This window comes from Miscanthus floridulus, chromosome 5 (assembly GCF_019320115.1).
Source record: "Miscanthus floridulus cultivar M001 chromosome 5, ASM1932011v1, whole genome shotgun sequence".
NCBI lineage: Eukaryota > Viridiplantae > Streptophyta > Magnoliopsida > Poales > Poaceae > Miscanthus > Miscanthus floridulus.
Genome location: NC_089584.1, coordinates 7391468 through 7535646, shown reverse-complemented (window position 1 = coordinate 7535646; position 144179 = coordinate 7391468). Strand labels below are relative to the sequence as shown.

Below are 144179 nucleotides of genomic sequence, written 5' to 3'. Positions count from 1 at the left end.
TTTCTCTCACGGAATCATGGCTAGGTGGCAATTTCAAGACTTCTGCAAAGAAAACCAAGAAACAACGAAGAATTCAGACGAACAGTAGAAAAGATGATTACCACAGAGGAAAAGACACGAGAAAGATTTCCGGATAGAAACAACAGAGACAACCTAGACAGGCAAAATCATCGAAACAACAGACATCAGGAAAGAAAGCGTGGTCCGGACAACACAGTAGCAATGGCTGACAAATCAAAGAAGTTTTCAAAACCCAGAAGATATGATGACATTGAGAACATACGTTGCCCCTTGCACCCTAATGGAAAGCATACCATCGGAAATTGCTACACCTTCAACGAAAGATACACGAAGAAAGATAGTAAGGGGAACAATAAAGAAGACAATCAGAAAAAAGAAGACGACAACCATGGAGACAAGGGATTCCAAAAATCTAGGAGGACAGTAGCAGTAATCTTTGCTAGAGTTCCAGATTCTAGAAGCAAACATCAGGAAAAGCTAGCACTACGAACCATCATGGCAGCAGAACCCGCTACACCAAGATATCTCAATTGGTAAGAGTATCCAATCCAATTCTCAAGAGAAGATCAATGGACCAGCGTAGGAAACGCAGGCCATTACCCACTGGTTCTAGATTCAACCATTACCGGTATGACCATCACGAAAGTACTAATCGACGGGGGAGCCGGACTCAACATCATCTTTTCAGAAACACTAAGAAAGATGGGACTACAACTCGTCGGGATGATTATACCAACAAGTACACCTTTTTATGGAATAGTACCCAGTAAGGCAGCCATGCCACTCGGACAAATTACTCTACCAGTTACTTTTGGAACTCCCTCAAACTACCGTACAGAGTTTATCAAGTTTGAAGTCGCGGACTTTGATTCATCATATCACGCAATCCTCGGGCGCCCGACGCTAGCAAAATTCATGGCAATACTGCATTATCCGTACCTATTGCTTAAGATGTCAAGGCCTAACGGTGTCCTTTCTCTTCGAAGTGATTTAAAGCGTGCATTTGACTGTGATGTTTAGGCAATCCAAATTACAGCGAAAGCATAGGCAAACGATGGAAGAAAAGAAATAGCCACTATCACCGCAGAAATAAGCCAAGAAGAACTAGAGATACCGGCTAAAAGACCAACCATCCTAGCACCACCAAAAGAAGCCGACGCAAGCAAATCGACCTGGGCACTAGTGATCCCTCAAAAACGGCAACCATCAGTGCACACCTATCAGCAAAATAGGAACTCGCGCTTACCAACTTTCTTCGGGACAATAAGGATATCTTCGCTTGGAAGCCGACAGACATGCTAGGGGTCCCAAGAGAGTTGGCTGAGCATAGAATTGATATCAATGAAGGCTCCAAGCCTGTGAAACAACGACTATGACGATTCTCTCCCGACAAGAAAGCTGCAATTAAAAAGGAAATAATAAAACTAATGGCAGTCGGATTTATCAGAGAAATCCTTCACCCAGATTGGCTAGCAAACCCAGTTCTAGTACAGAAAAAGAATACGAACGAGTGGCGCATATGTGTCGACTACACAGATCTCAACAAACACTGCCTAAAAGATCCGTTCGGGCTACCATGTATTGATCAGATAGTTGATTCAACAGCAGGATCTGCCCTATTATCCTTTCTTGATTGCTATTCCGGATATCACTAGATCGCATTAAAAGAATAGGACCAAAGCAAGACATCTTTCATCACTTTGTTCGGCACCTACTGCTACAAGACCATGCCATTTAGACTCAAGAACGCTGGAGCCACTTACCAAAGAGCTATCCAAATATGCCTTGGTGATTAGATTGGCGAAAACGTAGAAGCATACGTGGACGACGTGGTTATAAAAACAAAGAACCCGGATGCACTTATTGAAGACTTAAAACAAACCTTTGAGAATCTGAAAAGGTGGAGGTGGAAATTGAACCTAAACAAGTGTGTATTCGGAGTTCCTTCAGGACAACTACTCAGATTCTTAGTCAGTCATCACGGAATCAAAGCAAGCGCTAAGCAAATTCGAGCCATAACAGAGATGGGCCCTCCTCGAAGTATCAAAGATGTACAAAAACTAACAGGCTACATGGCAGCACTCAACCATTTCATATCAAGACTCGGCGAAAAAGGGTTACCTTTCTTTAAACTACTAAAGAAGACAGACAAGTTCGAGTGGACGGAAGAAGCCAATGAAGCTTTCAAGAAACTTAAGGCATACCTCACCTCCTCACCGGTCCTCACACCTCCAAAGAAAGATGAAGACATGATGCTATACATTGAGGCAACTTCTACTATAGTCAGCACAGCGATAGCAGTAGAAAGAGAAGAAGGGCGCGTGTATAAAGTACAACGCCCAGTATACTACATCAGCGAAGTACTGTCAGAATCAAAAATCCGGTACCCGCATGTGCAAAAACTACTCTACGCGCTACTGATCACTTCACATAAGCTTCGTCACTATTTTGAAAGCCACAAGATTACCGTGGTGATAGATTTCTCACTCGGAGACATCTTACACAATAGAGATGCAACAGATCGCATATCTAAGTGGGCGGTTGAATTCGGTGCTCTCAACATCGATTTCACCCCGCGGAAAGCAATTAAATCTCAAGCCCTTGCTGATTTTGTTGCTGAATGGACAAAAATTCAACAACCCGTGTCAAGCACCATCCTTGATCATTGGAAGATGTACTTTGATGGATCACTCAAGCTAGGCGGAGCCGGTGCAGGCGTCCTCCTAATTTCTTCAGATGGAAAACAACTCAAGTATGTCCTTCAGATATTATGGCAAGCTACCAACAATGAAGCAGAATACGAAGCTCTCATCCACGGGCCACGAGTGGCAATTACCCTCGGAATCAAGCGATTACTCGTATACAGTGATTCGGCAGTAGTCATCAACCAAGTCAACAAAGATTGGGATTGCACCAAAGAAAACATGGGTGCTTACTATGCTGAAATATGAAAACTCAAAAAACATTTCCAAGGATTAGAAATTCTATATGTCCTGCGGGATTCTAATATTACGGCAGAGATCCTCGCCAAGCTTGGATCAGACAGGGCGAAGGTCCCACCCAGTGTATTCATAGAGGAGCTATCAGCTCCCTCTATCAAACAACCCGGTGAGATAACCCCTGAAATCTCAGCCAAAGACAACCAGATCTTGGTAATCACCACTTCATGGACCCATGTTTTTATTGATTACATGAAAGAGAATAAGTTGCCAGCAGAAAAATAGGAAGCCACATGAGTTATCCGCAGAAGCAAGAATTACATCCTAGTAGGAGATAAGCTCTACAGAAGAGCTGCATCATCAGGAGTACTCCTAAAATGCGTCTCATTTGAAGAAGGCAAACAAATCCTAGATGAAATACACTCAGGTTGCTATGGAAATCACGCCGCTTCAAGAACACTAGTCGGCAAAGCATTTCGCACTGGTTTCTACTAGCCAACCGCTTTGAAAGACGTAGAAGAACTCATCAGAAGATGCAAAAGTTGTCAGATGTTCGCAAGACAGGCTCATGTGCCAGCCCACAACCTCATCTGCATACCACCTGCTTGGCCCTTCTCCTGCTGGGGGCTGGATCAAGTAGGACCTCTCAAGAAAGCAAAATGCGGATTCGAGTACATCTTCGTGGCAATTGATAAGTTCACCAAGTGGATCGAATACAAACCACTCACAAAATACAGCGTAGCCAAAGCAGTCGAGTTCATCCAAGACATTATGCACCGCTTCGGCATGCCCAATCGAATCATCACAGACTTGGGTTCTCCCTTCACAGCTATAGAATTCAAAAGTTAGGCATAGGATTGTGGCTTCAGCATAGATTATGCATCAGTTGCACATCCAGAAGCCAACGGACAGGTAGAAAGGGCTAATAGACTCATACTAGCCGGATTGAAACCAAGACTGTATGAAGAGCTAGCAGACTATGGATCAAAATGGATTGAAAAATTACCCAAAGTAGTATGGAGGCTATGAACTCAAATAAGCAGAGCCACCGGATACTCGTCTTTCTTCCTAGTTTATGGATCAGAAGCCGTGCTACCTGCCGACTTGATTTGGATGTCACCAAGGATAGAACAGTATGACAAAGGAGCAGAATACACCAGAAGATTAGAACTCGACAGTACAGAAGAAGTTAGAATAAATGCTACCCTGTTCAAGGACTAAGGCACCACTACAACAAGAATACCCAGTCTCGATCATTACAAGTCGGAGACCTAGTACTAAGAAGAATACAAAAAACCGACGGACGCCACAAACTACTCAATCCATGGGAAGGTCCTTTTATCGTCAAAAAAGTCATCGGACCCGGCACATACAAGCTCATAACTGAAGACGGAAAAGATGTCAACAATACATGGCACATCAGTTAGCTATGAAGATTCTACGCATGAAAATAACTCAAGGGAAAATATGTATACAAGACACAAGAGATCAACAAAGATAGCGCTCACCAAAAACATATGTATTATTGTGAAATATCAATATTCATGATCAATAAAGATGATTCCTTCTCGACAAACATATCTCATCATGACTTTCCCCGAGTTGTTTCTTAAAATGCAAAATGGCTGAAAAGACGCCTGAACATCCCGGCCGAGAGCAAAATAGCTGAAAAGACGCTTGAGCCCGCCGATGAGGGTAGCTAACAAGCTAACACCCGAAATAAAATGCAAAATGGCTAAAAAGACGTCTGAGCATCCCGACCGAGAGCAAAATAGTTGAAAAGACGCTTGAGCCCGCCGATGAGGATAGCTAACAAGCTAACACCCAAAATAAAAAGCAAAATGGCTGACAAGACGCCTAAGCATCCCGACCGAGAGCAAAATAGCTGAAAAGACGCTTGAGCCCGCCGATGAGGGTAGCTAATAAGCTAACACCCAAAATAAAATGCAAAATGGCTGAAAAGACGCCTGAGCATCCCGGCCAAGAGCAAAATAGCTGAAAAGACGCTTGAGCCCGCCGATGAGGGTAGCTAACAAGCTAAAACTCGAAATAAAAAGCAAAATGACTGAAAAGACGCCTGAGCATCCCGACCGAGAGCAAAATAGCTAAAAAGATGCTTAAGCCCGCCGATGAGGGTAGCTAACAAGCTAACACCCGAAATAAAAAGCAAAATGGCTGAAACGACGCCTGAGCATCCTAGCCGAGAGCAAAATAGCTGAAAAGACACTTGAGCCCGCCAATGAGGGTAGCTAACAAGCTAACACCTGAAATAAAAAGCAAAATGGCTGAAAATACGCCTGAGCATCCCGGCCGAAGCAAAATAGCTGAAAAGATGCTTGAGCCCGCCGATGAGGGTAGCTAACAAGCTAACACCTGAAACAAAAAGCAAAATGACTGAAACTAAGCCTGAGCATAGACCACAACAATTTTAAGACAAGACCCTCCAGCTACTTGTTCCAAATAGCAAGAGGCTCAGGGGCTACACTGGAGATACCCAAGAACGCAAAGATCTACATATAACGAGTTGTTTACATGGCACAAAAGAAGGCCAGACAAGCACTCAACAGATCAAGAAAGGTTGTCAACACAAAGATCTATATATAATGAGTTGTTTACATGGCACAAAAGAAGGCCAGACAAGCACTCGACAGATCAAGAAAGGTTGTCAACACAAAGATCTACGTATAACGAGTTGTTTACATGGCACAAAAGAAGACCAGACAAGCACTCGACAGATCAAGAAAGGTTGTCAACACAAAGATCTATATATAACGGGTTGTTTACATGGGTAGAAAAGTACTCGACAAATCAAGAAAATTTGTCAAGATAGCGTGCAGAATTGTTTACAAGGCAAAGACGAAAGCAAGACAAAGTACTCGGCAAATCTAGTAACCTTGACCAATTGGACAAATCATCCGAGGAATAAGCAAGGCATCCAGGCAAAGAAGACATCGACAAAAAATCTTCATTCAAAAAGAAGTATAATGTCATATTACAAGGCATGGGCATAAAGGTCAAATACATCAAGCCTCATCATCGGGAGAAGAGATAACAATATTAAGATTATCTACTATTCTACTAGCTAAGTCTTCAACCTCAGGCTCCATCCTCTCAACGGCATCAATGTATCCTTTGACTATCAACTTTCTCTGCTATCTTAGACAAAGGAGCCACTGGAGCAAGAACCCGGACCTGGGCCACGACATTCTTGGTACACAGTTGAGCGCACCTCTTCACAAACTCTTGGAAATGAGTCGGAATTCGAGGAATTAACTAAGCCCAAGATTGCCCATCATCCGCTGGAGTTCAGAGAACGTCGGCTACTGAATGAAAGGATTTCCACAAAGCTTTCTAGTTTTCAGTAGCCGTCGCCAACTTGCCAGACCAGTCTTCAATAGTTTTTTGGGCCTGCACAAGATCTCTATCAGCTCCACACCTAATCAACTTAGCAAGCGCAAGTTCCTCCTCAGCATGAGTAATTACCTCCTCAGCCTTGTTGTGACTCATATGAACAAGAGTCTTCATTTCTTCAACGCCCTCTAAGAGCTTCTGCTTTTCAACCCAGAGAGCTGGACAAGACAACAAACAACAAGTCAGCAGAAAGGAGAATTTGAATACAAAAGGAAACAAAAAGAACCCGCAATACCATTGCACTCCTTCATGACCTCCAAGTTCTTCACGGCCTCCGAATTCTTTTGAGCCTCCTGGAAAGCAGCATCCCTCTACTTCTTGGTCTCAACAATCCGGACATGAAGAGATTTTTCCTCCTCCTGATGCGTTTGATGCTCAGCCTCCATCTCGGCCCGGAGGAGGTCAAGATCAGCTTTCAGGGTGCTCACTTTGGAAGACAACTTTTCTCATTTTCAGACAAGAAAAAGAAGCCAATATGATCATGAGAGAAGGACTGAGCAAAAAGAGACAAAGAAAAACAAGGCATAAGGATAGAAGAAAAACAAACATCCAAAGAAGGAACAGCGGAAAAACTTACCTGGAGCTTTTCTCTAAAAGAAGTCGCAAGGGTCGATAAGCTTCCCTAGGCAGCAGTTAACTCCGATAGTCGATGAGTGGCATCAAACTGCTGCACCACATCATCAGCAAAAGGCGGACCACCAGAGGCAAGAGAAGGAGAAGGAGAAGCCGGCTGAGGCAAAGAAGGCATGACCAGAGCAATCTCCCGAGAAGCCAAGGCCAATCCCTCAGAAGGACCCGCCGCAATGGCCACAGTCACCTCCAGGGCAACCAAGTCAGTAGCGGCATCGTCGCTAGAAAGGTTCGTCACCCCCACAACCACTTCATCGATAATGCACTATGAGTCCTAAGGCTCAGTACTCGGTGGCACAATAGAGGGCTGGCAAGAAGTTAACGGAGGGACAAGGGAAGACGAAGGCCTGAAAGTTGATAAAGAAACTCGCCAATGAGAACAAGAGAAAGGAGAACAGAAGCAAAGAGACGAAACTAGAATCCACTCACCCGGCTATCTTCTTCTTCGTAAAACAAAAAGAAGACCTCGCAGGAGGAACCATGGCAGCAAAAACGTCCCCACCACTCGGTGACAGGAGCGGTGTAGCCGATACCAGAGCCCCAGAAGAACTCGGTACCAGAGCTATGGAAGAACTTGGCTGCGGAGCTATAGAAGAGTCCGGTCCAAGAGCCTTAGAAGAGCTCATATCCAACGACCGCTTACTACAAAGAGATCAAGACTAATGTCAAAACAAAAAGAAGGTTTCAAGTACAGGGAAATAAGAAAACAACTCACCGCCGCATGACAAGGGGCACATCATCGTCCTCTTCTTCCTTAGTCTCGACCAAGGCCACCAAAGTGCCAGCTGAAAAAGGAACGAAAGTACTCGGTTCAAGACAAAAGCAAGAAGACAAAGGGACATAGTGTATTAATATGCTCACCTAAGAGCATGCTAGCTACAACTGGAGTACCTGGACGAGTACTTGGCTGGTGAGACTTCTTGGAAGAAGGTAAACTAGATGAAGAACCATCCGCTCGCCCCCTCTTCGAGACACTATGAGGACCTCAAGGGACTGGACGAGGAACATATTCTTCATATACATCAACAAATCCGAAAGAAACTCTAGGAAACACTGTGGTGATTAGGAACTTACTGGTTACAGAAGCCCCAGCAAGGTTCACCCTAGTATTCACCACGGCAGGGAAGACATCAAGAGGGATCGAGTCAACAAAGTTGCGCCCTAATCCCTACAAAAAGAATAAAACAACAAGACAAGGAAAATTAAGCAAAAACGGATACAACAAAAGAAATACAGAAAGTACCCGCGCGAAGAGAAAATGACTTACAGCTGGGGGCGGGTTGTTGGCGAAGAACTCGGAGACAGTAAGCGGGACAACGCTTGCTCCTTTCAGCATCTTCTGGAGACGCTCGAGAACCTCCTCATCGGTCAACTCAAGAGCAAGGACCATTCGCGAAGGATCCTCAGCCCTAGAGTACTCGAAGCCATGGTGCTCTCGCTCCTTCAGAGGCTGAACACGACGACGAAGAAAGCTCGAGACAATACTAAAGTCGATCAAACCCTGCTGTTTTAGAATACTTATCCTATCAAGAAATGGCTAGATTGCCTGAACCTCAGCCGTCATCATAGGGTTCTTATCCCATCGGTCATTAACCAAGGGACCAGATCTAGAGTGAACAACAAGAGAAGGAATCAGATTGGCAGCATAAAACCAGTCGGCATGCCAATCCCTTACAGAATCAACCAGGTCATAGTCAAAGAACTTGCTCTTAAGACCCTAACAAAATTGAATCCCATGGCCACCAAGAACACTGGTGTCTTCGTGGCGGGGTTGGGGTTTCAGACGAAAGAAGTAACAAAAGAGAGAAAGAGAAGGGGGAATTCCAAGGAAAGTTTCAAAAAGATGAACAAAGACAGAAAGGTGAAGGACTGCATTAGGAGCAAGATGATTCAGGTAAATCCCAAAATAGTTGAGAAATTGATGAAGAAAGGCGGAGGCAGGGAGGCAAAGTCCAGCACGAATGAAGGAGATGAAAAGAACGATCTCACCAGGACCTGGAGCAGGGACCCGATGCTCGCCTAAAACTCTCCATTCATTAATGGCCTTGCTCTGGATCAAACCATCGCTGACAAGTTCCTAAAGCTGATCTTCGGTCATCATCGAAGCCGGCCAAGCCTTCTGGGCAGCCCTCATGGCCACGAACTCCTGGTTCTCAATCACGGAAAGTGATGATTCCTCGTCCACGAAGGTTGCCTAGGACTTGCTCGTGGTCTTCTTCTTACCCATGTACTAACGGAGGAAAAAAGCAACTAGGGGAAGAGAAAGCCTGGACAACGGCGCTAAGATGGCGGCAACAATAGCAACGGCGGAATTCTAGGAGCTAGGGTTTCAAGGCAAGAGATGGGCAGTAAAGAAAAAGAAGATGAAAGGTCCTTAAATAGATTTTACAGCGATAAAAATGGCCCACCAGGCCCGTTAAAGCACGGTGTGAGAACGCAACGGTCCATTTACTGACACAGCTAGAATGACGGAGGGCACAAATCCACACAACGGTATAATTCAACGGGTAGATTTCAGACTTATCCATCCAGCACTACAGCGGAGTTATCAGATCACTACAAAAAACAACCCGTCAACCATGAAGAAAAGAAGGGCTACCTCACAAGGAACATAAGAACTCGGTTCTTACGAAAAGAACTCGGGAATCTCATGAACAACCAGGACTACAGCAGAAAAATAAATGACAACTCAGAAGACTAGATTCTTTCCATTACAAGCGACTTCAAAAATAGAAGATTACAAATCTTACAAGACCCAACGAACTCGGTACCACGAAAAGCAAAGTAGCAAAGAGGAACCCAGACACGGCTAGGCTCTGGAACACTATGTGTCCTAAATTGCTACTCGGAAGGACAAACCGCCCTCGGCTACACTGTTTTCTTCAAAGGATGGACACAGTGCATCCAAGACGGAAATCAACAGCACGACGGGACAACATGGAGCAGAGAAGGCCGGCAGACATCTGTCTACCCAAAACCGATGTGATGCTGGATATGGTGTTGATCTGCACCGGACAGTCTCAGGACAGGCGACGAGGATCAACCTAGAACTGCCAGATGAAGGAACGAAGCCCACATCACAAGACTTCCTCCAACTACCGCCACGTACATCCTGGTACATTGCTGCCGCAGGATTAGCCTATCTCTAATCCCTGTCACAAGACTTCCTCCAGCTACGACAAGACACACAGGAACTACAAAACACGCCAGGGGGCTGCTCTACTTCACAAACTACCATATTCATGACTACGAAGGTTTCAACAGAATGTTCAATGGATGAAAACAAACACTCCGGGAGGGTATTTATAGATCGAAGAAGCGGTGCACATGGACTAGGAGTACCGACGAAACAAGCCTAACAAAGGACAAAGTGAAAAGACATGGCTCAATAATAGAAGACTCAGACGAGATGGAACAATACTCGAAGATGAGAATATTCGGAAGAATATACCAACACAGTACAACCCATGAACAAAAGGCATTTACACTCAACCACCACCATACAACTACATCTGACAACAGCAGACTACCAGAGAATACGTCAAGACCCTGCATCCGAGTTCTTCCTATATGCTTAGGGGCTGCAACAGGAAATGTACACAGTTCTTTCGAACAACTCAGATTCAAGATCCTCCAACTTTTTGTTCCAAATAGCAAGAGGCTCGGGGGCTACACTCAGTGAGTGCACTTTTTCCTTCAAAAAAGCGCACGTCACTCAGAAGACTTCTTCAAGACAGACGACTTCAAGGCCACAAGATAAAAAGAACCCAAACATAGCCATATCCGAGCTCTTTTCGACAAAAAGAACCCGAACATAGCTAAATCCGAGCTCTTTTTAAACAAAGAAACCGGGTATATGCTTGAGAGCCTTTCGACGAAGAATCAAGGCGATTTCAATAAAAGACCCTCAAGCTCCTTGTGCCAAACAGCAAGAGGCTCGGGGGCTACATCCAAATGAGAGTACTTTTTTCTTCAAAAAGGTACACGCCACGCGAAGATCTCACGAAGCGCTACACGGTTTCGCTCAAGAAAGCACTCGGACAACGCTTGTTCCTAGTCGACAAGACTTGAAGGAACAAGACGAGGCTTCCAGAACTCAACCATGAAGTGCTCGGGGGCTTGTTGGTGCGGGACCCACGGGATACCCCGCAAGGAAGGGAGAAGAACTAGCCTAACTAGGATTCTTCCCCTGCAATCTTAGTAGTAGTATTATTCTGTAACTCTCATTGTAAACCGACTAGGACTCTGGTCTCCTGACTATATAAAGGAGGGCAGGGCTCCTTGGATAGGGGAGTTCAAGAGAACAATTGTACACAACACAACACTTTACAATCAATCCAACGCAAAGGCTAACGCCGACTGGACGTAGGGCTATTACTCGATCAAAGATCGAGGGTCCAAACCAGGATAAATCAACTGCCTCTTGCGTTAACCGTCGAGTTCTACATACGCTGAAACCCGAACATACTGCCTCGGGTACCCCCGTGGCAGGCTATCGGTGGTCAAACATCGACAATCATTAGTAATTGTGCGTAAGGATTAGCAATGCGCCAAGTTCTTAAGTGTAATAATATATGCTAGAGCTAGTAATGTGAGCCGTTTGAAGGATTAGCCAAAAAAAATTTACATGCTGATGACATGGACAACAACCAAATAACAAGATGAACATCCATGTGAGCCCTTTGAAGGGTTGCATTTTCTCGATTCGTATTTGCAATACTAATTAACAAGACTCACGACTTTTATGGACACTGTTTCGACTGATTTGTTGTGAGAGAAAAACACTGTTCTGACTGAAAAAATAAGCTGAAAAAGACGGATTATAAGAGAAGCGAACAGGGCCATACAATCAGTATCAGAGAAGTCCAGTCCAGATTAATAAGTAGCTAAACAAACGACTGAAAGCTCCAAGGTTGACATTGACACAAGCCCACCATTCACAGAAGTTGTTATTACTTATTAGCTAGTTACTCCTACAAACAACAGTTGCAAGTTTGTCATCACACGGGAGTTAGCCTGATTTAAGCTCAGAGCTAATTAGAATGATCACAAAACTATGATAGATTTATGGCTAGACAGCTTTGTGTAATTCTTCTTATTTTCTTCATTTTTTTCTTTGTTTCCTGACCTGTTGTACTCAGAACCTTTAAACTTAGTTGTTAATAAAGTCCAGTAGGGGGAAACCCCTCCTGTTTTCCTAAAAACAACAACAACTGCCTATAGTATCAGTAGTGCACTGTGCAGGGTATATAAGTGGATCGTCAGTAATAACCATGTGTCGTCTGCATCATGTATCGGCCCGTAAACATCTGCCGCCATATACGTCATGGAAGAAGAATTGTTCTGCTCCTCCGGCCTCCTGTCTGCATGCTCCCTGGCTGGCTGGCTCGATCACCACGTACGTACTCGATCATCTTGACGCACAGGTTTTCCACTGACGACCTCTCTCCGATCCGCTTCTCCGCTGTCCGTCCGATCGATCCATTCGCGCGCGACTTTGACCACATGCTACATCACTTGCTAACAATCAACAATGGTGGGTTGTTGGCAGGCCAGGTGTCAGGATCCACGGGCGGCGGGCGTGTACGTTTTCCTTCTCAGTTCTCAGTTAGCGGCGGCGGGCACGCACGAGCGGCGTGTGCTACCAGCCGGCCCGCAGCCGGACTGGTACGTACGTTATTAGCTGATGAATGAGCTGAGAAGCGTCGCCGAAGCAGCTGGCGGCGGTGGCGGTCGCCGCTGGTGGCAGCGTCGTCGTCAGCGCGTCGGCGACGACCTTCGCCACGGCGTCCTTGACCGGCCGGCTGCTGCTCCGGGCCAGTCGGTTCCCGGCGACTGCGAGCGACAAGATCGCAAGAGACACCGTTAGACGTTTCATTCACCAAGCACGTATACTACTACTACTACTACAGTAGTAGTGTCACATACGCAGGAGCAGGACAGGAGAAGCAAAATAACAACGAACTTTTCACAGGTAGTGTCAGTCTCACACGTACGCGCGTTCATACTGTACATCTTCACCCCCCCCCCCCCCCCCCCCCCCCCCCCCCCCCCCCGGCCCTGTGCGTGTGACGAGGCTACATACTGATCTCAGTTTTCAAGGGGTTTTACTTTTCATGGAATCTTGTTGGATTTTACATAAACTAACTGCTGTAGCTGTAGATCCATATGCATGCATGCACTGCACCCCTTCGTTATATAGTCAAGAAAAGATTCTTGGGGCCGGACAGTTGTTGCTTTCTTAGTTGGTTATAAACCTGGTGCACGCCATCACCTACTTCCTGCGTCCTATAAAACGTGTCAATTATAGGATTTGTATTGCTCAAATTTTCTTAAATTTAACTAAACTGTAGAAAATACTAGCAACATTTGTATCTCTAAGTTTATTACAAAAATATATTCAATGATTTGTCTAATGATAACGATGATGATAATTATGCACTATAAATATATTCAATGATTTATCTATTTATTTACAAAGTGAAGGACGTGCATCTCCACCATGCGTATCTAGCTTGCATGTCCAATTTCGCTGGTACTGATTTCCTAAGCCGATAAACAGATCCTTGCAAATTGGTTCGGGAGGCATCGCATGAAGTCTTTGGCAAATGTGCACCATGCTTGATGACTTTAGAGAGCTAGGCAATGCCATAGTATAAGGTGAAACACACACAATGTTGTTGTCTCATGATCGGTTCGAGAAACATGAACCAAATTCGAAGTGCATGTAGCAGTAGGAAATATAGTGCTAACATTTCCTAAATGGGCCCAATCAGTTTCAGGCGTCAAAGAGGCCAATTCAGATTGATTAGCAGATACAAACTCGTTCCTATTATAATGGTAGTTGAACGACATCCCATATTGAGGATGATTAGCAATTGGAGCTAGCTGAACCTCTAATATATGCATCATGAGGCAAGGTAGTGATGACCGCCTTTATCTCAGATTCAGATGTATATGCAACAGGAGCTCCAAAGCTAGGCTCTTTAACTTTAGTGGCTTTACCTCGGCAATCTGTTGAGCTACTTGAAAACCCATCTCTCAAATTGACATCATACCTCTTCTGCCGTTGGTTGAGACATTCCTCAAGGAGATCCTTGGTGCTAGTGAACCTGATATTCGACATCCCCTCCTGCAACTGGTTGCAAAATTCCTCAAGGAGATCCTCAAACCTAGTGAACCTGATGTTCAACATCCTGATAGTAGATTGCTAGTCTTTACAATAGCAAGATGTAGCACAACGATAAACAAGTTTGTAGGGGATTACTACCACATGCAATGGTAAAGTGAAACAACGAAACACACAAAAGATTTATTTGAAGCAAAAACTTGGCTAGGGTAGAAAGGTTCGACTGCAGGGTATAGCCAAACAATCGTCCACAGAGTCGCCAAAAAATTTGTTGATGCTAATTAGGTCAGACACTAGCAAAGAGCTATAACACTCAATAGAGGCATGCCAAAGATAAATCTAGATGACCCTCAAGTCGGCCGACGCCTGGTATGTTCACACAAAAACACTTTACCTGGTGCCTCCAGTGATGAGCGCGATATGCAAGAGACGTCACAAAGGAGCCTCGTAGTGAGCGACTGAGCGTGATACGCAAGGCACGTCGACAAAGTCTCTTGAAATTTGAAACCCCACACCTCCAGGATGGACCCTGTCAAGGTGTCTGGCAGTGATATGCTACCCTAGTCGGCCTGCCCACTCTAGAGCTTCGTCGTTGTTTGTTCATTGGGTATGCAACAACAACGAAGAATGAGGAACAATGGTAGATGGGGAAAGTAGAATACAAGGCGTAGTAGATGTGTTTTTGTCGATGGATAGATGGATACTCAACGACCATCATCCTCTTATATAAATAGAGACGGGTGGTCTTATCCTAGTAAAAAACTTATGCAATTTATAAGTTTCCTCATAAGATCAGATGAGTTTCAAAGGAGAAATTGGGTTTGGACTGCCAAAACTAGCTCAGGCAAGTGTACTACAATAAATGATAAGATTATAAGAAGAAACCGCCGAGCATCTACAGCTCCGAGCAGCCATTGAGAGTGGATGCAGTGACCTCTCAGAAACGTTTTTAGTGGGTTAGTATAAGGGGATGAAGTGACTACTACAGAACTGACAATCACTACCCGACTATCACTGCCAGTTGTTTTGGAACCTATAGTGATAGAGTATCATTGTTGGTTCATGGCTCCAATCGGCAGTGATATGACAATCAATAGTGATAGGTGGATTATCACTATCAGTTTGTGACTTCAACAGTCAGTGATAGGCATGGTACTATCATTGCTGGTTCAAGCCATGACCGGTTCGTGGCTTGAACCGACAGTTATAGCTGTTTTGCACAAAAAAATTCATAACTTTTCATATGGGATTGGATTAAGATAAACTTTATATCAAAATTGTAGAGTTTAAAAAGATAAAACTTTGTAGCTGAAAGATTTTTAATTTGAGATGGTTTACAAGTCCAAATATTCAATATTAGTTCTCGAATTGGATTTGACATAATTATTAACAACATCGAATGGAGACAAAGCCAACATCAAAGTTGTAGTTCGATGAGATCTACAACTTTGCTGTTAACAAATTTGTCATTTGAGATTATTTTGAGTGTTAAATATACAATATAAAATTTAAAAATATGTAGTTAAAAGAATAGCATTAGCTGTATAAGTCACATGTGTGCTGCTATGTGCACTTGAGGAAATGTGAATGCTAAAGTTTACCACCTATCGCTGCTGTAATGAGGGGTGAGGGGTTGAGACCCTTCAATTGACATTGATAGCGCAACTGATGAGGAAAATATCCGGAATTTTTTCGGATGAAATTGACATTAGTTTCAGTAGTGTGATGAGTCTGAAAATCAAGAAAGATGACGAGTTTTGACATACCTATAACACAAAATTCCTGGATGTCAAAACATCAGGATGAACTGAACAGGTGGAAGAGGCCAGATAAATCTGAGATTCTTTGGGAAATGGAGAGGAAATCTATTAGACTAGACGGTTACGATAAGATAGGAAACATACCTGACTGTTCTGTCAGGTCACTTCGTCTGACTTTTAAATTTGTTCTCTTGCATATTTGTCTACTTGTCAATGCAAAAAATGTCTGCCAGCTAGTAGTTCTCATGACTGGAAAAACGAACTAGCTAGTGATGCATTGCGTTATATTGGCATAGACTTCTCATGCATGACTGGAAAATATTTTTGTTTTACTTTTTATTATAGGGTGACCTGTAGATTTTTCAGGTACTCCGTTGTGCCTTTTTTACTGCGTCGTGACTTATCTGGTCAGCTGACTTCCGAAATCTTGCACTTTTAATTTCTTCTTTTCTTGCGGGGAGAGCATTTTATATTTCCATTTAACTTTGTTCTCCAAATCAAATCGTTTCCTTTTTTATAAGTTTTCATCATGCCAGTTTTATGTAAAAAGAACAAGTCAATGGAAAACTGCATGCATTGCTTACCTTTGTGGCAAGATCGTATCACTTTATTTCATCCTTTCCGTAGTTTTTAGGACTTTGTTGTGTCCTAGTAGTTGATTCATGACATCAGTTCTATATGTCAAATAAAAGTCTACGGAAAATTGCTTTATGTACCTTTGTGACAAGTAAAATTACTTTATTTCTTTCCATTCCTAACTCAGGAGCCAACACAGATCATTTCAGAAACACACTTAAATGTCACTAACAAAGTGGGTCGTGCGTTGGTGATACACTTGCCCATCAAGGGCGGTGAAATTTTCGTATTTTGGTCTTTTTTTTAAATAATTTTTAGAAAAATACCAACGCCAAAACATTTTCTGAAAATAGACCATTTTTAGGCGTCTTAGCACATGACGCCGAGATATGAGGCTCGGCGTCGTGTCACTCGACGCCGAGGTATTGCCACGTCACGGACGACCGGGGTCGTCGTCGACACATTGGCGCGTGGGTCCGAGACGTCGGCGTCGTGTCAGCCGACGCCAAGTCCCCAACCTCGGCGCGTTTGGACTGCGCGCCGAGCTCTGGCCCCATCCGGAGCGCGGCCCAGGCGGCCCAACAAAGCACGGTGGCCCAGCAGCTCGACGTTGGGTCACTTAACGCCGAGCCTCCAGACCTCGGCGTGACCCGACTCAACGCCGAGGTCTGGACCCTTTAGGCCGAGGCCCCCTTCTTCTTCTTCCCTCCCCTCCTCCATTCCCCCACGGCTCCCAAATCCCCCACGGCCCCCATGAAACTCTAACATCCAAAATCGACCCCCGGTGCCCGGATCTTGTCTCCCGAAGCTTCCTCGAGGTAATGGTCCATCCCCTCCTCCATTCTATCCGCGTAGATGTGCTTACATTGTCCCTAATCATTTGGAATCATGGTTGTTTGGTGATTTGGTATATTTGTGTTTGCATTTGCAAAATGTATAGCTTAGGATGATTGAGTGCATTGTTGTTTAACTGTTTTATGTGATGAACATGTTAGGTTAGTTTGGTTTCTATTTATTTTGGTCATTAGGGTTATTTGTTTATTGCAGGTGTCATTAGAGTTAGTTATTTGTTGGTCATTAGGGTTACTATGTATTTTATTTATTTGTTGGTCATTACATTTTAAATTGTTATGACCAAGGCGTTTTGCCAAGGTACTCCTCTTTCCCCTCTTTCAATTCATCCATTTAGATTCGTTTGTTTTTGAACTTGGCATTATAGGTTTGGTTCATGTTCATGTCATTCGTGCAATGTATGGTGGTTCAAATGATTGAATGACCCAAATGTGTGGTTGTTGGTGTTGTTGTTGTTGTATATGTTATGGTTTATAATCATTGAGTTAAATTTTGTGTTTGTTGGGATTCAAATTTGTTTAGGGTTTGTAATGAAAAGCTTATTTGGGAGGTATGGTGATGTAGTGTTAGTACCTTTACATTCGTTGCAAGGTACTTTGGATTGATTTTTTTTATACGTAATGTTAGGATGCCAAGGCGTGGTAAAGCTCGTATTCCAAGGTAATCCCAATGTTTATTCATTATCTGTGCAACAAATAGAAAACCCTAGGTTTAGGTTTGGTTCTCCGTTAAAATGACTAAATTCTTTCAATTGTAGCTATGGTCGCCAGAGGGCAAATCCCTACGACCTAAAGCCTCTCCCTGAAGGTGTTCCTCGACCAATGTGCTTTTGTGGTGATCCTTGCAAGGTAGACATCTCTGAAGATGAGGAAACATATAGGCAGAGGTACTGGATGTGTCCCAATTATGCATGGGAACCTACAAAGCAACAGCGCCGTGCATCGTTTGTGAGGAATTTTTATTGTGTTAATTAATTTTCTTGTGATATTAAGTATTGCTTATTTATTTGTTTTGTAACAATTTGTTTTTCTTGCAGACCGTTCCACCACTGTATGACTTTGAGCAGTGGATTGACACTGAGATCAAGGAGTTGGACAAGCAGCGTCTAGAAGGCCTGAAGGAGTGGGATGCGGAGGTTAAGGAGAGGTTTGAGCAGAGACGCAGACTGGAGGCTATAGAAAAGGAGCATAAGGAAGAGAAGGAAAGGAGGCATATTACTGCGTACAGGGCGGAGAGGGAGAAGAAGCTTGAGCGTGTGCGTCGAGCGAAGGCAGCGATGGAGGAGAATCCCGATGCCGAGAGGAAGGGAAAGTGGCCTCGTTGCACTCAGTAGGTATTTGGTTCATTCACGAGCGATGTCGTGTAGCCCTGGACTTTTTTTACTATGTTGTAATGCACTCTGCTTTTATTTCAGATGAACTTATTCCCTAGACTTTTTTATTATGTTGTAATGCACTATGATTTTATTTTAGATGGTCTTATGCCCAGTACTTCGTTAACTATCCTAAGACTGTAGTGGTACTGTTTGTATCACTGAAAAGACTACTTGTGTTGTTGCAGTCACTGAAAGGGCTACAAGTACTGTTGCAGTCACTGAAAGGGCTACAAGTTTATTTGAAAACTCACTGAAAAGCCTAGATTCGTTTACTGTTGTATCCGTATACGCAATGAATTAATATCAGAGTGATGTACTGCATTTAGATGAAGTGACAAAACACAGGTGTAGCCTTTTTAGATGAAATGATCAGTCATGGTTGTAGGCTTTTCAGATGAAGCATCTAGCCTTTGCAGATTCAATAAATGAGTACGCACACATATTTTTTGTCAAGTAGCATTCATGGTGAACCTACCTTCATCTCTATATATAGTGCTCCATGTCTTGCTCCACATCCACACAACTTGTTTTCTGGTTTAGTTTTAGCAAATGTCGAGCGGAGGTTCCTTGAGTGGAAAGGGTTTCGGCGGAGGGAGAGGAAAGGGGGTGAGGAAGGGACCTCCGATTGTGTGGGAGGGTTCTCTGGGTCCTGATTCTTTTGAAGAAGCAATAGAGGAATTTCCTTTGGAGAGGAAGAGTGACTTTACCCGTGAGAGACCTCTTAGATCATACGAGAAGCGCATTGAAGATTGGCCAAAATGCCACCACGATTTGGATTGCGTTGTGTAGATTACAACGACTGTGACGGTGGAGGCCGTCGTTTCTTCAGATGCCCGCAAGGATTTGTATTGCCTTTGAACTCTCTCCTTTTTAGATTTGCATTTGGTTTCTAGTAGTACTTATTGGTAGATGGGTTTTCAGGATTCAAGCTGTCCAGATAACTGTGGCTTCACTAGATGGGTCGACCCTCCTCCTATCTATCCCCATCAATAGTACATTACATATCTACAGGGACGCATCTTTGACCTAGAGTATGGCCCTGGAAGTGGTAACAGGGACAAGTCAGACGACGACAACAGCAATGATGCAGAGGAGGCACTATGCAATAATCCGTACTGCGAGTGCCCATACCATAAGAAGGACAGTCCTCCTTCTCCACCGCCACCGCCACCACCACCACCGCCTCCGTCAACTAGAGGATACTATGGGGAAGGCGCAACTCAGTTCAATATGTGGGAGCATTATTAGGACCAACATTTGTTAGTCAATCCGAATGTGGAATGCTTGTATGAGTTGTTCTTTTCAATCTCGTAAGGCATGCTAGGTTTAGTTTGCAACATGCCATTGTTAGTTTTTATGTGAGTGTGTACCCTTTGCAATGTCTGTATCACTTGTTTCTTTCAATCCCCTAAGGCATGCTAGGTTTAGTTTGTGACATGCCATTGCTACTTTTGATGTGAGTGTAATCGTTGTGCCTCCGCTATTTCATAAATTGTAGTTTACCTACCTCTAAGTTTCATGTACTATGGTTGATTCCCAAACTGAAAAAAAGATTTGAGTCTCTCTAAAAATAGGGGATTGAAATTGAACCAACAATCGGTTTTTCCTGCAGGAACAAACATACAAACATAAATATAACTTGTCTACTCTTATTAGTATAACTCGTGTTAGTCGAAGAGGAATCGTTGAGAAAGATTTTTCATTTGAATCATGCAAATAGGATCGCAACATATACCAAATGGTTACGCGTTTACGTGTTGGGCTGAGGCTCGGCGTTGAGTTGTCCCACGCCGACCCTAGGGTTTGGCTCGGCCGTTTGCGAGTTGGGCTGAGGCTCGGCATCGAGTCAGCCCATGCCGACCCTAGGGTTTGGCTCGGCCGTTTGTGAGTTGGGCTGAGGCTCAGCGTCGAGTCAGCCCACGCCAACCCTAGGGTTTGGCAACGGCCGTGGCCCGGTTTGGGCGGAACCTCGGCGCTTAGTCATAACACGCCGAGGTTCATGGCTCGGCGTCAATTTAGCCCACGCTGAGCTTGGGCACCTCAGCGCTTTGATGCAAGGGTTTCCAGTATGTACCAGGGGTCGGCGTGAAATGACTAAACGCCGAGGTTGGGCACCTCGGCGCTTCGATGAAATGTTTTCTAGTATGTACCAGGGGTCGGCGTCAAATGACTAAACACCGAGCCCCTGGGTTCACCAAAATATATCATCTCTTCTTTGATTTGCTTCACTATTGCCCACTACTCTAATCAGCCGACGATGACCTTGTGCCAACAACGGACCTGAGCTCGCTAGCTCCCTGACTCTCCTAAGCCACTTCATCCCCTTTGCGTGCTTGCCATGTCACCGTGGATCCAACAGAGGTTGATAGTAACATGGAGGATGGGGATGATGACACCCCTTCTTCCTTGTGAGTTACGACGGAGGCCCTTAATAGCTGTAAACATGAAACATGGCGACGTTCCACACATTCACATAACACATGACCACACCGACAGACACATTCATTCAACATCCGTACATACATAAGGTCCAACACATTAAGCATCCAACATAGTCCAACACATTCAACATCCAACATAGTCCATACATATGCTTCATCAATCAACAAACATAGTCCAAACATAGTACAAGGTCCAATGCATACATAGTCCATGCACAAAATAAAGCATATGAAGTCTTTGGATCTTTTATCGCTCCTTGTACCTTAACGTGGACGGCGAGCGTAACGCTTTCCCCTCCCAAACAGATAGGTACCTGGAGTGTACCTGTCCACTGGTCTGAGCGTCCTATGTGGACGTCCAAAACCGAAGGGGCCTTGAGTTCCTTGGGGTGCATCTACAAGCTAGGACATGCCAATCTCATCATACTCATGATCATAGTACTCTCCCTGCCCTTCATCATCTTCATCATCATAATGACCATGTCCTTGACCACCCTCTGCAGTAGTTGCTGCACCATGTGAAGAAGAAGTCCTGCCACCATGTGCACCATGTGAAGATGAAGTCCCTCCAACATGTGCAGTAGAAGGTCCAGCACCAAGCTGTTGTGGGACTACCACATCCGGGGAACATCTACATCCAAGGCGTGCAGCTACCTTTCGTAGACGATGCATGGCATGCTGCATTTTGAAAGCACTATTAGTAAGTGGGGTTGGTCGCAAAACTATATAAAGATGTAACATCAACTGAATGAGAGGAGACTACCTGAATGTGCTGTCGTAACATGGAGGCCTCATCAGGATCGCCCATAGGAATCATCAATGCCCTTCCTTGGTCGGCCACTGTCCTCATTATCTCCATGCTCTATGCAACAAAAACAATAATTTAAGTCTCCATCATAGTAAAGACCTCAGAGATGGAAATAGTTGTATCACTTACAGCTCTGGCTAACGCAGGGGCGATCTCAACTTGCCTACCTTCTCGGGTAGCTTGGTCATATGGGTTGTTGCCCTCATCCTCGCTCACAATGTCAGCAATGTCTTGCTCCATCCAAGCGGGCCTCAATTGAAGCCTTGTTCATTGACCAAACCAAACAAGGTAATCATGGAAAGCCTTGTCACGATGGACGGCGTGGATGCCCATGTTGTTCTGCTCCATCAACATCCACTCATCAATGTAGCGCTGGTGCTCCAGCTGCCAGTTGGTGATCTTCTTATTTTTTTGTCTGTTGAACCTGCAAATTTTACACCAAATCGGCAATATGAAGGCCTACTCAATGATTCTTTCATGCGAAACGAACAAAATATTGTATGTTACGTACTTGTGGAGCTGCCAATCGGTGGAGAAATCATCAGGCGGAGAAGGCTGCAGCCTACCAAACTGCCATGCTACACGGTGAGGGAGATGGTACTCCACTGCATAGAAACAAATAAGGGGGTCCTCATCATCTAGACGTCCTCGTCTGCCATGCACAAGGCGCTCAAGCTGAGATCCGTTACTTGCCTCCGCCGATATGGGCTCCATTGAACCTATACACAACGTCGTCATCAACTAGTCGACGCTCAATTTGTGCACATATCCTCGATTAGGGCAAAAGGGTGGGAAACTTACATGCTGTGGCAAAAGGGTGTCCAGCTCGTTGGTGAAGCTGATGTACGCGTGGCGTGACACGTGGTATGTTCCGTGGGCTCGCTCATAGAGGTGTGCCACGGTAGGGGTGACAACTACGTCTCCTTCAGGAAACCAAGGTTGTGGGGGATCAAGCTAATGCGGTCTCCCAACTGGAAGCCTCTCCCACATCCAAATCTGCAAAAAAGAGTGGAAATATGAATGTTAATCACTTTTGTTAAGAAAAAACATTGAATTGTAGTGGAAACTTGTATAACTTTGCTTTATTACCTGCAACAGTGTGATGCACCCTGACATTGTAGCGTGCACGCCTCTAGGACGGCGGCAAGCCTCGCAAAGCTGACGGTACAAGAAGGCAAGTATAGCCGAGCCCCAACTCCTATTGCCGGCATCCTCCTAGTTCAAAAGGCACGGGATGTACATCTAGGACGTCGTGTCTCCAGTGCCGTCAGGGAAGAGAACCATACCTAACATGTGGAGGACGCAGGCCCGACAGTAGTATGTCACGGTCTCGGCGTCTACGTTGGGTGGGCACTCCCGAAACTGCTGACAAAGCCACCTCAGGGACACCCCACTGCTGCGTCGTTTCTTGCTAGCCTCAACTGCCGCTAGGGGCCATCCCAAGAAGTGCTCAACCCGCTGCTGCCATCCTTCAGACTCCTTGTCTCCTGTCACTGGGAATCCTCGGATTTTGACTCCAAGGATCATGGCAACGTCCTCGAGAGTGACCGTCATCTCCCCGCATGGTAGGTGAAAGCTGTGTGTCTCCGGACGCCATCGATCTATCAACGCCGTCAGCGCCGCTGGGTTGAAAGGTGGCGTGCCTCGACGACAAACACGAGCAACGGTAGCAAGGTTCGCCAGCTTTCAGGAGGGGCGTGTACCTCTCGTCGTAGACCATGGTCGTAGAGGCCTCATGTGTCATTGGCCTCAGCACATTCAAAACCTGCAAAAAAAAGACAAGCATGAAAAAGTATTAGTTCATGTCACTTTATAAAGAGCATGGACTATAGAGCAAAACATGAACAATGCAATGTTTTCATACGAATTGTTGAATATACCTCTCCGTTCTCGATCCTCCGAGCCCGGTGGTGCTCATCAAACCTTGGATCAAGAAGGGGGAACCGATCCATCCTGCAACATAAGCAATGCCAAACCATTAGTATAAGTTAAAGCATGTGTATGTGGTACAAAGTAACATAAAAATAAAAAAACAAAAGTAAACCAATGTACCATTACACAAAGCAATTCTAGTAGCTAGCTTGATGGATACCTGTTGTCTAAGTAGTTCAGGACATTTTCTCTTATTGTGGCCCGGCTTATGGCAACCAGAGCAACGGCTCTTTTGGGTGTCCTCTACAAAATGTCTCCCAACCTTACTCGTGGTTGATCTACCTTTCGTGGCTCGGTCCATGTCCATCCTGAACCGCTTCCGCCGCCTAGGTCCTCTACTCTTCCAGAGTAAACCAAGATCAGCCACATACTTGGGGCCATCATAAGTAGGCCATTGACTCTCGTTAAGAAATGGCTCGAACTGAGGATTCCAGGTGCTCATTAGGTTCCTCAAAGAGAACTCCGTGGCCATACGGGGAGGGACCTCAGGGTCAACACGTCTAAGGCGATAGGCTATAATCATGTGGGAGCAAGGCCTATGGTATATGATCGGTTTTCCATACATACACTTGTTCTCATTGATCACTACTTTATGTTTTCGAGCACCCCGGTCTTCACCACCAATGTTAGTTCCGCCACCCTCTAGAATCTCATATCCATGGTTGATCGGATCGAAACATGAACCCTTCTGTCGTTTAGACTTTTTCTTTGAGAAAGCTAGTTTCTGAGATGCTAAAAGTGGCCAAGCTTTGCCTGCTGTCCATAGAGACCTCGCATGCTTCTTCCTCGAAACGAACCAAGAATTCAACTTGTAGAAGGTGAATGAGGCAATAGCAGTCACAGGCAGACCACGACAACCTCTTAGAAGGCTGTTGAACATCTCTGCCATGTTACTAGTCATGAAGCCCCATCTCCAACCACCCGTGTCATATGCAAGTGACCACTTATCCTTCGACGCCATCAACTCGCTCAAGAATTGCCTGCCATCAACATTTGTGGCTAACTTCAGGGCATCTAACTTATCTTTGAATAATTGAACCTCTTGCTGCCTGCAAACCTCCTCAAATAATTTGAAGTTGTCCTTTGTGTGATCATGCCTTATAAGATTCTGAGCAAGGTGTCTGGTGCACCACCGGTGATGTATTTGGCCGTAACCAGGAATCTCTTGTTCTACGTCATTCAGAATGCCAGCATGCCTATCGGATATCACACAAACATCATATCCCAGACCAATTACCACTTGTCTTACTAGCCTGAGAAATCAACACCAACTATCCGTGTCCTCCTTCCGAACAATCACAAAGGCCAATGGCATAAGCTGGTCCTCTGCATCTGTCCCAATACAAATAAGCATTGTGCCTTCAAATTTCCCTATAAGAAAGGTCCCGTCAATTGAGACGATGGGCCTGCAATGCTTGAATGCTTCGATGCTCTGCCTGAACGCCCAAAATGCCCTTCCAAATACCTGGCTACCATTCCTTGTTTCACCCTCCTTAGGTAAATACTCGAAGTGCATCCCAGGATTTACAGCCCTCATTGCGTTCAACATTACAGGGAGGCGCTCATAAGCTTATTCCTAATTTCCAAATATTATTTTCAGTGCACGTTGCTTTGCCCTCCATGCTTTCCCATACTTGACATAGTAATTGTACCGTTGGAAGATGATCTCAACCAACGCTGACACCGTAATGGTTGGCATATGCTTCACCACGGGGCATAATTGCCTTGCAATGAACCTAGAATTGAGCTGCAGATGGTTCTCTTCTGCCTCAGCAGTGGCACAAATATGTGGTTGCTTCATTGAGGTAATCTTCCATTTGCCTGCCTTCGTCTTCCTAGCACATACTCTCCAACCACACTGTTGTTCTTCACAAGCAACAGTGTACCTCTTCTCCTTGAATGAATTGATGACCCTAAAAGGTCGGTTGTGTACAATGAAGTACTCTTGCAACCATGATTTTAACTCATCCATGGTAGCAAACAATATGCCCTTCCGTATGATGAGGCAACCGCTAACATCAGACACAGTTGTATCACTTGGCCCACCATCAGCTACTGCCCTATGACCATGGCTAAGGTCCTCAAAATCACCAACTAGTGGATCTCTCCAAGGCAAGACCCTAGACAATATCTCTATTTCCCTAAAATTTAGACGACCAACAGGGCGATCGTCATCAGAGTCTTTGGCTATCTCCTCTATGAAGGACTCATCATCTCCAGCTATCTCCATGTCAAAACGGTTCGTAGCCCTAGCATCACCAAAGTCTTCTTCACTACTAAGATCATCTTCGTCGCTAAGCTCATCCTCAATAGAAAAGTCTCCGCTAGCGTCGTCCAAACCTTCTTCTGCATCAATAATTATATAATCATCATCCTCTTCATCACTATCATGATTGCCCTCACCATCGGCAACTGGATTCTCTTCCTCATCTCCACCGTAGCCTAGTTGTGTGACAAGTATTTTTTCTTCAGGCAAAGGACCATAACCTATGTGAGCGGGGGAAGATGGCCATGCTTCGAAGTTATCATTTCCTAAGCCGGACTCCTTACTTACTACTAAATCCAAAGATCGCACTTCTGAGGCCAATACAACTGCCTTGTAATCATTCCATTTAGTCTTGCTTGTAATTTTGAGCAACCGCTTGATCCGAGGACCCTTCGATGACCCAACATCTATGACACCTTCAAACTGAACATGCACGTCTCCTTCATTCCAGCCTAACATAACCTTCACTCGCTCCACTAACTGGGTCAAAGATGGTGTTTCAGAAAAAATCAACAACTCCTCACACATGTCCAGAAATTCCAAACTATCATCTCTTGTCCTAACAATACGGCCTTCATGATGCAACCTCACTAATTTATCCATCTACAACCATCACACAATAAGTAGTGTAACATATGAATATATCATGCGAGTTTCAATCCAATAAGTATAAACTAAAATATATCATTTCATCGTTTTTCAACGCCAACAACATAATCATTTCTAGTCATAACAAATTGAAATGTAATGACCAACAAATAAATAAAATACATAGTAACCCTAATGACCAACAAATAACTAACCCTAATGACACCTACAATAAACAAATAACCCTAATTACCAAAATAACTAGAAACCAAACTAACCTAACATGTTCATCACATAAAACAGTTAAACAACAATGCACTCAATCATCCTAACCCATACATTTTGCAAATGCAAACACAAATATATCAAATCACCAAACATCCATGATTCCACATGATTAGGGACAATGTAAGCACATCTACGCGGATAGAATGGAGGAGGGGAGGGACCATTACCTCGAGGAAGCTTCGGGAGCCGAGATCGTGGCACCGGGGGTCGATTTTGGAGGTTAGGGTTTGCTGGCGGCGCGGGGGAGAAGAGAAAGACAGGGAGGCCGGCGGTTTCAGAATGGAGGGAGGAAGAAGAAGGGGCCTCGGCGCGGCCTAAAGGGTCCAGACCTCGGCGTTGAGTCGGGTCATGCCGAGGTCTGGAGGCTCGGCGTTAAGTGACCCAACGTCGAGCTTCTGGGCCACCGTGCTTTGTTGGGCCGCCTGGGCCGCGCTCCGGATGGGGCCAGAGCTCGGCGCGCAGTCCAAACGCGCCGAGGTTGGGGACTTGGCGTCGGCTGACATGATGCCGACATCTCGGACCCACGCGCCAACGTGTTGACGACGACCCCGGTCGTCCGTGACGTGGCAATACCTCGGCGTCGAGTGACACGACGCCGAGCCTCATATCTCGGCGTCATGTGCTAAGACGCCTAAAAATGGTCTATTTTCAGAAAATATTTTGGTGTTGGTATTTTTCTAAAAATTGTTTTCAAAAGAGACCAAAATACGAAAATTTCACTCAAGGGCGTCCCAACGTGAATCAAATAGGTAGTCTTGATGAAATTCTATTGGTCAGAAGAGTGACAGCAGCCTCGCACTGCACGTTCTAAAAAAAACAGCATGCATAGCTCTGCACTCTCATGTTTTTTTTATTGTATTTGCGGCTCACATCGCTGGCGATTTCTTCGGGGCAGTTGAGGACGTACGCCCTAAGTAACCGTAACTAAGATTAGCTACGGTGAGACTTTACCACTGCTCAAAACTTTTTATGTGATCATTCCACGAGTGCCCACTGAAGTTACCTTGTAGTTATGTAATTGATGAGCGTCCACACTGCCAGTGAAAAGTGCCACTGAATTAGTTATTTATTACCTTACTTATTGGTATGGTTTTACTAGACTATATATATTGCAAGTCTCCAAGAAGCACTTTCGCAGTCAAAAAGTTGTTTCAGAGTTATATTGAATTGTCATCCACCCATCTGCAACTTTTTTCTTTTCTTCTTTTTGAAGAGCTCTTATCTGCAACTTTTGTCCAGTAGCCCCTCTTGTACCATTTTTGACCACCAATAAAAGTGCTTTGAAAGGAAAAATAACCGGTAGGCCGGAGTACTACTAATCTTTGCAGGAGTAACAAAAAGCACAAGGACACGAGTTACTTGCATTATATGTCTGCATCATGGAGTTAAATTAGAACTTCCTGGAAACATCGTCGAAGCTGCAATATATCTCATTCCGGTAGCTATTAGCCGCTGTCGTCTCAAGTCGGAGGACATGGACTGTTTTACCATTTGCATTATTCTGGCCGAGAAACATTGACCACCGCATCTGCGCTGTCGTTTTTATTACTCGATCCATAATGAAAGCTGAGTACTTAGCTTGTGCACTACATACATACTGACTAGTCAGTAGTCTGCATTGACGACGAGCTTGCTCGATCTCGGTACGGTGTAGACAGGTCTCTACAAGTCTACATATACTACTAAACACAGGGTAGAAAGAAGATTATTTGAAGCGCTACTCGAAATCGACGAAGAAGAGTATTGGTCAAGCTTCCCCGGCCGGCCCCCCATCCTTTTGCATGCATTATGTTCTCTTGCTTGAGAAATGCCGCACATGCATGGAGCAATGGTATTATTTTAATTTCCACATAACTAAGAATATATTCATACATGATCATCACACTACGTAAAAAATGATTTTTAGCAACGGTTCGATTTTTTTATAGGGACGGCTGGTGATGGAGCCGCCCCTACAGTGGCGTGCTCAGTTGCCCAGACACCAGCCGCCTCTAGAAATGGAACAGCAGGGGCGGCTGGTGATACGAGCCGCACCTATAAATGGGGTCTGATTTGTAGGGGCGGCTCAATTACCAGCCGCCTCTGGAGTTTCTATTTGTAGGGGCGGCTGGTGATTGAGCCGCCCCTACAAATGCCCCCGTGATTTGTAGGGGCGGCTCAATCACCAGCCGCCCCTACAAATGACCCACATATAAAAACGCTACAGAACCTTCTTCTTCCTCGGGTCACTCACTCCAACCCATGAAAGAAAAGTGAGGAGGCCTTGGGCACCTCCCAAAAATTGCTCTACTAAGGGGGGAAGGTTTTGATCTCAAATCCTTTGGTGGAGAGGTTGTAGAAGGTAAGAAAATGCTATTCCATACTTTTTTTTGAAGTTTTAATGGTTGGTTAGTGAGTAATTAGAGTTTTATTTTTCTCTCTCTTCTATGGTGCTTGAGCTACTTATGAAGTAAATTAGACTCAAGTTTTAAATGTACTAAGATAAATTAAGGAGGGGAACATGATCATACCCTTATTTGGTCCATGTTTCTTGATTTTAGTGAACAATTAGTTAGTTTTATGGATGTTTCATGTGCATGTGGATCTAGATCTAGGATTTGGTTTTTTTATTGATTTCGTTTTTGTAAATTTATGTTTGATGAAATTAGACTAGGGTTTGTATGAAAGATATTGAGTAAAGTATAATTGTTGCTAATTGTTGTCTTTGAAATTATTTATTGTAATCAATAAATATGTATTTTAATTATTTATGGATAAATGGGCCATTAATTAATTTTCCTCTACCATGGTATGTTTGTATGCTTCATATAATTATATTAGATTTATATTCATATATATCTGAAGTATATACAATTATTCTCAAGTAATTATTACTTTGATTCATTTTTATATATATCTGAATAAGTAATCCTTTAATGTTTGTTTTGTTGTTGTTGTAAAAGATGGAGTACAGGAACTCTTGGATGTATGGTTCGTTAAGGTTCAAGGCAGGTTTCTGTGAAGAGGTGGATAAATTTATTGAAGCCGTAAAGAAGCATGCAACGACATTGAAAGAGAATAAGGATACAATTATTTGCCACTGTAAAGATTGCAAGAACCATATGTCATGGACAGATGTGACTATCATCAGATCACATTTGATTATGCGAGGATTTGTTGAGGACTACACAGTGTGGATTCATCATGGTGAAACGGTTATTGTTAACGACGAGGATGAGGAGGAATACAACGACAAAACCATAGAATCCCTATCCCAATATTCAGCAGAGCTTGATGCACGAATGGATTTCGAGTTTGGTAATGAACAAGGTGGTGATGCTGGTGGTTGGGATGGTAACAACAAAGGTGGTGCCAATAATGATGGTGGAGTACGTGTTGGGGATGAAGATGATTTGGAGGACATGATTCGAGCCCTTGGACCAGAGATTTTACTAAATAGCCCGAAAGGTCTAGAAAATTTGGAAAAGGTGACAAAAGCATCAAAGGAGACTGTGTATGGTGTTGAAAAGGGTTGTTCGACACATTGGACATTGCTACGTTTCATGCTTGAGCTGTTCATCCTGAAGGCTAAGTACGGCTGGTCAGACTATAGTTTCAATGATCTATTATATCTCCTGTCATGGGTGCTGCCACAACCAAACTCAGTTCCTGCCAACATATACCAAGCGAAGAAGGTTATAAGTCCATTGACAATGGGGGTTGAAAAAAATCCATGCATACCCCAACCACTGTATACTTTTTCATGGCGAAACGTTTAAGTCACTAGATAAATGTCCCCGGTGTGGGGCCAGCCGGAACAAGAACAATGACCTTTACGGTGGGGACGAACCCTCCATAGGGAAAAAGAGGAATAAAAAGGGTACAAAAAAGATGGTACAAGAATTTTAGCCCCCAGAAGACACTCCATTAGGCAATGATGCAAAGCAGAGAAGAATTCCTGCCCTAGTAATGTGGTACCTGCCAGTGACCGACCGCTTGAGACGTATCTTCCTAAACCCTAAAGAAGCCGCACTCATGACATGGTGGGATGATGAGCGCAAGGTGGATGATGATAAGATTGCACACCTAGCTGATTGTAGTCAGTGGCAAAGGTTTGATGAGAAGCACAAAGAATTCAGCAATGACCCAAGGAATGTACGGTTTAACTTGAGCACCGATGGAATGAATTCCTTCAATGAGAGGATGAGCGACCACAGCACATGGCCAGTGATCTTGACCATGTACAATATCCCAACATGGTTGTGTTAGAAGAGAAAGTACCTTCTCCTCACTATTCTTATTTCTGGCCCTAAATAACCAGGCATTGATATAAACGTGTTCCTCGAGCCCTTGATGCAAGAAATGGAGAGGCTATGGAGGCATGGGGTGCAGATGTACGATGTGTTCCAAAAGGAGGACTTCATATATAGAGCAATAATATTTGTTACTACCAATGATTATCTCACGCTGTTTGCTTTGTTTTGACAGATCAAAGGGAAGACGGGATGCTTGGTTTGCTTGGATGGTACTACATGGGTGTACCTGGATGCATCTAAGAAGATAGTTTACCTAAGGAACCGATGCTTCTTAAAGACAAGTCACAAGTACCACAGCAAATTGTTCTTTAGATTTTATGACAACGCCCCGGAGGTTGAACCCCCTCCGGAGAGCCATCATAATAGAGAACACGTGTACAGAATGGTGAAAAACATACGTGTCGTCTATGAAAAGAAGAATCCGGATGGGATGAACAGAGATAGAAGCACACCCCTATCGAAGGCATATCTTTCAAGAAATAATCGATCTTCTTTCAGTATCTACCTTATTGGCCAGACTTGGAGGTCCCCCATGCCATTGATGCTATGCACGTGTAGAAGAATGTCTTTGAGAGTCTCATTGTTACCTTGATGGACACAGGCAAGTCAAAGGATGGTCTGAAAGCATGGAAAGACATGGTGCAACTAAACATGATGCCACAGCTTCACTCGGTACCTGAGGCTAATGGAAAATACACTCTGCCCACGGCGTGCTTCAACCTAACACCAGACGAGAAGAGAGCTATATGCACTTTCCTGAGGGGGATCAAAGTCCCGACTGGGTTTTCAGCAAATGTGAAGAAGCTAGTGTCGATGAAGGACTTGTCAATAACACACTATAAGGCTCACAATTGCCATGTGATGCTGACAGTGTTTCTACCTATTGCAGTCAGGGCTATAAAGCCAAAGTTCTTGAAAATGGCCATCAACCGCATGTGCTACTTCTTTTCGAAGATCTCACAGAAGACGATTGGCAAGGAAGAGCTGAGTGACCTACATGAATTTGTGGTGGAGACACAAAACCAACTAGAGATGTGTTTACCTCCTGCTTTTTTTGATATAATGCCACATCTCATGATTCACATGGTTCATCAAATACAGGCGCTTGGCCCTTGCTACTTACATGAAATATGGTCCTACGAGCGATTCATGTTGGTTCTAAGTCGATACATGCATAATCGAGCATACCTAGAGGGCTCCATGATAGAGGGTTACAGTACTGAAGAAGTCATCGAGTGCTGTCAAGAGTACCTAAAAGTACATAAAGGGATTGGTAAACCCGATTCTCGTCACAAGGGTAGGCTGGCTGGGAAGGACACCAGTGGTAGAAAAGTGTTCATCGACTATAATTACAAAGAGGTGAGTCGGGCGCATTACAGTGTCTTGTAGAGTACACAACTGATGCAACCATATATTGATGAACACTTGGCTATCATTATGGCGGAGAGAAATGGCCGTTCGGATGATTGGGTCATGAAACAACACAAGCAACGACTAACTACATGGTTGAAGGACCAAAACATACCGCCTGGAGAAACCATAAACTCTATTACCATCAGTAGGTTGGCGGAGGGGCCATCGAGACAAGTGATATCTTGGAATGCTTATGACATTAATGGGTATACGTACTATACCCATGCAAAGGATAGTAAATATATGAACCAAAATAGCGGTGTTTGAATAGAAGCTCTCGATGGATTAGGGCGAAAGATCCAATACTTTGGCATCATTGAAGAGATATGGGAACTTAACTATAGAAGGGATATAACGGTGGCCCTGTTTCGATGCCGCTGGATCAAACAACACCAACTGAACGAGATTGGATTGAGAGTCCTAGACCTCAAGAATCTAGGCTACCAAGATAACCCTTGGGTGCTCGCTTCATGTGTCGCACAAGTTTTCTATATGTCTGACCCACAAAGTAACCTCCCTCCGAAGAAGACAAAGCACGTGGTTGCCTTCGGGAAACAACACATTATTGGAGTTGATGGCGTGGACAATGTTGAAGCTTACAATAACTACGATGAGATGCCGCTATTCACAGACTTTTCGAAGAAGATCAGTGTTGTGGAAAAGAACCTCTCCAAAGACATAATGCCATGGAAACAAAAAGGTGTCAAGGGGAAAGTCGTTACAGCGGGCTAGCTAGTTATTGAACATGGAGTGTTTGTGTAAGTGTGTGTTTGTAAGACTTCATTTATGTATGCGCGTGAGACTATATATTTATGTACGTGTGTAAGACTACATATTTTTGTATGTGTGTGAGACTATATTTTATGCATGTGTGTGAAACTACCCTTTGCAACATCCAGATGACTCTATTTGAACATCCACTCTATTACTACTAAAACTTTATGAAATCACTTAACACTTTATGAAATGAAGAAATGACCAAAATAAAAGTAGGAGATCTTGATGAGTTATACAACTCTTATATTCATCACCTTTATAGCTGAAATCATTTAGTGTTTGAAAATAATGTTTGAAGTTGTCATTTTCTGAAATTTAAAATTGGAATTGTTTAAAATTAGTGACAAAGATAGATGACTAGACTGAAATGATAGAGCATGATTTTCGAAAATTTTAGGGAAAAAACCATCACATTTGGAGTTAGTATGAGGGAGAAAAACTAGTTACAAGTTTCAGCCACAGATTAAAAAGAGAAATCACACTTGTTCATCATTGATCATCATGGACAGTTGTGATTTTTCTTTTTAATCTCTGGGTAAAATTTGTAACTAGTCTTTCTCCCTCATACTAACTCCAAATGTGATGATTTTTTTCTAAAATTTTCTAAAATCTTGCCCTATCAAGTTAGTGTGTTGATTTGGTCATTCTTTTTATTTGACAAAGTTTGAGCACTTCAAATTTTCAAATTTAAAAAAATGACAAGTTCGAACGAGATTTTCAACCATTAAATGATTTCAACTGAAAAAGTGATGAATACTAAAGTTGTATAACTCATCAAGATCTACAACTTTTATTTTGATCATTTCTTCATCTGACAAAGTGATAGTAAACATTGTTCACAAATCAATATGTTTCTCGTATAGTTCATGAAACTATGAGTCATATGTGAATTTATGAACAATATTTAATAATACTTTGTCACACGAAGAAGTAACCAAAATAAAAGTTATAGACAGTGAGGAGTTCAACAACTTTTATATTCACAACTTTTATTGTTGAAATCATTTAAGGTTTCAAAATCTTGTTTGAAGTTGCCATTTAGTGAAATTCAAATTTTTAACTATTCAAATTTGGTCAAATGAAAATATGATCAAAATAAAAGTTGTACATATTGATGAGTTCTACAACTTTGGTATTCATGAGTTTTTTTATCTGAAATCTTTTGCTCTTTCAAAATATTTATTCAAGTTAAAATTGTTTGTATTTCAAAATTTGAATCGTTCAAACAAAGTCACATGACAAGATGACCAGAATAAAAGTTATACATGTCGATGAGTTATACGACTTTTATGTTTACAACATTTTCATTTTATTTCATTTAATGTCATAAAATTGTAGTCGAAGTTTTAAAATTCAAATTTTTAATTTTTGTTTTTTTGTTTTCTATATTGTTTTGACTACAATTGTTTATATATATATTTCTTCATATATATAATAATGCAAAATATTATATTTGTGCATATACATAATTTTTTATATTAATTTGTGTTTTTATGATATAAAAATATAGAATTTATAATTTAAAAAATAGAAACTATTTGTAGGGGCGGCTGGATCAGGAACCGCCCCTAGAAATGCATTTATAGGGGCGGCTAGATCAGAAACCGCCTCTACAAATACTCCCAAGTACAAATAGGAGGGCACACGGGAGTTAGACTATCTGGGCGCTGTCTTCTTCCTCCGATGCCGTCAGGCTGCCCTGCGCGCCTAGGGTTTCCGCTGCCGGCCACGTCGCCGGTCCTGTGCCCGCGCTCGCCCACACCTGGCCCACGGCGTCCCGCACCAGGCCCCCGACGTCCGCCCCTGCGTGCCTAGGGTTTCCGCCGCGGGCCACGCCGCCGGTCCCGCGCCCGCACCCACCCACACCCAGCCCCCGGCGTCCTGCACCCGGCCCCCGGCGCCCGCCCCCGCACGCCTAGGGTTTCCGCCGCCGGTCTCGCACCCGCACCCGGCTCCTAGCGTCCCACCCCCGCATGCTGACGACTAGGCTCTCGGCGCCCTGCCCCCAGCGTCCCGCCCCCGCACGCCGACGACCAGGCTCCCTGCACAATGGCCAAATTAGTGATCTCCCGCACTCTCTCCCTGTGCCTCTCCCTCTCTGATTTATGTGATACTGTTATTTAGTTTTGTTGGTTATCATGAGATTGATTGCCTAACTAGCTACATTGACTGAATGAACAACCTGCTTTTTGCCGAAATAAAAGATACTGACAAGTCATGTTTTTGTTATGAATGGTAGATTATGGGTTCACATCTACTACTGAAAGGAAGCAGTTTAAATATATCGACTATATTGACTGAATGAACAACTTGCTTTTTACCGAAAAGCTAAGCATGATTTTGTTTCATTTTTCATGGTAGCTTGGGTCAACTGTTCATATGTTCAATATTTTAGTTTATCCCTGTGAATGTACGTCATCATTTTTGGGCTGGTTGCAAGTTAGATTGCCACGCCACCATCATTTCCGGCTTGTTGAGAACAATTCCATCTGTATGTGCTAGAAAGATAGACTTCATGTATATGTTTTTATTTCTATTCCTTAATATCGAAGGCTCGCCGAGAAATATATGATGCCCAAACAATTAATTTTGCCCGCTCCTACATGGGTTGTTTGTATGCCTCTTGATCTTTCTTGCTAAGTTTAGCAATTGTTTAGATAATTTTTCTTTCCTTGTGAAAATATCTTCTCTGCTAGCTTGTCATGCAATACACAGGCCGGCTCCTGCCTCATTCCTTGATTATCATGTTGTGTCCTACCTTGAAATTTGTGCTGTCAGCCTTAGAGCATGCACCGATCTGATGACAATTATGTTTGTATGCCTCTTGATCTTTCTTGCTAAGTTTAGCAATTGTTTAGATAATTATTCTTTCTTATGAAATTATCTTCTCTGCTAGCTTGTCATGCAATACACAGGCCAGCTCCTACCTCATTCCTTGATTATCATGCTGTGTCCTACCTTGAAATTTGTGCTGTCAGCATTAGAGCATGCACCGATCTGATGACAATTATGTTTGTATGCCTCTTGATCTTTCTTGCTAAGTTTAGCAATTGTTTAGATAATTTTTCTTTCCTTGTGAAATTATCTTCTCTGCTAGCTTGTCATGCAATACATAGGCCGACTCCTGCCTCATTCCTTGATTATCATGCTGTGTCCTACCTTGAAATTTGTGCTGTCAGCCTTAGAGCATGCACCGATCTGATGAGGGACTAATTGCATATGTTAGCCTTAGCCATTAGCATTTAATCGATTATACTCCCAGAAACATTATCAGTGCGAATTATGATGTCGATAACACTAGGGCGTAGGCATGCATTACAAAACATGCTGTGCAAAGTATGATGCCACCTACTACCACTGTTAGGGGACAACAAGAAATCCTTGTTTGATAAGACTGAATCAAATTTGGGAACCCTCACGTCATTCCGGTTCTCATTGCTTGCTAGCTAGCTAGCTGTTGATCAACTCATGATCAACGAAAAGATATTTACAATGACGTAGTGAAAGCGACACAACTTCACCTACATTAATTTGCGTGCTGCCTGAATTTTCTCTACTTATAATCTACCCTCCAGAAATCTAAAATGGTACATGCTACTATTAGATGTACCACTGAAGGGAATGAAATTGTTTATCTTTATATCTGGTTACAAAAATGCTTGTATTTGTTTCAAAAATACAAACTGTTGCTTCATTATTCACTATTTTCTTGTTAGTGTCTCATGTTAATATTTAATCTTGCTGTTAGATATGCCTTTTTTATTGAAAAATTCAAGTCTTGGTGGAGGTCATGCTTTCGTAATACAAACTGTTGCTTGCTTCATTATACTATGTTATCCACAGTAGTTCCTTGTTGCTAAAAAAAGAGGTGTATTGTTCTATAGTTAAAACTTAAAACTATTGCACCAACAGCTGGTGCTCTGTGAAACCTGAGGCAGGCCATGGCCATGAACCAAATAGGTTAAGTGCACTGGCTGTCTAAGCTACTTTTTTTGGCAATAGCCGCGCTGCTACTTTTTTTTGACTCATGTCATGGAATGGAATGGATCTTTTTTCAGTTAAGTTATCATTCTCTCTTCTCTCACATCTCTTCTCCTCTCTTCTATCTTCTATCTTCTCTCTTCTCTCACCTCTCTTCTCCTCTCTTCTATCTTCTCCTCTCTCCTCTCTTCTCTACTCTACTACTTTCTACTCACTACTACTACTTGCTACTTCTACTTGCTACTTCTAGCTACTAACTGTTGGCTGTTGTTGCTTTTTTTGCCAAATCTCCCAGGACTCGCCCAGGACTTGTTGTCCTGTCTTTTGCCATCAGCTGCTGCACTATGTTTGTTAAGCAGCTGTTGCTTTTTTTTTTGCCAAATCTCCCCTCTCCTCTCCTCTCCTTTGTTTTGCCGATGATAAAATTGTCCAAGTCCATACATTATATAGAATATGAGCTGATGATCAAGAACTTGTGAGGAACTTGGTATCATTAGCAGCTGCCCCTACATTACCTTCTCCTCTCTTCTGTGTTATGATGCCTTGATGCTCTAAGTTCATGATCAAATGATGATCGACATATTTCTGAGGCCTCTACTACTGCTACTACTAGTTTTTTTTGATATATTATTGTTTTATAGGACTTTTTTTACATGTTTCTAAAGCACACTTTCTTACATCTATTAGAACAAAGCGCGAAATAATGTCATGGACACCAGACAGTGCAGCCCGATGCCCCAAGCCTGATGAGCAGCCAACCCTTGAGGAGCAAGCACTAGAGGACCAGCTTACTCAGGAACAGTTCGATAACAAGGTAGAAAAGGATCTAGAAGTGATGCTTACTCAGGAGCAGTGTGACGAGGAGGAAGGCCCTGAAGGAGAGGCTGCTGAAGGCGAAGAAGAAGAGGATGATGATGATGACTCAGAAGAGGGATATGAAAGTCCCGAGGATTCTTTCCCACATGAAGCTAGAAAGAGTCCAACGGAGGAAGATTTGGACAATGATTTTGACCCAAACGAGGAGGTAAGGAAAAAGCCTTAGCTTGTAAATTTTGCTAAAGCTTTGGCTGTGTTACCTCTGCTAACACTTTGACCTGTCGTATATATAGGTCCCTCCTGAACCTCGGAAAAGACGACATCTACATCCATGACATCTCGCTGGACAAGATGGAGTAGAGGAAAGGAGAGCAGAGGCAACAGCCACAGAGATGGATCATGATGCCTCTGCTCCACAAACTCAAGACACAACCACGACTACCAAGCCTAAGAGGAAACAAGGGGATAGAAAAAGAAATATATATCCAGATAAGGCATGCTATATGATAACAGAGGTCAGGCCAGCAGGGGAGATCCTTGAGCCAAAGGAATTAAGAGGAAAATTCTGTAATGCGATCGGGGCCCTAGTAAGAGATAAATTGAACCCAGCAATCCCTAATTGGAAAGAGGTAACAGAGAACACAAAGAATGCACTATGGGATAGGCAGCTGAAGGTCAATTTTAGATTTCCAGAGGGTAAGCATGAATTGGTAAAAAAATGCTATCAGGATGATGGGAGAGTCATTCTGACGTTAGAGGTCAGAGCTCAACATGAAGTATATCCAAAAGGGGTTAACTCCCTTCAATGAGTTCAGCAAAATAACTCCTAGTCAATGGGAGGAGCTCGTGGCTTAGAAGACTTCACTGGAGGCATTGGAGCTCAGTGCCCGTAACACCGAGCTGGCGAAGAGAAACAAACACCACCATCATCTAGGCCCCGGTGGCTACTATGCCAAGGAAGAGCAGTTTAGGAAGATGGACGAAGAGACCACAGCTGCTGGGAATATTGATGTGACGAGTTTGAAGGTACGCTCAAGGAATTGGATATATGCGAGGAGTACAGAATCATCCAGCAGTAATCTTAAGTTTGATAAGCCGGAGACCCAAGAGGCGGTATCAAGGATACTGAAATATGCTGAAGACAAGGAGAAGGACTCATTCAATCCTTCCAGAGAGAGGGATGAGCTTAGCCTTGGCTTGGGAAACAAGGAGCACATAGGCCGCACTAGGGGGCTAGGGAAAAGGATGACCTAGAAGGAAGGATTCGAAGAGGACAGGCACATGTACAAGAAACATGGCTGAGACCGAGAGACTAGTCTTGAGCTCCAAGTGAAGGCTCTAGTTGCGAAGGCACTGGAGGAGCAAGGACTGTCTATGGAGCCACAGATATTAGTGACGCCGCTAAGAGAACTGGCATTAGTTGACAGCCCTCCAAAAGTTCCTAGCAGCCAAGGTTCCACTATAGCCACAACCCCAGTCGATCGCATACGGGAACCAACTAGTTACACCTTGGCATTTCACAGCAGTCGGTAGAACACTATGATGGAGGTGGCAACGGGTGTGGCACATCCTTCCAGTGGCTTACACCACAATAATAAGATACCACCAGACTACACTAGGGTCGAGGTGCATATAGTGAAGCTTGAGTTCATGCAGTGGAGGATAGACTACGCAACTCCTAAGGGGCTGGCATTACTTGGAGATGTTATGGGGTAGTTCATCCTCTGGCACAAATAGGACATTATATTGACTCCTTTGCCGCCTCCCCCTCTCCCAAATTTGGAGCAAGTTGTTGAGGTCGGGGAGATATTTTCACCGTCTCGTGACCTCCACATTTCTGAGATGCCACATTCTTCCCCGCCTCCTAGCGAGCATGTGCCTGATGAGATGCCATAACCTTCTCTAGCTCGTACCGAGCAAGTGCATCATGAGATACCATAGTCTTCTCAACAAGCACAGCCGATACATGAACAACGAGTGCCTCCTGAAGAAGCTGCAGCACAAGAAGATGAGGACGTGCCTAAATGGGAACTTCAAAAGAAGCATCCAATCACCATAAGGCCAGTTTATGTTCCGGTCAAAGACGTCTCGTCGGTGTCCAAGTGGTATTCCCATGACCAGTTCAAGCCTGTGAACCAAGTTAAAAAAGTCCCATCACGGGGTTCTGAGGAGGCTGTCACTAGCAAACTCCACCAAATTGTAAAGCAGTATCCAAATGTTGATGCCATCAAATGGTCAAAGGATTGCCCAAAAACATATGAAAGAGGCAAGCCCTTCCTACCAAACCGGGACATCCAACGCCTACCACTTGGAATGAGAAGGTTCCATGATTGGTACTTGCATGTTCTCCCAATGAGCATAGATATCATACAAGCATGCTTCCCCACCGGCACATTTGGAAGCCCAGCCGGGAAAATTGTCTTTGACTTCAATGACATGCAAACATGCTTTCACCTAGGAGAAATGGAGATGAATCTAATTCGCACATGGTGCCTGTAAGCCTTGTCCTCCTGATATGATATGAATGTAATATTTGAATTTTGTTGTAACTAACCCACACTGTGATTTGTAGAATGCAAGTGCACATTGTCAAACAAATGCCAAGTGTGAAAGCTGGGTATGTGGACCCTCAAGCTATAGCCCAAACAAATTTCAATTACCCTAAATGGTGGACACTGGATGCCAAAGAGCTAGCTGCTGCAAAGACTCTTCGGGAGAAAGAGCACATCCGTACGGCGAAACTAAGGGAAGAGTCCCTTAAGGTTGCGGCATATATTGCCCTGGCTTTCAAAAATCTCCAACAATACTCTACTATATGGCTACCATACAACTTCGAGTAAGCTCAACTCTATACTTAAAGCTTTGTTCAATATATTTTATTCGATGCAAAAGAGCTTATTTAGTTCTATGATTAAATCCATGCAGCAATCACTGGATTTATATAGCCGTCGATGTTGGGAGGAGCATGGCATGGGTCTTTGATTCATTAGATAAGGACACGGTGACATACAAAGACTTCATATCGATTCTCAAGACGTATACATATCGACAATCCTCATTGGCTTATATGTTTATATACATACTTGTAATGTTCACTTTTGAATACTAACAAGTTGTATTTGCTAAAATAATTCGAACAGGGCATTTCGGTTCTATGTCACTAATCATCATAGAAGGCATGATCCAATAAGGAAGGAAAAGCTGGCTATAAAAACACTATGTGCGGTAAGTGTAACTTATTTCTTCAGTACTCCGTTACATGGCTGTCAAAAGCATTACTTAACATTTTTATATGCAAAACACACAGTGCCCCAAGCAGAAGCCTGGGAGTGTACATTGTGGACACTATATATGTTCTATGATGAGTAACACCGGTGCCTACAGGAGACACCCCTTAAGGGTAAGTTTGAACCTCTTCACCCGTAGTATAAAAACTTCGTAAATGGTATGAAATACTAAACCGAAACTTGTTCTCTTGTAGTGGAGAGAAGAGAAAGGAATGAAAAGAGACACATACAAGGATGACCAACTCTTAGAGCTCGTCGGTGACCTTTGCAACTTCATATTGGACCAGATTATACACGTTAGAGGCGCCTACCATGACCGAGAGTCTGAGTTAGGTACAAATCCTCAGTACCAACAACTTTGTGAGACTAAAAGGCTAGCTATAGGATGTTGATAACAATGTGTATGGAATTTATATATTTAATGATGGATTGTATATATTCTTGTGAATTGGACTTGTAATTGTAGTTTATAGAATACTCTTGTGCTTGTAGTCGCGGTCACGGGGCATTCGGCAACGCGAACGCGGTTCGGAACTTTGGTCGCGGGGCGTTCAGCAACGCGAACGCGGTTCGGAATGTTGGTCGCGGAGCGTTCGGCAACGCGAACGTGGTTCGGAACGTTGGTCGTGGGACGTTCGACAATGCGATTTTGAATTGTAAATTTAAATTTTTTTTGGCGGGAAAACATACTATAGGAGCGGTTCTAGATTGAACCGCCCCTATAAATACCTGTTTGTAGGGCGGCTGGTACTACAGCCTCCCCTACAAATCGATTTGTAGGGGCGGCTGGTAATACAAGCCGCCCCTACAAATTGATTTATAGGGGCAGCTGGTAATACGAGCCGCCCCTACAAATCGATTTGTAGGGGCGGCTGGTGGGGCGGTCTGGGAATCGCCCCTACAAATGCATGATTTGTAGAGACCCTTGCGTAGGGGCGGCTGGGCAAACCACCCCTACAAAGGGTTACCAGCCGCCCCTAGAAATGCTTTTTGTAGTAGTGTCAGGCTTAGGGTATTCAAAATTCATATATACTTCAGTTTGAATAGTCGTTGATGGATCTGTTGTGATGCCTGCCTGCCTTTTGCAGTGCACATCAAATAGTAAAGCTCGATCAGGTCAGTCTTCAGTGTTGCTGGTTGCGACAAGCGGCGGACTATCGCTAAGATTCATCGTGATGGGTACACGTGTTACGGTGTTAGGCACTAGTACAGAAAAGGTTTGTAGCAACGGCTCAATTTTTTTATAGGGGCGGCTGGGGATAGAGCCGCCCCTACAAATGGCACAGTAGGGGCGGCTCACTCACCAGCCGCTCCCAATGTTGCGATTTGTAGGGGCGACTCAATCACCAGTCGCCTCTACAAAAAGAAAAAAAAGAAAAAGAGATCACGATTTCCTATTCGGCTCACGATTTCCAGTTCGGCTCAAGATTTTCTGTCCGTTGATCCACGAACCCTAACTTCTTATCCCCTCCCCCCGACACCGCGAGCCACCACATGGCCCCACCGCGCGGCCCCCTACTGTGAGCACACCTCCCCGCCCCAACCTCTGGCGCGAGCGCGTCGCCCGCGCGCGATGACGTCCTCCCCATAGCCCTGCACCACGCCCTCTCCCCGTAGCCCCGCACCGCCGCACAAGGGCCGCTCAGTGCCGCGATCCAGCGAGCCTCGAGGTGCAGGCAGCTGATGTCGCGACGTGAGCAACAGGCTAGCCTCAACGCGATGACACCCTAGTGATGATGCGGTCGTCGGATCTCATTGAGGAGGATGTGGGTCGTCTTCCGCTAGGGCTGCGTCAATCTATGAATGGCGATGGCATCAAGGTATGAGTAGTATAGATCTATGATGACCTCTCTTCCTCACTTGCTTCCTCTCCAGCCACCGCACGCGCACCCCTCTCTCTGTCGCTGCCTCACTTGATTCCTCTCCGAGCCGCTGGCTGCACGCCGCGCCATGGCCGTGTCGTGCTCACCGCGCTAGGTTGCTACGATTTCCAGGGCATAACACTGATGTGGTGAGCTCCTACTTCTCATGGATGAATGCGTGAATCGAATTCGGGTATATTGATTGGAGATCTGGAGTTAGGGTTGCTGATCAGATCCATTTTAGAGTTGGAATGCGGTCATATCTGTGGTCTTCTCTTTGAATTTTTAGTTGTCGTACGTAGTTTTGGATATAATGATCGGGGATCTTGACTAATGGAATATACATTAATCTTGCATAATTTCTCTTGACTTCGTGGAGTATCTATGTTACGCACTAGTACTTGGCTGTTATGTCTATGTTTATATATACTCATGATTTTTGTAGCCTTCAATTGCATGGAGCTCACCTATTTCATAAATTCATTGTTTATTTAGATATGAACGTCTAATCAAAATGCTTCTCGTAGGTGCTTGTTACTATCTTGTTGACAACAAACTAATCAAAGTGCTAATGGATGCCAATTTTCTAATTTTATTTTTCTATTGCTCTCAGGTAACTTGAGTACCTGGCTAGAGAGTACCAAATCCAACTATATAACTTGGTTTGCTAATCAAAGCATCTTTCTTGAATGCAGTAATGATGGGAACAAAGTACTTCTATCTCAGTCCAGCCACCAGCTTCAGTATGCATCCGATCTCTAGCTTAAGCTAAATTATTACTGCTGCTGCCCTTCAATAGATATGTCATGTGCGACCTACTGAATTACGACGAGTTAATTAAATCTTTTTTGTCCAATCTTCGCTGCCACAAGCAAGCAGGTGCAGGCCACCGTCATGGCCACTGCCAGCAGCAGTCAGCAGACAGTGAGTACCATTCGTTCGCTTCAGTTTCTGCAGATTACGAATTCCGTTTTTAGTCTGCTTTAGTGCTACATTGACCTGATGTGTGACTGCAATTCTGCAAGTGGAAGGAATATTAGAAACTTCTGATTTTGTGATGTTCGATTGCTGGATCTAAGCGCCACTGATTTTGTTATTCTGTGGTCTTTCACATAAAAATCATAGTCACCATGAAATGTTATTACGATTACTGGAAAATTTAATAGATAAAATTTGTTGTTTCATTTATCTGGACTAAACTGTTCACCTAAAAGTCATGGAATATTTATTATAATCTGGTGTAAATAAATGTGTATTGCCATTGAGTTTCAGTACAGTCGTAGAAGAAGATAAGTCATGATGGAGTTGTGCATGAAAAATATATGTTTTGATCGAATTTGAATTGTAAATTTGAATTTTTTTGACGGAAAAAATATACTGTAGGGGCGGTTCTAGACTGAACTGTCCCTATAAACAAGTATTATAAGGGCGGCTGGTACTACGACCGTCCCTACAAATCGATTTATTGGGACGGTCTGGGAATCACCCCTATAAATACAAAATTTATAGAGACGGTATGATAGAGGTGGCTGGCCGAGCCGCCTCTATAAACCATCAGCCGTCCGCTTATTGTAGTAGCGAGGGTTTCAGTCATGCATGTATACTTTTCTTAAGTATGAATCGTTGAATCATCATTGGTGATATTTGCACATGATGATGACGTTGACGTTAATGACGTGCCACACAGACATGCATGCAGTCCCAACCGGGATGGTTCCTATGCAGCTTCCTTTTATGAATTTATTTATGTAGTTTTCTATGCTTTCATGCTATGCGCACATGGTGATGACGTTGACGTTAATGACGTGCCACACAGACATGCATGCAGTCCCAACCGGGATGGTTCCTATGCAGCTTCCTTTTATGAATTTATTTATGTAGTTTTCCTAAGATATATATATATATATATATATGTATGTATGTATGTATGTATGTATGTATGTATGTATGTATGTATGTATGTATGTATATACATATATATAGCTTAAGTTGCATTTGTCAAAACTGCAGCATATAGCTAGATTTCTTGCGCAAAGCGATATGATAGAGGTCTCATCACGTGCCCTAGTGTGAATCTCAGCCTTCTCAAATGTTCCTAAGTATTCAAATTATAATGTTTTGTTGCCTGACTTACTCTTTGTTCTGGCCAAGTTATGTATAAGCTGGCGAAAAAATATTTTGTATTTTGGAATTTGGACCACTTAACAAATAAACCATTTGATTCTTCTCAACAACGACTCAGGTGTCATCATCTACTACACATGTTGTGTTTTTTTTTTCAAAGATCTGCCAAGACCGGAGGCTTATATTAATAAGAAGGGAGCACACATACATGCGCGAGAGACGCAATATATGACTAAATGACTTGCTCGGCAAGGATTAACGACCAAGATGATGAGAAACCCTAGGGATTACTTACAACTAGAAAAGCAACGAGAAACAAAAGAAAAGGAACTACTTCGATCCTCCATTCAAAATTGCAAGTCATTTTCACTTTTTTTAAAGGCATTTTGACTTTTCTAAGTACATAGTCTTTGCTATACACCTAGATACACATTATGTCTATACATATAATAAAAACTATGTATCTAGAAAAGATATGCCTTACAATTTAGAACGGAGGGAGTACATACTATCATACTCCTCTACATGATGTTTTGTTAAGGGGCCAGGATCACTTAGCTTGCACCAAGTACTGTACTGGAAATCTCAAACTATCAGCATTTCTTAGAGCATCTACAACAACAGTATAAATAGCTAGTTCATAGCCTATTTTATTCAGAGAAGGAGAGAGAAAGATGAAAAGCAATAAAAAGCAACAAGCTAGCTCTTATAAAGAGATAAGCTAACACGCTATTTAATTTTTTATGTGAGCTTACTCGAATTTTTATACTTACATGTATTATGTTAGGCTACTCTTTTTTATCTTTTTTTTTAAACTATATGAGCTAGCGGTTTAAAAAACTATTGAAGACGCCCTAATTAAGGATGATGCGTGATATGTTAATTTCAATGATTTAAAGGCGCAGAAAATACCTTATGAAAAAAATATTTTTTATATAAAACACTAATATAGTCTAATAATATATATGTGCCACTGCAAATCTTCATACGAGTCGACCGACATGACTTGCACCGAAATTAATTGGCGCCAAATGTGTACGTGTGGAAATGGTATATATGATCCACTAAGTTTCCTTCAAGCTAGAAATTAAACCTCCATATTGCTGATGAATGCTGAAAATATTCCTTCTTTGCTTCCTTGTATATTTTGGCCACTCAAACCTGCTGACGCATGCACACGAAATATATAGGAGACCACTGGCGACATACGCGTAATGACACGCTGACAGCATGCAAGCAAAAATTGATTATAATGTTTAGGATGAAAAACATGTTGTAATAATGATTGGTTAACACACACCAGAATCTCGTACAAGGCCATCGTGTCACGCTGAAATATTTGATCGCTGTTGAAGAAAATTGTGCCTGGGTAGGTTGAAATTTATTCTCTCTTTTGCGTAAGCGAGTAGCCAGCTTTGCCGCCGACGTCCCTTTTGATTTGATTTTCTTCGGGTCATTTTTCACGTAGATCTTTGCGGCACAGTATATTGTACTTTTGCGTAGACTACACCGAATAATGCCATAATAATAATCCGCCTATAGAGAAATTTCTTGTGCAGTTTGCATTTTAGAGTACGTAGACATATAGGGCATGCATGTCATGCTGGCCGGGTGACTCCTGATGAGGCTGCCTTTGTCAATCATGCATGGGGATCAGATTATATATATATGGGGTCTTTATTCCAATATCCGTTTGGATATGCAATACGAGTTCAACTAGTTTCTTGGATGATATTTGAATATGACTGCCTACGTTTTCGCATGTGGCTACTTTGGGTTTATGGAGGCCGGCAGGGTGTCTGCTTCCGATTCAGTGCCTGCGCGCGTTATTGGCACTTCATGGAGGCGGGCGTCCTGGCCGCCGACGTCCGTCAGTCATCTCTCTCGGATTCGTATTATTAGAGCCTATTTGGATCCTATTAATTGAAACCAATATCTAGAAAGTGATTTATATTTTATTATTAAATTACTTTTCAATTTCTCTAAATTTGATTCCTGAGAACTAAATAGGGCATTGGTATACTTGAGGCACACCGCACAATACATATTTGTAGCTACATCGTCTGACTCCTATGACTGGTTAGAAGGGAAATACTACAATGTGAAAGCAGATACAGATCTGCGATACCAGCTCATAATTAAGCAAGAAAGTCAAACTGGCTCAGGACCAGGTGTGTGTGTATGGTAAAGATGAATTTCCTTTTACTTATTACTAACAAATATACACATGCATTGCAACGAAATTTACAGCTTGTTGTTGCGCGGTCACCTAAATGATTTTGTGGCTGTGAGATTTATGCAATGATCGTCATCTGTCTAATACGTTTTGGAATCAAACTTAGTGTCTGTCACTTGACGCGTTCAGGAATTAGCACTAGTGCAATACACATTTACACATACGGTCAAATTAGATTTCCAGAGGTGGAGATATGTAGCCCGCCTCTGCCACCACGTCACTATTAATGAAAAGCTACAGAGGCGGGTTGCGTGCCCCCCTCTGAAAATCAGGAAAAAAAACAGCTCCATCTGGAACATGCCACGGGCTGCCACCATTTCCACACGGGGCACACTACTACAGAAACGTTTTTAAGGGGCAGCTCATAACCCTTTGAAGGGGCGGTTTGGTCAGCCGCCCCTACTAAACCGTCTCTATAAATCATGCATTTGTAGGGGCGGTTCTCAGGCCGTTCTTCAAAATCTATTTGTAGGGTCGGCTGTAGTACCAGTCGTCCCTATAATACCTGTTTGTAGGGGTGGTTCATTCTAGAACCGCCCCTACAGTACGTTTTTCCGCAAAAAAAAAATCAAATTCGACCAGAACACTGTTTGTTTCCGCGTATTCCATGCAGCGTTCGCGTTGCAAAACGCCCCGCGACCAACGTTCCGAACCGCGTTCGCGTTGCCGAACGCTCTGTGACCAACGTTCCGAACCGCGTTCGCATTGCCGAACGCCCCGTGACCAGCGTTCCGAACCTCTTAGACTACAAGCACAAGAGTATTATATAAACTACAATTACAAGTCCAATTCACAAGAATATATACAATCCAACATTAAATAGACATAATTCACAAGGTAAAACCAATGCCAAATTCCATACACATTGTTATCAACGTCCTAGAGCTAGCCTTTCAGTCTCACGAAGGTGTTGGTACTGAGGATTACTACCTAAGTCAGACTCTCGGTCATGGTAAGCGCCTTTGACGTGTACAATCTGGTCTAATATGAAGTTGCAAAGGTCACCGACGAGCTCTAAGATTTGGTCATCCTTGTATGGGTCTCTTTTCATTTCTGTTACTTCTTTCCACTACAAGACAACAAGTTTCAGTTTAATATTTCATACCATGTACGAAGTTTTTATACTACGGGTGAAGAGGTTCAAACTTACCCTTAAGGGGTGTCTCCTGTAGGCACTGGTGTTACTCATCATAGAACATATATAGTATCCACAATGTACACTCCCAGGCTTCTGCTTAGGGCACTATGTGTTTTGCACATGAAAATGTTAAGTAATGCTTTTAACAGCCATATAATGGAGTATTGAAGAAGTAAGTTACGCTTACCGCACATAATGTTTTTATAGCCAGCTTTTCCTTCCTTGCTGGATCATGCCTTCCGTGATGTGTAGTGACATAGAACCTAAATGCCATGTTCGAATTATTTTAGCAAATATAACTTGTTAGTATCCAAAAATGAACGTTACAAGTATGTATACAAACATATAAGCTAATGAGGATTGTCGATATGTATACGTCTTGAGAATCGATATGAAGTCTTTGTATGTCACCGGGTCCCTATCTATTGAATCAAAGACCCATGCCATGCTCCTCCCGACATCGACGGCTATACAAATCCAGTGGTTGCTGCATGGATTTAATCAAGAACTAGATAAGCTCTTTTGTATCGAATAAAATATATCGAACAAAGCTTTAAGTATAGAGTTGAACTTACTCGAAGTTGTATGGTAGCCATATAGTAGAGTGTTGGAGAATTTTGAAAGCCAGGGCAATGTATGCTGCAACCTTAAGGGACTCTTCCCTTAGTTTCGCCGTACGGATGTGCTCTTTGTCCCGAAGAGTCATTGCAGCAGCTAGCTCTTTGGCATCCAATTTTCACTATTTAGGGTAATTAAAATTTGTTTGGGGCTATAGCTTGAGGGTCTATATACCCGGCTTTCACACTTGGCATTTGTTTGACAATGTGCACTTGCATTCTACAAATCACGGCGTGGGTTAGTTACAACAAAATTCAAAGATTACATTCATATCATATCGGGAGGACAAGGACTTACAGTCACCACGTGCGAATTAGATTCATCTCCATTGCTCCTAAGTGAAAGCATGTCTGCATGTCATTGAAGTCAAAGACAATTTTCCCGGCTAGGCTTCCAAATGTGCCGGTGGGGAAGCATGCTTGTATGAGGTCTATGCTTGTTGGGAGAACACACAAGTACCAATTATAGAACCTTCTCATTCCAAGTGGCAGGCGCTGGATGTCCCGGTTTGGTAGGAAGGGCTTGCCTCTTTTATATGTTTTTAGGCAATCCTTTGACCATTTGATGGCATCAACATTTGGATACTACTTTACAATTTGGTGGAGTTTGCTAGTGACGGCCTCCTCAAAACCCCATGATGGGACTTTTTTAACTTGGTTCTCAGGCTTGAACTGGTCATGGGAATACCACTTGGACACCGATGAGACGTCTTTCATCGGAACATAAACTGGCCTTATGGTGCTTGGATGCTTCTTTCGAAGTTCCCATTCAGGCACGTCCTCATCTTCTTGTGCATCACCTTCTTTAGGAGGCATTCGTTGTTCATATATCGGCTGTGCTTGTTGAGAAGACTATGGCATCTCATTATGCACTTGCTCGATACGAGCTGGAGAAGGTTGTGGCATCTCATCAGGCACATGCTCACTAGGAGGCGGGGAAGAATGTGGCATCTCTGGAATGTGGTGGTCACGAGACGGTGAAAATATCTCCCCGACCTCAACAACTCACTCCAAATTTTAGAGAGGGGGATGCGGCGAAGAAGCAGTCAATATAATGTCCTGTTTGTGCCAGAGGATGAACTGCCCAATAACATCTCCGAGTAACACTAGCCCCTCAGGAGTTGCGTAGTCTATCCTCCACTGCATGAACTCGGGCTTCACGGTATGCACCTTAACCCTAGTGTAGTCTGGCGGTATCTTATTATTGTGGTGTAAGCCACTAGGAGGATGTGCCACACCCATTGCCACCTCCATCACAGTGTTCCGCCGGTCGCTGAGAAACACCAAGGTGCAACTAGTTGGTTCCCGTATGCGATCGACGAGGGTTGTGGCTGCAGTGGAACCTTGGCTGCTAGGAACTTTTGGAGGGCTGCCAACTAATGCCAGTTCTCTCGGTGGCATCACTAATATCCGTGGCTCCGTAGGCAGTCCTTGCTCCTCTAGCACCTTTGCAACTAGAGCCTTCACTTGAAGCTCAAGATTGGTCTCTCAGTCTCTACCATGTTTCTTGTACATGTGCCTATCCTCTTTGAATCCTTGCTTCTAGGTCGTCCTTTTCCCTAGCCTCCTGGTGCGGCCCATGTGCTCCTTGTTTCCCAAGACAAGGCTAAGCTCGTCCCTCTCTTTGGAAGGATTGAATGAGCCCTTCTCCTTGTCTTCAGTATATTTCAGTATCCTTAATACTGCCTCTTGGGTCCCTGGCTTATCAAACTTAAGATTACCGCCAGATGATTCTGTACTCCTCGCATATATCCAATTCCTTGAGCGTACCTTCAAATTCGTCACATCGATATTCCTAGCAGTTGTGGCCTCTTCATCCATCTTCCTAAACTGCTCTTCCTTGGCATAGTAGCCACTAGGGCCTAGATGATGGTGGTGTTTGTTCCTCTTCGCCAGCTCGGTGTTACGGGCACTGAGCTCCAATGCCTCCGGTAAAGTCTTTTGAGCCACAAGCTCCTCCCATTGACTAGGAGTTAGTTTGCCGAACTCGTTGAAGGGAGTTAACCCCTTTTGGATATACTTCATGTTGAGCTCCGACCTCCAATGTCAGAATGACTCTCCCATCATCCTAAAAGCATTTTTTACCAGTTCATGCTTACCCTCCGGAAATCTAAAATTGAGCTTCAGCTGCCTATCCCATAGTTCATTCTTTTTGTTCTCTGGTACTTCTTTCCAGTTAGGGATTGCTAGGTTCAATTTATCTCTTGCTAGGGCCCCGATCGCATTACAGAATCGTCCTCTTAATTCCTTCGGCTCAAGGATCTCCCCTACTGGCCCAACCTCTGTTATCACATAGCATGCCTTATCAGGATATAGATTTTGTTTTCTATCCCCTCATTTCCTCTTAGGCTTAGTAGTCATGGTTGTGTCTTGAGGTTGTGGAGCAGAGGCATCGTGATCCGTCTCTGTGGCTATTGCTTCTGCTCTCCTTTCCTCTACTTCGTCTTGTCCAGCGAGATGTCACAGACGTCGATGTCGTCTTTTCCAAGTTTTAGGAGGGACCTGTATATACGATAGGTCAAAGTGTTAGCAGAGGTAACACAACCAAAGCTTTAGCAAAATTTACAAGCTAAGGCTTTTTCCCTACCTCCTTGTTCGGGTCAAAATCCTTGTCCAAATCTTCCTCCGTTGGCCTCCTTCTATCTTCACATGGGAAAGGATCCTCGGGACTTACATATCCCTCTTCTGAGTCATCATCATCATCATCCTCTTCTTCTTCGCCTTCATCAGCCTCTCCTGCTCTTCCTTCTGCTCCCCCTTGCTCCCCGTCACACTGCTCCTGAGTAAGCATCACTTCTAGATCTTTTTCTAACTCGTTATCGAACTGCTCCTGAGTAAGCTGGTCCTCTAGTACTTGCTCCTCATAGGTTGGCTGCTCGTCATGCTCGGGGCATTGGGCTGCACTGTCTGGTGTCCGTGATATTATTTTGCGCTTTGTTCTAATAGATGCAAGATAGTATGCTTTAGGTACGCGAGAAGGTATAAGAAATCAAAAAGGTCTATAAACCAAAGTAGTCCTATAAAACAACAATATATAAAAAATGAGTAGTAGCAGTAGTAGAGGCCTCAGAAATATGTCAATCATCATCTGATCTTGAACTTGGAGCATCAAGGCATCATAACAGAGAAGAGAAGAGAAGGTAATGTAGGGGTGGCTGCTAATGATGACAAGTTCCTCATAAGTTCTTGATCACCAACTCATATTCCATATAATGTATGGACTTAGACAATTTCATCATCGGCAAAACAAAGAAGAGGAGAAGAGAGGGGAGTAGTGGTAGGAGTAGTAAGAGGAGTAGTAGTAGGAGGAGTAGTAGTAGCAGCAGCCACTACACACCAGCAGTATATAAGCAAAAAAACAGAGAAGGAGTAGTAGTAGGAGCAGGAGGAGTACTAGTAGGAGTAGTGGTAGGAGTAGTAGTAGTAGTTAAGTAGAAGAGAGTAGATGTGCATATCATCACCGACAAAGCTGCTGTTTGTCAAAAAATAGAGAGGGGGCTGCATATATGGTCAGCAATAGATAAGAGAGGAGAGCACACTGCTACTATGGTCAACAACAGAGAAGAGAGAAGAGAGCACCAACAAGTAGTAGGAGTAGCACTAGAAGAGAGAATAGAGCAGTAGCACGAAAGCCCTTTGCCTCAGATTTCAAGTCACATTATTAATCACATGAGAGAGAGAGGGAGGAAGGTTCTAGAAAAATCTTAGATTGCATTCTTAGTTGGCCTAGAACTACTAGGTCCTCTCCCAAACTAAAAAAAGACAACTCATAGTAGAGTAGTAAATACAGGAAAGCAGAGTAGTAGTAGTTAGGTAGTAGTAACTGCATAGCAAAGCAAGCAAAAGAGAGGAATGGAGTATAGTACAAAGTAGTAGCAGTAGTAAGAGAGCAGTAGCATGGGTAAGAGAGCAACAGTAGCATAGTAAACTGACCATAACTGGAGATTTACAAATCCAAATGACATACAACAAGACAATTTGGAAATCTTATGAAATTACCTAAAATTCATTTTCAGACCTCAAGGTATGATTCTAACTTTTACCAGGTCAAAATCACTTAACAACAGAAATTTATCTTTACAAAACAGAGAACAGCCAAAACTGGACTCAAACTGAGAACAGCCATATCTCCTAAACTACTTGGCCAAATGCCACCAAATTTTAACACAAGCTAGTTTAGTAAGTTAACTACAACTTTGGTATTCACGTGATTCACAGCAAACACCATTATCAAAGCCTAATTCATCAAGTGCTAGAAACTGTCTAGAATTATAAAAATGCTAAAATTAAATATTTACTTATGTGCCAAACATGATTTCTGACCAAACTAAGTGCATCACAAGTTCACAAGTGATATAAGATCACCAGAAAGTAAGCTGTTCACCACCAATTCATTTCTTTTAATGCCTTTCTTTCTGCGTCAGCCTGAAGAACAGATATGGATCTACGCACCTACAATCTCTATTGCTCTAAGAAAAATATTATGTGGACACTGTAGATAGAACAATCTAGCAATAAGCATCTAAGACTAGCCCATACAAGTAAAAAGATCAATCATCATCAACACATATCCATGGGGCTGGCGGCTCAATCAATCATCATCAAACCCTAACAAGGGCAATGGGCTGAGGAGAAGGGGACGGAGGAGGGGATGAGACCGAGGAGGAGACAGAGGACATACCTGTATCAAGCGCGAGCCGTCTTGGTGTGCACTCGGCGCGTGACCCACGGTTGGACGAGCGCGCGCGTCCGGCACGTGAGGTCGTAGGAGGCCGCCCACACCCACCCAGCCACTATCGCCAGTGCCGCCACCTGCCACCTGGTCAGGCTTGCACCCGTGCCTACGCTCGCGCCCAAACCCATGACCCACCACCACCACCTGGTCGTAGATGAGGGAACGAGGAGGTGTACGACGCGCCAGGCGGAGGTGGAGGGCGGCGACCGGCAAGGAGGCGAGGAGGACACCGCATGCCAAACCCTAGGCTACCGTTCGCGCCGCTACGACCCGCTGCCTTGCGTCGCATGAAGGAAGGTGAGTGGTGGAGGACCAGGAGGAGGAGGAGGACAAGGGTGGCTACCACCACGCGGAGGGCCGCCCACCATCGAGGAGGACAAGGGTGACTTGGGCAGCCTGACGGCGTCGGGAGGAAAAAAAGAGCGCCCAACACATTTTCACCAATGCTCCCTTGTTTTTAATACTTAGGACGATTTGTAGGGGCAGTTTCTGAACTAGCCGCCTCTAAAAATGCATTTTTAGGGCGGTTCCTGATCCAGCCGCCCCTACAAATTCATTTTAGGGGCAGATCCTGATCTAGCCACCCCTATAAATACATTTCTATTTTATTAAATTATTAATTCTGTATTTTTTAAATCACAAAAACACAAAGTAAATGTATATAATATTTTGTATTATTCTATATATGCACAAATATATATAAAAACAATTGTAGTCATAAAAGTTGTAAACATAACTCAATCTTGTCATGTGACTACAATTTGAATTTTAAAAATTTGAATTTTAAAACTTTGACTATAATTTTAGGACATTGAATGACCTAAAATGAAAATATTGTAAACATAAAAGTTGTATAACTCATCAGCATATACAACTTTTATTTTGATCATCTTGTCATGTGACTTTGTTTAAACGATTCAAAATTTAAAATTCAAACAATTTCAACTTGAAACAATATTTTGAAAGAGTAAATGATTTCGGCTAAAAACTTATGAATACCAAAGTTGTAGAACTCATCAATATGTACAACTTTTATTTTGATCATCTTTTCATTTGACCAAATTTAAACAGTTGAAATTTTGAATTTCAATAAATAACAACTTCAAACAAGATTTTGAAACCCTAAATGATTTCGACAATAAAAGTCATGAACATAAAAGTTGTTGAACTCATCACTATCTACAACTTTTATTTTGGCACTTCTTCATGTGCTAAAGTATTAGTAAATATTGTTCATAAATTCACATATGACTCATAGTTTTATGAATTATACGAGAGACATGTTGATTTATGAATGATGTTTACTGTCACTTTGTTAGATGAAAAATGACCAAAATAAAAGCTGTAGATCTTGATAAGTTATACAACTTTGGTATTCATCACTTTTTTAGTTGAAATCATTTAATGGTTGAAAATCTCGTTAGAACTTGTCATTTTTTAAATTTGAAAATTTTAAATTGCTCAAACTTTGTCAAATGAAAAGAATGACCAAATCAATACAGTAACTTGATAGGACATGATTTTAGAAAATTTTAGAAAAAAAATCATCACATTTAGAGCTAGTACAAGGGAGAAAGACTTGTTACAAATTTTATCCAGAGATTAAAAAGAAAAATCACAACTGTTCATGATAATCAATGATGGACAAGTGTGATTTCTTTTTTTAATCTATGGCTAAAATTTGTAACTAGTTTTTCTTCCTCATACTAACTTCAAATGTGATGGTTTTTTTCTAAAATTTTCTAAAATCATGCTCTATCATTTTAGTCTAGTCATCTATCTTTGTCACTAATTTTGAACAATTTAAATTTTGAATTTCAGAAAATAACAACTTCAAACTTGATTTTCAACCATTAAATGATTTCAGCTGTAAAGGTGGTGAATATAAAAGTTGTTGAACACATCACTATCTACAACTTTTATTTTGGTCATCTTTTTATTTAACAAAATTTGAACAGTTCAAATTTTGAATTTCAGAAAATAACAGCTTCAAACCTGATTTTCAACCACTAAATGATTTCAGCTGTAACGGTGATGAATATAAAAGTTGTTGAACACATCACTATCTTCTACTTTTATTTTGGTCATTTTCTTCATTTCATAAAGTGTTAAGTAATTTCATAAAGTTTTAGTAGTAATAAAGTGGATGTTGAAATAGATTCATCTGGATGTTGCAAAAGGTAGTCTCACACATATGCATAAATATAGTCTCACATACATATATAAATATATAGTCTTATACATATACATAAATATATAGTCTCACACGCATGCATAAATAAAGTCTTACAAACACACACTTACACAAACACTCCACGTTCAACAACTAGCTAGCCCGCTGTAACGACTTTCTCCTTGACACATTTTCGTTCCTATGGCAATATGTCTTTGGGTAGGTTCTTTTCTACAACACTAATTTTCTTAGGAAAGTCTGTGAATAGTGACATCTTATCATAGTTATTGTAAGCTTCAACATCGTCCATGTCATCAACTCCGATAATGTGCTGTTTACTAGAGGCAACCACGTGCTTTGTCTTCTTCTTTAGGGGGAGATTACTTTGTGGGTTAGACATATAGAAAACTTGTGTGACACGTGAAGCGAGCACCCAAGGGTCATCTTGGTAGCCTAGATTCTCGAGGTCCAGGACTCTCAATCCGATCTCATTTAGTTGGTGTTGTTTGATCCAGCGACATTAAAATAGGGCCACCGTTATATCCCTTCCATAGTCAAGTTCCCATATCTCTTCAATGATGCCAAAGTATTGGATCTTTCGCCCTAATCCATCGAGAGCCTATATTCGAACGTCGCTGTTTTGGTTCACATATTTACTATCCTTTGCGTGGGTATAGTACGTATACCCATTGATGTCATAAGCATTCCAAGATGTCACTTGTCTCGATGGCCCCTCCGCTAACCTACTGATGATAATAGAGTCTATGGTTTTTTTAGGCGGTATGTTTTGGTCCTTCAACCATGTAGTTAGTTGTTGCTTATACTGTTTCATGACCCAATCATCTGAACAACCATTTCTCTCCGCCATAATGATAGCCAAGTGTTCATCAATGTACAGTTGCATCAGTTATGTACACTGCAAGACACTGTAATGCGCCTGACTCACCTCTTTATAATCATGGTCGATGAACACTTTTCTATCACTGGTGCCCTTTCCAGTCAGCCTACCCTTATGACGAGAATTGGGTTTACCAATCTCTTTCTGTACTTTTAGGTACTCTTGACAGCACTCGATGATTTCTTTAGTACTATAACCCTCTATCATGGAGCCCTCTAGGTATGCTCGATTATACATGTATCGACTTAGAACTGACATGAACCGCTCGTAAAACCACATTTCATGCAAGTAGCAAGGGCCTAGTGCCTGTATCAGATGAACCATGTGAATCATGAGATATGGCATTATATCAAAAAAAACAGGAGGTAAACACATCTCTAGTTGGTTTTGTGTCTCCACCACAAATTCATGTAGGTCACTCAGCTCTTGCTTGCCAATCATCTTCTGTGAGATCTTCAAAAAGAAGTAACACATGCGGGTGATGGCCATTTTTAAGAACTCTGGCTTTATAGCTCTGATTGCAATAGATAGAAACACTATCAGCATCACATGACAATCATGAGCCTTGTAGTGTGTTATTGACAAGTCCTTCATCGACACTAGCTTCTTCATATTTGCTGAAAACCTAGTGGGGACTTTGACCCTCCTCGGGAAAGTGCATATAGCCCTCTTCTTATCTGGTGTTAGGTTGAAGCATGCCACGGGCAGAGTGTATTTTCCATTAGCCTTAGGTACCGAGTGAAGATGTGGCATCACGTTTAGCTACACCATGTCTTTCTGTGCTTTCAGACCATCCTTTGACTTACCTGTGTCCATCAAGGTAGCAATGAGACTCTCAAAGACATTCTTCTGCACGTGCATAGCATCAATGGCATGGGGGACCTACAAGTCTGGCCAATAAGGCAGATACTAAAAGAAGATCGATTGTTTCTTGAAAGGTACGTCTTCGATAGGAGATGTGCTTCTATCTCTGTTCTCCATTATGACGTCTCTCCAGAGGAGGTTCAATCTCTGGGGTGTTGTCATAAAATCTAAAGAACAATTTGATGCGGTACTTATGACTTATCTTTAAGAAGCGTCGGTTCCTTAGGTAAACTATCTTCTTGGATGCATCCAGGTATACCCATATAGTACCATCCAAGCAAACCAAGCATCCCATCTTTCCTTTGATTTGTCCAGACAAAGCAAATAGCATGGGATAATCATTGGTAGTAACAAATATTATTGCTCTACATATGAAGTCCTCCTTTTGGAACGCATCGTACATCGGCTCCCCATACCTCCATAGCTTCTCCATTTCTTGCATCAAAGGCTCGAGGAACACGTCTATATCAATGCCTGGTTGTTTAGGGCCAGAAATAAAAATAGTGAGGAGAAGGTACTTTCTCTTCTGACACAACCATGTTAGGATGTTGTACATGGTCAAGATCACTGGCCAAGTGCTGTGGTCGCTCATCCTCTCATTGAAGGGATTCATTCCATCGGTGCTCAAGCCAAACTATACATTCTTTAGGTCATCGCTGAATTCTTTGTGCTTCTCATCGAACCTTTGCCACTGACTATAATCAGCTGGGTGTGCAATCTTATCATCATCCACCTTGCGCTCATCATCCCACCATATCATGAGTGTGGCTTCTTTAGGGTTTAGGAAGATACTTCTCAAGCGGTCGGTCACTGGTAGGTACCACATTACCAAGGCAGGAATTCTTCTCTGCTTTGTATCGTTGTCTAATGGAGTGTCCTCTAGGGGCTGAGATTCTTGTACCACCTTTTTTGTACCCTTCTTATTTCTCTTTTTCCTCGTGGAGGCTTCGTCTCCACCGTAGAGGTCATTGTTCTTGTACTGACTAGCCCCACACTGAGGACATTTATCCAGTGACTTGAACTTTTCACCATGAAAAAGTATACAGTGGTTGGGGCATGCATGGATTTTTTCAACCCCCATTGTCAATGGACTTATGACCTTCTTCGCTTGGTATGTATTGGCGGGAACTGAGTTTGGTTGTGGCAGCACCCATGATAGGAGATGCAATAGATTATTGAAACTACAGTATGACCAGCCGTACTTAGCCTTCAGGATGAGTAGCTCAAGCACAAAACGTAGCGATGTCCAATATGTTGGACAGCCCTTTTCAACACCATACATAGTCTCCTTCGATGCTTTTGTCACCCTTTCTAAATTTTCTAAACCTTTTGGGCTATTTAGTAAAATCTCTGGTCCAAGGGCTCGAATCATGTCCGCCAAATCATCTTCATCCCCAACACGTGCTCCACCATCATTATTGGCATCACCTTTGTCGTTACCATCCCAACCACCAGCATCACCACCTTGTTCATTGCCAAACTCCGAATCCATTTGTGCATCAAGCTCTGCTGAATATTGGGACATGGATTCTATGGTTTCATCGTCGTATTCCTCCTCATCCTCGTCGTTAAAAATAACCATTTCACTATGATGAATCCACACTGTGTAGTCCTCAACAAATCCTCGCATAATCAAATTTGATATGATGATAGTCACATCTGTCCATGCCATACGGTTCTTGCAATCTTTACAGGGATAAATAATTGTATCCTTATTCTCTGTCAAAGTCGTTGCATGCTTCTTTGCGGCCTCAATAAATTTATCCACCTATTCACGGAAACATGTCTTGAACCTTAACGAACCATACATCCAAGAGTTCCTGTACTCCATCTTTTACAACAACAACAAAACAAACATAAAGGACTACTTATTCAGATATATATAAAAATGAATTAAATTAATAATTACTTGAGAATAATTGTATATACTTCAGATATATATGAATATAAATCAAATATAATTACATAAAGCATACAAACACACCATGGTAGAAGAAAATTAATTAATAGCCCATTTATCCATAAATAATTAAAATACATATTTGTTGATTACAATAAACAATTTCAAAGACAACAATTAGCAACAATTATATTTTACCCAATATCTTTCATGCAAACCCTAGTCAAATTTCATCAAATACAAATTTACAAAACTGAAGTTAATAAAAAAAACCAAACCCTAGATCTAGATCTACATGCACATGAAACATCCATAAAACTAACTAATTGTTCACTAAAATCAAGAAACATGGACCAAATAAGGGTATGATCTTATTTCCCTCCCTAATTTACCCTAGTACATTCAAAACTTGGGTCTAATTTGCTTTATAAGTAGCTTAAGCACCATAGAAGAGAGAGAAAAGCAAAACTCTAATTACTCACTAACCAACCATTAAAACTTCAAAAAAAAGTGTGGAATAGCATTTTCTTACCGTGTACAACCTCTCCACCAAAGGATTTGAGACCAAAACCTTCCCTCCTTAGTAGAGCAATTTTTGTGAGGTGCTCAATGCCTCCCCACCTTTCTTTCACGGGTTGGAGTGAGTGACCCGAGGAGAAAGAAGGTGCTGCAGTTTGCTTTATATGTGGGTCATATATAGGGGCGGCTGGTGATAGAGCCGCCCCTACAAATCAGAGGTATTTATACGTGGGCATTTGTAGGGGCGGCTCAATCACTAGCCGCCCCAACAAATAGCAATACGGGGGGCGGCTGGTGAGTGATCCGCCCCTATAAATCCGACCCATTTGTAGGGGCGGCTCGTATGACCAGCCGCCCCTGCTGTTCCATTTGTAGGGGCAGCTGGTCTCTAGGCTCCCGAGCACACCACTGTAGGGCGGCTCCATCACCAGCCGCCCCTATAAAAAATTTGTCCCGTTGCTATAAACCGTTTTTTACGTAGTGGCAGCCACCGCCGTTGGCGAGGATGGTGCTGCCGTCGTCGCCGTTGAGAACAACACTGCTTCCACTGCTAGTAAGTACAACGCTTCGTCCTCGAGAACATTGCCCCATCCACCAATTTCTCCACTAGCCACAGCACACCCCCCTCCTCACGTCCCGGTGTCCTCCTCCTTTGACAAGGCCTTTGTCAGATCTCGCACCGGACCTACGCCCAACCCTTCACTTGCCACATGACGTACATGACATCGGACCTTCGCCTAGCAAATAGTGGAGGATGATTAGGGGAGAAGAAATCAAGGAGTAGAGAGACAAGTCGATGGGGATAGGAGGATTGAGGGAACACACCTGCTGCCGCCACCAACCACGAGCAGGGGGTTAGCCACGAGCAAGGGCCCGGCTAGATCAATGACGAGGAGGAGGAGCCCGCTGGATCTACTCGCCTTGGGGAGAGTAAGAGGTGGACGGGCGAGTGGCCACCGACGTGACCTTGAGCATGGGCCCGCCGGATTTGCAAAGGAGGCGGCCGAACGGATCCACTCGACATGGGGAGAGGAGAGATGAGCAGCGTATGGTGTTGGTGGGATGGGGATTCCTAAAGAAAGAGCAGGGAACAAAGAAGAGGGAAGTGGCGGCTAGGGCTATGGGAAGAGGTAACTAGGGTTATTATATGGGGCCTTGCTAGTTTTGCTTATTTTAGTGGCGGGATATCATAAAAATAGTATGCCCGTCTCTAAAAATCACTTGTTAATTTTGGAGATTGTCTTACTTTTTGTCCACTTCGGTTAATCAAGATATGTGTCTCGTAAAAATCTTTTTTATGATAGTGTAGAGTCGTTCATATTATTGTTGGATACATGTTGAACTTGTATGACCACGACATGTATGTATGGGTCAGATACGAATCAGAGGAGACATGCGAGGACATTTTGGAGAAGTAAAAGATGGATGAAAAAATAACTTCGCTTTTTAATATTAAATAGATATAGATATACATATAGATAAAACAAAATAGATAGAGAGGTATATATAGATATAAATTCAAGGCTATCTAGTTTTGTCAGGCAAGTAAGCAAGAATTTCCTTTTCTTTTAATATCAAAGAGCATCAAACTAATTAAGCAACCAACATGATGAGGCGATCGAGGTCCTCCCACAACCGAAGTCAAACGGATCATCCAAGCAAAAGGTTAATTAGCATCGACGAAACATCGCTCTTGACTTGAGCGACGAGGTGGTGGACCGGCGGTGCGAGCTGACGACGGCCCTCCTAAGCTAAAGCCGCTACGCTGGCTGTTCAATCTTCAACGGCGACTCGCAGGTCGCAACTGTACGTGATATGATCTGAATCAGACAGCGCGAGAGGGCACTCAGCTCCTGTGCTGTCCACGGGATCATCGTTCTTGCTACGTGTACTTGCATCGGTGACTATCGTATGCAGCAGCCAGCAGCCAGCAGCAACGTTAAATTTCCTGTACGGCACGCACGCACGCACGCGTACGCACGCACGCTATCTACTAGCTACTTAGCTAGGCGCTGGTGCTGGCGCCATGGCATGCGTCTGCTCTCTTTTTCACAATTTTTCTGTCAGTGTCCTCTTGTTTAATTATTATATATTTATATTTAGGCTTGTTTAGATTGCAAGTTTTTTCACTCTCTTCATCACATCAAATCTTTGGACACATGCATGAAGTATTAAATGTAGATAAAAAAATAACTAATTACACAGTTTGATTGTAAATTACGAGACGAATCTTTTGAGCCTAGTTAGGCCATGATTGGACAATAATTGTCAAATACAAACGAAAGTGCTACAGTGCCAAATACTGATTCCTAACCCCAATCTAAACAAGGCCTTAGGCATATTTATATTGTCTTCTCTAGAATTTTCTTAAAAAAGGAAAGCTTCTCTTTTTCATCTTTTCTGTCGTGTCTTCTTGTTTATGTTGTCTTCTCTAGAATTTATCATAAAAGACATTAGTGTGGTGTAAGTTGTGTTTTTCATAAGGTTTCTGTTAAACTTAAAATGTAGTGCATAAATAGTACTTATGTGTATACGTTTACAAAAATAGCAAGTTGTGCAAATGAAAATTTATAAAAATACTTCATCCTGTTCGCTTGATCGTTTCTGTGGCTTATAAGTCGGCTGATGTTATTTTGTTGTGAGAGAAAAACACTGTATCATGACTAATAAGCATGACTGATACGATCAAGCGAACAGGGTGAAGCTTTTCTACACACGGCTACAATCCCAAGAGACATAAGCATTAAAAGTTCATGTTTAATACCTACAACTAAAATAAATTAGTTATTCTTGTCCTTTCTTTTTTTTTGTTCATTTTGAAACGTAATAATATGCACACGAATACTCTATAATCTCTATTCAATCATGATAACTTAATTATCAACTACTATGTATCATCCTCCATCCATATTCATAGTTTTTCTCTCTCTTCATGACTGCACCTTCATGTATCTTAAATAATACAAGTTAAGTGAAAACCTTAGCTTATTAAGTTATGGTGGTGCTTGTTGTAGCCCATGTCTCTTAACGTCATAAATCTAGATTTTGAAATCGAAAAATCAGGTCGTATTAGTTGCTACAAATTTGATCCACAAGTTAAATCGAAACACTTGAGCTTATATTACACTTTATTTTAAATTACCTTTTGTATTTCATTAATATTAAAAGATTTTAATTCATAAATTATGCTCTTAATAGGTGTAAATTAGGTTATTTAAACATTTCTATTTTAGCGAGTGTTTGTAATTTAGATGTAAATTTAGGGAATATTTTAGTTTATTCTTAATAATAGTAGAAGTGGTAATTTATAAGTGGTTACTTAGATTATCTATCATATTGGCATGGTGGGTAATTTAAGTTCAAATTTATGGGTTACTTTAGAGTTTAGAGGATATTTCATAATGGGTAATTTGATGCGGATTTAGGGGTTACTTTATGTTGTTTTTTATAATAGCATATATGGATAATTTGAGAAAAAATAGGATAGATCCAAATATCTATTATTATTAGTGGTGATTAGAGCATACCAAATTGATGGCCAACTCTTTCTTATTTTTGTGAGAGTTTCTAGAATTTTTTCTAACATGTTTTGTGAGGATTAACATGGTCCGATTAGCAATAGTCTATATACATAATATTAAAGATGAGGAATTTCCTTTTATACTTCCTACAATGCCCTCGTGCCTCCTCCTTATTATGTATGTGACTCGAACTCACAACTCATGCTCGTACGAGTTAGAACGATGGGTCCGGTTACAATACAAAGTTAGATGACATGACCATTATATAAATCTTTGAGTTCCAAGTTGTTCAGGTGACCGGATGATGAAGTGTATGTTTTGTTGCAACTCAAGGGCATGTTTGCTAGTCTAGTATTAAAGATAGATGGGATCAAATATTCTTCCTCCTATCTTTTTTTACTTCCCATAATGCCCTCATGCTTTCATGTCACGTATGTGATGTGGGCTCATGGCTTGTGATTCTATAAGCCCGTCAAGCGACGGACATGGTTTGTTCTAAAATGAATTAGAACAGATGATGATGACGATCGTTGAATAAATTTTAAATTGCAAATCGTCCAGCTGAACGAGCAACAATCAGTGCGTTCCGTTGAATCGTGTACTCGCTCTGTCCCAGCTTCTCGAGAAGTCAACTTTTTTTTTAACTTTGACCAATTATATATAAAAGAATATTAATATTTATAATACATAATTAGTATCATTAGATAGATCATTGAATATATTTTCATAATAAATTTATTTGGAGATATAAATGTAGCACGTATTTTCTATAAACCTAGTCAAGACTGAGAAAGTTTGACCTACACTCATCCCATAACGACTTCTATTATGGGACGGAGGGAGTATGGATTATCAATGGTGGTTCTTAAGTGTAATATGCTGAGCTAGTAAAATTTTGTAAAAATATATTACGTTCTGAATGGACAACAGTCATATAACAAGATGCACATCCATGTGAGCCCTTTAATGGGTAATTCTTAATATCAACATGCATTTTCTTGATTCGTGTACACTGCGGAGGGTCCAAGCGTCCATGTAATCTCTTCTGAATCCCTAGGGCGTTATTAGGGCTTGTTGTATTGAACTTTTTCTCTATCTTAATACAAAGACACACAAACCATATATTTATGTGATCGAGAAAAAAAACATGTATGTTCTCGATTCGTGTTTGCAATACTAACAAGACTTGTATGGACATCTCTAGCTAGCTAGCTTGGACTAGGACAGGGAGGGAGAGACTACTCATTGATTAAGCTATACATGCACGTATGGCGAGACTAATAGATTAGACATACAGTCACACTCAAAGTACTCCCTGGCTCTAATATACAATCAGAGAAGTCCAGATTAATAAACAGCTAAAGAAACGACTGAAAGCTTTAAGGTTGACAGTTGACACAAGCCCATTATTCACACAAGTTATTATATAGTTACTCCTAGCTACAGCTGCTTACTGCTAGTACGTATTACTGTGCAGGGTCTTGTGTACTTTTCCATGGATCATCAGTAATATCTCCGTTCCAAATTATAAGATGTTTTGACATTTACATATACATTGGTTTTACTATTATCCAGACATAATATACATCTAAATACTAGAAAATTCAAAATGTCTTATAATTTGAAACAGAAACATACATAAGGATCAAGTAACTAATAATCATTCGTCGTCGTCTGCATCATCATTGTCCCGGCCGTCCACATCTGCCATTCGTCATGGAAGAAGAATATGGTCCTCGGTTGACACTTCTTCTTTCTCCTGCTGCCAAGTAGTCCTGCATGATGACGCTGTCTCTGCATCTGCTGCCAAAGGTGTCCGTGTCTGATCCATTCGCGCGCGCGCGGCTTTGACCTGCGACCTGCTAACAATGGTGGGTTGTTGGTCCAGTCTTGGTTCCTTCTCGGTTAGCGGCGGCGTGCGTGTCTCCCTGCACTGCACCTGCACGCACGAACGGCGTGTGCTACCGGCCGGATTGTTAATTATTGGCTGATGATGAGTTGAGAAGCCTCGCCGAAGCCGCAGCTGGCGGTGGTGGCCGTCGCGGGTGGCAGTGGCTTCGTCGTCGTCAGCGCGTCGGCGACGACCTTCGCCACGGCGTCCTTGACCGGCTGCTCCTCCCAGTCGGTTACCGGCGACTGCGACACCAGCGACAGCGACAAGAGAGAGACACCGTTAGTCTTTTCACCAAGTACACAGTAGTGTCACACAGGAGAAAGAAATTAATAGCTTTTCACGATCACAGGTAGTGTCGCTGTCAGAATTCAGATACGCCGCCGGCGCCATGCAGTTAGTCAGTCAGTAATTTCTTATCAACCTGGTGCACGACAACTCCTACCTTCTTGTACTACTACTGCGTGCCTAGATAGCCATAGTTTTCTATCTTAAGCCTTCTTCATTTTCACACGTTGCCTTGCATGCATGCATGGTTTACTTTGGTACATAGCAGATACTAAATAATCTTCCTGATAAATATAGTAGTGTAATATATATATATAAGTCGACTTTCGCATGCATTGCTAGCTTGTAGTTCGTTCTTCATCTATCACACCAAATGAAAATGTTATAATTCATCCACTGTTAACAACTGTAATAACTAACCTAGTACTAGCATGTATGTCAGACTTAATCATCCATCGTCAATTAATGATGCATGCATGACTTAAGACGATCGATCATCATGTCATGTGAGACAGATATTGGATAGTGGAGTATACCTTGATTTGCATCGTCAGGACAACAGCTCGTGGAGAGGCGTTCTTCACTCCGGTAGCAAGCCCAGCGCCGCCGCCGCTGGTGCTCATTGCCACCAGGCTGACGCCATCCCCGATCTGCTCTTTCAGGCACTGCAGTGTCCGGACCACCACGTCCGTCATGTTTGGGGACGACGGCAGCCGCGGCGACCTCACCGCTATCTTCAGCGTGCAGAGTTCTTCGTTCACCGCCCTGGTTATCTCGACCTGCACCTTCGTCGTCTCGCCGGAGTCGTGGTCGTCGCCGCCACTGCTGCCGTCCTTGCGGCGGCCGTCCCGGCGGGTCAGCCGCGACTCGAGCGACTTGTTCTTCTCCTCGAGCTCGGCCACCTTGGCCTCCAGCAACCTCACGTACTCCCTTGCCCTGATCAGTATCGACGTCTTGTCCTTCTGCATGTCGTACAGAGAAGATCGACGGAGCAAATGAAACTCGTTCGTCAGAAGCAGCTCATGCATGCATGTATGATCAGACACACAGACATGACATATACACACACGATCGTATACGTACTTTGGAACCAGGCGGAAGGACGGCCTTGAGGGCGTGGAAGCTATCGTTGAGCTTCTCTCGCCGCTTGCGCTCCGAGAACATGTGCTGCAGCTGGTTCACCGACGGCGGCTGCACCGCCTCGGCAGCCGCCGCTGCCGCCTGGTAGTAGTACTGCTGCTGGCTGTACCTCTCCGCCACGTGCATCTTGGACAGCACCGACATGGCCGTCTTGAACATCCTCTGCCCACACGCGCCGGGCTTCGGCGGCCTCTTCGGCCCAAGGTGGCGCGCGTAGTGCTTGAACGCACCAGTGGTTTTGGCCGGCGACTCCGGCGCGTGAAGGTTGGTGTACTGGTGGTCGTAAGATGACACCACGGGTGGTGGTGGTGGTAGTAGTGGCACGTGCGACGAGACCTCCGGGTACTGCTGGTTGCAGCCGCCGGCCGCTGCCGGCGCGGCGAGGATGTGCGCCGAGGAGCTCTCGGGGCTGCAGGAGAGGGAGGTAGAGGCAGGCAGCGAGAGCGACGAGGAGGACGACGAAGGAAAGCTGTAGGTGCCGGCGTGGTGGTGCGGGTCGTCGAGGAGGCGTTCCACGATAGGCTCGTGCATGCCGATGGTGGTGGCACCGTCGTTGGAAGACATGTAGACTGCTGCTTCGTCGTCCATGTTCATGCGCATGCTGATCTGCATGTTGATCGATAAGCAGTTAAGAACCTTCATTTATGTGTCTGCCTGAATCTCTGTATGAAGTTTGCAGTGTGATTTCATGATTAAATTTGTCGCTAGCTTGCCTGGTTGAGGTGCTGCTGAATCTGCGAGCTGATGAGAAACTGCTGCTGCTCGCCCTCCATGAACTGCAGGTCTGCAGGGCTGCAGCTGTGTGCATGCGTGCGTGCAGAATGATCAGTCAGATCAGCAAATTACCAGAAACAAGCTAAGAGCAAGAGCACTCAACTACCTTGAGCCAAGAAAACCATACCTGCTGGCAGCGTAGACGCACATGAAGCCGTTGTTGTCGCTGGCGTTGGTGGTGGCGTAGCCATGGAGCCAGCTGCCGCTATCCATGTCCATGCTACCTGTCTCAGCTAGCTGGGCGTCGCTGCTTCTTTAACAAGCCGGCCAGCTGTTATTAGTTACTTGCTTGTTCTACGAATGAAGAAGCCGATTAAGTTCATACGAGACGATCTAGTCGACTCCTATAGTAGTAGTAGTACTAGCAGCTATACCAAAGCTGTATAGTGAGAGATGATGGAGTCTGGATGCGTATATATAGATGGAGATAGCTTGCTAGCTTAGCTTAGCTAGGAATGGACGAAGATGCTAAAAGGCCAAAGGGCATGTTCGCTTGAACTTATCAGCCGATTTATTAGCTAGAATCTATAGTATTTTTCTCTCACAATAAAATAGCTTTAGCCGACTTATCAGCTGGCTTTAATACCAGCCGAACTGGCCCAAAAGCTGTATCTCTTTGTTGGGTGCGTTCGGGCCATGAAGAAGGAATTGAAGGAGATGGATGGATCGATGGGGAGAGAACGCACGTGCTGGTTTCGAGTCACGGCCGGGGAGCGACCCGGATGAGTCTACGGTCAATTTGGTTTGGCTGCGCAGCGAGAAAGAAAATGGCCAACAGGTGGAAAAGAGAGGGACAGAGAATGGGCTTACCTAGCTAAAAGACACCGTGTATATCTTACCTAACTAAGCTTTACTCTTCTTTACAACGAGCCTCTCTTGGACCCATCCGTACGTGGCGATGGATCGCATGATATTTCCAGAGTGAAACGGGTCCTTATACTCCTTAGGCTTTTTCCAAACTCTCATCAGGGTCTATGAACTCTCAAGGTGATGATCATTTGAACCCTTTAACTTTTCAAATAGTTCATTCAACTTGAATTCGCACTTCAAATGAACTACTTGAAAAAAAAATAAAGGCCCCAAATAATCATTTGAAGAATTTATTATGAACTCAGATAAAAATATATATGGAACATTTTTGGACCTATATATGGTGCATTTCACTTTTATTTCGGGAAAAAATTCAGTGAGGACTTTTTTTTTGAAGTGGCCTTGGGCATCTGTTGTAGGACAAGTGTTCACACGCATGCGTCCAAGTCCAACGCGGTAGTTTTTCTATGCCTTGGATACTGTAAATCCATGGCCGGTGTCCACACGTCTACTTCATCGGGACTTTTGATATATTGAAATTACAAGAAAAACTTAGAAAACCACGGCACATCACTCTTATTTTCAGCACGGAATTTGTAGTCAGCAAGAAAAAAGTGAGGGAGAGCCAGGAATTCGTCCTCCTCGTCCATGTGGCCGGATCGATCGAGATGGCGTTGGTCGATCCACTTGCCACTTTAATTTGTAGTCGTTGCACACTTGCATCGTAGTATAATTAACCTTAATACAGTTATGTTCATGCATATGTGGCTGTCCGGACCGGACGAGCGAGGTTCGTTATTGAATTTGCCAACTTGTATTATATTGCTTTAATTGTGTGACGAATTGAACTGAAGAAAGGCATGGACGCAGCCCGATCTGCGAGAACTGCTTTACTTTTACCCGCAACATGCACGTTCAAATGCACACGGGGCATATAATAAGCCAACGCGGTGTGCATTCAGACACGGCACATAGTACTACACACTACACAGTAGGTGCATCGGTTGCAGCATGTGTCCAAGAGAACCGCATGCATGTGCATGTGGGGGTTCGACCTTGATATGTGTGGGAGAGAACCAATTAGGAAGAAACGGTACCTTTTTATATGTAAATATCGCTGGTACAGAAAACGTTTTCATAGGCGGTGGTAGAGGCATTTATACAGGCGGCCAAGTCCACCGCCTGTACTAGGGGTCAGTACTAATCGGCCCATAGTACAGGCGGCGGGCTGTGAGCCGCCTGTGAAAAAAGGGTTTTCACAGGCGGCTCACTTTGTCAACCGCCTGTGTAAATAGTTATTTACACAGGCGGCTCACTTTGTCAGCCGCCTGTGAAAACCCATTTTTCACAGGCGGCTCACTCTGTGTGCCGCCTGTGTAATTATTTTTTTTATTTCAAATTTTAATATTTGCCTCCACACTGTACTATATTTGTCACACACACACACATACATACATACATATATATATATATATATATATATATATATATATATATATATATATATATATATATATAAGATATGCAAACATGAACCATAAAATTGCATCATACATACAACACATATAAATATTACAGATGTGTACACATGAAATCAAACATCAAGCATAAAATTACATATAATACACGTCATTTCATGTTATGAGTTCAACCATTTGGTGTTTACATGTCATTACGTTTCAAGTTTAGACCTGCTAGGTCTGTAAGCGCTCTAAATCTTTCACTTGCTAAATCACTGGCTTCATCAAAGTATGATCCGATACTTGGAATTATTTCTCTCATAATAAAACCGCACAAGTCTGCTACTATATCTTCCATAGTTTTTGGAGTGAATGGCACGTCCTTTCCTTTGCTTCTCGGCTGGAAACAAAGTTTAAAAGCATCATTGACACATGTCCAATATTAATATTTCCAACTTTAATGAGAAAACTTCATACATAGATATTTTTTACCATATTTTTGTCCCTGACGTATCGTCCCCGCTGCCTTATGAACTCACACACATAGTATCCACAGTAGACCGATCCAGGTGGTTGCTTGTGGCACTATGTAATTAATGAGCAAAAGATTAAACTAAAATTGTCATGCCTTGTGTATTATTTATATGATGATATGTGTTCGGACAACTTACCGGATAATGGTGTTGTATCGTCAATGGCACACTAGGATCTGAGCGGGCGACGTCGACCGGTCCTTTTTGCTTCTTATAAAACCGCCATGCCCTGTAGATATCGAATATAAAACACTATAGTTATTTAGAAACTCTAATTCATATAAGTACGGATGTGGTTGCATGTTGGCTCACCTTTCTAAATGAATCAGGAATGTTTGATACGACTGAGGAGGATAATGTAAGGAGTCTAGGACAAGCACCTTCCCTTCGAATGGATAAATATAAAAAACAATCCAATGGTCACTGCATGAATAAACGAGTGAGCGACACATGTACTTAGGGTTAACACGATAATTTGAAGTACGTAAACGAGGTCACGCTTACCCAAAGTTGTAGGGTGCCAATATAAAATCCCTGTACTTATATCTCAGCATTGCTCTACCGAGATAGAGGGCATATTTGTCCTCGTATTTTCGTTGCAATTCCTTTACAACTTCTGCAACTTGTTCTGGTGTTTTGTCCTTCTCTATCTTTGCTCTATCTTCATTTGTAAGTAGAAATTTGTGCATATTTTCTTGTAACCTGATTGGACTCAGGTAACCGACCATCGATCCTGTAGTTAACGATCTTTGCTCGTGGTCTTGCAAACTACATACAACATCCACATATTAGAGTTTATCACATTCCAAATTTAATAATAACAATGTGTGTGCATGAGTGATACTTACAGGCACCAGATTGTAATGAGTTGGACGTCAAGTTTCCTATAGTTCAACAGCAGGTGCATGTCCTCGAAGGTAACAAATGCCCTGCTTTTATCCTTGCCAGTAGCAAACACGTCTGCTGGTATGTCAACACTAACTGCATGCAGGCCAGCATTCACTGCTCTCATGTACCAGTCATGAAACCTTTTTATCGTCCATGGACCCTTTTCAAGCACCGTCCATTGCAGCATAGGCCTTCCGGGCACATAGTTACTGGGGACATTGACATAATCATCAACTGTTGGCTTTCTTATATCCTTAAGGGTCAATGGTGTATTTGATGGCGGTTCGACATGTACATCGCCACTTGGGGCTTCCTTTGTTGGTGGCACGGCTTCAGTTGCTTGGTCGGTGGCTTCCTTATTCTGTGACGGTTCGAGCTCAACGACTCGTGCCGTCCGCTGCTTTCCAATCCCTTTCAGAAATAGAACTGTGCCTGCTGCTTTCCCCTTTTTTGGCTCATAGGGAGAAACCAATTTTGGAATTGGAAATTTCTTTGCCTTCTTGGAGGCCGGTGCTTGTGGGGGAGTTTGCTCTGCTTCCTTATGCTTTGGTGGTGGCGGGGGAGTTTGCTCATCTTCATTCTGCTTTGGTGGTGGCGGGGGAGTTTGCTCTACCTTCTTCTCTGGTGTTGTGTCCTTCTTGGCTGGCGGAGTCTGCTGCTCAGGCATGTTCTTGGCTGGCCCCTCGAGCTCATCCAACGAGAATGACATATCATGTATTGGGGATGACGACGGTGGCTCATAAATACACGGGGATGCTGGGGCATGCATTGGCGATGCTGGCTGTTGACTTGTTTCGGCCTCTTGGGATGCTTGATGCACTAGTGGAGAGGGTGCCGTTGGTGGATCAATCAACCTTACATACCGTCTTGGCCATTGTATGAAGTTCTTGATTGCTTGTCCAAGCTTCTCTATACCCTCAGAGGTCGGGATGTTGATGAAGTCGTCTTCATATCCACTCTCGACCGTCAACACTTCCACCCTACAGTATGCATCTTGCATCTCGACACCATGGAACCTACGTCCAGGGATGGCATTGCCTGTGGCCACTTGCTTTGTATGCTGATTCCTAAGGCCATATCCAATTAACAATGAGCAAGGCCAAGGTTTATCAATATCGTCAACTGGATAATGGTCCTGATTTGATGTTGACGCTATACTGCTTGGAAAGGGCATAGATTGTGTGGCCATCTCCTGGCTACCCAAGGGTTGAGCTGGGACATGCTGCATATATGAAGGAGCTTGTGATGACATCTGTTGAGCAGACACTGTTCCTGCCAACCGCTTCATCACTTCAGGATCAGGGTTTTTAACGAAGTCTTCCATCAAATCCCTAAATTTTTTGGCAGCCTGCTGCTCAAAAAAATCCTTCATGTGCTCCTTATGTCGTTCTCTTTTCTTATACATGCCTTTCCACTCTTCACCAAACCCTTCTTTCCAGGTGGTTCTAGATGAGACGCCCCGTACATGACCTAGATGCTCGGGGTTACCTACAACATGATATTTAATGTCAGTGTCGATTTCTATTTTACTCGAACAAAATGGAAAATATAATTTTGTTACCTAGAGCATGGGAAAGGTTGTCCCTCTCCCTCTGTGACTTGAAGGCACCTGTCTTTTCCAGGTTTGTTGCTTCCAAAACCTTCTCGGCAACTGGCTTGATCTCATCGGGACAGGAGATCTCATCGCTCTCAGTGTTTGCCTTCCGAGCGCGAAGCCAATTCGCACTTTGTTCTGGCACTATATCTGTCAATGCCAACTTGCCCTCTCTCCTCTTTGCTTCATCTTCTGCCCTCCATTTAGGAATCTTGGTCTTGTAACCGCCAGTGCCGAGGTGGTGGTGGTACTTGTTCTTCTTCGCAAGTCTTGAGGCGGCTTGGCTCTTAGCCTTAGAGTCGTCGGAGTTTTTTATGACACTAAAATGTGCCCACTGTTCTGCTGTGATAGGGTACCGCTTCATTGGGTCCCACCCCTTCTGCAGCCACTTTTTATTCATATCGTGCCTATAGCCCCAGAATGATATTGCTAACTGCTTCATGACATGACCCTTGACCAAACCTTCTGTTCCCTCCGGGAAAATAAACTTAGTGCACAATCGAGTCCAACAATTCTTCCTCTTTTCTTCAGGCACCATACTCCAATCACTCCAGGTGATATCAAATTCTTCCTTTACTAACCATCCAATGGCGGCCCTAAATTTGGGTAGCGCCTCTAGAGGTGCTAAGGGCTCTCCGCTCGGGCTAATCTCTGTAATCCTATAAACTTCTTCTGGAAATCTATTCCTTCCTCTATCTCCTCGTGCCCGATCACTCTTTTTCTTTGTACTTCTTTGCTCGGAGGATGTCCCGGTCGTTTGAGGCGCCGTGTCCTTATGAACATCTTGTGACTCTACCTCCATTTCGGCAACAACTTGAGAGAACACCTCCTGTCAATTCAATTGTTAGGTACATACATACACATGCATTATTCTCTCGTATAGACAATCTACGAGCATATATACCTCATCATCATTTGGCTCATCTTCAGGCTTGTAATTAGGGTCACGTTCCAACTCAAGACGGGCCTTCTTAGCTCTAGGAGATTTATGTGGTGATACGCTCGGGCTCCTATAAGGTTCGGATCCAGAGGAGTCAGATCCCCGTGTACCTATCTGGGCATCGGCCTGCTCAGCATTTGATGGAGTACTCATCCGCATGAAATATAAGTATAACCACGGAATATAAGTATAAACATGGAATACAAGTATTAACATGGAATACAAGTATTAACATGAATTACATAGCCTAATCAATTAGCGAACCTATTATTAACAAACCTAATTAACTAACACTAATTTGCAAACCCTAAATAATGAATATTAAATAGGAAACCCTATTTAACAAACTAATTATAATTTCACAAACCCTAATTATGCATGAAATATAAGTATTAACATGGAAAAAACATAGCTAAATTATGGAAAAAAACCCTAACAAAAAACATAGTAAGCCCTAACAAAAAAATTAGCTAATTACTAACAAAATTACCTAACAAACACTAATAAAACATTACTAATTAATTAAAAAAAAAGGCAAGGCGGCCTGCCAGGCCCAGCAAGGGCCTGTCAGGCCTAGCAGGAAACGTCGCCGGCGCTAGAGGGGCGCGCGCGCAGCGGCGCACATGGTAGCCGCCGCCGCACCGATCGGAGCCGCCTCGGAGCGGAGCTCGGTGGTGGCGGGTGTGCACGGCCTACCTCTCGGCGTTCCGGCGAGGTCGCGGCGGCGGCGCGTAGGCCGTGCACGGTGCGGCAGCTACTGGCGGCGGCGGCTCGCTGCGGCGGAGCGGAGCTCCCTCGGCGGCGGCGTGGAGGTGTGCCGGCGGAGTGGAGGTCCCTCGGCGGCGTGGCGGCGGCAGCTCACGACGGTGGCGGTCCGGCGAGCGGTGGAGGAGCGGCGGCGGATTTCGGCAGCCTGACGGCGTCCAATTTCTGAACTCGCGCCTCCGGGACTTAGAAATTTTCGCGGGCCACGTGCGGGAACTTATATTGGAGCACATTAGTACAGGCGGGCCATATTGACCACCGCCTGTAAAAATCTTTTCACAGGCGGACGTCATTGACCGCCGCCTGTACTAATATATTAGTACAGGCGGCTGTTGATGAGGGCCGCCTGTACTGAGGCGGTCAATGACGTCCGCCTGTGAAAAGATTTTTAATTAAAGGTTTGTTAATTAGGGTTAGTTAATATTTCATGTACCTAGGGTTAGTAAATAATATAGAATCCAAAGATATACAAGAAGGGGAAAGAGGTTTTAATTAAGATTTGTTTAATTAAGTTAGAAAATAATATCATAGTCCAAAGGTATACAACAAGGGGAAATGTAAACATCTTGCTTAATAAGAAAGAGTAGCATTAGGTACAAATGATAAGTGATACATTAGTTACATGATAAACAATCTAGCGTGCTACAGTCCTTCCTTGTCCATCATGGCGCACCCAGGGCAAAGAGGTTTGCGGGATACTTTTCTCCACATTTTTTATCTTTTCTTCAAACTTTGTAAAAAGAGACATCTCGCTGAACTGGTTAACATCCTCTAAATCCATTACACCATCAACTCCTACAATTTGTTGCTTTCCAGGGATTGCTACGTGCTTTGGCTTTTGGGTACTTTTCTTTTCATTCGTAGATAGAATTTGTTCCACATAGAACACCTGTGCAGCACGGTTAGCAAGGATCCACGGATCATCTTTGTAACCTACTTTACTTAGATCAAGAACTCTTTGGCCATAGTTATCCACAGTGACATGCTTATCTTGAACCCATCGACATCGGAACACTGGAATCTACAGGCGTGGACCATATTCAACCTCCCATATGTCATCAATGAATCCAAAGTATGTAGTTTCTTCACCAGTTGTTTCATCTATAGCCTCACATCGAACGCCACTATTCTGTGCCATGCGCTTGGTGTCCCTAAAACTGGTGGAAAATGTGAAGCCACTAATGTCATAGCTCTGCCATGATATGACCTGGCTTGATGGTCCAGATGCTAAAATCTTGATGGTTTCTGATTCATCTGTCATGTCCAAATTCTTTAGCCATGCGGTGAACCGACGCTTGTGTTCCTTGTGTACCCAATCATTTGTGCATCCTGGATTCTCCTCATGAAGCTCTTTCATGTGCTGCTTGGTGAATGGGTCCATTATTATGAGTTGTTGTAGTATGCTGTAATGTACCTCTAGGACTATGTTGTAATCTGGCGGGATGAATGATTTCCGTCCCATCCTCCCTCGTCCACCAAGCCTTCCCTCATGTCACAACGGAGGCAAACCAATTGATACCTGGTCTTTTAGGAGATTATTACATAATGGTCCTCTAGACTCAATGGCCTCTTCTGTAGTGTATGCCTCTATCATGGAACCCTCCGGATGAGCACGATTTGACATATAGCCATTCAATATTGACATGAAACGCTCATACGTCCACATTTCATGGAAATACATGGGGCCCAATGCCTCAATTTGAGGCACCAAATGAACAATAAGGTGTACCATGATATCAAAGAACGATGGGGGAAAGCACATCTCCAACTGGCTCAATGTCTCTGCAGCAAATTTCTGTAGGGACTCTAACTCATCACCGATAATTACCTTCTCAGATATCTTATTGAAGAAGTAGCACAACCGTGTGATTGCCATCTTTAAGAACACTGGATTTATAGCCCTGATGGCAATAGGAAGAAAAGTGGTCAGCATTACATGACAATCATGTGAGTTGTAGTTGGTGAGTGTAAGGTCTTTCATCGAAACAAGACTCCTTATGTTGGAGCAGAAACCAGATGGAACTTTTAAATTCTTCAACCACACACACATTGCATGTTTCTCCTCTCTGTTCAGGTTATAGCTTGCTGCCGGTAGATGGTACTTCCCATTCTCTTGGAGTATAGGGTGAAGTTCTTTTTTGATCTTTAAATGTTGCATGTCCAAACGTGAATTGAGACCTTCCTTTGTCTTGCTCTTTATGTCTAGCAAAGTTCCAACTACGCTGTCAAACACATTCTTCTGAACATGCATACCATCGATCGCATGTCGTACGTCTAAGTCTTTCCAGTACGATAAGTACTTAAAGAAAATAGACTTCTTCTTGAATGTGTCCCCCTCATTTGCCTTCACAACCTTTCTTGGTTTCCCATCTTTGGTCTTTTTTCCAAACACAAACTTGACATTCTCAACTATCTTATACACTCTGTGCCCTTTACTATAACCTGATGGAGCAGTAGATTTTGATTCATCCATATTGTCAAAGTACTTATTCATCTTTTGTAAGCGGTACTTATGGCCTGCCGGTAGCCACCTCCTATGCCTCATGTACACTATCTTGTTAGATGGAGGAAGAGACACGTGCCATGTTCCATCTATGCACTCTACACAACCAACCTTTCCCTTGAACTGGCCTGATAATGAGAAGAGAGCAGGATAATCATTAATTGTGACAATAATAATTGCTCTCAGTGTGAATGTCTCTTTGCGGAATGCATCGACCATTTTCACACCCACTTCCCATAGTATTTGCATCTCTTGCATTAAGGGCTCTAGAAATACATCCATATCAACTCCAGGTTGTGTAGGTCCAGAAATAAGAATGGTTAGCAAAAGATATTTTCTTTTTTGACACAACCATGAAGGAAGGTTGTATATTGTCATGATCACTGGCCATGTGCTGTGCGTGCTGCTCCTCTCGGCAAATGGATTCATTCCATCAGTACTCAGAGCAAACCTTACATTTCGTGGATCCTTGGCAAAGTCTGGATATTTCTTATCGAATTCTTGCCATTGCTTTGCATCGGCTGGATGTCATAACTTTCTATCATCTTTCCTTTCATCAGAAGCATGCCAGGTCATAAGTTCCGCATCATCAGGGTTTGCAAACAAACACCTCAAACGATCAACCACAGGGAGATACCATATCACCAATGCAGGAATTCTTCTCAACACATAATAGTCCACTTCGATATTGCTAGTGGGCTTTGAACGTTTGTCTTGTTGAGTCTTTGTTTGCGTCTTCTTTCGCTTCCTCCCTGAAGAAACAGAGGCTGCATTCTCTTCCTCTCGATAATCTTTATTCGTCTTGTACCTACTAGCACCACAGTTTGGACAACTGTCTAAGTCTTTATACTGATCACCCCGATATAGAATACAATGATTTCTACATGCGTGGATCTTCTCAACACCCATCGTAAGTGGACTGACTAGCTTCTTTGCATAGTATGTGTTAGCAGGCACTTTGTTCTCCTTAGGAAGAAGGTCTCCAAGTACACGCAATAAATCATTGAAACTAGCATCGGACCAACCATATCTAGCCTTAATCGTCAAAAACTGAAGAACAGCCCGTAGTGTCGACCACTCTTTGGTACAACCTTTCGACTCGTCGTACAAAGGCTCTTCTGCTGCCTTCTTCAAGGCTTCCATTCGCTTCATGAAGAATATTGATGGATCCGCACAACGGTTCATTATTGCCTCTAAGAAATCTGCATCTTCAATGGCATCAGTGTTAACATGCTGAGTTTCATTAACATCGGACGTAGAATTATGAGTTTGATTGACATCTGGCATAGCATGATGGGTTTCATTGATATCTGGCATAGCATCACATTCATTGAGATATGGCATTGGACCCTCCACATTGATGTTACTTGCAGTGTTGTCAGTTGTCCGCATATAAGGTGTAGAACTACCCTCACCATGTTTTGTCCAAATCAAGTAGTCCTCCACAAATCCTCTGCAAACCAGATGAGAAGTGATTGCTTCCACATTGTCAAATACCACAATATTTTTACAGTCTGCGCATGGACAACATATGTGCTTCGCCTTTGTTCTCTGAGCATGTATCTTCATGGCATCAATAAATTTTTGGACCTCCACTACATAAGATGGGTCTAATCTTGATAAGTTGTACATCCATAATGACCTCTCCATATTTATCTGTAATTAGTTAGGAAAATATTGTATGTCACTCTAAAAACAAAACAAAAATAACCCCTCATAACTAAGATTCTATCCTCCATCAATTAAATAGATATGAAAACCTACCTCTTACAGAATTTACAAAATAAAAAATTTAAATAATTATTTAAACTCATTTTTATAATTATAAGAATTAATTAAATAGAGATGGCATCTTGATTAACAAACCCTAAGTATAAGCAAAAATAACAAACCCTAATTAACAAACCCTAAGTACATGAAATACTAACTAACCCTAATTAATAAACCATTAATTACTAACTAAATTAATTAACTAACCCTAAGTACATGAAATATCTAACCCTAAATAATAAACCATCAATTACTAACAAAAATTATTGAAAAACCTAAGGTACATGAAATAATAACTAACCCTATTTAACAAACCCTAAGTATAGACAATAATAACTAACCCTAATTAACAAAACATTAACTACTAAATTAATTCATAAACCCTAAGTACGTAGATTAAAAAACTAAATTAATTCACAGTTTATAATTACAGGAAATAAGTATAACAATTGACAAGACTTTATAAAGTGTTAATCATTATTCTATTACATAGATCTACTCACAAGAATTCTAAAAAGTATTTATTTTCTATAATCCGAGCAAGATACAATTTACTATGAATTTACAAAAAAAAGCTAAAACTCTCTCCCTTGCCCTAGCTATGAACCCTAACCCTAACCCTAGATTTAGAGCACCTCCAATACAAGAATTGAACCAAAGAATCACTAAAAAAATGGCGGCAACGACACTAACTAACCTTTTGGAAGTTTCTCACCAAAGAAATGAAGTTCAAAACCTCCCCCCTTGGAATCGCCACTTCTCTGTCCGCCACTGTGCACACAGCACACGAGTAACTGTTCTTGTCTGGAGGTGGACGAAGGGAATTTATAGCAGCATTAACACAGGCGGTTGGTAAGGAGGACCGCCTGTGTAAAACAATTTACACAGACGGCTCTCCTATCTCTACCGCCTGTGTAAATACGTGTATTTACACAGGCGGTTTATAATGTCAGCCGCCTGTGTAAATGGTATTTACACAGGCGGTTGTCATTGTAAACCGCCTGTAAAAATACACGTATTTACACAGGCGGTAGAGATAGGAGAGCCGCCTGTGTAAATTGTTTTACACAGGCGGTTCTCTTGCTGAACCCACCCTATTTTTTGTACTGGCGTCATGAAATTGTGAACCGCCTGTGAAAAAAAAACAACGTGCCAGCAAAAATGATTTCTGTAGTAGTGTATGTTCGTGCATTGCAACAGAACATACACTTGTTGCGTGGTTATCTGTATGATTTGCAACTCGAAAATTTATTCAACAGCCATGTTATCCCATTCATTGTTGGACTTGTATCATTGTTGGACGCGAATAATTCTAACTTACATGAGCACATGTCATGAGTCCCGATCACAAATAGAATATGGAGAGCTCGGAGGCACATATATTGGAAAGTAAAAAAAGATAAGAAAAAAAAGAATCACTTCGCTCTTTAATATTAGATATAGATATAGATATGCTCCCTCACTTTGCAATTATTAATCTATTGATATGTTATTTATGTGACAGAAATTCATAACAAAAAGTAAGTATTTTTTTCAATATGAATATGTGTAGTTGTGGACTCCAATTTTAAATTAAAAAATCATGTATTAATATATAATTTGTTGGTCAAAGGTTTTTTCTAACAAAACGAAATTCATGTAGAACTAGTTTTAAACAATTGCAGTATGGATTATTTTTTCAGTACAAAACACGTACATACTTATCCATGTAAATGCACGCACGCAAATAGTACTCTATAATACAAGCCGACGAAGTCACCATGTATATTTCATTGACAATCATCATCACTTCTTGTATACTACAAATGTATATGTGGTGTGAAAAGTTGCCACACATAATGAAGCACCGCAACGCGCCACCTAGGCCGGGTTCTCCCAATTCAGAAGGGCAAGAGATGAGATGAGAGAGACATGGGTGTGAGAGAAGGGAAGAGCCCAGTCACACACACTGCTTGCATTGGCTAGGGGGAGACGCTGTTGCCTTGGACCCTTTGGGAGTGGAAGAAATATTGAGCCACACCTAACGGTACCTAGACTTTGGATTATAAATTTTCGGCTGGGTAAGGGGATTTATTATGGGCTATGTCTAGGGCCACGGGTCTAGTGACCCTAGGCCCATATCCCCAATTTTTTTACTTTTTAGTTATTTTTTTGAAAGTTTTTCACAAATATACCCCTGGAGGAAAGATTTCAGAATCTGGACCCTTAGCTCGGCGCCATCGATGCTGACGCCGAGCTAACATGTCTCGGCGCCAGTGTCCCTGGCGCTAAGCTCTTGGGCTCGAGACCAACATGGAGGTGACATGATAGGCAGCTCAGCGCCAGTCACCCTAGCGCAGAGCTCGGCGCCAGGGTGACTAGCGTCGAGCTCCCTGCCATAACCCCGACCCCAACCTTCCTGCCCGAGCCTTCTTCCTCTTCTTTCTCCTCCCTCTCGGGTTTTTTTCTCCCCACTTCGCCCTACCTCACTAATCAGCATATTGGACCTTGGAAACCATGATTTGATCCGTAGATCTTCGAGAGCAAGGTATCCTCGTTCCCCTCCTAGTTTTTTTCACATCGATTCGCTATATATTAGTTGGATTTTTCAACCTAAGAATCGTCATTACTTAGGTTTTCATTCTATCCCTCAATATTTGTATTATACAACCGTAGGATGATGCCAAGGCGTGAAAAAGCTAGCAAACCTAGGTGCATGTAGTTATGTTATGGGTTCATTGTTGTGCATCAAATGGAAAACCCTAGGTTTAGGGTTTAATGTTAATTGCTTTCGGTTCTTAGAACGAAATTAGTTGTATTGTAGTTATGGTTCTCATTAACATTTGTTTGTGATGTTTTGATTTATGTTTGTTAAATTACATCCGTTTTTTTAGATGCAAGAAATGTTTCGGGAGGAGTTTTGGTGAAAACAGGGTCGTCCTCGAGAATTATACCCCGACGCGTCTAGCAAAGATGCCCCCGTCCCTCCTGACCTCCCTGTCCCTAACTATGACTGTGGTTTCCCGGCCCATGTTTTTCAATCGAAACATCCGGACACAGCGGCGCGGTGCTTCTACACATGCAGCCGTTTTAATGTAAGAAATTATTTCCAGTATCTTTTTTCTTTATTTGTGTAAGTATGCTACTAATATTTTGTTAGAATCTCGGTGTTTAGGACCATGAGAGGTGCTTTTTCTTTCAGTGGATCGACGGTGCAGACAAGTTTCATCCTAGGTACCTCCTTTTCGACGATTGGTTTAGAGGAAGACATCCACGTGAGCACTTCAAGCGGTGGGTTCCACCCCGCCTAACCCTCCGCCAATGATGGCTAAGGAGAAGCACCTAGCTGCAGTTAGATGACTCGAGGAACCTCCTCTGTGCGATTGCGGAGATCGAGCTGTGATAAACCCTAAGAATACATTGGAGTTTGTGTGTCCAAACAAGCATGAAGTAAGTGCAAAGTGTATGTGTTGAAATGTTGAGCTATATGTGTTCATGTAATGTCACCTTATTTAGGTGTTTTCAATGGTGAAGTGTCATTTCAAGGAGTGGTAGTGTGGTCCTAAGAACCAATGGCTAGAAGAACCGCGAAAGGTTAAGGAAAAGAAGAAAGAAAGGGTAATTTACAAAGCACCTCCTGTCATGTGCGAATGTAGTGTTAAATCTAACTATGACCTAGTCCCTTCGGAGCTTGGAATAGGCCATTATTGAGGACATATGGTTGAGTATGATGAGGTTGGTTATTTTTGTGGTAAACATGAAATCATATTTTGTTTCTTTTGCTAAGACATATATGATATAATATTTCTTTTAAACAGAGCACTAGGAAATGCAGGTGGGAATGTTATGATGGTCAAGCTAAGTTCTTGGATGAACTGAAGGGGAGGCAAGTAATTGCATGGAAGAGAGGATATGGATCTGACTACGTCAACCTATTCGTTAAACATAAAAAAAAAGATGCGTGAGTTTGCTAGAGAGCACGGTGTTTGTAACCCGATTGATGTTGGGCTTAACAAATGGGGATTGGAGAGGCGAATGAAGTTAGATGAGGAGAGGGTAAGGAAGGAGGCAAGGGAGGAGACAAGAGTACAGATACAAGTCTTGAACGAGCATGTTTTTGCATTATGTGCTAGTGAGTGCTTGAAAGCCTTTTTTTCGTTGCCTAATTTTAAATGTAATATAATTGCGTTGCTAACTGATTGCATTTTATACATGAAGGGATTGGTTGCAGCGAGGAACATGCCGTAGAGGTGGCTCGTGCAAGGTATGAGGAGAAGAAGTTAGATGAGCATAGATCACGAGCTGGTCGCACCGTTCAATCACCGATTGTGTTGTCTGATGAGGGAGATGAGGATGAGGATGACACTAGCAGACTGAGTGAGCTCATTGCTCTAGCAGAGGCGGGCTTGCAGGCACAAGCGGCTGAGGATGATACTGGGAGACTGAGCAAGCTCATCGCTCTAGCAGAGGTGGGCTTATAGGCAGAGGAGGCTGAGGACGACACTGGCAGACTAAGTGAGCTCATCGCTCTAGAAGAGGCGGGCTTGCAGACGGAGGAGGATGACGACGCGTTCTTCACTCAGGCTGCAGCGGCCGTAGATAAAGCGGAGGCTGCTTACTACAGGCGACAGGCAGGTCAAAGCAACGCAGGTGAGCCTAGCCACAGCAATAGGGTTGTGGTAGAGGACTGATACTCGGATAATGAGTTGCTTACTCAATATGTTTCAGACTGAGGATTTAAAAGTGCATTTGCCCCCTATGTTGGTTTTGGTGTATTGATGACATCCAAATTAGGGACTAATATGATCTTAATGAGATATGTCGCAGTTATTACTCATTATGCGCCCTCCAATGGTTTTATTTTTGTTTTTGAGTTTAGGATCCACCGCACTATAAAGAGGGATGCAAACTTAGTTGGTCTGAGGAAGATATAATGCTCAAGCATAAAAATAAAATCAAAAGAGAGACACTCTAACACTCCACAAGCACGTAGAATATTTTTCAGTGACTGTTGGTGTCGGAAGTCCCGACGTAAGCCGAAAATTCTGACAGTTGGAAGTCACGACTCATGCCGGAAGTCCTGACGCCTAGTCACTTAGCCTGCGTAGTGATTGTGGCCGTCGGAAGTCCCGACGTGAGTCAGAACTTCTGATAGTCGGAAGTCCCGACCTAAGTCGGGACTCCCAACCCAAGTCTGTACGATAGTGCTCAAGCATAAAAAGAAAATGCTAAGGAGTGCTCTTCTTCCTTGTTTTGTGTGTGAATGAGAGGGAGTGAGGGGTTATTTATAGGTTGAGAGGAGGAATGGAGGCCTCTCAATGTGCCATGTCAGTGATCCGTGTGCCTCTTCACCTCAGCTCTTGGATCAAACAGTCATAAGATGGATGGTGGAGATGGAGTGGAGTTATGCTTCCTTGCATGCCAGTACTATATCAGTGAAGTGATAAATCGATGTTGTCCTTGTATCTGAAAAGTCTATTTTTATTGTCTGAAAAGCCTAGGTTCGTTCACTGTTGCTTGATAACCCTAGATTCATCTGCAAAGCGTCTGTATGATATGATTGGACTATACACATTCTAATAAATTTATGTTTAATCTGTGTACTATATTTATGCCTTTTTAGCAGTGTAGTATGATTAATGATTCACAAAAAAAATTCACAAGAGTTTCCCTTATATTAGGAGCATCCACAGTTACAAACAGAGACATCATTATATTTTCCAAACATTTAATTATCCAAGGAGCAAAATACAACCACAACGAATATCACAACCAACATAACATGTCCTGCACAGTCTAAATAGTCCACAATGTCCATACAGTCCCAAATAGTTATAGGAAAGTAAATACAAAATCCATAATAGTGTATACCCTTGTGACCAAGAGCGCTTGTACCTGGAGTGTAAGGGTCACGCAAATGGCGTCGCCCAGTGCCTGAAGGCGGTGTAGGCTAAGTCGAGGGAGCGTCATAGAGCTGAGAGGGGCCAAGCTCCTCGTGCCTCTGGTCCACATCATCATCATCATTGTCCTCGTCCCCGTCCCCTGTAGCTGCTTGGCTAGAGGAACCCAAGCCTCCTCTGCCTACGGAAAGAACGTACACGTCTTGCGTCGTGTCTGTCCTGCAACCACAACGAGCAGCCGCACGGCGTAGCCGACGTGACAGCCTCTGTTGTACAAAAATATGTTAACTGAAAGAATCTAACATATTAATAATATGTTTGAAAGAATATTTTGAATCTTACATCTAGGAAGCTAAGCATGTAGTCGTCCCTGACTCTCGGCCGAATGCGCTCAATCTCTTCAACGGAGCATTTGAGTGTATTGCCTTGCAACAAAGTTCTCAGTAATAATACTTTTGAACAGATAGCAATAGGTTTTGTTTTCTTTTGTACAAGAATCTAACATATTATAAGGGTGATACGGCTCGAAGGTGGCACTAACTAAAATAGATAACTCCTAATGTCGGTCCAAGAACACTTAATGTATTGGTATGCAACTTAACATAGAAAAATAAGGCAATTAACTTACCACTCTATCAATGATCGGTCCTGCCTTCCTACATGAGTAGATTGGTCGTACGCCGTGTCTTCATTGTTGGAGGACTTGATGTCGGCATAGTCATCTTCTATCCACTGTACCCTTAGCCTACAACGTATCACACGCTGGTACCAAGCTTGGTACCGCCTGAACTCACGGTTTGTGTGTGGCTCGTTGTTCTCGTTCACGTTGTCATGCATCTCCTCCCATTGCTCAATGAAGGACTGGTGGTGCTTCTCCCAGTCAAAAATCTTTTTGTTCTTCTGATGATCTAACCTGCATGTATGTCATCGTTACTTGAATCCATGTACATCTCACCATATTAATTTAAATGGACCATCACGAGACATTTGAAATAGCAAAACGCTTACTTGTGTAAGTCAACGCCAGTCGAGAACGGAGCCGTAGGCCAAAGCTGTCTCACTCCAAATTGGCGTGCAACTCTATTTGGCAGGTGAAACTCGATAGCATAGAAGCAAATTAGAGGGCACCTCATCCTATAGAAGTCGTCGTTGAACCCACAAACGTTGCTCAACTGAAAAGGAAGTGCCCCCTCTCCATCGTACGGCTCCCACTCCACCTGCAACATTTCCAAACAAGATGTTAGATGGTATACTAATCCATTTCAAACCAGCATGGGAAATAAAATTTACTTACACTAGACGACATTAGCGTGTCTAGCTCATTCGTGAACTCAATGTACACCCGCTCTAACCTCACATACGGAACCCTGACCTGGTCCCAAAGGTACGCCCACGTTGGCTGCTGACTTGGAGGCTAACCTTAGAACCACGCACGACGAGCCATAACCTCTGGACGGCCAACTGGAAGATGAGCCCACATCCATAGCTATAACAGGTACACACATCCACCAAGTGATGCGTTGGACGAAGTCCGATGACACCTCTTGCACAGTTGTCGGTATAGAAAACCCAAGACTACAGAGCTCCAACTGTAGTGACCCGCCTGGTCCCAGTCACTAAGGCAGTGGACCCACATCTAGGACATAGTGTCACCCATGGCATTGGGGAAGAGAACGTAGGCAAATAGGTGTAGGATCCATGCCCTGCTGTAGTACCCAATTGTCTCCTCATCTGCCTCCTCGAGGCACTATGCGAACTCTTGTCGAAGCTAGGAGATGAGAACTCTAGAAGTGCGAGCCCCTTGCTCGCCAAGCTCACGCCCAAGGAAGTACTCCAATCATGCTCTCCAACCTTCTAACCTACACTATTCGGTGACTGGGTTGCTGTGAATCCTCAGGCCTAGCATCTTCTGACAGTCTTGGAGCGTGACTGTCATCTCCCCGAAAGGTAGGTGGAAGTTGTGAGTCTTCGGCCACCACCTATATTTTAGACAAATCAAGATTACATGTCAAAAAGGCAAGCGCATGAACAAATGGCCATGAATGGAGGCAATAATTGAATATAATACCTGTCAACCAACACAGTTATGGCCGCTGAGTTGAACTTGGGCAACCCACGATGAACCTAAAAAGAGATGACATCCAGGCCAGCTCTTTGCAGGAAAGGAGTGTACCTGTCATCGTACCTCATGTCCAAGAACCCACTGTGGGTTCTAGGACGAAGGAGCGAAAGGTCCTACATAGAATAAAACATAGTCTCCTGTTACTTCACGAACACATGTACGCTCACCAAAATTTGAACAAAACTTATAGATTATTACCTGCCCCTGTGCTATGAGACGTCCTCGGTGGGTCTCCTCATACGTCGGGTCAAGCAGGTGGAATTGCGCCATCCTACAAAAAAAGTCAATGAATTAGAAATTCAATATGCAATGAAACATGAACTTAGAAATGTACAAGTAATTGACACAATTACATGCATAATTAATTAAATGAATACGACAAATATTAAGTAATATAATCAACCAATAATCGCACCTCACTAATCTACCAATGGCAACTTCGTGAATTGTGGCCAAGTCTACCACACTTGCCGCACTCATACTGCTTGAGGTCAGTAACAAATGGGGTTCCTCTCCCACGCCTCATTCTTTCGGGTATCTGATCCATAACCATCCTGTGCCTCGTCCTCTTCCTTGGTCCACGCTTGTTCCAATAGTAAGCTGGATCCGCAATGTACTTTGGCCCATCATATGGAGGCCACTCTCTAGGGTCCCGAAAAGGCACGAAGCAGGGGCTCCATGTGTGCACAAGCGTGTCAACACTAAACTCATGAGGTATCCCGCTCTTGATATTATAGTTGCGATGCCTAGCTGCATCCACCAAATGGGAACAAAAAAAGTGGTACTGCCTTGGTTTACCACAAGTGCATTTGAAATCTTAGAGGACAACCACATGCATCCTCGACTCTTGGACCTCGACGTTGGACGTTGTATTGCCCCAATGCTTGACCTAATAAGTCCCTATGGCATGATCAAAGCATGTAACCTCATGTGTGCCAGCCCTTTCATTTGCCTTCTCTAGGTGTGCCTTCGGTTTCAGAGCCCATATCTCTCCATCGCTCCGTAACTCAATGCATGGGCGTGTCTATCATTGAAACAGACAACAAGCTTATAGAAGGTGAATTGAATGATTGCATTCACGAGCATACCATGTATCCCTAATAGCAACTTATTGAATGACTCCGCCATGTTGCTACACTGAAACTCGTACCTCCATCCACGGGCATCGTGAGCTCTCATCCATTTCTCCAAATCCCTCATCAAACCTGTGAGCCATTGTCTACCTTCTACATTTGATGCGGTTCTGACCTGCTCCAACTTTTTCTAAAAGTACTTGTCCTCAACCTGTTGAGCAGCCTCCTAGAATAGATTAAAGTTACCCTTCACACCATCCTTCCAGAGTAGATTCTCGGTAAGGTGCCGAGTACACCAACGATGGTGCAAAGGTGCATACCCCTCTATCTGCTCTCGTATTGCATTAAGTATGCTCTAGTGCCTATCAGATATGACGCCAACCTCTCTACCAGGTCCAACCATGTGTATCCGGACTAGCCTCAAAAATTATCTCCAACTATCATTGTTCTCCTTCTCAACCAAAGCAAATGTCAAAGAAACCAACTTGTTGTTTGCGTCATACGATATGGCTATAAGAAGTGTGCCCTGATATTTGCCAATCAAGAACGTACCATCAATGGAGAAGATGGGACAATAGTGCCTAATGGCCTCGACACACTAAGGGAAGCACCAGAAAAGCACGAAAGAATATCTGCCTCCCATCCTTCCATGCATTTAGTTTTGGGATATACTCATAATGCATGCCTGAATTCACCGCTTTGATTGCATTGAAAAGTACTAGTAGCTGCTCGTACCCATCCTCCTAGTCCTCATATATTATCTTCCACGCTCGCTGCTTAGCCCTCCAAGCTTTACCATAAGTTATCACATAACATACATACAACGCCTCAATAGTCCTGATAATTGTCCTCACCTTCATGTTGGGTTCTCCCTGCAATATTTCCATCAACCGCTTGGCAATGAGGGTAGATATCAACTGCCGATGCCTCAGTGTCAGCTCATGGTCAGCACAATTATGTGGCCCAATAACTTTTATGATCTTCCACTTTCCGGTGACCGTTTGCTTCCTTGCATAAACAATCCATGGGCAGCATTCCTTGTCACACACAACTATATAACGGCGCTCCGCATATGAATGCAAGACCTTATAAGGTCTCTTTTGTATCACTGCAAACTCCTGCAACCACCTCTTTAATATAGGGAGGTCATTGAACACCCTCTCATTCTCAATTACCATGTTAGGGCCAGCCTCAGGAGCTTCTAGGAGCTCATCATCACATCCTTCTGCACACGCCTGATCCGAATGAGCATGATCGCTGAACTCGTGAACTCTTGGATCACGGTGGCCAAGAAAGATACGCCTCAGCATCTCAACATCACTCTCTGTCAGCTCTCCAATAGGGCGATCATCATCAGAATCAAGAGCCCTTGCCATCTCATATGGCTCCAAATCATGCATAATTTTAACACTATTGGAGCCACAGAATCCATCTCCAAAGTGCACTTGCGTAGCAACAGGGGGCACATCCACATTCTTAGGAATGTCTCCTGCAACATAGGTAGAGAAATGAGGAAAGAATGAAAGAAATGGATGTAAGGAAGGGGGTAAGATCCAAAAAACCATGTGGTTGAGACAGATACTCTAGTGATTCTATGTCAAAGGGATCTCATGAGGAGGATTTACCACAACAACATGAGTCTGACAAGCATCTCCAACTACCGCATTAGGGGCATATTGAGCATCGGGGACCATAGGTGCAACCTCCACATCCATATCAGGTTTCAGGACGGGAGGGTTGATGTATGCCTGTTGACCCATTGGTGGCGAAAACCCATGAGGGATGGGATCAACTAACACCCGATGCACAACCACGTCCAAATATTGCAGCTGGCTCTTCATAGCCGATCTCACATAGTTCTCCTACTGATCCGCACAACCAATTGGGATCATTCGCCTGAGGATGTTGGGAGGAGAACCTAGGTGCACTACACCATCAACTGCAATACCATCATCTCCAAGGCAATGCAGCTCCTCCCGAGCCCTTACAACCATCTCACTAAATGAAGGCCTATCATTGAATAGCATAGGCATGCTTTGCATGTCAACAAACTCAACATATCCATAGCGATCGTATTCAATGGTGCCTCCATGATATATGGTCACTAGGTTGTCCATCTAGTTCAAATACATAATGAAACACATGTCCTTTAGTCCAAATTTGACGATACATAGTACCTAACAAGTACTTTCTAACTACAAACTAAGTAAATAAGATAACAACTACATACATAGATACAGTGTACTAACTAAATAGCTATATTCTATTTAGTTAACTAAATATGTAACTACCTATCTAAGTAGCTATCTAACTATATCTATGTACCTATGTATCTATGTTTCTATCTATCTACATATATATCTCACTAGATCACTAACTAAATCAACTACCTGAGTCATCACATTAACTAGTAAATAACAAATGCCAACTAAGTAGGTACATTGCATATTCACAATTTTTACATTTCCAATGACTGATCCGCGGACATCGACGGAGTCGTAGCGGATGCTGAGCATGGGTCAGGCCGATGAGACCAACGTGGAGGTGACATGGCAGGCCACCCCACGCCACCGCAGCCGCCCCGAGGCCCGTACACACGCTTTGCAAATGAATCTAGGGTTACCAAGTAACAGTGAACGAACCTAGGCTTTTCAGACAATAAAAATAGACTTTTTAGATACAAGGACAACATCGATTTATCACTTCACTGACATAGTACTGGCATGCAAGGAAGCACAACTCCACTCCATCTCCACCATCCATCTTACGACTATTTGATCCAAGGGCTGAGGTGAAGAGGCACACGGATCACTGACATGGCACATTGAGAGGCCTCCATTCCTCCTCTCAACCTATAAATAACCCCTCACTCCCTCTTATTCACACACAAAACAAAGAAGAAGAGCACTCCTCAGTATTTTCTTTTGTTGCAGTACCAATGTCTGGAGGGTCATCTAGAGGGAGAGCAAAGGGAAAGGGAACAACCATTAGGTGAGAGGGCCTCTTGGTCCCGATTTCTTTGAGGGAGCTCTTTATGAGACGTTCCCAATTGAGAGCAAAAGCGATTTCACCAAAGAGGCATCACTGAGAGGATACGATGAATGAAAAGAAGAGTGGCCAAAATGCATGCATGGTGAGGACTGCCTAGTGTAGATGTTCACCGAGGGAATAGATAGATGTCGTCGTTTCTTCAAATGCCCACAAGCATGGGCACTTGCTATTAGTATTTGTTTCTTCAATATGTTCCTCGTCTATACAACTTACATGACATACTTATTGCAGTCTTTCTTGGCCGAAGAAAACTATGGGTTCACTAGGTGGGTCGATCCTCGACCTATTTATCCGCATGCGGAGTACATCTACTACCTGCAGGACTGTATCTTCGATCTAGAAAGAGAAGTTAGCAGTGGTTACAAGGACGGCGGACAGGACGACAACAACAGTGCCAATTCACAGGAGGCACTCTGCAATGATTCATATTGCACCTGCCCTAATCACAGGAACAAGGGTCCTCCGCCGCCACCCCCTGTCGCCGCCACCACCAACAATGGGAGGCTACTTTGGAGAAGGTGCAACACAATTTGCTATGTGGCCACACTACTAAGACGACTTTATCTTATTCACATGGCACATCTATGTGTTTGTTGTTTGGTTTAATTACCTAAGGTATGTTAGGTTTAGTCGAAGGAATTCTGTACCCTAGTTCGGTACATGATCTCACATGCAATTTCATGTGTTTTGTGTGTTGAAAAGGCTCAAATCTAGTACACAGATTAAATGTAAATTTATTAGAACGTGTATAGTCTAATCGTATCATATAGACTTGGGTCGGGACTTCTGATGACCACAATCACTGCGCAGGCTAAGTGACTGGGCGTTAGGACTTCCAGCATGAGTCGTGACTTCCGACACCAACAGTCACTGAAAAATATTTTACGTGCTCATGGAGTGCTAGAGTGTCTTTCTTTTGATTTTATTTTTATGCTTGAGCACTATATCTTCCTCACACCAACTAAGTTTGCATCCCTCTTTATAGTGCGGTGGATCCTAAATTCAAAAACAAAAATAAAACCATTGGAGAGCGCATAATGAGTAATAGCTGCGACATATCTCATTAAGATCATATTAGTCCCTAATTTGGATGTTATCAATACACCAAAACCCACATAGGGGGCAAATGCACCTTCAAATCCTCAGTCTAAAACATACTGAGTAAGCAACTCATCATCCAAGTACCAGTCCTCTACCACAACTCTGTTGATGTGGCTAGGCTCACCTACGTTGCTCTGACCTGCTTGTTGCCTATAGTAAGCGACCTCTGCTTCATCTGCGGTCGCTGCGGCCTAAGTGAAGAACGCGTCGTCATTCTCCTCCGTCTGCAAGCCCGCCTCTTCTAGAGCGATGAGCTCGCTCAGTCTGCCAGTGTCGTTCTTAGCCTCCTCCACCTACAAGCCCACCTCTGCTAGAGCGATGAGCTCACTTAGTCTGTCAGTATCATCCTTAGCCTCCTATGCCTCCAAGCCCGCTTCTGCTAGAGCAATGAGCTCACTCCGTTTGTCAGTGTCGTCCTCATCCTCGTGCCCCTCATCCGACAACACTAATCGGTGATTGAACGGTGCGACCAGCTCGTGATCTATGCTCATCTAACTTTCTCCTCCTCATACCTTGCACGAGCCACCTCTGTGGCATGTTCCTCACTGCAACCAATCCCTTCATGTATAAAATGCAATCAGTTAGCAATGCTGATTATATTACATTTAAAATCAGGCAATGAAAAATGGCTTTCAAGCACTCACTAGCACATAATGCAACAACATGCTCGTTCAAGACCTGCATCTGTACTCTTATCACCTCCCTTGCCTCCTTCCTTGCCCTCTCCTCCACTAACGTCATCCGTCCTCTCCAATCCCCATTTGTTAAGCCCAACATCGATCGGGTTATAAATACCGCGCTGTCTAGCAAACTTCACGCATCTTTTCTTTGTGATGTTTAACGAATAGGTTGACGTAGTCAGGTCCATATCCTCTCTTCCGTGCAATTACTTGCCTCCCCTTCAGTTCATCCAAGAACTTAGCTTGACCATCATAACATTCCCACCTGCATTTCCTAGTGCTCTGTTCAAAAGAAATATTATATCATATATGTCTTAGCAAAAGAAACAAAATATGATTTCATGTTTACCACAAAAATAACCAACCTTATCATACTCAACCATATGGCCGCAATAATGGCATATTCCAAGCTCCGAAGAGATTATGCCATAGTTGGATTTAACATCACATTCGCACATGACAGGAGGTGCTTTGTAAATTACCCTTTCTTTCTTCTTTTCCTTAACCTTTCGCGGTTCTTCCGGCCATTGGTTCTTAGGACAATACAACCACTCCTTGAAACAACACTTCACCATTGAAAACACCTAAATACGGTGACATTAGTACATGAACACATATAGCTCAATATTTCAACATATACACTTTGCACTTACTTCATGCTTGTTTGGACACACAAACTCCAATGTATTTTCAGGGTTTATCATAGCTCAATCTCCGCAATCGCACAGAGGAGGGACGGGGGCATCTTTGCTAGACACGTCGGGGTATAATTCTCGAGGACGACCCTATTTTCGCCAAAACTCCTCCCAAAACATTTCTTGCATCTAACAAAACAGATGTAATTTAACAAACATAAATCAAAACATCACAAACAAATGCCAATAAGAAACATAACTACAATACAATCAATTTCATTCTAAGAACCAAAAGCTATTAACATTAAACCCTAAACCTAGGGTTTCCCATTTGATGCACAACAATGAGCCCATAACATAACTACATGCACCAAGGTTTGCTAGTTTTTTCACGCATTGCCATCATCCTACGGTTGTATAATACAAATATTGAGGGATAGAATGAAACCCTAAGTAATGACGATTCTTAGGTTGAGAAATCCGACTAATATATACCGAATCGATGCGAAAAAAACTAGGAGGGGAGCGAGGATACCTTGCTCTCGAAGATCTACGGATCAAATCAAGGTTTTCAAAGTCCAGTATGCCGATTAGTGAGGTAGGGCGAAGTGGGGAGAGAAAAAAACCCGAGAGGAAGGAGAAAGAAGAGAAAGAAGGCTCGGGCAAGAAGGTTGGGGCCAGGGTTATGGCAGGGAGCTCGGCGCCAGTCACCCTGGCGCCGAGCTCGACGCCAGTCGGCGTCGAGCTACCTACCATGTCACCTCCACATTGGTCTCGAGCCCAAGAGCTCGGCGCTAGGGACGCTGGCGCCGAGACGTGTTAGCTCAGCGCCAGCATCGATGGCGCCGAGCTAAGGGTCCAGATTCTAAAATCTTTTCTCCAGGGACATATTTATGAAAAAAAAACTTTTTTTAAAAAAAAGCTAAAAAGTAAAAAATTCGGCCCATATCCTCCCATGGATAGAAGTAGACAATTTGAAAGCGTACGTAGAAGTTCTTTAAACTACTCATTTATAATGATAAATGTAGGCATTCTAGATAAAAATACAAAAATGTACTTTAGATTATTTTGAAGAAAAATGGTGGAGGTGAACAATTTGGATGAATTTTGAGGGGTACTTTCAATTAGGAAAGATATAAAAGGTCTCTTGGAGTTTTTCTAAGGCTTCACTGAAGCACATCTACCACTGCGCCCTGAAGTAACTTGTGACTAAGTGAATAATTATTTTCTTTTCATTTAGTGAATCTTGTAATGAATATTTAAGACTCTAAACGGTTTTAAATAAAAAATGAACGGAAGATTTTTGCCCTCAAGAAAATTATTAACTGCATACTCCGTATTCCGTTTTCTGGTAGCGACTCCAAAAGGAGTTCTTAATCAGCAAGAGTATACACTGACGATGGTATTAGATTAAATTAAAGATTCAGGAAAATACGAGCTATGTCACGTACGTCTAGCGCTTCATCCCAATTGACTGGCGTATTCTATCTCGCAACTAATACAGTTATGACTCTCAGATAAGTAATGTAATGGATCTGCTAGCTGGACGTTCTAGAAAATTTTGTCGAAATCAACTCTGGCTTCCTTTCAAGGATCAGCCAGCTGTGACGGTGGATGTGAAACGTGGATACGTAGCGACATCGTATCGATGATGATCATCGGTCAACCAAGAAAAAAAAACGGTGAGAGGGTCGACGGAGCATGACGGCAGCTCAATATTAAGTACACGTTTCACGGTTTACACAAGCTAAGCTATATTCCCTCCGTCTCTAAATAAGTGTCGTTATATTCGTGCCGATCAAATCAAACTTTTTCTAAGTTTAACTAAATTTATAAAAAATATTAACAATATTTGTATCTCCAAATAAGTTTATTATGAAAATGAATTCAACGTCTAACGATACTAAATATGTACTATAAATATTAAAAATTTCTTACATGTAATTAGTCTAAGTTAAAAGAGTTTACCTTCTCGAAAAATAAGAACACACTTATTTAGGACAGATGAGGTAGGTATTACTACTACTCTGTTCCAGTGGAGAAGGCCGATCGATTTGGTAATGCTATGAAGCGAGCGTCTCTCCGTCCGTCCGAATGAACCGCTCCGCGCTCGCTCCCTCTGCCTGGGCCAAATGGCCAGCATCCCAACCAGCCACACCACTTATTCCCTCCCTCTCTCTTACATGTGAGCCCGACGTCAGCTCCTCTTCTCCTTCCTCTAGATAGGAAACACAGTCGTTGCTTGCTCGTACGAGAGCACGCGTGCTGCTTCCTACACCTGCTCCTTAACCCGGACGACCGCCGCCGCGTGCACCACTCCCCGTCCCCACACCCCGTTGTCGTGCCGCTGTGCCGTCGCTCCTCGCGTACATCCTCTCTAACCTTGCCGTGGTTGGCGGCTCCTTCCGGGCGCCATGTGTGTGTCTAGGCGGCCAGAAGAGGGGGTTGTCGCTGGCTGGGCCCAAGCCAGGCGTAGGCGCAACTGGCCGCTGCTAGGCCATGCCACCATCCTTAGCCACCGGCTGGCCGGAACCGGCCATTTCCCGCTCTGCTCAGTGTCGTCCGGAAGAAGAGGAGTGAAAAACACATGTTACAAGTATATGCTTTATGGTGTTTCAGTTGTTTCATAGGTATGTTGCAAGTGTTTTCATATGTATATTGCAAAAGTAGATCGGGATGTTGCATATGTTTCAATGGTTGTACACATATGTTGCAAGCTTCTGTTCTTAATGTTTCATTTGTTTTTTCAGACACATGTTGAATGTATTTATGTGGATGTTGCATATGTTTCACATATATGTTGCAAGTGTTTTATCTAGATGTTACGTATATTTGTAATGGTTTCAAGTGTTTTTGCAAGTGTTTCATACATATGTTTCAAGTGTTTCATCTGTCTTTAGACGCATGTTGCAAGTATTGTATCCAGATGTTTTAAAAGTAAATCGGATGTTGCACATGTTGTAACGTGCGTGAGAAGCGAAGGGGGCGCGCGGGCAGGGAGGGGCCGCGTTGGCGCGGGCGGAGGCGTGCTGGCGCGAGCACGGACGTGGAGTGCATGCATGCGCGAGAAACAGAGCGTAGCTTGGTCGTCCGTCAAGCACTACGGATCTCGATTGTGTGTGTTTGTGTGAAGTCTCTGTCCCCTGCGCACGCGGAGAAAGTTCCGAGCTAGTTCAGTTCGACGGGGACGGCACCGTCGGGATCGGAGCCTCGGTGTTCTTTGGCTGCTGCCTACCTGGTGGTGGACGTGGACTGTTGGTGGTGCTGCGTGCATATGAGCGCGCGCGCAATGATGATGACGATCGAATTCCAAAGCGGACCGGTACCGGGGCGGGCGCCGGCGGATCGGACGATGAAACGCGAGCGCGACGACGACCCTTTTTTTCTCGTTCCTAGCTATAGTTTCCGGCCGGATTCCGAGGTACTTACTATTCGCATCTATCCGCGCACTAGTCCAGTCGTACGTGTGTGCACGTGTGTGCACCGGGAGCGCGGGAGCTAGTAGTAGTTACCAAAAACATGCCAACACGATTGAGACGAGACGAACGGTCAAATGCCGGATTGGAGCCGGGGAACATTAACTGTTCACACGCACACACCTGGCATGGTTCTCGTGTCTGCACGATCGCACTGCTGCGGCTTCCAGAGCGCCAAGCTTAAATGTTTTAGCTCTAGGAAAGCTAACTAACGGGAGAAGCTTTTTATTGACTCGATACTTCATTTTACCCCATTAGTCGTCGTTGCCTTTTTTTTTTTGGAATCAAGTCGTCGTTGCTATTTGGATCTACTGATGCATGCCGTAACGATTACTACCAGCTAGTAGTAGGATTCATACGGACAGTCACCGGTCCGTGGTCCACCTGCCGTGCTAGCTAGCCGCCAGTACGTGCGTGCCTGCAAAGACGACGTTACGAATTTACGATGGCGTGCCGTGGCTGGTGCATGCTGCCCATAAATGGCACCGTGGACTGCTTGTTCCACGCCATGGCGCCACACACGGTAACACTGACAGAGCTTGTTGCACGCGCGTACTATTGCAGAGACGATCGGCTCTACGGCAGCATCAAAAGATCGATCGATCATTTCTGCTCGTTTCGAAGCATGGTGCGTGTAGAAATACAAACTAATCACCGCTTTCCCTAAGCCTCAAAACGTAGTACTCCTACAATGTATCAGTAATAATATTATATGGACACAAAAAGAAGATGAACGAAAAACAAACGAATTACTTTTTCGGTAGGCCAGCAAGAGAGCTTTAAACACAGCCCATCCATCAATTCATCTCTGTCGGCCCAGTAAGGCCCAATATCAGACCACACCCTCGATGCCCCATTCTCTTTCCGGGCTTTCCCTACCTCCGACGGCCCAAGAGACCAGCCGAGCACGAGCACGCACCAGAGACACGGGTAAGCAAAAGCACAAGCGACTTCATTCCCCAAACAATCGCCACCCCCCACGCCCGCAAAACCGAATCGAAGCAGCGGCGATGGCGGCGGAGAAGCCGGCTCCGGTGCGGGTGCTCTACTGCGGCGTCTGCGGCCTCCCCGCCGAGTACTGCGAGTTCGGCCCGGACTTCGAGCGCTGCAAGCCCTGGCTGCGCGCGCACGCGCCCGGCGTCTACCCGGACGACCTCGTCGCCGCTTCCTCCTCATCCGGTTCGTCCCGCGGCCCTTCCTTCCTTCCCCCCTCTTCGCGCTGCCGCCTAGTCTGACACGCATGTGCTTGGTTGATCTGCCCGGGCGCGCAGGCGGCGTCGACAAGGTCGGGGAGCGCCTCCAGGGCGTCGCGATCTCCGACGGCTCCACTAGCGCCGCAGGTCCGTGCCCGCCTTACCTCGTGCTGTGAACCCCCACTGTGGTTTTCGTAGTGGGTAGGGGTTTGGGAGAATGATGGATGCCGACCTTCGATCTGCGATGCTATTTGGAGGGGGGCGAAATTGATCTCTGATCTCTGTGTGCTGCTCATGCTCTGTCGTTTCAGGGAATGCTTCTGCGTCTAAGCCCGAAGAGGTGAAGCGCCTGCCTGGTGGTAAGCTCAAGAAAAAGGTTGGTCCCCTGTCATTCACTCCTTGGAATCCACCTCATTACAGTTGATTCATGGTCATTTACATTTGATTGCTAGCCTGTGTGACCGAAGAATTCACCTCATTACAGTTGAATCATGGTGATCTACATTTGATTGCTAGCCTGTGTGACCTTGTTCAGTGATCATTTGTTACAGTATTATACCTCATTGAAGTGGTTTTAGATAACCTCTTGTTCTGTGCCCGATCTACGGTTGATTTAGCAGTTTAGCCAATGTCTTATTTTATGATGAACTGCTATTGAGCTGCTGTCTTTCTGAGTTTAGGCCAGTTGAGGTGTCTGTAGACAGCATTCTTCGTTTGTGGTACAATGAATTTCGTTAATGACATTGTTCCTTTCCAATTGCAGGAAAAGCAAGAGGTGGTCATTGAGAAGATTGTCCGCAACAAGCGCAAATGTGTTACTGTGGTGAAAGGACTTGAATTGTTTGGTGAGTTGTTTTCTGAAAGAAAATCTTTACAAGTGAAATGGTCACGTCAAAGTACACTAGAATGAGTTGCTACATGTATGATAAATTGAACCCTCCTAGAAGTTTTGGATGATAGCTGTTTTGAATACAATGAATTTGATTATATGTTCTTCCCTGAACCTTTAGGTGTAAAGCTGAGTGATGCTTCGAAGAAGCTTGGGAAGAAGTTTGCAACCGGAGCTTCTGTTGTGAAGGTACCTTGTCGTGGTTCGTGATGTTATAGTGGTTTTGGAATTTGAGCATTGCTGGATCAGATTCTTCTCTGCTCTGTTCCTTAGGGCCCGACTGAGAAGGAGCAAATTGACGTGCAAGGGGACATATCATATGATATTGTGGAGTTCATTACAGATACATGGCCTGATGTAATTCATCTCTGCATTTTATTAAGTTTTAAATCTTTTTGTTTGCTTCCATGTATGTAAGTTTTCTGATACTGTGTCGACCTTATAATTTCTGATACTATATCCACTTAATTCATTTGGTGTCACAGCACACGGCAGTATGTGGAACACATCAACTAAATATTTTATGAAGTAATTATATTTGTATTGAGGAATGAAACAAATTTCGTTAAATAATGTACTTCTAGTCTAAACTGATAAAGTGGAAAACTATCACTTGGTGCTCTATGATTGGAATAGGAATTAGAGAACCAAAATACCATTATGTTATCTTGTTTCTGGACTGTGGTTAAATGAGGTGGCAGATATAATGAGGCTGTCCATGGGTTTTTCCTGTTCAATTTTTGTTCTCTACCACACTGCTTGAAGTAGGAACATCTCTTTTTTCTTAGTTTACTTTGTTGACGCGCAAACACTACAAGTGTTCCTTATATAAATCTTGCTTGCAGTAGAAATTTTAGTGAAAATATACTTTTTTGGTATAAGCAAATAATGTTGCGGTACCTTTTCTTTGACTAATAAGGAGTAGATTTGGATGTCCTTTACTCCTTTTATCTTGTCTAGTGAACTATGGCTCAAGTATGTGACAAGTTGCCATGTAAAACTGTTGAAAATGATAATCCTTGATTTCTGAGAAGTTTGTGTGCATAATATGATTGTAGCAGTCACCATGTGCTGGTAATGGTTAAGAATATTATTGCTTCCATCAAAGCCAGTTGTATTTTATTATTGAATTGTCATTGCTTTTGTTCTTTGTCAGGTTCCTGAATCGGCCATTTTCTTCATTGAAGATGGAAGGAAGGTTCCCGCTGCTTGATGTCATATGGTTTACATATCACAAGACGACGGATTTACAAATATAATACAGAGATAAAAAGGGCATGGCTGTTAAGGCATATAGCGGTCATACCAGTTCGTCTGTTGTCCGAAGTCATGGATTGTTGTTCCAGTTTGAGCCGTAGACCCGTAGTTCACAAGTGGCATTTTGTTTACCACCACCTGCTTCAATGTATGAAATCAAATCTATACAATTACCAATTTGCTATGTGTGATGTCTGTTGTGTCACTATGTTTCGTCAAAAAAAAAAAAAAAAAAAAAAAAAAAAAAAAAAAAAAACTGTGGCCTGCCCCTTCGATACCCTCGGTTGAGAAATGGCGTCAGCACTGCAGCATATCTATTTATATAACCAGAAGGATACCCCGCGCATTGCTGTGAAAATTTCTTAGTGTATGAATTAAACCTATGTATTCTTTCATCCATTCTTTCCAAAATTAGAGATGGCAAGGAAAGAATCCTATAAAAAACTAACAGAATTAGATCGAATTATAAGACGATGGAATGACAAAACAAATAACAATATATGAATGCCTTTATATTTCTTATATGTTGAAATTAAGTTGTGCTTAGTGGAGATGGTGTGAATAGCTTGCATTAAGAGATTGAAAATTAGTGCGATGACATGGCTATTAGTGGGAGGAGATGTGGATACGTAGTGGGAAATGACGTGGATGTCTTGTATGTTGAAATAAAACTTGTAGTGGGGTTTGATATGGCTAGTGGAAGGAGATGTTGATAGGCAGTGGGAAATAATGTGGATGTCTTACATGTTGAGATAAAACTTGTAGCGTGGTTTAGCTTTATAAGAGATATAGATTAATACTCTCTCCGTTATTGAAGTTGTTTCGCCCATTAAACGAAGTATGATGTGCTAACTAAAAGGGAAGTGCTAGCGCTCGGCGCGCGCGTCTGGATGCCGTGGCTGCTCTCTGTTTCCTGCTCTTGTTCCGTGCAGTGCGCCCCGGTCGCTTGGATTCCGCGATGCTCAGACGACTTGTCCTGCCCACGCTGCCCGCCCACACGCGGGGCCGTATGCGCCCCCTCCGTTACCCGCTGAGCTCGAACTGCTGCGATGAGATGGAGGGACGAGAAGCGAGAGGAGGGAGAGGAGAGGAGAGGAGAGGGCGAGGCACACCGAGGAAGGCGTGGGGTAGGAGCCGAAGCCCCGTGACAGGCCGCTATCCGCCAGCCATCGACGCCAAGTGTAATGTGTGCAACACCCGGTCTACTTTGGAAACATCCAGATGAAATATTTGCAACATGGCAACATACGCATGAAGACAGATGAAACACTAAACATGCGTCTGAAACAATTGAAAAAAACCCCTAAAAACACTTGCAAAGCCATTGCAAAACATATACAACATCCAAATAATACACTTGCAACATATGTGTGAAACATATGCAACATCCAAATAAACACATTTGCAGCATACTTCTGAAAAAATAGATGAAACATTTAGAACAGATGCTTGCAACATATATGTATAGCCATTGCAACATATGCGACATCTTGATCTACTTCTGCAACATCCATACGAAACACTTACAACATACCTCTGAAACATATGAAATACTTAAAACATACGCTTGCAGCATACGCTTTCAGCAAATCCTGGTCGACGGACGGACGGAGCACTGCCCAACAGGATCCGGCTATGCGGTCACGGTGGAGGAGGATGGCAACGGGTAGAAGGCTGTGCGGCCCTCAGTGAGTGGCTGCACTGCCCCAGCGAGCGGAACCTATAGTGGAGGCGGCAATGGTGGTCGGATAGGTACGGCATCGCGCGGCGAGGCGCCAGCGGTTGTGCGGCTGTGCGGGAGCATGCAACGGCTGTGCAGGCACGAAGGAGCACACTGTGGCGGTGTTGGCGTAGCGACACGGTCGCGCTGCAGCACGCCAGAATGGTGTGGGTGCGGCAACGCGGTCACGCAGCACGCCGCAGCTAGCCACGACAGCGCAGTTGGGTGAGAACATTGGGCCGTTCTCGTGTATGTCGGGGCCCACCAGGGGAAGCATCTGGGCTGCCAGACGTCTGCTTCTCAGAGAGATTTGGCTAAAATCAATGTTGACACGGTGATGTCTATGAACTCAGGCCAAGCGGCAGTCATAGCAGTGGCCCGTGATGAAGATGGCAATTACCTGGGGGCGTCTGGTGGTGGCCGAGCAGTCGGACCTAGAGGCGATGGAGGTAGTGGCATGCCATGAAGGTCTCACGTTGGCCAGTGACCTTGGTTTGCACTCTTTCAGAGTTGCGAGCGAGGAGTTTACTGGGAGAGGGGTTCGGCATGTACGGACCAATTGTCCGGGAGATAAATGTAAGAAGAAGGAGGTTCACTAAAGTGGATTTCATCTTTAAAGGATGGAAGTCAAATGTCGACTCCGAATAGGTAGACATGTGTAACACCCTAAAATTTTCTCTTTTCGAAATAGATATAAATTGATTTAATTTTGTATTTTGTGCACATAAAAACATAGGTAAATAATAATTTTTCATTAAATTAAAATTTATCATAAGGCTTAGCAATATTTTTGTGCATTCATGCTGATGCATACTTATTTTTGTGATGAGTGGTTTTGTCCAAAATTCAAAATAATTTCAAATGCTTTTGAAATGGTTTGAAAATGGATTTGAAAATAAAATAGAATTTCATTTTCTTCTTCTCCCTTTCTTGGCTTTTGGCCCGAGCAGCCCACTTCTCCGCGGCCCACCTGCTCTCTCCCCTCACTGGCCTAGCGTGCGGCCTGCTCCCCCGCTCGGCCTTTTCCCTCCGCCGCAGGTCGCTCCCGCCGTAGCAGCCCAGCCGGTCGGCCCAGCGTTGCCGCGCCGTTCTCCGCTCCTCCCGCCTTGTCTCGCTGCCACCCTGGCCCCATCTATCAGCGAGGTCTTCAACCTCCCGCATGTCTTTCACCTGGACTCCCTTGCCATGCCTCCCAAGTCTCTTGACCATAAATACCGAGCCGCACTGCGTCGCCTCTCCCTATCCCGTTCTAAGCAGCAGCCTCCACGTCGAATCACCGAGACGGAGCATCGTCAAACCCTAGCACCGCCACCATCACCGCCCGCCACTTCGAGCACCACACTGCTCCTGTTCGCTCCGCGCCTCGGTAAGATGCTTGGTTGGATTCGCCTTGTTTTCCTCTATCTCCAAGTTTCTTCGGTTTGTTCCATTGTAGGTCGTACGCCATGTTCCAACTACACCGGCGAGGTCTCACCATTATCCATGGCGCCACTGCCGCGCACAGCGATGCCGGCAGCCTCATCCCCCTCTCGATCTGTTCTGAACCGTCCATCACCGATCCAACGACTCAGATCTCGCCGTAACGATTCGACCGGCAATCTTTCAAAAGAGCCCCGCAAGTTTTTAAGTTCTAACCCACAGTCCATGGCGCACTTCCAGAATACATTTTCTCTTTTAGAAAGCATAAAATTCCTCTATTAGATCTAAAATATATTTTCATCTATTTACAGTTTTGCCACTAGCCTTGTTTAGGCCATAACTTCTTTGTTTTAACTCCGATTTGATCCGTTCAAGTTGTGTTAGATTTGTAATTGCATAATCTACATGTTTATACCATTGTTAAATATATTTTCAACTTTTGAAATTCAAGGTTAGATTTAATCTATTATTTTAAAGGAAATCTTATTTAATTCATAACTTTTTCATTATAGCTCTGATTAGAGTGATTTTTGCGTCTGTGTGTTCATAGTAACATGTAGAACATCTTTAAAACTTGTTTACTTGATTTTTATTATGTTGGTATACTGTTCTAATTTAGTTCTATTGTTTGCTTCATGTATGATTGCATGGATGCTTGTGTGGTGTTCTATGATCATGTCTAGTCGGTGAGCTATATGTGGTGAATCCAGAAGCAATTCATTGAAGGTTTTGATTTGAAGAAGGATCTGAATTTAAGGAAAGTATAACATGGGATCTTCCTTATTGTCCTATTCACCTTAATATCATTTTAATCATATGCATGTGTCTACCTTGGCAACCATAGTAACTTTCCTAGCTATTTGATATCTTGGATTCCTTGATAGCTATGGGTTTATGCATTGGGTAGTATGATGCTAGTGCTCAATGAAAGACCATGATCTTGTAACTTGACTAATGGTATATGCAATAAACACTAAAAGATGCTTTTTAGCAACATGGAACAAGGGGGCAAGAGCATTGGACTGTTTTTATGGTGGTCTAGATTCCTCTCCCTAAGGACTTATCTATAAGTGAACATCCAGAACTTACAGTACAACTGTGAGGGCTACATGGCTCTGGCTTTAGCTTAGTATGATGACCTTTTCTAGCTTGTTAGAGGTTACCTTTATGGCATAAGAATGGCTTGCCAAATTGGGTATAGGGCAACCTCTACTCTTATGTGTATAGGCTGCGTGTCATTGTGCCATTCGACAGGAGGGTTCCTATAAGTGTTTGCCGAGTGAATCTAATAGCCCTAACTTGTTAGACGAACCTTTGAAAGGCTTCATAGTGAACCCTGCCGACCTTCCTTGGCAGTGGGTCAAGAGGTTGGCCACCTCGGGCAAAAGGGTAAATCATGACTCATAGTGAAAGTGTATAACCTCTGTAGAGTGTAAAACTGGTATATCAGCCGTGCTCATGGTCACGAGCGGCCTTGGACCCTTACAGAATAGATGATCATTAATGGTTAATGATGATGAACACTGATGATACTGATGATAAAGATGCTCACTAATAATTACTATTTATGCTATTCACTATTTATGTTTACCTGATCATGTGTTTATGTGGGCTTGTGAATAAACTTGTTGCCACCCAATAGCTAAAAGATGACTCATTAAAAGCTAATCGCAGTTAAACCAGTATCAGCCTTTTGAGCCTCATGAACCCCATATTACATTTGTTGAGTACGACATGTACTTACGCTTGCTTTATTTTTCAAATATTTGGATAAAATCCCGGATGGGTATCAGATTGCTAGAGTTTGGAGAAATTGGGCTTGTAATCAACTAGTCAGTTGTCTCTGTGAAATTGGAGTCTTCACCCAAAGATCAGAGTTGTCTTTCCGCTGTTTGCTATCTAAGGTTATATTCTTTATACTAAGTACGTTATATATTGAGCATTGTCTATTGATATTACCCTTATTTGTAGCTATATGTGAGATTTGACTTCATAGGCTCACATATGGTGTGTATCTAGTTTTGTTCTTAAAACCGGGTGCTACAAAGTTGTATTAGAGCAATGCTGACTGTAGGACGCAAGCCTAGTAGAAACTAGTCATTCTAAGGTTTAGAAGTTACTACAAAAACCCTTGCTCTATGAACCTTGACATTTTCTTCTCTACTATATCTCTACCCTTGCTATTCATCTCTACTTTGGTGCTTATTTTAAAGTCGGTGTTCTCATCTTCACTCCTTGATTTGATATGCTTTTAGAACTGTTCCTCACCACCTTCTTGCATAATCTGAAGATGAGTCTTAGGATTGTTACCCCTAGTACAATGAGGACGATAGTATTGCAGGTTGAATCAATGATTGAGTTGTGCACCTTTAGTGCTTTGTTGAATTGTCATTATGCTTATGCTTGTTTTGAATCTTTATAATGATTGCAATGATCTTGTGGGTGTTCCCACAATTTCATTTAGTTCATAGGCCTAAGGTATGAGGATTAATGAAATAAATAGTCAGGTTTTCGTTATCTCCTGTTTTCTCTATCCTGCCTTTTGGAGCAGCCTGCACTCTTTGGCTTATATCTCTGATTTTGGATGATCAGAAATCATGAGAAAATTCTGGACAATAGTAGACTTCAACATCTTCCTCTGACCATAAGAATCACCCTGATAGCTATTTTGGTTATGGAGTATGAAAATCACAAGACGATGCACCTATGTTGTCTGAAGCCTAGAACATTTTCTGTTGTGCACTATTTTCGACTACCTGAACTGCAGAATTTGGAAAAGTGTTCTATATGGAAGTTGTGGAGAATTTTATAAGCTTTCCAACAGTATAAGCTACAACTTCATTAGATTAATAGAATGAGAGTTACATCTATTTACTGCACTATTGTTTTTCTGCTCGCAAGGAATTTTAGATTTCTTATTCTTGTCCATACACAAGAGTATCACTGGGATATCAGAACGTCTTGCTACTAATTAGCTCATCTAGAAGAAGGTGCAAGCTACCATTTTTGTGTCCCTTAGTTGATATTTTCTTAAGGGGGTAGTCAAAGTGAAGGTGGTTTTATAGATTCTAGCTCTCACTAGGAAGGTATCCTGCCAATTCTAATCCACCGTCACCTAATCCTCCATCTATAGAGCAAGATTTGATGACGCAGACTCAGTTATTGCAAACTATTGCTCAAAGTGTGTTGAACCACCCGCATCAAGCACCACCTATTGACAAGCATGATGAATTTATGAAGGGATACCCATCGATATTCTCTCATACAAGCGAACCACTAGAAGCTGATGACTGGCTTAGAGCTATGGAGTGACAATTGGACATAGATCAATGTGATGACCTTGAAAAGGTGCTTTTTGCGTTCGGCCAACTCTAGGGCATAGCACAAGACTGGTCGGAGTCTTACCAGTATGGATGTCCCAACAATGTTGGATAGATCACCTGGAAGGAGTTTAGCGAGAGCTTTAGGTCATACCACATTCCCATAGGTGTGGTAGAACTCAAGCCAGATGAGTTCCGGGATCTCAAGCAAGGATCTATGACTATGTGTGAGTATTGTGACATGTTCACTCAGTTATCGCGCTATGCTCTAGAAGAAGTGGATAATGATGCTAAGATATAGAAATGCTTTTTAAAAGGACTGAATGATGGAGTTCAATTGTAGTTGATGACTGTTGTGTATCCTGATTTCAAAACATTGGTGGACAGAGTAATTCTAATTGAGAACAAGCGTCGAGAGATGGAAGAGAAGAAGAGAAAGCGTGATCTTCAACGCTAGTTAAGAAACACTTGTCTCCATTTTGCTACACAACTAGAATGTCAGTCACACCATATGAATCTGCTTGGGAGTATAGATCAGGATTAGGATCAGCAACCCAATGGTGAAGTGCAGCATTTTAGTTCTCAAGAGCCATGTCTGTCACCTCCTACTATCACCTTGATGAAGACAAATACTTCTACTGGTGAGGAAGATTATGATTGTGGTGAAATTGAACACTATAAGAACGATTGTCTTGAGAAGCTTGCTGAGAGTAATCAAAGCCGTAATCACAGCAGTAGAACCAGAATATAATGTTCATAAGAAGCAAGTGCAAGGAAATAAGTTAAAGCGAAACTACATTCAAGAAAGTCTGAACAATGTGGATATGATTACCACTCAAGACGTTGTTTGCGGTTTGATTGAAGTAAGCTCAGCCACTACTATGGTGTTGTTTGACCCTAGTGCTTCACATTCATTCATCTCTAGGGAATATGTGGAAGATCCTAAGATAACTATGCTTCCGATGAGGAAACCAATGATAGTTAAGACTCCAGGAAGAGAAATGAAGGCAGACCACATATGCCCAAAAGTTAGTCTTAACATAAAAGGGGAGAACTTCATGGCAAACCTTATTATTTTGGAGTTAATGGACATTGATGTTATCCTTGGAAAGGGATGGTTATCTACTGGTAAAGGAGTGATTAAGTATACCCAACGTTCGGTGCTACTAATAACGCCGTCAGGAGAAAGAATTGAGTATGAGGGTATTCAACCTACACCTGAGGAATATGAGAATGACCTATTAGAAGGTGTATACTCAGAGGATGTATACCACTTAAGAGCTTCATCATCCAGAGTAAGTATCCTTTGCTCGGTTGATAAGTTATTGGATTATCTACGAGGAATGGATGCATTCGTCAATATGGGTCTGCAATTTGAGCTATCCCTAGCTAGGAGTCCAATCTTCAACATACCTAGGACAAGTAGGCATTGATGACATAGGAATGAGATATTTGATAACTATAGATGGTTCTATGGAGTCTTAGGAAATCCCACTGATATACTAAGCATGACAAGAAGGTTTGGATTGAAGAAAGTTAATGATGTGATAGGAACCCACTCAAAGATGTGAGAGAAACTCAGACTTTTTAATAATGAGGTTTGGTTACAGGTTCAAGGGTGGTTTATCCAAGATCATCAAGATATTGGTAGAGCTACCGAAGAAGCTTTTAAGTTAGTTTGGGTCAAGAAATCTCAGGTAAGTATTTGAAGGAGTAAAAAAAGAGAGGTTGAAGTAAAACCTATATATTAGCTTTACCAGATCAAGACAAGAGCTTTATATCTACTATGATGCACTCTGTCAAGGTGTGGGATGTGTCTTTGTACAAGAAGAAAAAGTAGTAGCTTGTTTATTAAGTCAACTAAGGAAGTGTGAGTTAGAGTACCCAACATTTTATGTGGGGTTATCCATTATAAAGCATGGAAGTACTATCTTCTTGGACGTAAAAGTGACATCTAGGTGGGTCATAAGAATCTAAAGGACATTTTCACTAAGATGGTTTCGAGCTTGTGACATCATTGTTGGATTGAAACAATCAAGGTTTTAGGACTCAAAAGAGTGATATCACTTAGAGAAGTGAATGTCGTTACCGATGCCCTTAGCAAGAGAGAGTTATGCTAAGAAGATTCTAAACCGTGGACTTAGAATTGTGTTTAAGAGTTGAGCAATTTGATCTGAGCATATAAAGTCATTAATGTTTTAAACCTAGTGACAGAGCCTACTTTGGACCAAGAAAGTGAAAAGGCTTCGTTGGCAGGTGAACATATGAAGAAAGAGGTCTAATAAGTATGGACTAAAAAGGAAATGTGGCCTAGTAATTCGAGTTGCCTAAGAGTTGTTCAAGGTGCCTATTAGGATTTTGGAATCAGTTTGGCAAGTTATTTGGAGTAAGGTCAATAGGTATGCAAAGTAAAGTGGGATCCTTATCAAGAAGATGGAACTACTCAATGAAGTAAAGAAGAATCCAAAGGTGGAGAATCTATATCTCTTTGATCACCATCGTCCGAATCTCGAGGATGAGATTCATCTTAAGGGGGGTAGAATTGTAACACCCTAAAATTTCCTCTTTTCAAAATAGAAATAAATTGATTTAATTTTGTATTTTGTGCTCATGAAAATATAGGTAAATAATAATTTTTCATTAAATTAAAATTTATCATAAGGCTTAGCATCATTTTTGTGCATTCATGCTGATGCATACTTATTTTTGTGATGAGTGGTTTTGTCCAAAATTCAAAATAATTTCAAATGCTTTTGAAATGGTTTGAAATGGATTTGAAAATAAAAAAGAATTTTATTTTCTTCTTCTCCCTTTCTTGGCTTTTGGCCCGAGCAGCCCACTTCTCCTCCGCGGTCCACCTGCTCTCTCCCCACTCTGGCCCAGCGTGTGGCCCACTCCCCCGCTTGGCCCTTTTCCCTCTGCTGCAGGCCATTCCTGCCACAGCAGCCCAGCAGGCCGGCCCAGCGTAGCCGCACCATTCTCCGCTCCTCCTGCCTTGTCTCGTTGCCACCCCGACCCCATCTGTCAGCGGGGTCGTCAACCTCCCATGTGTCTTCCACCCGTACTCTACTCCACCGCCGCCCGACTCTGACTCCGCACTACCCACGCCTCCTCCCTTGTCGTGCCTCCCAAGTCTCTTGGCCATAAATACCAAGCAGCACCGCGCCGCCTCTCCCTATCCCGTTCTGAGCAGCAGCCTCCTCACCGAATCGCCAAGACATAGCACTGCCAAACCCTAGCGCTGCCGCCATCACCGCCCGCCACTCCGAGCACAACGCCGCTCCCGTTCGCTCTGTGCCACTCTAAGATGCTTGGTTGGATTTGCCTTGTTTTCCTCTATCTCTAGGTTTCTTCGGTTTGTTCCACCGTAGGCGGTAGGCCATGTTCCAACTACGCCGGTGAGGTCTCATCATTATCCATGGTGCCACCACCACGCACAGCGACATCGGTAGCCTCATCGCCCTCTCGATCTATTCTGAACCGTTCATCACCGATCCAACGGCTCAAATCTCACCATACCGGTTCGGCCGACAATCTTTCAAAAGAGCCCCGCAAGTTTTTAAGTTCTAACCCACAGTCCATGGCGCACTTCCAGAATATGTTTTCTCTTTCAGAAAGCGTAAAATTCCTCTGTTAGATCCAAAATATGTTTTCATCTATTTACAATTTTGCCACTAGCCTTGTTTAGGCCATAACTTCTTCGTTTTAACTCCGATTTGATCCGTTCAAGTTGCGTTAGATTTGTAATTGCATAATCTACACATTTATACCACTATTAAATATATTTTTCAAATTTTGAAATTTATGGTTAGATTGAATCTATTATTTTAAAGGAAATCTTGTTTAATTCATAACTTTTTCGTTATAGCTCCGAATAGAGTGATTTTCGTGTCTGTGTATTCGTAGTAACGTGTAGAACATCTTTAAAACCTTTTTACTTACTGTTTATTATGTTGGTGTACTATTCTAATTTAGTTCTATTTTTTTCTTCATGTATGATTGCACGGATGGTTGTGTGGTGTTCTATGATCATGTCTAGTTGATGAGCTATATGTGGTGAATCCAGAAGCAATTCATTGAAGATTTTGATTTGAAGAAGGATCTGAGTTTAAGGCTAGTATACCATAGGATCTTCCTTATTGTCCTATTCACCTTAATATCATTTTAATCATATGCATGTGTCTACCTTGGCAACCGTAGTAATTTTCCTAGCTATTTGATATCTTGGATTCCTTATACCTATGGGTTTATCATTGGGTAGTATGATGCTAGTGCTCAATTAAAGACCATGATCTTATAACTTGACTAATGGTATATGCAATAAACACTAAAAGATGCTTTTTAGCAACATGGAACAAGGGGGCTAGAGCATTGGGCTGTTTTTATGGTGCTCTAGATTCCTCTCCCTAAGGACTTATCTATAAGCGAACATCTAGGACTTATAGTACAATTGTGAGGGCTACATGGCTATGCTTTAGCTCAGTATGATGACATTTTCTAGCTTGTTAGAGGTTACCTTTATGGCATAAGAATGGCTTGTCGAATCAGGTATAGGACAACCTCTACTCTTATGTGTATAGGTTGCGTGTCATTGTGCCATTCGACAGATGGGTTATATAACTGTTTGTTGAGTGAATCTAATGGCCCTAACTTATTAGATGAACCTTTGAAAGACTTTATAATGAACCCTGCCAACCTTCCTTGGTAGTGGGTCAAGAGGTTGGCCACCTCGGGCGAAAGTTTAAATCACGACTCACAGTGAAAGTGTACAACCTCTGCATAGTATAAAACTGGTATATCAACCATGCTCACGGTCATGAGCGGCCTTGGACCCTTACAGAATAGATGATCATTAATTGTTAATGATGATGAACACTGATGATAAAGATGCTCACTAATGATTACTGTTTATGCTATTCATTATTCATGTTTACCTGATCATGTGTTTATGTGGGCTTGTGAATAAACTTGTTGCTACCCAATTGCTAAAAGATGACTCATTGAAAGCTAATCGCAGTTAAACCAGTGTTAGTCTTTTGAGCCTCATGAACCTGTTGAGTCAGACATGTACTTACACTTGCTTTATTTTTCAAATGTTTGAATAAAAATCCCGGATGGGTACCAGATTGCTAGAGTTTGGAGGAATTAGGCTTGTGATCAACCAGTCAGTTGTCCCTGTGGAATTGGAGTCTTCACCAAAAGATCAGAGTTGTCTTTCCACTATTTGCTATCTAAGGTTATATTCTTTATACTAAGTACGTTATATATTGAGCATTGTCTATTGATATTACCCTTATTTGTAGCTATATGTGAGATTTGACTTTCTGGACTCATATATGGTGTGTATCTGGTTTTATTCTTAAAACTAGGTGCTACAACATGTTTGGTTTTTGGAGCCTCCGGATGAAATCTATAGTTTTTATCCTACTGAATAAATAAAGCCAGTGCTCCCTAAAAAAGCAATTCCATAATTAAAAAGAACACTTAGATGCATACAACCCCCCTATTTCCTCCCACACGGTGCTAATTGCACTAACCCAATAAAAGGAATGTAGCGGATGACTTCATGGGCGTCATGTTGTGTCTATTAAACATAAACCATCTATCCAACTTGTAAGCCATTTTAGCTTTATCATAAATCAAACTTGTCCACTTTTAACAACATTTATAGAAAAATTGACAAACATTTAGAACATAAACAAGATTATAGATACTTCATAAAATAGTGTCATTTTTAAATATTGTAAATATTATACATTTTTCTGTAAACTCGTCAAAGTTAAAGGGGGGGGGGGGAGAGGATACATTGGTTAGGCTACCATGGTTTGAGGTAAAACAGTTATATAAAAACATTTGTGCTAAACAACACCATGATAATGAATTAGATGATTTCATATTAGTATCATGATTATCTTTATAACTCCTGAAGGCCTCACGACAATAGATAAATAAATTTTATTATGTAGAAGGGCTGAAAATATCATACTTCCTAACATATAAAATACAGTGAGCATTACATGTTCTTGTGCACTTACTGTTGCCACCACATACACATAATACTTGGCTCCCTTTATTCCCTTAGTTGGAAAAAGTCGATAGCCCTGCACCAAGGACTTTAATTATTAGTTAACACAAATGTAAAAGAATGTCCAACTAGGATTGTGAAGCAAAATCAATTGCATTTGTTGCACACAAAGGCCAGGGGGTGTAGGTTAAAAGGAAGGAAATGTAATTAGTACAAAGAACAATTTATAGATGTCAAATCGACAATCAGTACAACCATATGATAATCATGAAATGCACTGAAGCATATTGAAGAGATATACAATACCTATACAGTAACCAACATTTAGTAGAGTAAACACTGCACAGATTTCCACAAACAATGGACTCTAGTATCTAAAATCCATAGCAATAGAATTTTGTACTGAACAAACCATTGAACTAGGAAAATAAATAGTCATAAACAAATATGGTTGAATTCACAAAAAAAGGTCTTAAGACATACACATGATTTACCCCAATGACCTCTAATACTAATAGGTTAGAGCAATTAACAAACAAGCAATGAGCAAAATGCAGCTAGTTGAGTTATTTGTGATGGAACCTAGGATTCAAGTTCTCGAATTGACACGGATGCTTATATTTTCCTAGATATTCTCCTCTAATTAATTTTCTTCTCGGTCAATAAATCCAAGCAACAAAGTTCTCCTTTAATAGGCAACCACTGGTAGCAGCAACCATCATTCTGGCTCATGTGCTAGGATGACCCTCCAAAATGAAGGCGATGAGCGCCTCAAGCATAGGCACCATAGCAGTAGGGCTGAGTCTTCTCGAATGCATTGCCATCGCTTGACGCAGCAAATGGATTCAGTAGTCTATCAATTGAATCAGTGTGGCTTCCTCGTGCTCCTCCATAATGTGCTTAAGTTCCCCTCCCACTAGAGCTGATTCAATGTGGTGGTCAAAACCCAGTTGAATGGCCAAATATTTCTAAATTTTTAGTTTTAGTAATCAAACCCAAAACTTTGACGATAATTCAATGGCAAAAAATGGAGTTCTCCCTTTTGGAAAAGGTCCTTTAAAAGTCCAAAACTAATTTTTGGGGTGTGGAATTTTTAAACTTAAAGATAGCACATAAACTAGATTTTAAAAAGATAATTAGGCAGGCTTTGGTCCCTCAAGGAGCAACCCATAACCTGGGTAATATAGTCAACTACCTGTTGACAACCAAAATTGTCCATTTTATGAAATTGTCAAAATGTGAAACAGACTACATCATTATGTTCCTCTCGTCGAGATGGTCAAAAAAATATATGGAACGTCCAATTCGGAGTCCGGATGAAGGAGTTATTCCCCTGGGAAGATGCTCTGTTACCGGAAGTTCTGACCTAAGTCGGAAATTCCGACAGTCGAAGTTCCGGAAGTTATCAGAACTTTCAGGAAGCCAGACGAAACTTGATTGGGTGTCTGGGATTATCCCCATGTTGGGAGTTCCGACACCCGGAAGTTCCGACGAAGGTGAGAATTCCCGGCAGACCTAATAAAAGACCCTGCTTGGATCTGGTCTTTTGGATTCCAATCCAAACTATTCCAAACTCATGGAAAACTTAGAAAATAAGTCTTAGTGAGGTTTTCTACTGGTATAGGACCACTTCCTCTATATATATGAGAGGATCATGACTGATTGAGTTTCCATCTATCCAATCGACACAAAAACACAACAAATCAATCTGCTACCTCTTTTCTATCCTCTCTTCTCCTCTACTTCTCCTCATTCTTTGTCAACATTGCATGGATGGTGGATCAATGATGGTGAAGCTCTAGAGCAGCCAGGCCAATTAGAGCAGCCTATAGCCACCGCACGCCCCGACAGGGTCCCTCCCGGGCGTGTAGGGTTTTGGGTCTCAAGAGAACTCGCCGGCATGTCTTGCATATCGTGCTCCTAGCGAGGCTCCTCCAGCGACATGTCTTGCGTATCGCGCTTATCGCTGGAGGCACAAGGTCTAGGTTTGGACATTCTCTAGCATCGATCGATCCCAAAATTGGCTAGGCCCTACATCGAGCGATCTAGCTCCTTATCAAGTGTGTGACCTAATTAAGCGTCAATACATCGAGCCGATCTTTTTGACCTAGCCAATTCATTGGTTCCAATATATCCTTTTTGTGTTCTCATTACCATTGCTTAATCTGGCCCAAAAGGTCGAAAGCATCTAGTCTTGATCTCCACTTATCAAGATGTGGAACAACGGTCACAACTGTGAGTTCACCAATCTAATGGGTGAGGAGATCCTCGTCAGGTCTACAACCATAGCTAAGATGAAGGTAGAAAGGATTACTGAAGGTTCTCCTCTGTTCTATACTATGGTTAAGATGAATTCTGCATTTGATAAGTTAGAGGAAGGAATCTTTGGTACTCCTATTACTACTTCACCTCATGTTGGACATACTTGTGAATCGACTCCGACTTTTAGTCAATCTCAATATGAGAGGCCGTTTTACTATTATTTTGACCAGCATGGAGGTTCATTTCAAAGAGTCAATCCAAATTGGCCTCTTAGGTGCCTAAAACCGATAGGGCCAATTCAGGAGGGGCTACTACTATACCTCCTGGCAAGAGGGTATCTTATTGTTATATTGATCAATATGGCAAGATCATTTTTAGGAAGAAACCCGAATTGGTCTCTTCGGCACCTAAAACCGATAGGACCAATTCAGGATTGGTTAGCACTATTCCTTCTGCTGCTACATACACATCGGATTCGGTTTGTACTTCTCAAACCGATGACGGGACAACATCACCACATGCTTCATTGCCTCATATTATAGTGTTGTCTGATTCTCCAAAGTCATCAAACATGGATCCAATGCCTGAGGCTTCTTGTAATGCCCCTAAACCGATCCACAGAAATTTATTAATTGGTTTTGGAAATCAAAATAGGAAGAATTGGACATGCAAGCTACGCATGACGGAGATGTACATCCTTTACCTTGCAATAAGACATTTTCCATGGCTGAAACTTTGGAGATAAATAATCTAGCCATCTTGATATGACCGGAGCAAGCCAATTCCACTATTGGAAAAAAATGTGATAATCAGCGAGCCCAGAGAACCTAAGAAGGGAAAAAAGTTTTAGATCGCGAGGTCGTGCTAGAAAAGTCCAATGATAATCGGGAGAGCCTTAAGATCACTATCAAATCTTCTGGGCTTGGGGGGCAAGCCCAAACTCCCGTGGACAAGCATAAATCAGCCACTAACACTATTGTTAAAAGTCAGCCAAATTGATTTTAATGTTGGTGGACAGAAAAAATCAGCAAGGCCGATTTCCCAAATCGGTCAAGCTAGCTACAAACAAAAATTGCAGCACACATGTAAAGATGGAGTGTTGATTGCTTACCCATTAATACGTCAAAATCCTCACCGATGGAGGATGCCTGCTGGGTTAGTTCACAATGAGCAACAGTGTATCCCTCAGAGCCGATTGAGCTACGACCAATCGAGCTCCAGCAAGGTAGGACCGATTAAGCTGGTTTTGGATAGACTTGCTAATCAGGTCAAACAAAAGAGTAAGGTATCAACAGAGCAAGTCTATGTGTTGAGGGATAAGAAAGTTCTCACTAATCCCATAGATAAGGATGATGAACAAATTATCATCAAAATCAGTTCTGCAAATGCTCCAATCAAAGAAACTAAAGGACTGATTGTCATTGACAATCTGGACCAATCTAATGTGGAGAAAATATCAAGTGGCATTGCTGCCAAAGATGATGATGCCCAAAGTAGCATATCGGCTCCCGAGAACTTCCAACCGACATGGTGCCCTTTGGGTTTGTCGAGAACGCTAAAGCACAAACTCCAGCGCGCTCGTTACAAGAAGCTTAAGCAAGAAGGGCTAGCAAATATGGGGAAACAAATTTTCAACAAGATGGATCCAATTCTCCCTTAATCAAGCGAGAAAGAGCTAGCCGCCTACTCAAAGTTGGCTGAGCCATTGTCCCAGTCGGCTAAGTCGACTTCCCCTGCCTTTGGCCAAGTCTGCCAAGCCGACTCTAGGTTGGCTAAGCTGACTTTTTCTGTTGCAGCTTCTCTGGCCACTGTGCAAGTCGGCCTAGCCGATTCCAAGTCGGCCTAGCCGATTCCAAGTCAGCTAAGCCGACTCCCACAATTCTAGCAGCCGCCGATGTGCCTCTGGTTGATTCGGCACCTATTTTTTTGTTCTTGTAGGTGTTGGTGGGCCTTCTAGAAATCAACATGGCTTTGCCCCTCAGAGTGCTATTTTCTAGAAGCCAGTAGACCACGTGATTCACCTCAAGCCACTACATGTGAAGGGCTACATTAATGGCAAACTGGTCAACAATATGTTGGTGGATAACGGAGCCATGGTGAATCTAATGCCATATTCACTTTATAAGAAACTGGGCGAATCTGATGAGGAGCTGATTAAGACCAAGAGGACAGTCAAAGGTGTTGGAGGAAAATCTATTTCAGCCAAGGGACTTGCCTTGATGAAGCTTACTATTGGGAGCAAAACATTGGCCATTGTCTTCTTCGTTGCGAAGGTGCAAGGGAGCTACAGTTTGATTCTTGGGCGCGAATGGATTCATGGCAATCAATGTGTGCCTTCTAGTTTGCACCAGTTCCTCATTCAGTGGGTGAATAATGAAGTTAAAATTGTCCATGCATACTCATCGGCTTATACCACGGCCGATGCCCCTTTGCTTAGGGGGCATGATGATATGATTTTCTTGTCAGGGAGAGACCTTGTTGGTTTTGAATCACTAGAGGAGGCTTTGTTCCCACTTCTCTAAGAGCTGATTAATGATCGGCTCCATATCATCATTATAGTGTAAATTCTATTTGGACAGGGGATTGTGTCGGCCAACCCATGTGAGTAAATTGGAGTTGGGTTTGGCATTAGACCATGGCCGATGTATGCAGGACAAAATTTAGAAGACGATTATAAATAAGTTAATCGCGCTTTTCAAGAATTGTCTATCAACACCATTGGTTCTTCGTGCATATAGGGGTGGAGCTCTATTCACATTATATGTTATTGCTGAAGAGGGTGTATCGGTGTTGTGTTGACTTAAGAAGACAAAAGGAAAGGATATGATATCATCCATGTTGGTTGATGTCTTCTTGAGACAAGGTATGCTCATGCTTTAAATTATGCTTAGTGTTGTACTATGCATGTGCTGAATTGAAACATTAATTGATCTTTTACACTCATGATGGCTTGCCAGGCCGATGTCATTAAGCATATGTTACATTAGCCAATCCTTAGTAGAAGGATTGGTGAATGGGCATACACATTAATTGACTATGATTTGGCTCTTGAACCATTGAGTGTTTTGAAAGGTCAAATCCTCGTCATTTATTTTTTAAGCATGGAATTGATTTAGGAAATGAGATCAATTACCTGTTTTTCCCCATGGAGGCTTTATTTTGATTAATTATCTTGCAAAAAGGCCAAGGTGTTGGCATAATCATTATTTCTTACAATGGTGCTGTTTAAGACATCAAGCCGATTAAAATTATATTTGCACCAACATTCAAGCTGAATGAGAAGTTCTTCCATTCGGCTTGGAGATATTGCATTCCATGGAGGTGAAACATGTTGAGGCCTTTGGTGATTCCTTGCTGGTGGTATAGCAAGTGGCTAGTGAGTTTCAATGATTAAAAGGGGTCATCATTTAATTATGCATCTTGATATGTGCCTTGACATTATTGCTTCTTTTGTCGAATTCCAAATTCAACATATTCTAAGGCATGAGAATTTTAAGGCCAACGTGTTAGCTCAACAAGCATTTGGCTATGACATCGGTGGACGTAATTTTCATATTCAAGAACAGTCGATGCATGAAAATTTGAATTTTTCCCGTGCAGGTGTAGACTAGTCGGCTAAGTCGACTGGGACAGTCAGCTTAGTTGACTTCCTCTCTGCTACAGCCAAATTGGCTACGCTGACTGCCCCAGTCGGCTAAGCGACTCCCCTGTGATCAACCTGGTCACTTCACCCAAAAAGCTCCCAAATCGGCCCAACATGACTTCTAGTGATGTTGAGGCCGATTTAGAAGATTAGAGGGCTCCCTTATTGAGATATCTACGTGATCTAAGTGCTAAAATTGATAAAAGAGTTCGACGGAGCGCTTTTAAGTATGTGTTGCATAATGATGAGCTCTATCGGAGAACCGCCAAAGATTTGTTGCTGAAGTGCTTGGGATCAGATCAAGCAAGAGTGGCTATGAGAGAAGTCATGAAGGCATTTGTGGTAGGCATCAATCGGCCCCTAAGATGAAATGGTTATTGCGTAGAGTTGGTTTCTATTGGCCTACTGTGATGGTCAATTGCTTTTGTTACTACAAAGGATGCGAAGAGTGCTAGAAGTTTGGGAATATTCAACTTTGTCACACCCAATTTTAAGGATAAAATTGAATGCACTAAACTCGTGTGTGCCCAGGATTCAATCACACACACAAGCTGACAAATTACAATAGTATCATCAGTGTCACATACATCAGAGTTATAATCGAACTTAGTCTCATACATCACAGCGGAATAATAAAAATAGAATGAACTCTCCTGGCCGTCATCACAGGGAAGGTCAACTGGTTGACTACAAGCCTAATAATCCTCCGGGAAATCCTCATACCCGTTGTCATCTGTTACCCATCCGGGATTTTTATCCAAGTAAAGAAAATAAACAAGTGTAAGTACATTCCGTACTTAGCAAGCTAACATGGGGTTATGAAGCTCAAAAGGATAGACTCTGGTTTACTGCAGTTAGCATTTTTAGTAGGTCAAACTTTTATTCTCAAGTATTATCAAGTTATGCTTAAGCTCCCAATTAATTCCCATAAGAACATATAACGGGGTCAAGATTACCATAATTCATCATAGATCAACTTAATTGATCGTCATCAAGCATCCAATTATTCTGTGAGTTTTCCGGGCCGCTCGTAACCGTGAGCACGGCTGTTATAACAGTTTGTTACCCTCTGCAGAGGTGGTGCACATTCACCGCGAGTCGTGATCCCCATTTGCCCGGGTTAATTACTCCCATGTCACTTCCAAGGTGAACGGGCAGGGTACACTATGAAGCCATTTCATAGGTTTCCCTAACAAGTTAGGGCCACTAGGTTTCCTTGGCAGGCAGATGTAGGGACCCCCCTTTCCTATGGCACAAATCCATCGCGGCTATACTCATAGGAACAGAGGCAGCCCTATACCCAAAGTGGCAAGCCCCATTTGCGCCAAAAAGGTAACCTCTAACTAGTTAGGAAAGATCCTATTACTGAGCTAAAGTTAGAGCCATATGACTCTCCCGGTTGCACTGTCAGTCCCAGCTTTTGCCGACAGATAAGTCCTTATGGAGGGCCGGGAGCAACATGAACAAAGGTCATTTGCACTTTCGCCCTATGGAATAGTTGTTATCATTCATGTTACTCACTTTGTTCCATAGTATCATTCATCAATATGTATATCATGTTCAGTTAGAGCACTAGCCATCTACCCATATGCATTTAACCCACAGGAGACAAGAAACAGGATAAACAATCACTAGGATGTCCTTACGGGTATCAAATTTAGACACATGCAAATGAGTAATTGATTAAAGTGAAATAGGACATCAAGGAAGGCCCATGTTATACTTGCCTTGGTTCACAAACTCGTGCTGGTCCTGCTGGTCGTCGAAGAGTTCTTGGTCTCCAACGTTTTCCTCACCGTCTGAACGCGACCAACACGGCAACATACAACATTCCAAAAGCATTCATGCAAAGCAAACATTCCTATCATTAGAACAGTACACCAACAGTATTGAAATCAAAATAAAATATTTGTAAAACTAATCTACGTTTCGCTACGATCACGCCAACGCGAAGTTCACGAAAAACGGAGCTAAAATACGATAGTTATGATTAAAACGGGTTTTCCAATAGCCCTATATTTAATTAATTCTAATCATGTAATTAAAAAGTTCCAAACTTGACTAACAGTAGCTCTAACATGTAGCTTATGAAATTACGAAGCTAACGCGATTTGAATGGATCAATTTGGAGTTAAAACGACAATTCTATAAGCGAAACAGTTCGAATGGCATTTCTGTAAATACTGAAAGCGTACTTTTGACTTAAACAGTGAGGTTTACGCTTTCTAATCGGAATTGCGCATTCGGGTAAATACGCTAAGGACGGCGGGTTAGGACTTAGAAAAATCCAGGGGCCCTTTAGCAAATTTACCCCCGAAGGGGTATCTTCTATTTCCGGCCGTTAGATCCAGATCGGACGGCCCGGAACAGATGGGAGGGAGAGAGAAAAGGGGCGCCGGCGGCCGGCACAGTAACTCCAGTGGCGGCGCTCCATTGCCGGCGACAAGAAACACGTCGGCGAGCTCGGTTCGGTGGCTACAGGCCACGATTCGAAGAACCAAGGGCACCGAGGGTTAGCGGGGAAGCATGGGATCTCATCTAGGCCTATTTGGCGGCCGGAGGTCGCGGCTGAGGCGGTGGTCGCCATGGCCGGCGGTGCGGTTGTCGTCGGCACACACGGCTAGAGCGCTAGAAGCAGTGAAACAAGGAAATAATGGCGTGGGAAGATAGAGGGGAGCACGGCGAAGCTCACAGCGGGGAGAATCGAAGTCGACGGTGGCTCGAAGACTATGGACGACGCGGATGGCAGACGGCGGACCACGGCATCCACGGAGCGGCGGTTGTAGCCTCTGCTACGCTCGGCGAATGCGAAGAAGAGGCGGGGAAGGCAGCAGAGGGACTAGCGGGGGTCACAGTTCCCTTTTAACGAGGCCGGGGAGCGGGGGAGGGCTCCCACGACGCGCGACGTGGGCGCGGTTGCGCAGCGGCTTGACCGGCGCAGCGGTTGCTGGAGGAAGGGGAAAACGCTGGCAAGCGGGCCCGGGCGGTCAGCGGCTGCGGGCGCGAGGATGATGCGGCGGCGGTTGCGCGCGTCAAGCTGGGCTGGCGCGGCTTGTTGGGCTGAGCGAGGCGCGCGGCAGGCGGCGCGCGGCAGGCGGCTGGCGTGGGGCAGCGGTTCCGCCTGGACTGGGCCGGCCCAGGAAGGAGAATGGGAGGAGGGGAAGGAAGAGAGGGGAGCGGCCCGTCGGGAAGCCGGGCCAGCAGGCCGAAATGAGAGAGAGGAGGGAGATGTTCATATATTTTTTTTCTTTTTATTTTCCAAACAACTTTTCCAAAACATTTTCAGTTCAAATTTCAATTTCCTTTGAAATTGTTGATTAATACCACACATTCACAAAATAATATGCAGCGACATGAATGCACATACATGTTACTATTTTATGATAAATTTTAAACTCATGAGAAATTTATTTATTTTCTACATTTCATGAGCACAAAATACAGAATTAGATCATTTTAAACCTATTTTCCAAAAGAGACAAATTTTGGGTGTTACAATTCTACCCCCCTTAAGATGAATCTCGTCCTCGAGATTCGGTTGATTGCTTACTCAAACAGTTGGGGATAGGTCTTTCTCAGATCCTCTTCTCTTTCCCAAGTAGCCTCATCCTCTGTATAACGATTCCACTGCACCTTGCACATCTTTACTGTTCGGCTTCTCGTAACTCTTTCGGCAGTTTCCAAAATCTTTATCGGATACTCTTCATAAGTAAGATCTTCCTTAACAACAAGTTCCTCCAAAGGAATTTGTTCTTCTGGTACCCTCAGACACTTTTTCAACTGGGAAACATGGAATACGTCGTGCACACCGGACAAGCTCTCAGGCAGTTCCAACTGATAAGCTACTTCTCCACGTCTCTCTAGGATCTTAAAAGGTCCTATATACCTTGGGGCTAACTTTCCTTTCATATTGAATCTTCTCACACTTCTCATTGGTGACACTTTCAGATACACATAATCACCAATCTCGAAAGTCAGCTCTCTTCTGCGGGTATAAGCGTAACTCTTCTGTCGAGATTGAGCTACTCTCAAATTGTCTCTAATCATTCTCACTTGTTCTTCCGCGTCTCTAAGAACATCGGGACCAAACACTTGAGTTTCTCCAGTCTGATTCCAGAACAAAGGCGTTCTACACTTACGTCCATACAATGCCTCGAAAGGTGCCATCTTGAGGCTCTTTTGATAACTGTTGTTGTATGAGAACTCTGCATAAGGCAGACTCTCATCCCAACTATCACCATACTGAAGTGCACAGGCTCTCAACATATCCTCCAAAATCTGGTTGATCCTTTCAGTCTGTCCATCAGTTTGCGGGTGGTAAGCAGAACTAAAATTCAACTTTGTTCCCAAAGATCTATGTACTTTATGCCAGAATTGCGATGTAAATTGGGTGCCTCTATCCGACACAATTTTCTTGGGAACACCATGTAAGCACACTATTCGTTCCATGCATAACTCTGCTAATCTCGCACCATTATAAGTAGTCTTGACTGGTAAAAAGTGAGCGACCTTGGTGAGTCGATCCACTATTACCCATATTGAATCATAACCTCTTTGAGTGCGGGTAATCCTACAATAAAATCCATGCCAACTTCTTCCCATTTCCATTCAGGGATCTTCATTGGTTGTAGTAACCCTGCAGGTCTTTGATGCTCAGCTTTCACTCTTTGGCAAGTGTCACACAAAGCCACATATTCTACCACATCTCTCTTCAAACCATACCACCAATACTTTTCTTTGAGATCCAAATACATCTTGGTACTTCTGGGATGTATAGAATAAGCAGACTCATGGGCCTCTTGCAGAATTGCATCACGGATAGCTTTCACTTCCGGTACACATATCCGTTTTCCGAACCAAAGAGTTCCATTCTCATCCATTCTGAATCCGGGTGCCTTTCCAAGCACTACATTCTCTGCTATCTCTTTAAGTTTTTCATCCTCCAATTGACCTTTGCGTATCTCCTGCTCCAGTGTAGGCTCTATTACCAATTCCATTGCATTAGTGACCAGGCTCAAGTTGAGATACTCCATTTCAGCACACAACTCTGCTGACATATGTGTTGTCTGAATTCCATTGGCATAGCTCTTTCTGCTAAGTGCATCAGCTACGACGTTTGCCTTTCCCGGGTGATAATGCACTTCCAAATCATAGTCTTTGATCAATTCCAACCAACGACGTTGTCTTAGATTCAGATCTGATTGGGTGAATATATACTTCAAACTCTTATGATCAGTATAGATATCACTCTTATGTCCTATCAGATAATGTCTCCAGATCTTCAAAGCATGAACCACAGCTGCCAATTCTAAGTCATGAGTAGGATAATTCAACTCATGCTTTCTTAGTTGTCTAGATGCATATGCAACCACTCTTCCTTCTTGCATAAGCACACATCCAAGACCCAAACGGGATGCGTCACAGTATATAGAGAAGTTCTTGTTCAAATCGGGCAAAATTAACACTGGAGCTGTAGTCAATCTCTTCTTTAGCTCTTCAAAGTTTGCCTGGCATTTATCCGACCATACATACTTAGCATTCTTTTCCAACAAAGCTGTCATAGGCTTGGCTAGCTTGGAAAAGCCTTCAATGAACCTTCGGTAATAACCAGCCAATCCCAAAAAGCTTCGAATCTCACTTACAGTAGTTGGTGGTTTCCAATTCAGTACATCTTGCACTTTGCCTGGATCCACTGCTATTCCACCGTTGGAGACAACATGACCTAGAAAAGAGACTTCCTTTAACCAAAACTCACACTTGCTCCGTTTAGCGTACAACTTGTGTTCTCTAAGCTTTTGCAAAACCATCCTTATGTGTTCCGCATGTTCTTCTTCAGTCTTGGAGAATATTAGTATGTCATCTATGAATACTACCACAAATTTATCCAGAAACTCCATGAACACCTTATTCATCAAATACATGAAGTATGCAGGTGCATTGGTCAATCCAAAAGACATAACGGTGTACTCATATAATCCATACCGTGTAGTAAATGCTGTCTTGGGTATATCCGAGTTCCGAATCTTAAGCTGATGATAACCAGATCGGAGATCAATCTTGGAGAACACATGAGCTCCTCTCAACTGATCAAACAAATCATCTATCCTAGGCAAAGGGTATTTATTCTTGATGGTAACCTCATTAAGTGAGCGGTAATCCACACACATCCGTTGACTACCATCCTTCTTATCCACAAAGATCACAGGTGCCCCCCACGGGGAAGAACTGGGGCGTATGAAACCTTTTTCTTGCAACTCTTTTAGTTATTTCTTAAGCTCTTCTAATTCATTAACTCCCATTCTATACGGACGTTTAGCTATTGGTGCAGTTCCAGGTAATAATTCAATAATGAATTCAATGTCTCGGTCAGGTGGCATACCTGGCAAGTCATCGGGGAAGACATCCAGAAATTCCTCCACGACACGATCTTGTTCATTGATTTCACCATCTAGCTGATTCACTGTGGCTGTAGGCTGAGCTTGCACTACTACTTCTACACAGATTCTATCCCCTTTGAGTGATGTCACAACCATAGATTTCTCCTGACACTGTATCACTGCCCGGTGTTGTTTCATCCAATCCATTCCCAGGATAAGGTCAATTCCCGCCGTTCTCAAAACAATAGGCTTCACCTTGAAGTCTACCCCCCTTAAGGAAATGCTAGTTGAGGGGCTCCAATAAGAAGCGGGCATACTACCTCCCGGGGAATTCACTAGTATTGGGTTTTTCATGGCACACAAAGGTATGCTATGCATTCTAACAAAAGCTTGGGAGATAAAAGAATGCGAAGCACCAGAATCAAAAAGTACGGTAGCAGAAATAGAGTTGACACTGAACGTACCCAACATGACCTCAGGCGTCTCCTGAGCTGCATCAGATGACACATAGTTCACCTTTGCTGTGAGAGGTGGTCGGGCGTTGAACTTCTGATTGTTGGCCTGGTTCTGAGGGGCTTGTTGGTTCTGCTTCTTAGGACACTGATGAGCATAGTGACCTACTTCTCCACATCGGTAACAGGCATTGGGATTGTTGGGTGCACCACTCTTCACAGGAGCATTGTTAGGCACTCCCTGGCGTGTTGCAGGATTGCCAGTCTGTTGCGGGGGACGCTGATTTCCAAACTGTTGCTGAAACTGAGGGCGTTGCTGGAACTGGTTCCGCTGAGGATACTGACCACGGTTTCCCTGATGAGTTGGTCCTTGATTCCTCTGCTGGAAACCTTGCTGGGGATAAGCACGCGGGCGAGTGTTGCTTCCAGAAGCTTGCCCTTGGAGCCTTCTCTTCTTAGCTTCCATCTCCTTGCGCTTATCATCAATCACGATTGCGCGATTCACCAAAGACTGGAAGTTAGGATAAGTATTAGACATCAGCTGGAGCTGCAGTCCATCATAGAGTCCCTTGAGGAAACGGCGTTGCTTATCCTTGTCATCCGCCACATCATTAGGAGCGTAGCGAGATAGTTGTGCAAACTTGTCCCGATATTCCGCCACAGTCATTGATCCTTGCTTGAGAGATCTGAATTCTTCCTGCTTCAGTTCCACTAGTCCATCAGGAATATGGTATGATCGGAAACTGTCCTTAAATTCCTGCCAAGTGATATCAGGAGCATTGTTGGGACGTCCAAACTGAAATGATTCCCACCAATCCTGAGCAGCTCCTTGGAGTTGCCCGGAAGCATACAACACTTTCTCCAGGTCATTGCATTGTGCTATGTTCAGTTGTTTCTCCACAGCACGCAACCAGTCATCGGCCTCCATAGGGTCTGTGGCATGTGTGAACACCGGTGGACGACCTTTCATAAACTCTCCATGCTTATCTCTAACCTGGACAGGCGGTGGACCTCTTGCATGTTCATTGTCCAAACGCTGCATCATAGCTTGCATCAGCTGCGCTTGCATTCCCAAGATCTGCTCCATGGTCACAGGTGGCGGTGGTGGATTCATAAGAGCATCACGCCCACGACCACGGCCTCTGCCTCTTCCTCCTCTTGCGGCCATCTGTTGTCCAACAAATGTGCAAAATTTAGAGATTTTTCCAATTATAGAGAACTTACAAGAGATATGAAGCAATGCTGAAATTTTTCTGGGCAAGACTCAAATTCGGTAGTTCAGTAAAACTGTTATAACTTGAGTTTCAGAGATCCAACAGAGGTGCACCAAGATTCGTTAGAAAGCTTAGGACATCAGCTACAACTTTCATTTAGACCACTTTTACAGATTCGAACTCACACCTAGTCAAAAATAGAGCTAAACCGAAACTGTTCTGAGTTCCAGACAGCGCAGGAACATCAACTTGTGCCAATTAGATCTCCCAAACCTGAATAGCTATTGACGTGATTCCAAAGACACTTGAAAGATACAGAGGTCTAGTTATCTCCACAAAAATTTCAGAATTTTTATCATCCCAGATTTCGAGTTACCAGATAAAGAACACAGGCTGCTCCAGAAGTCAGCACAGCAGAGATAAGATAAAATGATACTTCTGCATTAAGATTTCATTCTAAAATTTAAAGTTCCAATCTAAGGAAGTTGTGGACATGCCCACAAACTTCCAGCAATCAAGCAAAATACCAACTCAACCAAGTTCACAAATCAAACATCTAAACAACCAAGTTCACAAGACCAACAAGACTAAATAAGGACACGAACTAACGACGTGGTAATCTAGATCAAGGCACCTAACACCTATGGAGCGGTGTCAATCATGGTGAAAGAACGGCGCTTCTTCTTGTAGATGGAAGGCTGTCCCAGCTGTGCTCGAAGTTCATCCACTTGTTTCTGCAGACGTCTCTGCGCCCTCTGAGATGCACGTAGTTCTCCTTTGATCTCATCATCCACTCCCTGCATAGCGTGGACATGCTGCACCGTTGCCTCCAGAGTTGGGTCATTCTCTGGTGGAGCCAAAACTTGCCAAACACCCTCATGATCATTTCGAGGAAGGAACCTAAAGCGATCCTCCCTCATGGCCTCGAAGCGACGACCATGGTAGTGGATGTAGGCATTCTGTGCTGCATCCTCCATGCCATCCAAAGCATGGGCTCTCCTGGCAGGGGCACTGTGGACAGTCTCCACCTCATGTCCATTGATGATATCATTCCATGCGGTGACCACCAGCTCTACCTTCCAGAAGGTAGCCTCCAATGGGTGCTTGTACTCGGCGCAGTGATAGCTGATGGAGGCGTGCAAGTCGGGGAAGTAGTCGTCCAGCACATGGGTGAGAAGAGTGTGGTAGTAGGCTGTCTCTGGAGCTGGCTTGAAGTAGTACTTGCACTTCCAGCCAATCTCCTCGTCCTCCACGGGGGCAGCTGGGGCGGGTGCAGGTGTGGGGGAAGTAGCCGTCGACTCCTCAGGTGTAGCTACCACGGGGTAGATGGGCATAGCGACTGGTGTAGGAGTAGGTGTAGGCGTCGGTGTAGCCATCTCCTCACCGTCGGAGATGATCAAAATCTCCCTCTCCGCTGGTGGGGCACGCGGGGTGAACATGGCACGATAGCCGGCGGTGCTGAGTCAAGCAGTCTTCGGATTATGAGACATCTATAGATTTAAAGTGAGATGAAATTAGAATCAACAATTTTAAATAATAGATTAAGGTATGAAAAGCATAAATGTTTTAATAAAATAACAAGGATAAGTCAGTAAGCAAGAAACCAGAGGAGCAAAGCTGCTAAAACGACCTTTTTCTAACTAGGCTTGCGTCCTACAGTCAACACGGCTCTGATACCAATTTGTCACACCCAATTTTAAGGATAAAATTGAATGCACTAAACTCGTGTGTGCCCAGGATTCAATCACACACACAAGCTGACAAATTACAATAGTATCATCACAGTGTCACATACATCAGAGTTATAATCGAACTTAGTCTCATACATCACAGCGGAATAATAAAAATAGAATGAACTCTCCTGGCCGTCATCACAGGGAAGGTCAACTGGTTGACCACAAGCCTAATAATCCTCCGGGAAATCCTCATACCCATTGTCATCTGTTACCCATCCGGGATTTTTATCCAAGTAAAGAAAATAAACAAGTGTAAGTACATTTCGTACTTAGCAAGCTAACATGGGGTTATGAAGCTCAAAAGGATAGACTCTGGTTTACTGCAGTTAGCATTTTTAGTAGGTCAAACTTTTATTCTCAAGTATTATCAAGTTATGCTTAAGCTCCCAATTAATTCCCATAAGAACATATAACGGGGTCAAGATTACCATAATTCATCATAGATCAACTTAATTGATCGTCATCAAGCATCCAATTATTCTGTGAGTTTTCCGGGCCACTCGTAACCGTGAGCACGGCTGTTATAACAGTTTGTTACCCTCTGCAGAGGTGGTGCACATTCACCGCGAGTCGTGATCCCCATTTGCCCGGGTTAATTACTCCCATGTCACTTCCAAGGTGAACGGGCAGGGTACACTATGAAGCCATTTCATAGGTTTCCCTAACAAGTTAGGGCCGCTAGGTTTCCTTGGCAGGCAGATGTAGGGACCCCCCTTTCCTATGGCACAAATCCATCGCGGCTATACTCATAGGAACAGAGGCAGCCCTATACCCAAAGTGGCAAGCCCCATTTGCGCCAAAAAGGTAACCTCTAACTAGTTAGGAAAGATCCTATTACTGAGCTAAAGTCAGAGCCATATGACTCTCCCGGTTGCACTGTCAGTCCCAGCTTTTGCCGACAGATAAGTCCTTATGGAGGGCCGGGAGCAACATGAACAAAGGTCATTTGCACTTTTGCCCTATGGAACAGTTGTTATCATTCATGTTACTCACTTTGTTCCATAGTATCATTCATCAATATGTATATCATGTTCAGTTAGAGCACTAGCCATCTACCCATATGCATTTAACCCACAGGAGACAAGAAACAGGATAAACAATCACTAGGATGTCCTTACGGGTATCAAATTTAGACACATGCAAATGAGTAATTGATTAAAGTGAAATAGGACATCAAGGAAGGCCCATGTTATACTTGCCTTGGTTCACAAACTCGTGCTGGTCCTGCTGGTCGTCGAAGAGTTCTTGGTCTCCAACGTTTTCCTCACCGTCTGAACGCGACCAACACGACAACATACAACATTCCAAAAGCATTCATGCAAAGCAAACATTCCTATCATTAGAACAGTACACCAATAGTATTGAAATCAAAATAAAATATTTGTAAAACTAATCTACGTTTCGCTACGATCACGCCAACGCGAAGTTCACGAAAAACGGAGCTAAAATACGATAGTTATGATTAAAACGGGTTTTCCAATAGCCCTATATTTAATTAATTCTAATCATGTAATTAAAAAGTTCCAAACTTGACTAACAGTAGCTCTAACATGTAGCTTATGAAATTACGAAGCTAACGCGATTTGAATGGATCAATTTGGAGTTAAAACGACAATTCTATAAGCGAAACAGTTCGAATGGCATTTCTGTAAATACTGAAAGCGTACTTTTGACTTAAACAGTGAGGTTTACGCTTTCTAATCGGAATTGCGCATTCGGGTAAATACGCTAAGGACGGCGGGTTAGGACTTAGAAAAATCCAGGGGCCCATTAGCAAATTTACCCCCGAAGGGGTATCTTCTATTTCCGGCCGTTAGATCCAGATCGGACGGCCCGGAACAGATGGGAGGGAGAGAGAAAAGGGGCGCCGGCGGCCGGCACAGTAACTCCAGCGGCGGCGCTCCATTGCCGGCGACAAGAAACACGTCGGCGAGCTCGGTTCGGTGGCTACAGGCCACGATTCGAAGAACCAAGGGCACCGAGGGTTAGCGGGGAAGCATGGGATCTCATCTAGGCCTATTTGGCGGCCGGAGGTCGTGGCCGAGGCGGTGGTCGCCATGGCCGGCGGTGCGGTTGTCGTCGGCACACACGGCTAGAGCGCTAGAAGCAGTGAAACAAGGAAATAATGGCGTGGGAAGATAGAGGGGAGCACGGCGAAGCTCACAGCGGGGAGAATCGAAGTCGACGGCGGCTCGAAGACTATGGACGACGCGGATGGCAGACGGCGGACCACGGCATCCACGGAGCGGCGGTTGTAGCCTCTGCTGCGCTCGGCGAATGCGAAGAAGAGGCGGGGAAGGCAGCAGAGGGACTAGCGGGGGTCACGGTTCCCTTTTAACGAGGCCGGGGAGCGGGGGAGGGCTCCCACGACGCGCGACGTGGGCGCGGTTGCGCAGCGGCTTGACCGGCGCAGCGGTTGCTGGAGGAAGGGGAAAACGCTGGCAAGCAAGCCCGGGCGGTCAGCGGCTGCGGGCGCGAGGATGATGCGGCGGCGGTTGCGCACGTCAAGCTGGGCTGGCGCGGCTTGTTGGGCTGAGCGAGGCGCGCGGCAGGCGGCGCGGCTGCGCCGGCGTGGGGCGCGCAGCAGGCGGCTGGCGCGGGGCAGCGGTTCCGCCTGGACTGGGCCGGCCCAGGAAGGAGAATGGGAGGAGGGGAAGGAAGAGAGGGGAGCGGCCCGTCGGGAAGCCGGGCCAGCAGGCCGAAATGAGAGAGAGGAGGGAGATGTTCATATATTTTTTTTCTTTTTATTTTCCAAACAACTTTTCCAAAACATTTTCAGTTCAAATTTCAATTTCCTTTGAAATTGTTGATTAATACCACACATTCACAAAATAATATGCAGCGACATGAATGCACATACATGTTACTATTTTATGATAAATTTTAAACTCATGAGAAATTTATTTATTTTCTACATTTCATGAGCACAAAATACAGAATTAGATCATTTTAAACCTATTTTCCAAAAGAGACAAATTTTGGGTGTTACAAACTTGTGCCTGTTGTTATGCTCCATCCTATCATCAAACCATGAATTTTTGTGGTTGGGGGCTAGACTTCAATGACCAAATATACCCCCATCTTCAAAGGGACACCGTTTTGTGTTGGTTTTTATGAATTACTTTACAAAATGGATCGAGGCAGTTCCTTTGAAGAATATGACAACAAGGATGTGATTGAGTTCAACACTGAGCATATTATCCATAGATTCGGTATCCCTCAAACATTAACTACAGATCAAGGGACATCACTTGTGTCTAAGGAGGTAAGGGAATTTGCTGAATTATATAAAATCAAGTTGCTCAATTTATCTTCATACTATGCTCAAGCTAATGGTCAGGCTGAGTCTAGTAATAAGACTTTGATCAAGCTTATTAAGAAGAAAATTAAGGAAAACCCACGAAGGTGGTATGAAGTTTTGTCTAAAGCTCTATTGGGCACATCGCATTTCAAGGCATGGTGCCACAAAGGTTACTCCTTTTGAGTTGGTATATGGTCAAGAGGCCATGTTACCATCGAGGTGAATTTAGGATGCATATAGGCTTGCTAAACAAAATGATTTATCTGCTGCTATGTATCATGATTTGGTGATGGATAATATCGATGAGGTGACTGATGTGAGATTAAAAGCTCTCAAGGAACTAGAGAAAGACAAGGCTCGAGTTGCCAAGGCATATAACAAAAAAGTCAAGAGCAAATCCTTCCAAGTGGGAGAATTAGTGTGAAAACCATCTTCTAATTAGATCGAAGAGCAATCAGTTCGGCAAGTGGTCACCAAATTGGGAGGGTCCTTACAAAGTGATCAAAGTCATATTCGGTAATTCCTATTTGCTAGAGATATTACAAGGTGAACGTCTCACAAGAGCAATCAATGGGAGGTATTTGAAGAAGTACTTCCCAAGTGTTTGGCAAGAAGCCTAAGTGTTCTCCAAACAATGGCCGATGCATGTATCATCCTTAGAACAAAAATGGCCAATGTATATATCACCTTTTGTCGTTGAGCAGCCGATGAGATCAGTATCGTCGCTGTTCGGTTTTATTTGATTAAGTGTTTTCAGGTTCATGCATCATTCACCTGAAAACAGGGGGGCATATGTTGACAACCAAAATTATTCATTTTGTGAAGTTGTCAAAATGTGAAACGGACTACATCATTACGTTCCTCTCATCGAGATGGTCAAAAAAACATATATGGAACGTCTAATTCAGAGTCCAGATGGAGTTATGCCCCCAGGAAGATGCTCCTTTGCCGGAAGTTCCGATAGTCAGAAGTTCTGGCAGTTGTTAGAACTTTTGGAAAGCCTGAAGAAACATGCTCGGGTGCCTACGGTTATCCCCACGTCGGGAGTTCCGACACCCTGAGCAGACCTAATAAAAAGACTCTGCTTGGATCTGGTCTTTTGGATTTTAATCCAAACTATTTCAAACTCATGGCAAACTTGGAGAATAAGTCTTGGAGAGGTTTCATACTAGGATAAGACCACCCTCCTCTATATATATGATAGGATCATGGCCAATTGAGTTCTCATCTATCCAATCAACACAAAACACAACAAATCAATCTACTACCTTTCTTTTACCCTCTCTTCTCTACTTCTCCTCGTTCTTCATCAGCGCTGCATGGACGGTGGATCAACGATGGCAAAGCTCTTGAGCGGCCAGGCTAGCTAAAGCAGCCCATAGCCGCCGCATGCCCCGACGGGGTCCCTCCCGGACATGTAGGGTTTTGGGTCTCAAGAGACCTCACCGGCGTGTCTTGCATATCGCACTCCCAGTGAGGCTCCTACAGCGACGTGTCTTGCGTATCGCCCTCATCGCTGGAGGCACCAGGTCTAGGTGTGGACATCCCCTAGGCGCCAGCCGATCCCAAAATCGGCTAGGCCCTACATCGAGCGATCTAGCTCCTTATCGAGTGTGTGACCTAATTAAGCGTCAACACTACCCTCATGTTATAGTAAAAAATTATCAATCATGCTCCATTAAATGTTTGTTTCATAGAGCTACAGTTGGGGATAATTGATCGATTGGCACAACCTCATAGTTAAAATTTCCAATATTTGTAGCTAAGAATTTAGAAGCACAAATTCACCTAAGGTTTACATAACTATGGTCAATTTTCCACACACTGCATGTATCAGTATTTGATCAACTATGACATTCCCTTCACACATAGGATCATTTGGAAGATGAAAGTCCCTTTGATGATAAAATTTCCTGTAGTATTTCAATGTGGACTTATATTAATGAAAGATAACCTAATTAAAAGAAATTATTGAGGCAACATAAAGTGTTGTTTGTGGAACAGTAACAAACAAATTAAGCATATGTTCTTTGCTTGCCACAATGCTTTAGGTAGTCATTGGGTTAAACACCACCAAAATGGACTTGCATATGCTAGGGGTTGGCTTAATAGCACAATCAACATGGAAAGAAGAGAGATCTTTTGTGGTTGTAGGTGTGTTTTTCCCTGTCATTATGGGAAAATAATATGCATCATTTGTGCAAGCTATTTTTAGGAGAACTATTTATTTGGTATGTTTTTTTAGTTGATGCAGTGTGGAGAGTAAGGGTGAGCATTCGTTTGGTATGCTTGATATACAGGAGATCGCCACCAACTTGCCACAGACCTATTTGCCAAGAATGCATGGATAAATAATAAAACATTTTGCTTCTAGTTTTTGCCCCTTATGGTTATATTTGTGATTCTCTTTATTTTTTATTAGCTAAATATTTGACATGTTGTAAAGATACAGTTGTGTGTACTAAGGCCAAAAATAGTTGCAGAACCACCCAAATTATATGGCCCACATACACCTGTCATTGTCCTTAAGACCTCTGACAGCTGCAAACGAGATCCAGATAAATTTTGTAGTCTGTCGAGTGTCCTCGAGGAACCCTGAATCCACTACGTGAAAAATAGTTTGTAGCAATGGGACAAATTTTTTGTAGGGGCAGCTGGTGATGGAGCCACCCCTATAGTGGAGTGCTGGAGAGCCACGAGACCAGCCGCCCCCACAAATGGAATAGTAGGGGCGGCTGGTGATACGAGCCGCCCCTACAAATGGGTCGGATTTGTAGGGGCGGCTCACTCACCAGCCACCCCCGGTATTGTTATTTGTAGGGGCGGCTGGTGATTGAGCCACCCCTACAAATGCCCTATGTACATTACCAAGTCACCCCCAAAATATCTATTGTCCTCCTCTCTCTCTCTCTCTCTCCGTCTTGACTCTTCTGGTGTTCCCTTCCATCCATCCACCGCCCCCGTCCTCTCTCTCTCGCAACTGCGCTCCACCCGTGGCCACCTCCTCCCCCGTCGCGATGCCCATCGCGCTCATGGTTTGCTCCACTGTTTGTGACCTCGTTAACCATGCACGAAGAGCATAGTTCCTTCCCCGTCCGCAACGATGGCGCTCTGGATCTCTAGCCTCTGGATCTCCTCCCCTTGCTCGACGATGGCCCAAATCTACCCATAGCCGCAGTTCTGAAGGTGGACCTTCATCTCCTAGGTGACTGGCTAGCGGACCCTGTCTCCCTCTTCCTAACTCTCCCTCACCCTCACCCTCACCCTCTCCCTCTCCCTCTCCCTCATAGATCGATCTTGGTGGGGCTTCTTACGTAGAGACAGCGGCGGTGAATCATGGTCATCGCCTCGGTGGCCTCCTCCGCGTAATCTGGCGAGGTGGCACGGTCCGTAATGGGCATCACAGTGAGCCATGTTCTTCATCCGTGGTGGTGGCGCGATGGTTCTTGATGCGTGGTGGTGGTGTCGGGGTGAGGACACGTCAGAGGCACTGTCGTGCCCAAGCATGATGGCAGTAACGACGCCAAGCTAAGGTAAGAGGTCCCAAGGCCCAAACTTAGTAGAAATTAGGGTTTCCATTTTGAAATTTAGGATAAAAGGGCGAAAATCATGATCTAGGGTTTCGGAGATTTAGGGGAAAGTTTCAATTTGGCCGTGAATTGCAAATTCTCCTCCTACATGCTAATCCGAACCCTAGTGGCTTAATATGCACCGTCTTACATATACTGCTTTGTGATGAAAAAGTTTGATAGATAGAATCACATGCCTATATATGCCAAGAGTTGATAGGGGTATAATCTTACTGAAATTTTTATGATATATTCGTTACTGTAGGTTGAAGATCTTTCAAGGATGTTCAGGCTCCTCTCTAGGATTAACGGTGGCCTGCCTCCTGTATCTAAAATATTTCAGGAGGTATCTTTTATGCTGTATTGCATTGCACTTGTAAACAAGTTCACTTCTAAACAAGTTCTATTTTCTATGTTGTATCTTCTAAAATATTCTAGGATGTAACACTGAGTGGGTCAAAGAGTTAATTTTGCTTAAGGCCTATCAAAAAAATTGATTTGAGGCTATTGACATCTCGCAGCTGTTCTTTAGTAAATATTTCAGTGAAAGAAAGAAATAACAAAGTGTATTCAGATTAATGATACAAGATTTCTCTGATATATCAGTGTACAATTTTATCTATAATACTGTACAAAAATAAAAATGTATACAGTTACATTAATTTGCCGTGTCCTTGTAGGCTCAGCAACCTACGGAGCTGACTGGTTGGTTTTTTATTTTCAAGAGCTGATCAGTAAGTTACAATAAATTGATTACTTACTGCAATTTAACCTTGCATTCTTGATGCTGAGTGGCTAAATATTTGTGGCCACATTTCAAGCTTTAGTCACTAGTAATTCTTGGAAAGGTACTGCATTATCTGGTTGTAAAGTATTTTCTATATTTTTCCCATTTTATTAGCATGATCCTAAACCATATATATATATATATATATATATATATATATATATATATGGTTGTTGTGTTCTGATGTTATCAGTGAAGTATCCTCTAAGCATTTGTTGATTATGTGAGTAACGAATTACATCACAGTTCTAAGCAATGTAGCATGCCCTTGTAGTCACTTCTCTATTTGGCTGTCATTAGTTTTGCAGCACATGTATGTTCTGATATACTCTTCTCATAAATGTTGGCTTTACTGCTTCAAGAACTCCATTTTCACCTTGTGCTTTAATCCTTTGCAATCTGAGATCATAAACTAGGCCTTAAAACTAAGCCATGAAACACATATTTGGTCGCCCCCCCCAAACACACATGCTCCTGGTAGTGGTGTCCGGTTTTTATTGCCGGGGTCTCAGGACAGGGCCCTTCCTAGCTATGTAGCTCAACAGCAGATGGGAATGGGAAACAACGAAATGGCATGGTATGTTCATTATGTCTTACTATTACTAGTGTTTGAGTTGTATTGACATGTTGTTGTCTTATATTTGATTGTGTCTAGTGCTATGTTGCTGTTGTATATTCATGTTTGTTGAAAGTAACACTTAACTGCATGGGTTCCCTAATAAGATACTAAAATGGAGAAGCGACAACAATATTTGCATCAAAATCCTGTGATTATGTCCGTCTAGTTTCCCATTACTTTTCATTTGGCCTAAAAATATTTATTTCCTTCACCTGGTAGCAATGCTTTCACTTTCATGCACTTAAATAGTACAGATGACTGGGATGGGTATATTGCTGTCACTTGGCCTCCCTTTCTCTCCCTAATTTTGCCATGGTGACGGGGATGCCTAGGACTTGAAACACGTTCTCATGTATCTGTATTAAATAGTTCTTCAGCAATGCACATACTTTAGGAGGAAACTGTTTGTAGTGCTTATACATTTTCCTCCTCTTGCTCTATTGTCTGATTGTACCATGTTTTTATTACATTATCCAAAAACTTTTCTCTTGACAAAGGATTTTGAGTCTATTATTCTTATAGGGAAACTAGTGCTAATAGAGGGTCTAAATCTCCTCTTCGAAATGGTGAGTTCTACCTGCGTCTTTGTTATGCATTGAAAACAGTTTTAGCTCATGCTACAATTTTAAGCTGCTTCACTAATTGTTTGAAAAACTTGAACTTTAGCTATTGGCAATGAGGAGCTTGATCAGCGCCAGAACAAGGCTAGGAGGTAAGATCCTTTTCAACATTTTTGACTTGCAAATCACTTGTATTTGTTACGCAATCTTATGCATGCTATGCTCTTGTGTTGTAGATACTCAGAGATGAACTTCAGCCAGTGAGGCATCTTGTAAGGTGGACTACATCTGAATAAGCTGCTTATAGTTAGTTACATGTTTCGTATTTTGTGTATCAACTTCTTTTTTCTCTGTGATTAAACTTATATGTAGCTTATTTAATATGCAGGCCCTATTTAGGCCCTTTGTGATCTCCAGTTCTGATCTGGGGCACTTTGGGTGGCTTTGGTACCCTTAATTATGTTAGGTAATGTCTTGCTTTAATGCTTTTATACATGTTTGGAGCTTATAAGAAAATGCATGTGTTTCGACAGAGGAATGTATATGATTCCGTTGTTCACTGTGCTTAATTTGAAATGCAACATCATTGTGTACACTGTCTAGCTTATTTTTTCTTTTAAATCCCATTCGTTAATTTCTTTCTAAGATATATTTATACTTTGTTGAAGCATCAATTCAATGACTAAAAGGGATTTAGGAAGAAAACTGCATTGTCATTTGATCTTGCTTGGAACATATTGTATAAGCTATCGATAACACTTTCTATCCTGATTGTGGTCATATTGGTCAGTGTGACTATGTGAGGTTAGGGGGGTTTGAACTTGTTAGGGTGGACAAGTGGTTTAGGGAAGCTAAAATGATGGACTTTCCAAATGAAGCTATAATTGTATCTAAATTAGACTTGCACTGATGTGTTCTGTCAATTGATACCAGTTGTGACTCAAATGATACCAGTTGTGACTAAAATGCCAACATTAATTCTTGGCATGGATGTTTCACATGGTTCTCCAGGTCGAATTTGAATTGTAAATTTATTTTTTTTGGCGAAAAAATGATTTGTAGGGGCGGTTGGTACTATAGCCGTCCCTACAAATCGATTTGTAGGGGTGGCTGGTAACACACCAGCCGCCTCTACAAATCAATTTGTAGGAGCGGTCTGGAAACTGCCCCTACAAATGTATGATTTGTAGAGATGGTATGGTAGGGGCGGCTGGCCAAACCGCCCCTACAAATGCTTATTAGCTGCCCCTAGAAACCATATCTGACGTAGTGATCATCCACATTTTACAACTCATATAGGATCCACATGGAGTTACCACAATATTACAACATTTGATACAAAAATAAATTGCATCAGAGTGCAGAAGACTTATAACATTTAGGTTACAAAACACGTTCGAGTAAACTTAAGTTCTAAAAGACGAGTAGAATTGCGGAAGCAACTTAGACGAAACATCTAAGGCGAAACATCTAAGGTAGAAGAGGCAGCCAACCTCACTTAGCAGCACAATTCAGAACCTGCAATAGGGGTTAACTAATCCTGAGTACCTGAGCGTACTCAACGGGCGGGGGCGTGTCGTCTAGTCGTGCTGAAACTTGGCTAAAACTGGCTAAAAATACTGTTATGGCTGAATTGTTGTGAGAGAAAAACACAATTCTGATTGAAAAAATAAGCCGAACAAGTTGGTTTCTGGGTAAGCCGAACGGGCTCGGTTCACTACGTAGAAAACGATTTTTAGCAACGGTTCGATTTTTTTGTAGGGGCGGCTGGTGATGAAGTTGCCCCTACAGTGGCGTGCTCGGATGCCCAGACACCAGCCGCCCCTACAAATGGAACAGCAGGGGCGGCTGGTGTTACGAGCCGCCCCTATAAATGGGGTCTGATTTATAGAGGCGGCTCAATCACCAGCCGCCCCTAGAAATAGTATTTGTAGGGGCGGCTGGTGATTGAGCCACCCCTAAAAATGGCCCCATATTTATAGCTCCGATTTGTAGGGGCAGCTCAATCACCAGCCGCCCCTACAAATGCCCCCCATATAAAACAGAAGCAGCACCTTCTTTCTCCTCGGGTCACTCACTCCAGCCCGTGAAAGAAAGGTGGGGAGGCCTTGGGAACCTCCCAAAAATTGCTCTACTAAGGGGGGAAGGTTTTGGTCTCAAATCCTTTGGTGGAGAGGTTGTATACGGTAAGAAAATGCTATTCCACACTTTTTTTTGAAGTTTTAATGGTTGGTTAGTGAGTAATTAGAGTTTTATTTTTCTCTCTCTTCTATGGTGCTTGAGCTATTTATGAGCAAATTAGACGCAACTTTTAAATGTACTAGGGTAAATTAGGGAGGGAAACAAGATCATACCCTTATTTGGTCCATGTTTCTTGATTTTAGTGAACAATTAGTTAGTTTTATGGATGTTTCATGTGCATGTGATCTAGATCTAGGGTTTGGTTTTTTATTAATTTTGTTTTTGTAAATTTATGTTTGATAAAATTGGACTAGGGTTTGTATGAAAGATATTGGGTAAAGTATAATTATTCCTAATTGTTGTCTTTGAAATTGTTTATTGTAATCAATAAATATGTATTTTAATTATTTATGGATAAATGGGCCATTAATTAATTTTCCTCTACCATGGTGTGTTTGTATGCTTCATGTAATTATATTAGATTTATATTCATATATATCTGAGGTATATACAACTATTCTCAAATAATTATTACTTTGATTCATTTTTATATACATCTAAATAAGTAGTCCTTTAATGTTTGTTTTGTTGTTGTTGTAAAAGATGGAGTACAGGAACTCTTGGATGTATGGTTCGTTAAGGTTCAAGGCAGGTTTTCGTGAAGAGGTGGATAAATTTATTGAAGCCACAACAAAGCATGCAACGACATTGAAAGAGAATAAGGATACAATTATTTGCCCCTGTAAAGATTGCAAGAACCGTATGGCATGGACAGATGTGACTATCATCAGATCATATTTGATTATGCGAGGATTTGTTGAGGACTACACAGTGTAGATTCATCATGGGGAAACGGTTATTGTTAACGACGAGGATGTGGAGGAATACAACAACGAAACTATAGAATCCCTATCCCAATATTCAGCAGAGATTGATGCACGAATGGATTTCGAGTTTGGTAATGAACAAGGTGGTGATGCTGGTGGTTGGGATGGTAACGATGAAGGTGGTGCCAATAATGATGGTGGAGCACGTGTCAGAGATGAAGATGATTTAGAGGACATGATTCGAACCCTTGGACTAGAGATTTTACTAAATAGCCCAAAAGGTCTAGAAAATTTGGAAAGAGTGACAAAAGCATCGAAGGAAACTATGTATGGTGTTGAAAAGGGATGTCCGACACATTGGACATTGCTACATTTCGTGCTTGAGCTGCTCATCCTGAAGGCTAAGTATAGCTGGTCAGACTGTAGTTTCAATGATCTATTGCATCTCCTGTCATGGGTGCTGCCACAACCAAACTCAGTTCCTGCCAACACATACCAAGCGAAGAAGGTCATAAGTCCATTGACAATGGGGGTTGAAAAAATACATGCATGCCCCAACCACTGTATACTTTTTCGTGGTGAAACGTTCAAGTCACTGGATAAATGTCCCCGATGTGGGGCCAGCCGGTACAAGAACAATGACCTTTATGGTGGGGACGAACCCTCCATGGAGAAAAAGAGGAATAAGAAGGGTACAAAAAAAGGTGGTACAAGAATCTCAGCCCCCAAAGGACACTCCATTAGGCAACGATGCAAAGCAGAGAAGAATTCCTGCCCTAGTAATGTGGTACCTGCCAGTGACCGACCGCTTGAGACGTATGTTCCTAAACCCTAAAGAAGCCGCACTCATGACATGGTGGGATGATGAGCGCAAGGTGGATGATGATAAGATTGCACACCCGGCTGATTATAGTCAGTGGCAAAGGTTTGATGAGAAGTACAAAGAATTTAGTGATAACCTAAGGAATATACAGTTTGGCCTAAGCATCGATGGAATGAATCCCTTCAATGAGAGGATGAGCAACCACAGCACATGGCCAGTGATCTTGACCATGTACAACATCTCAACATGGTTGTGTCAGAAGAAAAAGTACCTTCTCCTCACTATTCTTATTTCTGGCCCTAAACAACCAGGCATTGATATAGACGTGTTCCTCAAGCCCTTGATGCAAGAAATGGAAAGGCTATGGAGGCATGGGGAGCAGATGTACGATGCGTTCCAAAAGAAGGACTTTATATGTAGAGCAATAATATTTGTTACTACCAATGATTACCCCATGCTATTTGCTTTGTCTGGATAGATCAAAGGGAAGACAGGATGCTTGGTTTGCTTGGATGGTACTACATGGGTGTACCTGGATGTATCCAAGAAGATAGTTTATCTAAGGAACCGGCGCTTCTTAAAGACAAGTCACAAGTACCGTAGCAAATTGTTCTTTAGATTTTATGACAATGCCTCGGAGATTGAACCCCCTTCGGAGAGACGTCATAACGGAGAACATGTTTACAGAATGGTGAAAAACATACACATCGTCTATGGAAAGAAGAATCCGGATGGGACGAACAGAGATAGAAGCACACCTCCTGTCGAAGGCGTACCTTTCAAGAAATAATCGATCTTCTTTCAGTATCTGTCTTATTGGCCAGACTTAGAGGTCCCCGATGCCATTGATCCTATGCACGTGTAGAAGAATGTCTTTGAGAGTCTCATTGCTACCTTGATGGATATAGGCAAGTCAAAGGATGGTCTAAAAGCACAGAAAGACATGGTGCAGCTAAACGCGATGCCACAGCTTCACCCGGTACCTGAGGCTAATAGAAAATACACTCTACCCGTGGCGTGCTTCAACCTAACACCAGATGAGAAGAGAGCTATATGCACTTTCCTAAGGGGGATCAAAGTTCCGACTGGGTTTTCAGCAAATGTGAAGAAGCTAGTGTCGATGAAGGACTTATCAATAACACACTGCAAGGCTCACAATTGCCATGTGATGCTGACAGTGTTTCTACCTATTGCAATCAGGGCTATAAAGCCAGAGTTCTTGAAAATGGCCATCACCTGCATGTGCTACTTCTTTTTGAAAACCAACTGGAGATGTGTTTACCTCCTACTTTTTTTGATATAATGCCACATCTCATGATTCACATGGTTCATCAGATACAGGTGTTTGGCCCTTGCTACTTGTATGAAATGTGGTCCTATGAGCGGTTCATGTCGGTTTTAAGTCGATACGTGCATAATCAAGCATAGCCAGAGGGCTCCATGATAGAGGGTTATAGTACTAAAGAAGTCATCGAGTGCTGTCAAGAGTACCTAAAAGTATAGAAAGGGATTGGTAAACCCGATTCTCATCACAAGGGTAGGCTGGCTGGGAAGGGCACCAGTGGTAGAAAAGTGTTCATCGACCATGATTACAAAGAGGTGAGTCGGGCGCATTATAGTGTCTTGCAGAGTACACAACTGATGCAACCGTATATTGATGAACACTTGGCTATCATTATGGCGGAGAGAAATGGCCGTTTGGATGATTGGGTCATGAAACAGCACAAGCAACGACTAACTACATGGTTGAAGGACCAAAACATACCGCCTAGAGAAACTATAGACCCTATTACCATTAGTAGGTTGGCGGAGGGGCCATCGAGACAAGTGACACCTTGGAATGCTTATGACATCAATGGGTACATGTACTATACCCACGCAAAGGATAGTAAATATGTGAACCAAAACAATGGTGTTCGAATAGAGGCTCTCGATGGATTAGGGAGAAAGATCCAATACTTTGGCATCATTGAAGAGATATGGGAACTTGACTATGGAAGGAATATAACGGTGGCCCTATTTCGATGCCGTTGGATCAAACAACACCAACTAAACAAGATTGGATTGAGAGTCCTGGACCTTGAGAATCTAGGCTACCAAGATGACCCTTGGGTGCTTGCTTCACGTGCCGCACAAGTTTTCTATATGTCTGACCCACAAAGTAACCTCCCCCCAAAGAAGAAGACAAAGCACGTGGTTGCCTCCAGGAAACAACACATTATTGGAGTTGATGGCATGGATGATGTTGAAGCTTACAATAACTACGATGAGATGCCGCTATTCACAGACTTTCCTAAGAAGATCAGTGTTGTGGAAAAGAACCTCCCGAAAGACATAATGCCATGAGAACGAAAAGGTGTCAAAGGGAAAGTCATTACAGCGGGCTAGCTAGTTGTTGAACGTGGAGTGTTTGTGTAAGTGTGTGTTTGTAAGACTTCATTTATGCATGCGTGTGAGACT

The 144179-nt window shown here is 43.1% G+C and overlaps 3 protein-coding genes and 2 long non-coding RNA genes across 5 annotated transcripts; 1 reads left to right on the top strand and 4 right to left on the bottom strand.

The window, feature by feature from the left end:
- Positions 1–23568: 23568 nt before the first annotated feature.
- LOC136451439 (uncharacterized) lies at positions 23569–24259 on the bottom strand. The gene is made up of 3 exons (XR_010758596.1): positions 24035–24259; positions 23823–23895; positions 23569–23707 (listed from the first exon to the last, which is right to left on the bottom strand). It is a non-coding gene; the product is annotated as an uncharacterized lncRNA (long non-coding RNA).
- A 41375-nt stretch (positions 24260–65634) lies between these two features.
- LOC136451438 (putative transcription factor bHLH041) lies at positions 65635–68628 on the bottom strand. Its single transcript, XM_066452142.1, has 5 exons — positions 68393–68628; positions 68205–68289; positions 67435–68097; positions 66888–67313; positions 65635–66308 (listed from the first exon to the last, which is right to left on the bottom strand). Exons 1-5 carry the CDS (start codon positions 68482–68484, stop codon positions 66153–66155), a joined length of 1422 nt encoding a protein of 473 aa, XP_066308239.1. The 5' UTR covers positions 68485–68628; the 3' UTR covers positions 65635–66152.
- Positions 68629–70886: 2258 nt separating this feature from the next.
- LOC136453572 (uncharacterized) lies at positions 70887–71253 on the bottom strand. The gene is made up of 3 exons (XR_010759047.1): positions 71207–71253; positions 71028–71120; positions 70887–70935 (listed from the first exon to the last, which is right to left on the bottom strand). It is a non-coding gene; the product is annotated as an uncharacterized lncRNA (long non-coding RNA).
- A 7033-nt stretch (positions 71254–78286) lies between these two features.
- On the bottom strand, positions 78287–80295 carry LOC136454202 (uncharacterized). Its single transcript, XM_066454713.1, has 2 exons — positions 80226–80295; positions 78287–79414 (listed from the first exon to the last, which is right to left on the bottom strand). The coding sequence occupies exon 2, from the start codon at positions 79406–79408 to the stop codon at positions 78287–78289; it is 1122 nt and encodes a 373-aa protein (XP_066310810.1). The 5' UTR covers positions 79409–79414; positions 80226–80295.
- An 18196-nt stretch (positions 80296–98491) lies between these two features.
- Positions 98492–101068, top strand: LOC136451437 (translation machinery-associated protein 22-like). Its single transcript, XM_066452141.1, has 7 exons — positions 98492–98724; positions 98817–98885; positions 99050–99114; positions 99502–99583; positions 99749–99816; positions 99901–99984; positions 100784–101068. Exons 1-7 carry the CDS (start codon positions 98556–98558, stop codon positions 100838–100840), a joined length of 594 nt encoding a protein of 197 aa, XP_066308238.1. The 5' UTR covers positions 98492–98555; the 3' UTR covers positions 100841–101068.
- The last annotated feature ends 43111 nt before the right edge of the window (positions 101069–144179 follow it).

What these genes read in the sequence shown, in the direction of transcription:
- LOC136451438 (XM_066452142.1), bottom strand. Translation starts at nt 68,484, where the DNA reads ATGGACATGGATAGCGGCAGCTGGCTCCATGGCTACGCCACCACCAAC. An exon ending in TCCTTCCGCCTGGTTCCAAA is followed by an intron (nt 67,314 to 67,434) that starts GTACGTATACGA and finishes TACGACATGCAG; the next exon opens with AAGGACAAGACGTCGATACT. An exon ending in TCCTGACGATGCAAATCAAG is followed by an intron (nt 66,309 to 66,887) that starts GTATACTCCACT and finishes CTGGTGTCGCAG; the next exon opens with TCGCCGGTAACCGACTGGGA.
- LOC136454202 (XM_066454713.1), bottom strand. Translation starts at nt 79,408, where the DNA reads ATGGAGAGGTCATTATGGATGTACAACTTATCAAGATTAGACCCATCT.
- LOC136451437 (XM_066452141.1), top strand. Translation starts at nt 98,556, where the DNA reads ATGGCGGCGGAGAAGCCGGCTCCGGTGCGGGTGCTCTACTGCGGCGTC. An exon ending in CGGCTCCACTAGCGCCGCAG is followed by an intron (nt 98,886 to 99,049) that starts GTCCGTGCCCGC and finishes CTGTCGTTTCAG; the next exon opens with GGAATGCTTCTGCGTCTAAG. An exon ending in CCGGAGCTTCTGTTGTGAAG is followed by an intron (nt 99,817 to 99,900) that starts GTACCTTGTCGT and finishes TCTGTTCCTTAG; the next exon opens with GGCCCGACTGAGAAGGAGCA.